The sequence below is a fragment of the Heteronotia binoei genome, chromosome 21 (genome assembly GCF_032191835.1).
Source record: "Heteronotia binoei isolate CCM8104 ecotype False Entrance Well chromosome 21, APGP_CSIRO_Hbin_v1, whole genome shotgun sequence".
In the NCBI taxonomy this organism is placed as follows: domain Eukaryota; kingdom Metazoa; phylum Chordata; class Lepidosauria; order Squamata; family Gekkonidae; genus Heteronotia; species Heteronotia binoei.
This window is the reverse complement of record NC_083243.1, coordinates 78,151,921-78,285,466: the sequence shown is the minus strand read 5'-3', so window position 1 is coordinate 78,285,466 and position 133,546 is coordinate 78,151,921. Positions and strand designations below refer to the sequence as shown.

Sequence of the window (133,546 nt, the reverse complement as noted above, 5' to 3'; positions counted from 1 at the left end):
GGCTTGAAACAGGCCAAGTGGGGGTTGTAGTTTTACTTCTATCTAGTTAAAAGAGCAAGAAAGTTGAGTGAAAGGATGGCTAGGAGGTTTATGCTGGGAATGACTGGCCCATTGGCCAGAACTACAGATGATGGATTATATATGTTTCAGTTACCATAATATTTCAAGTGAGGTCTCCAAGAATCAGATAGTCCGTTCTCTCCAGAAAAATTAAAGAATTGCCTTGTGGTACTGGCACACAGCCTATCTAGTAGGACCGTATTAACAAATAGGCCAAGTAGGCACCAGCCTATGGGCCCCCTCGCCTTTAGGGGCCCCAGGTTGGCTCCCCCTCCCCAGTTTTCTCTGGTTGCTAATGTTCGTTTTGTGTAATAAAATTGGTTTATTTAAATCGTTGGTTGGTTGTAAGCCGCCCTGAGCCTGCTTCGGTGGGGTAGGGCAGGATATAAATTGAAATAAATAAATAAATAATAAAATTAAAAACCTATTAGGAGATAATTTGCAAGGGACTCCCTGAGATTCAACTGCCTAGGGGCCTCCACAGACTTTAATCCGGCACTGCTATCTAGTACAAACTTCAATAGTGACCAATCCAGAAAATCTGGAAACATATATATTCTTTCCCACCTCTCACCTTGATGTTCACCACTGTGATAGCCATAGGTATGGCTGACTGCAATGTTAATATCTTGTCAGCTGGAGAGTTGCCTGAGTGATACAGCTCACAGAACTTTGCAGGGACCAAAACGGATACAAGGGGAGCTGTCACATTTTTAAAAATACAAGTCAATTGGAGCACTGTGTACAATTCTGGTTACCACTTCTCAAAAAAGATATTATAGCACTGGAAAAAGTACAGAAAAGGACAACTAGAATGATTAAAGGGTTGGAACACTTTCCCTATGAAGAAAGGTTAAAATGCTTGGGGCTCTTTAGCTTGGAGAAACGTCAACTGAGGGGTGACATGATAGAGGTTTACAAGATTATGCATAGGACAGAGGAGGTAGAGAAAGAAGTACTTTTCCCTCTTTCTCACAATACAAGAACTCGTGGACACTCAATGAAATTGCTGAGCAGTCAGGTTAGAACTGATAAAAGGAAGTACTCCTTCACCCAACGGGTGATTAACACATGGAATTCACTGCCACAGGAGGTGGTGGTGGTTATAAACATAGCCAGCTTCAAGAAGGGACTGAATAAACATATGGAGCAGAGGTACATCAGTGGCTATTAGGTACTATCTGTCTGGGGCTTCTAGTGTCCTGGCCCACTCATGGACTTCCTGATGACACCTGTGTGTGGGATTTTTTGGCTACTGTATGACAGTGTTGGACTGGATGGGCCATTAGCCTGATCCAACATGGCTTCTCTTATGTTCTTACAACGAGACATTAATTCTTACAACCAAAAATGCACATGGCAACAAATGTTCTTCCTAGCCATGTTCACTTCTAATATCAGAGTTAAGGAAAATGCTCCTCTAAAGATAAAAAATGGTGAGATAAGGTGAGGAAAGGTTATACTCCCTTTCAGTCATATGTAATTTATTAAAATTAGAGACTGCACTCCCTACTGTAGACAATGCTAGGGTAGTCATGTAAAGAACAAAAGCAACTGCTCCTTTCACATCTAGTTTGATCCTAAGATCTCTCCCACCTAGTTTGACCTGGTGGATCTTGCCAGATGCAGAGGAATCTGGGCTGGATCCAGACTGACAGCTTGGGGCACGTGAGAGGCATCCCAAATTGGGCCGGTTCAAAACGGAGAGGAGGAAGTCCATCCACTTCCCCCACAAAGTGCCCATATTCTGTCTGGGACACGCTTCGGTGCGGTCAGACGGCTGCTGTGCACCATCCCCATAGCTTAGTTTGGGTTTCTTTTTTTCCATTCATTTATTGGTCATGTGAATGTGTGTCCATGCGCCTATGCACTTGGAATCAGTGTATTTTTTTTAAACTATAAGTGGTTTGGGGTGGCCTGGCAGGTTCACACCACCAATGTGCCTCACATGCACACTCCAGCATTAAAACGCCTGCTGAGGCAGATGCCATGCAGTGCAAAAATTTGCTACCACTTCCACAGTGGTAGCTTTTTGAGTTGTGACTGGGATGCCTTACTGATGGGGTGAGTGCAGGACCAGGATGGCAAGCAGATGTGTGCATTTGGTTGTACTTTTTTGTTCTGTCCACATCCAATCCCGGTGCCAGCTTAAAATGTCAGCCTTGGGGAAGCTTTTAATTTATATGGTTCCCACGTTGTTAAAAATAATGAATGACAGAATGTTTCTTTTGAATCTCTGAATCTCTGAAGCGATTTAGCTCAACCAGCACTAAGAAGCTCCAAAACCCTTGCTGTTCTTATATTTTATAAGGATGGCTGAATCTTGGTATCCAAATTGATTCAGGATGAAGGTCTCTTGAAATGCCTCAAGTGATTAGCTATGCATAATTTTTGCTCCAAAGTTTCAGCAAGTATTAGAATTTTAGATTTTATACAGATACTTTAAAATTTTGATTTGTATGTCATTAAATAATATCTTCTGGCTCTCTGAAACTTGTATGTTATATACTTGTATTGATTTAAAAAAAACATTGTTTGTTATACTTTTTAAACTTTTTGACCTTGATGGTTTAACTCCCTCTGCATTTATTTGGGGTAACCTCTTTTGTGTTTTCAGTTAGTGATTTCATTGTAGCAGAACATATTATCAAAAGGGGGAAAAATTCTGAGAGTGTGTGAAAACCTCAGTTAAGTGTACATAACTGCTACATTAAAGGGATAATAATTTCAAAACATAAAATTGTAGTAAAATTTGGTGCACATTAAAAATAATTACATTTCCTTCAAAGTATTTTTCTTACTCTCTTAAGATGACCGAATCAATCGAGAATATTTGGTTGTCACAGCCTATTCCTCTGACCCTGCTCCATGCAATGAAGTCATAGATTTGTTTGTATGAAGGAATACTGATTTCCTTTTTGATTCCATCAGTAAAGAATTAAGGACTTTTCCTGTGAGTGCAAACAAATAAAATCTAAAATAAGAAACATCTGGATTTAGACAGAGGATTGGGTGAGAGAACTGAAGACCTTAATGTTTTACACTAACCTAATTACTAACATTAAATTAAGTCTCGGCAAATCTACGCTGGCAGCAGCTGACCAATCAGAACTTTCTGTTCTCTAATGTATCTTACTAACCAGAAGTAGAAGGCTGGTTTTCATTATAGAAGGCCATAATAGAGAAGTGATACAATCATATTTAAGGGGGAGGCAATAGCTCAATAGCACAGCATATGCTTTCCATCTGGAAAGCAAGACAGTATTAACTAAATGGAGCATCATCCTGATTCAAAATAAGGGTGTTCCTTCGATCAAAAAATTCTTATTCGTTATTAGAAACTGACTAATGATTCTCACAGGGTAATTTCTAGGTGGGGGGAGAGAAGAAAGATGTGGAGCTTAAGAACAGCATTAGGAACGAGAATATGTGTAACCCTTTCCTCATAGCCCTATCAACATCACAGCCATGTAGCCAATTTCCCAATAGTAAGGGGAAAGATATAAGGTCCCTGTACACATGAAGCTGTCTTATACTGAATCCATCAAGGTCAGTATTGTCTACTCAGACTGGCAGTGGCTCTCCAAGGTCTCAAGCAGAGGTCTTTCACGTCACCTACTGCCTGGTCCTTTTTAATTGGAGATGCTTGGAACTGAAACCTGGGACCTTTGGAATGCCAAGCAGATGCTCTACCACTGAGCCACAGTCCCTCCACCTTGGACAGAAAAGCAGCAGAGCAGGGGACAAGTTTGGTCAGAAAAATGGGATGGGGAGAAAGGTTTAAGCATCCTTCCTCTTCCCCGGCATCCTTGCTGCAATCGAATATGCAGCCCCTTGCATAAGCATTTCCGTTAAAAAACAAACAAACAAATCAATATCCATCTTGTCTACTTTGGCCCTTAATTTCTATAGAGATCAGAGCACAACTTGTGACTCACAAATAGAGAGCCACTTATGGTGTTTAGTGTGGCAGCCCCCCAAATCCTGGAGCCTGCACTGCTTAAGGCAGCGATTGCATGCAAAATGTGTAAGCAGATTTCTTTCTAAATATGCACTTAATTGGAAGTGTATGCCTCATATGAATACACTAAGGAACTTCTCACAAATATGGCAGTAGAGTGACACTAAAATACTAAAATAATCAGAATACTGATGTCATGGCAGGTATATTTCAAGGAGAACAGTTTAATATTGCTTTCACAAAAGCGGAAAGTCTAACATCAGCCAAGCATTAGAAATCTGGTCCAAGCTACTGTCTACATGACTGACCAGATAGGATCTTTAATATCCGTAAAAAACAAACTGCAAGCTCCCACTGCTCTCAGGCTCTATTGTCCCTCAACTAATAACAAAAGGACAGCAAATAATAACTTGATGCCTTGCAGCAACATACTCTTTCTACTCAAGCTTTGGGATTTATCAGTAGAAATCTGTTCCATTTGCTTTCACGTCAGCAGCATAGACTGACAGGCCAAGAGATTTCTAACAGCACTGGATAGCAGGAGCCCTCAGAGCCTTCAGGAACTGCCTTACCTCACAGTCTGATATTAACCATGTATTGTTTCTGGAAAGAAAGCAGTGAGTATGAAATGCAATGCCTGAAGTTTTAACATTGATCCAGAGAAGTGGATGGGTTGAGAAATCTTGCTTTACAAGACATCATCGCCGTTAATATAAATTAATGCTTACTTAATGCCAATCAAATGCTAGATGTCGCAGAGAACACCGAAGTGACGCACTGTAGCTTTTCCCTACTCAGAGGCACTCTAATAATGACTGGACAGATGATTTGGTACTGGAAGAAATAGGATGCATTGCTTCTGTGAAGAGAAGCCCAGTCTTACTAATCATTTGTAGGATTTTATTTTTGTTTAGATGACAATAATGTGGAGTGATCCTCATTAGACATTATATATTTGGAAATACAAAAGGCTTTTGACCAAGTTCCTCTCTAAAGACTTTCAAGAAAACCTGTTGCATATATTAGTAATTACATTTTACATCCCAGATTTTTTCCATGGAATTCAATCAAGAGGGTTCCCAGGCATTCAAAACATGAACATGGACACTTGTTTAGTTTAACTTCATTATCAATTATGATTAATAAGCCTTTTCAGCTTCTTCCAGGTTCCCCTCATGGCACAGTAGGAGCCTGTATTCCTTCTTTGGGAAGGCCAAATTGTTCCTGGGATAGCCAGTTGGGTAGAGATAGAAGATACATTTTGGGGTCTAGTCAAGTAGAAGCCCCAAATAATTATTCTTCGTCTTAAAATGCAACCTTGATTTTCAGACAACATACATCCTGTTACCACATGTTGGGAGTGACACCAGACAATTAATAATTAAGAATCTTGTATTGGTTATGAATACCTAGACCCATCTGCTTGCCCACTGTCCATAGACAGTTTACTAGATTAGATGAAAATTATTCTCATGTAGACCCCTCTCCCAAAATTGAATTAGTAATTTTTATTTGTTTGTTACAGATAAAACCAAAGGACATGAAGGGACCAAACAGTATAGAAACTTGCTGGAACTTGTGCCTTGAGGCAATTTAGGGGTGGATACAAGCTTAATCCTGACAAGATGGCAGTACTATCAGTGAGCAAAAGACCTGCACCAGGATTTAAGGTGTCACCTGTTCTAGATGGGGTTGCAGTCCATTTATTTATTTATTTATTTATATCCCACAGACTCAGGGCAGCTAAAAGTCAATTAAACACAATTTAAAATGACAATTTAAAATAGTAAAAATTAACAATTAAAATAAATTCCATAGTGCTACTTAAAAGTTCAGTATAGGTGGGATCATAACTTTCTTTGAAGGAAGAGGTCCATAGCTTGAGGATGTGCTTGGACCCAGGCTGTTGTGGGATAAAAAGATGGCAGTTGTGGCAGAAGTGCCTTTTACCAGCTTCAGCTTGTTAGCTATCTGTGGTCTTACCCAAACAGAAAAAGAGATGGCCACTGGGATGCATGCCCTGGTTAATCTAGATTAGATTATTGCAATATACTCTGTGTGGGACCACCTTTATAAAGTGTTTGGAACCCTCAATTGGTACAGAAAGTTAAGCCAGGATGAGAAGTTTGATTGTTCCAAGAAATGGCTGAAGTGGGATTGTTATATATCTAGTAGAAATGTTTAATAAACAAGTATTTGTATATCTTATATGTATGCGGTAACATAAAGGAACAATGCTAAATAGCAAAAAAAAATATTGTTTGTAACATAAATTTAAGTTTGGCAATTCATAGGGATGCAAAGTGGGAAAATAGCCAACAAAAGATAACATGAAGATCTTTGTCCAGAGAAGGATATTTTATTTCACTTTTAACATGGAAGGTTTGATAAGTCACCTGTGGATGAAAGAACAGTAAAATTGAAAATAAACCAGAAACGTCTTGTTTGTTAAATGAAGGATTAATGGATGTTAAACCAAAGAAAAATGTACGCATGCATAGTGATGTCAAGTGAAACGTGACACTGGTAGGAGAAACTAAGAGTATAAAAGTTTGAACACAACTGTAGCTCAGTGGACAACTGACCTGAATTTTTGGCTGTATGTTGTCCCTTATTTGAATAAAACTTTTTTTTTTACCCTCTTGCTGCCTGGATTGTATCTCACTGTATGACTTCAATTGGCTGGCCACACAAGTCGAAGAACCTGAGTGCCCTGAGGGTGTGGCTTTCATAGTAATGACATGCTGCCGTCCAGCCTGGTCACCTTTCCTAGTTCCCCCTGCGTGGGTCTCTCGGACTCTCTAAGAGGCACAGATGGCGGGGCTTTCTTTTCTTTTCTTTTGCACTCCTAGAGTGCAAAAGCAAGGAAAGGATTTCCCCCCCACTTCTTGGAGACTCCAAGAGATGCGGGTGGCAGAACTTTCTCCCTGCTTTTGCACACCTGGAGTGCAAATGCAGGGAAAGGATTCTCCCCCGCATACCTCTCAGAGTCCCTGAGAGGCACGGGTGGAGGCATCTTCTCCTCGCTTTTTGCACCCCTGGGGTGCAAAACCAGGGAAAGGATCTTCCCCCCCACCACTTGGGGGAGAGGTATGGGTGGCAGAGCTTTCTTCCTGCTTTTGCACCCCTGGAGTGCAAATGCAGGGAAAGGATTCTCCCCCGCATACCTCTCAGAGTCCCTGAGAGGCATGGGTGGAGGCATCTTCTTCTCGCTTTTTGCACCCCTGGGGTGCAAAACCAGGGAAAGGATCTCTCTCACTTCTTGGGGGAGAGGTATGGGTGGCAGAGCTTTCTTCCTGCTTTTGCACCCCTGGAGTGCAAATGCAGGGAAAGGATCTCCCCCCCACCCATATGCCACATGGGTGATGGAGCTTTCTCCCTGCATTTTTGCACCCCTGGGGTGCAAAAGAAGGAAAGGATCTCTCCCTCTGCGCCTCTTGGAGATTCCAGGAGGCACAGGCAGTGGGGCAACCCCTTCTTTGGGGTCGCTGTGGCCCAATTCCTCCATTCTATCCTATGGGCCCTGCTGCAGCGTGACCCCTGAGAAAGGGTTTAAAGTCTAAAACCCCTTCTGACTTCCAGGGTTGAGTCATGGAGAATTGAACTGCTTCTCACAAGAGGAGCAGACCAGAGCCTCTGTTCTGGGCAGAGAAGGTGATCCTAATGCCTGCGGCCTACTTCTCCTAGGCAAGGAGAAGGCCAAGACATGCTTATTAAATTCAGAGGGTATTTACTTTGGCTGACGAGGGATCCCAGTGGAATTCCTTTTTGGCTTTGAAGAGCCAAAGCCATAATAGATGGATTATAACTATAGTATATGGTTTTTTTCCTTATTTTTATTATATTTTTAGGGTTGCCAAGTTGAACCCAAAAATATCTGGGGACTTTGGGGGTGGAGCCAGGAGACTTTGGGGGTGGAGCCAGGAGACACTGGGGTGGAGCTAGGGGGAGGGGGGGGAAACGGCGCTGCTGCTCCTCCGGAAACGGTGCTGCTCCTCCGAGATGGGCTCAGCCTCAGCCCATCTTGGAGGAGCAGCCACGGCGAGCAGAGAAGAGGCGGCAGCGGCGCGGCGGCCTCGCCCGCTCCGCCTCTGGGGTGGAAGCGGAGGGGGGGGTGGAGGCGGGCCAGGGGCGTGGCGAGCCACAAGTCCTAGAAGGGCCCGGATTCGCGACTCGCCATGCTCCTGGCCTGCCTCACCCTCCCCTGCGCTGCTGCCATCTCTTGGCTGCTCCTCCGAGATGGGCTCAGCCTGGGCCCATCTCGGAGGAGCAACTGCAGTGGGCGGGGAGGGGGTGGCAGCGGTGTGGCGCAGCGGCCTTCGGGCGACTCGCCATGCTCCCCGGCACCGTTTCCCCCCTCTCCCCCCGCTTCTCCATTTTTTTGGGGAGCGGGGGAAGAGGGTGGAAATCCTGGGGTCCCCCGCCAGGGCAGGAGGGTTGGGAAGTCTATATATTTTGGATATGACTTTTTATGAAGATTCTTAATTGGATACAATTACCTTTTACTTTTTATTATTTTAATTAAAATGCACCGTCAGAGGTCACGAAAAGGGGAGGAGGGAGGTGAAAAATGCAATGTATTGGTACTAAGTTTGTAATAATAGATGAGTATTATTACAATATATTGCAGAATAATAAAATTGTTTTCAAATGCAAAGTCTAAAACCCCTTCTGTAGTGTCATGCCGCAACAGCGACTTGATCTCTCCATTCTATCTTATGGGCCAATAGGATAGAATGGAGAGATCTGGCCACAGGAACCCCAGAGAAGGGGTGTAAGTAGTTGCCTAGAGTGCCAAAGAATCTAGGCTGCATACCAGAGTCCTTAGCAACCTCAACAAATCAGACAATGACAGCTGATGATGCCCCTGTGAGTGGCACATATAAGTACAGCCAATCACTGCAGCCTAGGCTTCCCAACCCTCCCACTCTGGCGGGGGACGCCAGGATTTCCACCCTCTTCCCCCGCTCCCCCCAAAAATGGAAGCGGGGGGAGGGGGGAAACGGTGCCACGAACATGGCGAGCCGCCCCATCCCGGAGCGGGCGACGACGCCCCCTCCCCCCGCAGGTGCTCCTCCGTGGCGCTGTTGGGCCAAAGGCTGCCAAGGGTGGGCAAGCCGGGCAAGGGAGCTCTTCTCTCAGCCAGCAGGGCGTAGCCAGAGGCCAGCACGTTCTTCTTGCCCTGCGCGCACATCCGCCCCACCACCCTCCCGACCACCTCGCGGGGGCTGGAAACCTGCAAGGGACGGAAGCGGGACACGCGCTCAGCGGCCGGCGGAGGCGGGGCGGGCAGCCCCACGAGGCACTGGGCCAGCAGGCCGCGGTAGGCCGGCGCGTCTCCCTCCTGCAGCAGCCCCCGATTCCAACCCAGAGGCAGAGCGCGCGACGCCGCTGCGCCGCTGCCCCCCCCCCCCCCGCAGCTGCTCCTCCGAGATGGGCCCAACTTGAGCCCATCTCGGAGGAGCAGCCCACTCCCCGGCGCCGTTTCCCCCCCTCCCCCTAGCTCCACCCCCAAAGTCTCCTGGCTCCACCCCCAAAGTCCCCAGATATTTTTTAAATGGGACTTGGGAACCCTACTGCAGCCAATCAGGCCATTGCCACTTGATGCTGCCGCCATGCAGAGCCAGCAGACAGGGCGGAAAGACCCAGCAGTAGCATAATATGTTGCCCAAGGTATGTTGTCCAAGTGCCCCCACCAAGCAATAGGAGAAGGTGAACAAGATACCCACCTCTGCCCCAGCAAGGGCCAGTCAGCCAGCAAAAAGTGCTACCCACACAGCCTCCCAGGAAAATGTAAAAAAAGGGGTGGGGGCTCCAGACCCAAACCTGCCTATGAAACAGTCCTGTGCTGCACACCCTTCCTCCTATGGGGTGTCCGGCTGGGATTTATGAAGGGCCACAATAGCTGTGATTGGGTGCCGGGAAGGGAGTTTTGCCACTGCTAGGGAAGTGGGTGATTGGTTGCTGTTGTAGTCAATGTCGTGTGCTCTGCCATGCCCTATGGGGGAAAATTTCGCCTTTCCTATTGTATGGGCTATGCTGTGGTTTTCTGATAGTGTAACTTTCTGCTGTTTTTTTTTGCGGCGGGGAGGTGGTATCCAGGCTGGGGCAGCTTAAAGATCTGACTAACTCCTGCCATGCCCCTGGGTCTCCCCACCAGTCAAATGCTCTGTGGCATTGCTCGGCCAGTGCTAGGGTTGCCAATCCCCAGGTGGGGGCAGGGGATCCCCTGGTTTGGAGGCCCTCCCCCCCGCTTCAGGGTCGTCAGAAAGCGAGGGGAGGGGAGGGAAATGTCTGCTGGGAACTCTGTTATTCCCTATGGAGATTTATTCCCATAAAAAATAATGGAAAATTGATCCATGGGTATCTGGGGCTCTGGGGAGGCTGTTTTTTGAGGTAGAGGCACCAAATTTTCAGTACAGCATTTAGTGCCTCTCCCCAAAATATCCCCCAAGTTTCAAAACGATTGAACCAGGGGGTCCAATTCTATGAGCCCCAAAAGAAGGTGCCCCTATCCTTCATTATTTCCTATGGAAGGAAGGAATTGAAAAGGTGTGCCGTCCCTTTAAATGTGATGGCCAGAACTCCCTTTGGAGTTCAATTATGCTTGTCACAGTCTTGATCTTGGCTCCACCCCCAATGTCTCCTGGCTCCACCCCCAAAATCCCCAGATATTTCTTAAATTGGACTTGGCAACCCTAGCCAGTGCTCAGATAGCGCTCAGTGCTGCCAGGGTCCTCCACCAGCACATCTCAGAGATATACCAGCAAAGTGCCTAGTCATCTTCTGAGTCGTACCCCGCCCCAACACACACGGATTGCACTGTTTGTATATAACAACGTTTGAGTCCAGTGGCACCATTAAGATCAGCAAGATTGTATTTCAGCTTCCATGTGCTTTGCGGGGAGGGCGGGATATAAATCCAATAAAATAAATAAATGAATGAATATGTAATTTTAGTTCAGATAAAATCCACATGAGATTCTGGTCCAAATCATTGAGCACCTTTACTGAGATGGGATTCTCCACACATGCAACACAATGGTCTAGATCATCTAGCTCTAGCTAACAGTCTTCCAAAGCAGAAAGCAAGAGTAAATAAGGCACACCATTCTGGTAACACAGGCAGGACTAGGAATAAAGCTGAATAAATTGTACACCCAAGCCAGAAGCATGCCAATCTGGTTTCTTTGAGTTTACTGTTTGAAAGGCTTATTCTGTGTGACCATTTAATTTGGAAATATGGTATTACTGTGTCTGCTGCCAATAAATAGTTCAAATTCCTTCCTGTTGTTCCACAGTGAAACAGGTCTTCTAGTTCAGGCCACTTCTAAAGGAGTAAGGCAAATTGCCATAGAGGCATTGTCTGAAGGTGGCCAGTGCCTGAATGTGAGACCGCCTACAAATTCTATATACACTGCTATGAGCTCCTTGGAAAAAAAGGCAGAAAAGTACTTAACCATAAAAGTACATAATAATAAATGTGATTAAGATTGTTACAAGGGACATGGAATTATTATTATTTATTCTTGTATGCACTCATGTCCAATAAGAACATAAGAGAAGCCATGTTAGATCAGGCCAATGGCCCATCCAGTCCAACATTCTGTGTCACACAGCGGCCAAATATATGTCCAATGTTCCCTCTAAGCTGCAGGGTCTTGTGAGCAAAAATTCTACTTTGTGAGCTACTGGTATTAAAGTTGTGAGCTACTGGGATTAAAGTTGTGAGCTACAGCATAAATTATTGTGCTCTGGGGCTATTTTTTCTGAGCTAAAACAAAAATGTGTAAACTGGAGGTTAAAAATCTGTGAGCTAGCTCATGCTAACTCAGTTTAGAGGGAACACTGCTCATGTCTAATAAAACAGAAGTCCAGTGGTACTTTAAGGACTAAAATATTTATTCCAGCATGAGGCTTTGTGAGTCTGAGCTCAATTCTTCAAAAGAAGGAAGTCATATTCCACATTTTTGAGTAGAGGAAATTACAGAAGGGGAAGGGAGGAGTTGGAGGCAGAGAGAGACTTGATGGAAATCCTGTCATATTTCAGGTGTGAGCAGGGCTTTTTTTTTTTTTATCAGGAACACACAGGAATGTAGTTCCAGCTGTCTTGGTCATCTAGTCCAACCCCCTGCACAATGCAGGAAACTCACAAATACCTCCCCCTTAAATTCACAGGCTCTTCATTGCTGTCAGATGGTCATCTAGCCTCTGTTTAAAAACCTTTAAGGAAGGAGAGCCCACCACCTCCCGAGGAACCACTCTAAGGGTCAGGAAGTTCTTCCCAATGTTGAGCCGGATTTGGGTCGTTGACAAACTAATTCCTCCCATACTATCCAAAGGCGGGTGGCAACCAGAGAGGCTTTTTCAGCAGTGACACTTCACTTCTGAGACGCTTGTCCCCTTAAGGCTCACCTGCCAATCTACATTGCTTTCTTTTAGACAACAGGTCAAAACATTTCTGTTCATCCACGTTTCATTAAGGAGACTGCCTTCAACAGATAGTTATATAACATAAGTTTAGCCTGAAAACTTTTCTGAAGTTGGTCAGTATTCCCCACTCTTATGCTCTAACTAGGGATTTATAAAAAAAATTCTGGAACTTTAATACTGGATTTTAATAAACAATAATAAACATGTGTTCAACTTCTGAGGTTTTTTATTACATTTTATTCCGTAAAATGGAGGTTACCTAAAGAGGTGGTCTACTTTTTTCTAAATAAATTAGCATTTTAAGTTAGCAAAATAAACTACAAGCACTGCTAGCCATTTCACGATTTTTTACAGATGCAGGGGCTTTTCTGAATTTCTTCCCAAGCAAAACGGTACTTCCTCCCTCTTACGCTTGTTTTTCTGTTACTGATTGGTTCCTTAATCACACGCCCTCGAAATACAACGCAAGGACCGAGCGCTTATCCTTTCGCCCCAGACCCCCGTCCGCCCGGAGTTGCGATCTATGAACCACGCGGTGGTTAAGGAGAGAGGCGGTGCTAAGCGGTAAAAACAGAGCGGTTGCATCATCTCTATGCGCCGATGGGAAGGCAATTCTCCAGCAGGGTAAGGCAAGGGCGGAAGGAAAGTGTGTGGGATGGTGGCCGCAGGAGGACAGATCCCGCGGGAAGCAAAACGGAGGCTCAACAGTGAAGTGATAAGCAGTTCTGAGGTCACGCTCTCTTTTCCGAAAGAAGCGCCATAAGATTTCCTTGAAACCGGCTCGCGCAGGGGCTAGCCACGCTCTCAGGGATTAAGTGATCGAGTGACGTTGGGGTAACGCAAAAACAATGGCCTTGCCACCCCTTTCCCCTCCATTTAAGAAGCACGTTCTCACCTGTCTGCTAATTGTCGCTAGTATCCTTTCCAGTGCTACCTTGTGAGGTGCACGCATGCGCCTAGGGGCGCTAGGGCCGGCTGTGACACCCACACCCTGCCTGTCCTCAGTGGGAGGGAAGAGAGGGCTGTACCTCTGCTCCTTCAGACCCGCTATCTCTGAGTATGATGTGTGGGTGGTTCTTTCCAAGTCTCTCCTCTTGGTCTCTGCCTGACCTTCTCTTTCTTTAACACCCGGCGTGGTTTACGAAATGCGGAGTCATTGCGTGCCGGTCTTTGCCGATGTCTCGGCCCAAGTCCCGTGAGCTGAGTCTTTAAGCTTCGTGCCAGGCTTGTTTCGAAGTTGGACGAGATTTTGTTTCTCTCAGGATCTGTGAATTTAGTCCCTGTCAAAACAATCGGAATAATAGTAGGTTGCCTCGCAGAGTTGCTTTGAAGACCACCTATAATAAAGGGTAACTGGCACACTAACTTGTAAGTGGGATTGTTTCTGGTGTTTACAGTATATCATGTTTTTTGTCAATTTGCCCTGAGAAGAATACAGTTCTTTGCTGCTGAGGTTGATGATATTTTGCTTTGAAACAGAAGAGTCAATGAAGCTTCTTTCCTTGTGATCTCTTACATTTTGTCCTTCTACCTACTCGTTCATCTGAGGTCTGGGGTATGTGGAACTTTTGGATAAATGCCACCCAGGCATTGCCTGGACCAAACCTGCGTAGCTTCGATAATGGAACAGCATCTTGTATCTCCAGGCCAGTCTGTGAACTAAGAATTTAAGATACATCTGTAGTAGCAGTAAGTGTTGTCTCAGAATGAAATCCTGATGCTAACTGAAATAAAATGGAGAAGTATTTTTCCATTGAGTCAGTGAAACTGGTATCATTTCCTATGCATATCTCCACATCTGTTGCACCCAACCTGTGTCAATCAGTCAAGATATGAAATTGAAAGTGCCTTGTTGGGCACCATTGCCAATAATAATTGGGGTACAGTTAAAAATATTTTAAGCTTGCAGTGGTTCTTTATATATTATTGCCAGTGTAAGTAACAGCCTACTGGTTTTCTTTCAGATGTATCATGTCCAAAATGGGGCCTTCCCGTGTGGGACTTGGTGTGGTATTGGGAGCAGCAGCAGGAATAGGTCTTTTCTACTTCTTTTACCAACAGAAGAGGAAAAAGTCTTGGTGGAGAGGGAGCACCAAAGGCCCTAATGTGCGGAGTCTGCAGAATGCTCTAGGCTCTCAGGAATGCATAGATATACAGCCACATAATCAAGGTAAGGGTATCAGTAGTAGGAAGAGATAATGTGACTTTTCAGTTTTTCTCAGCATCAGAATGTTAAATAAAAATCTTTTGTTTAATTTCAGTGAAGTTATGGTCTATAGCAATTTTGTATTCTGTTTTCAGAAACAGAATGAAGAATTTCATTTGATCAGTTTTATTTAAGTAATGCAGATTTTAAAAATATATCTGATTCGGAAGAGGATTCTTCCCCATTCCAATCTTGACAAACTTGGGCATATTAAAACATTCCAGTTTCCTGTACCTGAACAAACAATAAGAGTGAACAGCCGTGTTTGCCTTGCACCTTAATTGTTCCTTTCAGCCCTTAATAACCACATGGAATGATGAATTGGCTGAGGCTTCTCCTCTCATTATGGTAGGTCCCCAGCTATGTGGTTTACCAAGAAGCTGGGGGCTGTGGAGTGGATTGAGAGATAAGTAGAGTCCTTGAGATGAATGTCTAAGGATGAATTGGAGTGATGTGATATTTCTGTGCGGCCCATAGATATCAATTTTGACTTGGAGGCCAAATTAAGAGTAGATTGGCACCCAAGGTGTTGAAAGCACCCGCTTGTGTTTTTTGTTATGGATAACTTAAGCTTAATCTTGGATTGTTGGGGTATAAGTACCACCACTTGCACTTTTGAACAGTAGCCATCCAGTTTTTTAAAATGATTCTGGAAAGTAATTAGACTCTTTGGTTAACACTGTTAATCCATTTTTGACACAAAGAGTTCTCTCTGGACCTTTGAAGGAAGCAGTTATTAAATTTTTGCTTTAAAAACTTTCATTGACTAAGGATGGGATGGTCAATTATAGGTCTGTAATTTATCTTTTCTGGGGTAAGATGAGGAGAGCATGTGGTGGTAACTCACTCCTAGGGATATTTGCATGACATATCTGCCAGTGATCCATTTCAATGTGGCTTCAGGCCTGGGTTCAGAACTAAAACCAGTTTAGTTGCACTGGTTTTTGTTTAAAGCTGGACATGAGATGTTGATTCCTTTTGATACTGTTTGATCTCACAATGGCTTCTCGATAGAATTGACCACTCCATCCTTATTATTTACTTGGCATTGGAGGAGTAACTTTTTAGTAGTTTATCTTTCTTGTCCAATTGGTCATAAAGTGTTTTCACTGGAGGAGCAGAATCAGTGGGTTGGGATTTGACCCTCTGGAGTGCTTCAGGATTCCATGCTGTCACTCATGATATCAATATGTATATGAGGTCATTTCATGTGATTGTTTGGAACTTTAGAACTAGGTATTATCAATATACTGATTAAATATAGATCTGGATGTCATTATCTAAGTCTCCAGATGTGTCTGTCTTGGTACTGAATTGGTGCTTTGAAGCTGTGTACAAGTGCCTAAGGCAGAAAAAAGTGAAAGCTGAATCCAGTCAAGATGGAGGTAGTGCTGTTCAGAAATGATAACATATTGGAGATTCGGGTTCCACTTGTGGTGGATGGAATGGAGTTGACTTTTTCAGTGAAGATTAGTAGTCTGAGGTACTCATGGATCCAGCCTTGTTGTTTGGTGTTGTGGCCAAGAGTGTCTTCTATCAGCTGTGTTTAGTTCACCTGCTCTCTTCTTAGACTCAATTAATCTAGTGTCTCTAATCCATGTTTTTGTAACCTCATTGTTAGATTAGCATAATGTACCCTATGTTGGCCTGCTCTTGAAGACAACCTGTAAACTGCAACTGTTTCAGAGTGTGGCAGCTTGATTATTGTTAGGAGTTAGCCAATGGAAATATATATTGCTGATTTTTTTTAAAAGCATGTTGGTTTGTGTCTCTGTTTAATTCAAGATGCTGGTTATGTATTTTATAGTTCTTCATGATCTAGGACTGTTCTCCCCACATCTCCCTCTATGCTAGTTACAGTCCTTAGGCTGCCAGCTAGCGATTGTTCCCCCACTTAAGGTAGCTCACCTGGCATTGAAGCAGAATTGTGCATTCTCTATTGCAGCTCTCACTCTATAGAGTGGATTCACTGAGGAGGTCTGGGGGGTACCATCTCTAGAAGATTCTAGGTGGTACTGAAAAGCTATTTTGGTTGCTAAAGCTTTTAATGGCATGTAGGTAGAAGGCAAGGGTGGTTATTGAAATTTATTTTAATTTGTAAGTTTTAAATTTGGATTTGTAAGCTATGTTGCACTAAAAGAGAAAGGAAACTTAATTCCCTGGTGTTAATATGACAAACAGAAGTGGAGTTATTTGTTCAAGGACTATTTATTCAACTTCATCTACATACACACTTTAAATCATCTGCTAGTTAGACTTTTATTCTGTCACTCTTCCAAGGAGCACAGATTAGTGCACATTGTTCCCCTGTCCTGTAGTTTTACCTGTTTAAACTAAACAAACATCTAGAAATAATGTTGCTCAGGGAAAATGAACTGCTGTTGCTGTAATAATTTGGCTTTTTCTCTAGTTCCACTGAGACAAGGACCAATAGAGGGTGGTGATAGCAACCGATACATGTCTTTTCTAACACGTGAAGAACAAGTAGAAGTGCTGAACCGTCTGGACTTTGTGCTGAAAAGCCTTATAGAGCTGCGACATGAAGTAGAAGAGTTGCGGAATAGCTTGCAAGGTTTAGCTGGAGAAATCGTTGGAGAAGTGAGGTTGGTAGAAAGCCATTCTTTGGGATCTGAAAGTTGCTGAAATCTCACCCAGCTTTTTTGGGGGGGGGGCAAGAGAACATAGACCAAGTTTGGGTAAAATTAATGTTTGCTGTTCATTAATATTGCTATTTGTAAGGTGGTAGTTCTTGCAGAATAATGTCATTGAAATATGTCCATCTTTAGAGTTAAGCTGACCTGCAACTTTTGCTGTCTAAACTCTTGAGTGCAGAAGCAAATCTTTTTTCTTAGCCATTTGTGGAATGGTGAGTAGCTTATGCAATTCAACTAAAATTGGAGGGAGAAGTAAGGCTTTTCCATTCAGACAGTCCATTCAGACAGTTTTGCTATAATGTTGTATAAAACTCATTGATCTTTCCTGACCAGGATAGCTCAGGCAAGCCTGATCTCATCAGATCCCAGAAGCTAAGCAGAGTCATCCAGGGTTGACTCTGGATGGAAGACCTCCTTGAAATACCAGCTGTCAGAAGGTGGGGGTAGGCTTTATATAGTCACCTCCCTGAATATCCTCCAGGCCCCCAGTAGGGGTCAGTCACCAGAGGTCACCATGACTTCCAGGTGCACACACTAACATGAACATGGACACATGCACATATTTTTAAAAATTGATCTAAGACCATGCTCTCCTAAACACTTGGACTTAATGTTTCATTTGTTGCTCCTTCTCCACCTCCTCATTTATTTATTTAATTCTATTTTAGACCACCCTCCCCTAGAAAGACCGGACTCAGGGCAGTGCACAACATAATATCATGTAAACATCATAAAAACAGATTAAAACCAATAAAACACAGCAGTAATTGAAAAATTGTGTTAATTTTTTTTCCTGAATGGTGTCATTGTCCTCATGGGGAGGCAGAGGGAGGGAATGCCAAAAGGATGGAACTGTCACTGCCCTCAACCAAATGCTTGGTGAAACATCTCTGCCCTGCAGGCTTTGCAGAACTGTATTTGGTCCTACATGGCACAAATGTTATTCAGCAGAGAGTTCCACCAGGTTGGAGCCAGGGCAGACAACGCTCTGGTTAAGGATCGCTGGATATCTCTTGGGCTGGGGACCACCAGCAGATTTTGATCTGTTGTGCTCAGTGCTCTACTGGGCGTGTCCCAGACTGTTAAGAGCCTTAAAGGTCAGCACCAGAACCTTGGACTTGATCAGGACCTCCACTAGAAGCCAGTGCAGCTTGCACAGCACAGGGTGGATATATGCTTTATGCAGGGTACCATAGGGACGCACGCAGCTGCATTCTGTACCATTCTTAGCAAAGACATCAAAATGAAGAAGAAGAAATATATAATGGTACGTTTCAAGAGTATCATTCCATGAAGCAGGAGGCCCAGCACAGGAAGCCCATGCTGTCAATCTTACCTGATTAGAGGACAGTACCTTCAGAAGGCTTAGCTTAACAAACTATCCAAGTGAAGCTATCATGCCATGGCATAACACTGCAGGAGAGGCAGTCCTGAGATACAAGTGGCTAAGGACATAAAGGGCTTTGTAGGTGATAACTAGTACTTTGAACTGAACCCAGTAATTGATAGGTAGCCAGTGGAATGACTGCAGAGTAGGAGTAATATGCATCAGACATCACTTCTGATTCTGACTTGGAGGCAAACTTAGGTGAGCATTAAGCATAGTTCTGGATCTATTGTAGTTTTATCTTGCCCTTCCTTCAAGGGTGTTGTATATAGTTCTCTCCTCTTAATTTTATTATTTCAGCCTGTGAGGTAAGTTATGAATTGAGAAGTGTGACTGGCCCCAGGTCATTAGATGAGCTTGATAGCTGAAAGGGCTATCATGGCAAATGCTGGTTGCCATGAACCAGGAAGTGGAGGGTGGCATCAGTGTGTGTGAGGGAAGGAGCGAGTACATCAGCCCATACCACATACCCAGTGGTCAAGCTGTAGCTTAGCTTGGTAGCTTCTGCTCCTAGTTTTATAGTTGTACTGGTTAGTGGAAGAGAGGAAACTGAATAAGTAAGCAGGGTTTCACATCAGAATGACCATATGGTATCTAGTACCACTATATGGAATTTCTTATTATGTAAATGTCATGATAATACTTATACTTTGCTTCACTTCTGTTTTTAGTCTTCTGGTGAGTTCTACAACCCTAATCCTCTTGGATTGTTTATTAACTGTCCCATCCTGATTATATAGACTCACTCTGTATAATCTGCTTTGAGTCCAAGAGAGAATAACAGCCTATAAATAATGTGAATTTAAAAAAATGTACTGTTTTTAAAAACATGTCGATATTAAATACTGCTTGTAATGTAGAAAATACAACTTCATACCAGTTTCTCCTACTGATAAGTGTAGCCACAACAAATGGGAGCTGGATATTTTTGTTCTTGTTGCAAAAGGAAGTTTTAGAATCTGGAATGCTACTGTATTTGAATGCTTGAGGACAACACTGGTAGCTGTAACAGAGAAGTAACCACGTGAGATAATATGATTATCACATCTTCGTTTCAAGAAGTACTTCTGAATACTGTATGATGGGCTGTTAAAGTTTCTTTTTCCAAGCCAGAGCTCCAAGGTTACTGGATGTACTCAAACTTGAATGCATTTTAGACTTGACTGTTGATATAGTGAAGTTATTATCTAAAAGTCTGGAATGGGCTATTAACAGCTTTATATCCTGTGCATCAATGCCTGATTATAGCATGCTAAAAAAGGACAATCAATTGACTGTATAATAATTTATTTTTAAAGCATTACCTTTATTAAAACTGCAGAAAATATGTTTTGATCACCAATGACTTTGATAGTTATGCTAGTTACAAACACAAATTAGTTGAACAAATTATGGTGAAGATGAGTGATTGAGATAGTGGTGTTCTTCAGTGATGAGGAAGTTATCCAAAACTGGTTAGGTCACACTTCCTTTTGCTTCAGGCAGGGCTATGCACATTTTTGTATGCTTTTCCTAGGACAGAGCAAGGCTGCCCTTCCAGTTTGAATAGCCCTGCTGCTCCAGGACATCTGAGCCCTAACACTGCTTTGCTGTAGGGATATTCTATTATAGATCAGAGATCTTACCATTCAGCTTCATTTTGTCAGTTTGAGATTCACCTTGGCATAATGGAGGGATTCTCCAAGAGGGTTAAGGAGCTGGATCTTTAAAGAAAAAATATCAACAAGGAAAAGCCCTCTCCATTCGAGGCGTTGGACACAGGAGAAGGGCAGACTCAAACAGCAGCTCTAGTTATCATGACTGGAGGGAGGACAGGATAGTCTGAGGCTTAAGACCCCTCCTTGACCCTTGCAGTGCACTTAGTGCAGCCTCTCCTTAGGGCCCAGGCATTGGCAGTTTGGATTGAGGTGCCCATGGCAATGCTATGCTAAAACAGGCACTGCTTGGACCGCTGGGATTACTATGGGGAATGGAGCCACAACAGTTGTGGCAGTGAGCCTGCTTCCTTCCAGGACCCCAGGGAGTCGTCAGGTGTCCTTTTCTAGGACTGGATCTGAGACTCAGTACTGTTTTGGCAGGAGGTCTCCCTTTTCTTCAGACATCACTGACTCTTCCTGGCCTAGCCACGGACATGGAATCCACAAATAGAGTGGACGCTCCATTTTTCCTGCCATTTTCAAGCAGGCTGCAGTGGACTGGAGGTCTACATGGATGAACCATCCACAATCACCCTTTCCTCTGCAGGCATGCAGGTTCCTCATGTTTTTTTTTGGGGGGGGGGATTCTCCAGGGGATCTGTCAGGGGACTGACTGTCTAGCTCTGATTTTTGGGGAAGTAAAAGACAATGTGGTAGAAGGAACTCCTCCCCCATGGCTTCTTCAGGATCTTCCTCCTCAGGGAAAGAATTACCATCCAGAGCCAAAACACCCCAAACGATCTGTTCTCTCAAGGTATTCACAGTGTGGGGGAGAAGACAACAGCAAATCATCTTTCTCTAGATGTCATTCTGGAAGGGAATCTAGAGTTGGTCATAAAAACAGATGCAGGAGATGGATTCCAATCCTGAATCTGATATGGAGGAAATTCATTCCGTCAACACCTCCGTTGCAGCAATATCAAACAAGGAGGAAGGAGAATGGTCTGGGGAGGATTCTGACTCTAAGGAAAGCTCTTCTGGGCTCTTCCAACCTGAGCATTGTCAAGGATGCCTCAAAAACGTTATGACCACCCTAAACTACTCTGTGGAGCTATCAGAAAACCCTGCTTCCTTGTTATTTTCCAATATGACTCTAGAAGTTTCAAGAAACTGTATAAAAACCTGGCTGTCTGCCTATTCCCTGAATTCTTTGATTAAGTATTGTGGATGGAATGATCCATTCTTGGTAACAGGAATACATTAAATACCATTGCCAAAAAAATTCTATGTCTTTCCAAAGGAGTAGTGGAGGACCTCAAATTCCCGCCCCCTCCCCAAAAGCCCCAATGGTTGCTCTGCCTTAAATTGCTGTACTTTCCAAGGATGGGGACAACATGTTAAAGTAGAGGTCCCCAACCCCCGGGCTGTGGACTGGTACCAGTCCGTGGCCTGTTAGCAGCCAGACCATGAGTTGTATAATTATTTCATTGTATATTACAATGTTGGAAAAAGAAGACGACAACATTGGATTTATACCCCGCCCTATACTCTGAATCTCAGAGAGGCTTACAATCTCCTATATCTTCTCTCCCCCTGTGAGGTTGTTGTTGCTGAGGGGAGAGCTCTCATGGGAAGCTGCCTTTTCAAGGACAACTCTGCGAAAGCTATGGCTGACCCAAGGCCATTCCAGGAACTGCAAGTGGAGGAGTGGGGAATAAAGCCCAGTTCTCCCAGATAAGAATCCACAAGCTTAACCACCACACCAAACGAATAGAAATAAATTGCACAATTGTATCATCCTGAAACCATTCCCCCCCCTCCAGCCCGTGGAAAAATTGTCTTCCACAAAATCGGTCCCTGGTGCCAAAAAGGTTGGAGACCACCGTGTTAAAGGATTCAATCAACAGAAATAACAGAACAACACTTTAAAAATTATGTGAAACTGCTACACTGGCAATCTGCTATGTGAAACTGCTACACTGGCAATCTGCTATTCTCTCAAATGTCATGTGTGTAGTCATTATTTAGACAGACAACCTTTTGCAAGAGTCAGATCCAGACTCTACTTAAAAGGAAATGGATGGCAGAGTTTGCATTGGATCAAGACACTATGCAGCTGTGCATCAGGACACAGGCTGCAAATGTGGTTGTCAGGAAGAATTTGTGACTAAAACATTGGAAAGTGGACCCCTAATCCAAGTCTACTTTATCAGCAAAAAAATTTTCAGGAAAGCTGTTCTTTGGGGAAAGATCCTTGGACAAGGTTCTAGCGGAAACCAAGGAAAAGAAAAAGCAATGCCTTCCACACTGGCAAATAAGGAAAGAGAATGTAAAGTCTTTTAATTCCTTTTATTCCTTCAGACACTCCACTAGAGTCCAGGATGTTAGAAGTGGCCAAACCTTTGGATGTCAACCTGGGTTCCAGTGTAGACAGTTTCCAACAAACAAACAAGACAATCACTTTGGGAAAGAAGCCCTCTGCTTGACTACAGGATTGGAGGCCATTTGAACTTTGCCCATGTTTGAAAGGGGTCAACTACAAATCGTTGGGTCCTTTTGACTGTGCAGCTTAGATTCTTGGCTCTCCCTCCACATAACAATTATAGTAGGTGACTTGTATGATAAGCTTTGCTATTGTGCTTGGTCTACTCAGCTGCTGCAAGGTTCATAGGCAAGCAGCCCCTCTTTCTTTGCTTATAAATGACACTATAATTTTTTTGAAACAAAAAGGTAAGATTCCACCTATCAGGAACGTTTCTGGTTTTATGGAGTGCTGTCAAATAGGTTGACTGGGCAATTGATTGGTGAAGGGAGTAGGATTCTTTTTCATTACACAGACCTGAATGGAATGACCATTTTGATGGCTGTAAGGTACACAATTAAAGCATTTGTCAAGAAACTATAAAAAGGAATGAAGTGGGCATGTCTCTTAATATGCTAATCTTACCTTGTAGGTCCCAACTAGAAGATAGCCAGAAGGGTATTCGAAGGAAACGCTTTGCATTTTCCAGAGAAAGAAGTGATTCTGCAGGATCCAGCTCTATATATTTCACAGCCAGTTCAGGCACAGTGAATACAGATGATGGTGAAAGTGAAGGAGGGTAAGCAATCGCTAGCTTGAAGTACTGGCTTTTCAAGGTTACCCCTGCTTAAAATACATTGTTTTAGAATGTTTGAGTAGGATTCTTTAGGAGGCTCTTTAGACACTAACATCAACTGTGGTTGCAAAAGAAAGTAGTAAAACTTCTAACTTGTATTCTGTGCCAAACTTTCTAGGAGGAAAATTTAGGAGAAACACACCAGCCTTTGTTTCTCAAGACAATAGGTTAGCTATCAATTTGGGCAAGTTCTGGTATTTCTCTGTTATTTTTCTGTTAAGATTATCTGATACAATTTGCAGCTGTAATATGAACCAGAGTATAACTGTTCTGGAGGTATGTATACAAATATAAGTTACTTCTTGCAACTGTCAGTGGGAGCAAGTCTAGATAAGGCTCAGAAAAACAGGAGACACTTGGTGATGCTTGCTTGTTGGTTGTGCATGAGATTCTCCAATTACCTCAGCTGCCCTCTTAGATGCCTTCAGACTTAACATCTAGCTTCCCTTACGTGCTTTGGAGCCTGTTATGCAGGGGGTTCATAGAGAGGAATGTCTTGGGTTATGCATTTTTTTCCACATAGAAAAACATCCAATCCTAGGATTAAAATAGCTGCTCTTACAAATGTTCCATTGAAACTGAATGGTGGTGGATAGATTGTGTGATAATCCTTATTATTATTTCCCATGTAAATTGGGAGAACTTGTTTTTAAGAACCAGAATAGCTTTTTACTCCTGCACAGGTGGTAGGATTGAACTGGCAAATTATGTATTTAGCAGCCACATGCATGTGTGATTCTTCTTTCTGCTGTGTGTATAGAAGTCTGCTTCCATGAATATGTGACCCCAGGTGAATTTTGGTGTGTATGAGATTTTGTACTAGTTATCTTTTATTTTGCTGAGTTCACTTTTGAGAAGATTCTGTTCCCGAATTATAGCAGTTTTCATCTAAACAAAATACAGTTGTATTCCGTTAAAACTTTTAAGATACTATTGATAAAATAGTTTTGTGACTTTGAATGATGGACCTTAGTGCTTGAAAATGCCGCTTGAAACACCACATTTTAACAACATTAGGAATCAAGTTCACTGATGTGAAGGAAGAGTGTAAAAAGTAAGAGCCACACAGAATAAACATCAGATGTTTGAGAGCTGCAAGGAGGGCAAATAGATGGGGGAGGGATGAGGGAGAGAGAAGTGGGGAAAAAAGCAACTTTAAATGTATTCTCCTAGCCACTGGCTGGCTTGGCAAAGTGATTTAAATAGAGATGAACACACATTATTTTTCTAGCAAGTTAGCAACAGGGTGTACTTTGAGACAATAAAGGGGAGAAATGAATTGGATCATTTGATCCTGCACATACCAGAATTAGTTAAGTAACTAGTCTGGTTGAGCTCTATTTTAATTTACAAAACATAAGTAACTTTTGTTGGAAGAATCAATACAGCTTTTTATAACTTTTTTTTCTGTCAAATCACAGCCCACTTACAGCAACCCCATATGGTTTTTAAGGCAAGAGATGTTTAGAGGTGGTTTGCCATTGTTGGCCCCTATAGTGATACCGGTATTCCTTGGTGATCTCCCATCCAAACTAACCAGGACCCCTCTGCTTAGCTTCAGAGAGCTGCCAAGATTAGGCTAGCCTGAGCCATTCTGTTCAGGGCTCAATACAGCTGACAGCATACAAATTAAAACAAGTATTTAAATGTAAAGTACTTGGATAACATTAAAAAGAAGCAGGAAAAATTAAGGTTATATCAAAACTGTAGTGTGAGTCTTGTATCAACAAAGTGAATGTTCTACTACCTGTGTAAAAAAATTTTATGAAGACAAGGCAAGTTTTTGTTTCCTTATTTTTAGATTTTTAAAAAGTTTTATTGATTTAAACTACAAAAAAGTATATAATTTCACCTCCCAGTAAAATGCTCAAATCTTTCTACCTACAAGTATAAAAGTATCCTTAAATTTATTTATTTATTTATTTATTTATTTATTTATTTATTTATTTGGGATTTATATCCCGCCCTTCCCACAAGTGGCTCAGGGCGGCTTCCAGTGATAGATCCAACAAAATTACAGTATTTAAACATATAAAGGGATCAGCATTTAAAACAAATAAAAACAGATAAAACCATGGTTATCAATAAATATTAATAAATATTTCAACTGTATATAAAAGAAATCCGGCAAGTTACATTAAAATTCTCAAGCTAGGTATAGGCTAGCCGGAAGAGGGTCGTCTTACAGGCCCTGCGGAACTGTACAAGGTCCCGCAGGGCCCTCACCTCTTCCGGCAGCTGATTCCACCATGTAGGGGCCATAACAGAGAAAGCCCTTTCTCTGGTGGATTTCAAACGGGCTTCCTTCGGCCCAGGGATAGTAAGGAGATTTTGTGTTCCCGACCTCAGTACTCTCTGGGGAACGTGCGGGGAAAGACGGTCCTTCAGGTAGACAGGTCCCAAGCCATATAGGGCTTTAAAGGTGATAACCAGCACCTTGTACCGGACTCGGTATATTACTGGAAGCCAGTGCAGGGTCCGAAGACCCGGCTGAATGTGTTCCCACTTTGGGAGACCCAATAACAGCCGGGCCGCGGCATTCTGCACCAGCTGCAATTTCCGAGTTCGGGACAGGGGCAGCCCCATGTAGAGGGCATTACAGTAGTCTAACCTCGAGGTGACCGTGGCATGGATCACTGTTGCTAGGTCGTCGCGCTCCAAAAAGGGGGCCAACTGCCTTGCCCGCCTAAGATGAAAAAATGCGGACTTGGCAGCGGCTGCTATCTGAGCCTCCATCTTTAAGGAAGGCTCCAACAGCACCCCCAAGCTCCTGACCCTGTCCGCCGCTATCAGCGGCGCACCGTCAAAGGCTGGTAGGGGGATTCCCCTTTCCGGACCGCGGCGACCCAAGCAAAGGACCTCTGTCTTCGCAAATATTACCTTCCTTTCTTTTACCATAATAAAAAAAAGAATAATTCTTTTAATAAACTAGTGAAGCAATGTAAATCTAAACAGTTATTAAAAAAGATTTTTTTTCTTTCAAGACTGTCTCAACATCAAGTTTAATTTAACTTACGCCTATAATAAGCACAAATTAAGTTGTTGATTTAGCAAAATCCTTATTAAAAGAAGCGCATGAAAATCATTTCTTTGTTTTTAGCAAATTACATGAGATACATCAAATACAACTGAATGCTTTGTCTCCATCTAAACCATTTCTCCTGCTAATGTATTAAAAACAAGTCTGCCAAATTACCAAGTCTACCAGATTCCACAGCAGTTATGCTATCTGCCTTTTCACCCTTGATCCTATTCTTACATCATTAGAAGCAGTCTCACTAAATTGGCAAACTGTCCATACATCTACTATATAGAGAATTATGTTAACTACACTCATTAACATCACTTCTTCAAGATCTCTCTTATTCTTTTAAAGTTTAACATCTGTTCATTATTAATGGTTACATGTTTGCTTATTCACCAGGAAAAGAAAAAAAAACACCCCAGATTCCAGAGTCCTTCTTCCCAAAGATTAAAAACTTTTAAGTTCCTTTGATTTCTGCACCCAAATTGTATCCGAGGCAGCCCATTTATCCACAGTTTATCTTTCGGTATCACCTTTCATTTCTTAGTCAGAGTTCCTTGTCCAGCCATTCACCAAAGCAGAAGCAAAAAATCCAAAATCCTTTTTCCGGATGGCCTTCCAAATCCAAATTTGTTGATTGAAGTGCAGCTTTTCTCTTCTCAACATGGCCTGCCCCTTCAACCACAGGGGAAAGAATTCATCACCATTTTTTCTTCTCCACGATTTTACTGCAGCTTAACTTCTGGGCTAGTTTTGAAAGTGCATCAGAAGAGACCATCTTATTTTTCCTTTGTTTGTTTCGCAAAGTAACGGTTTCCTTTCTACTTTCACTGCCATCAGTTCACTCTCTTTAGTACTGGACCCCTGTAGATTTACTATTTCATTAGCTGTCAGATCTTCTTCCCTCAAATCATTAGCTGTCAGCATAAAATAATCTCTAAGAAGCTGCGTAAATGAGATAAAATCTTCCTTCAAAGATCTGAGATTTGCACAAATATCTTTTCCATGTGCCATTTCATTAAACGGCGCCATATCAAAACTCAGTCTCTTAGGTCAGATTATACATTCAAAACTCAGTCTCTTAGGTCAGATTCTACTTTCACTTCTCTCCTGTTAGTCCCTGTTCTACAACAGCTTCAACTGAAGTTTTAGAAGGCATTCTTTCAGTTACAGTCAGGTAATAGAGACAGAGTTCTTTTCTGTATATCTCCTTTGTGTTCACATCGTATTGCAAATTCTTGGTAATCTCTTAGATATATATCCAATTAAAGTCCGAATCAATTTTAATAATTATATTCAATCCAGTTTAAATAGTTAAGACTGCTCGTAGCGTTTCGAGGCCTTTTGAGCTGATCTTTTGACCTAGTCTTTTGTTGTTATGCAGAATGACCCATGGTGGGGGTAGAGTTAGAAAAACCACCTACTTGTTAAGTAGAGTCCTTGCTTTAGACGTGGAAAAATGTTGCTTTAAATATGTACTGGGGAAAGTGAAAGCCTAAAAGCGGTTGGGAGTTCTTCTTTTTCTAATGATATGGCAGCTTTCATGGCCGCGGAGCTTCAAGACGCATGACGAGCACAGAGGGCAATTGCTACTGACCCCCTCCCCTCCATGAAGTTCCCATGCTGAAGAAAAAGCCCTCCAGGCTTTTCCTATGGGGGCATCACTTCTGTGACACCAGACTCAGAGTTGCCGCAGGGAGACGAGCTGAAGCCAAGATGACGGATCCCGGAAGTCTTGTTTCCTTATTTTTATAAGCTTCATCTTTACAAGCAGAAGAGTGAAGCTACTTTACAAAAGAGGCTTCTATAACAAAAAAGTTTTCACTACTGTTTCAAGAACGTATAAGTATCATAATGTATTCAGAATCTTCAGTTTTATTTGGTTTCCTTTTGCTGTAAGAGTTCAGTTAATTGGAGATCCTCATTTCTGCATTGATGCTATAAATAAGAGGTGGCAAAACTGCAGCTTGGGAGCCACATGCAATTCTTTCACACATTTTGCATGATCTCAAAGTTCCCACCACCCCACTGGCCAGCTTGGAGAAGGCATTTCTCTCTTTAAATCACTTTACCAAGCCAGCCAGTGGCTAGGAGAATACATTTAAAGTTGCTTTCTTTCCACTTCTCCCTCCCTCGTCCCCCCCCATCTGTTTGCCTTTCTTCCTGCTCTCAAATGATGTTCATGTCTTGTGGCTCTCAAACATCTGACGTTTATTCTATGTGGCTTTTACTTTAAGCAAGTTTGGCCGCCCCTGCTTTAAATTTTCTGTCTGATACATTTATATCTCACTCTTCTTCCAAGGCATTCAGTGCAGTGTGCATGGATCTCTTCCCTAGTTCATCATCACAGCAACTGTGTAAGGTAATTTAGATTGAGAGATAGACTGTCCCAAGGTCACCCATTGAGCTTCTTGAATGGAGTAGGAAATTTCAACCTGGATCTCCCAGACTCTAATCCATTACTCTAACCTAGTGATTCATTATGGAGAATGTGCAGGGACAATCTTTGGGGGAAATTATCCACTTTGAGATTTATTATATTTATTTATTAAAACATTTATATCCTGCTTTTCTGCTTGATTCAAGTCTCGGTAAGAAAGACAGACTATAAATGTAGTAAGTAAATTTTTTAAATTAGGATTTAAGTAACCGGGGGTGTGTGTGGAAAAAGCCCAACAAGAATTCCTTTGCATATTAGGCCACACCTCCTGACACCAAACCAGCTGGAACTGCATTCCTGCTTAAAAAAAAGCCCCGAGTAACCCATTTTTTCCAGTTATAATGGCTTCTGACAGATAGTGAAGGAGATTTGTTTTGTAATGCTTATCCTACAAAGTCCCAGATTTCTCCCTCAGACCTATAAAGTGACCCACAACAAATAGGAATCAAACCTAATGTTATGGAAGTGGCTGATGGCTATAAGCACAGAAGTTACACGGTATATCCTATAAATGTACAGGTGAAAAAAACACTTTCCTTTGTATAAATTCTGGTGTATTTGATTTGGAAACAGTTTTTCCTTTCTATTTAAGTCTATAACATTTCTCAGGTCCAAGACAATCATTTCAGTTTCTGCATGGGGAATGCAGTGTAAGTTATGCCTGCACTGCTGTGCTTGCTTGCACCCCTCCTTCCATTTTGACATAGTAAGAAATCAGTCACCTGGACCAGGCAACTGGAGTCCAGTAGTAAGACTTTCTTCCTTCCTATTGTATGATCAGTTAGTTAACCACTAGGTGGTAAATATACTTTTCTTTTGGTCTGTCTTCTAAGTTCTTTGGTCTCAGTATCTCAAGGGACTGCTTAGTCTGGATTTTACCTTGTCTTGATTTATTGACCCATAATTGCAGTCTCTCATGATAGGTGGATCTTTTTAAAGTAGAGCTAGTGCTTTAAAACTTGACTTTGTATATGTATACCTTTTAAATAAGCAGAATGGCTATAATCACTTATCTGCTGGCTTTTATTCCTTTTCCCAGTCTTGGCATGTACACAGATGTTTCATATTTATTGCCTAGACACTCCCATGGGAACACTAGTCAGCTTATACTTAGGAAGTTATTGAGTGTATGTCTGGAACAGACTTAATTTCTAATACATATCCTATACAAATTAATCTTTTAAACTGATGTGTCTGCTATAAGCTAGCCAGACAACTCTTGTCTGTTCTTTCTGTTGCACCTACCTTAAAGTTCAGTAAATTAGTATCTCATGAGTGTGAGCAGGAACTAAATTCTTTCACATCTAAGAATGTTAAATTTATACAGAATGTGGAGAGTTTTGATTTTGACATGGCAACAACCAGATTCCATTATCAGAGCCAGCAAAGCATCTATTCCAAATTGGAGTGCGGATATGTTCCTGTACCAAGTTTGTTTGTCATTTTGCTTTCTTGTGGTTTCCAGTGTATTAGTATTTATTTATATTTCCTTTTGAAGCACATCTAGTGTCTTACAACTTGGCTTTGTACATGTATGCCTTATAAACAATGGGGACCCAAAGTAACTTATAACATCAGCTCTCCCATCTTTCCATGTTAACATCACAACCGCAGCTCTGTGACATATGTTAGACTGAGAGAGAGCATGTAGCCCAAGGTCAACCCCCCCCCCCAAATGCTTCCAAGGAAGAGAGGGGTTCAGATCCAAACTTTGCCTTTGTCGGTTCCAGTCTGGAGTCAGAGGCAAAATCCCCTTAGTCTTTGTACCGTGTTGTATACTGTACCTTTCTGATTTAGGAAAATGATTGCAGTGGCAGAAATATTTTGTTTGCTTCATTAGCATTCTTCTCTTTTTAGAGTAGGTGAAAGGAATTTGGCTTTTAAAACATCATTCTGAGTGAACACTGTCACATTAACATGAATACCATGCCCCTTTCTGTGTTAAAGCTATACCACAGCCAATGCAGAGTCCGATTATGACCGGGAGTCTGATAAAGAGAGTGAAGAAGATGAAAATAGTTGTGATACAGTGAGGAATGCACGGAGGGATTCCCTGGACCTTGTCAATGAGGACGAAGCAACATTGACCTTTGACTCTGCTGTGGAGGAGGAGCTTGGCCAGTTGTTTCAGCAAGCGGATCAGTTGCACAGTGGGAGTGACCAAGAGAAGAAAGAAGGATTCCAACTGTTGCTTAACAATAAACTAGTGGTAAAGTTCACTGTAGCCAGTTCCCAGAAAATCTGATTCCAAGGGGAGGGCAAAAAAGGATATTGTGTAAGACATCATCCATACCACAATTGCACATGAGGCCAAGCATCTAATGGCAGTATAGTTTTATATCCTCTTTAGAAACTCATGAGATGTGGCCTATTTTAACACTCTTGAATTTTGTTAGTCTATTGCAGGGGTGGCCCGCGGTAGCTCTCCAGATGTTTTTTGCCTACAATTCCCATCAGCCCCAGCCATTGGCCATGCTAGTTGGGGCTGATGGGAGTTGTAGGCAAAAAAAAACCCTGGAGAGCTACTGTTGGCTACCCCTGGTCTATTGCAGCATTGACCATTACAGTAAATAACATGGTTAAAAAGTAAAATCACAGATTGCTTTTATACAAATCTAACCACTTAGAGATTAACAAATACTAAAAGCTAGAGTTAGGAACACTATGTTTAAACTGTTTAAAACTCATGTACTTGACTTACTATTCATGGAATGCTTTCAAATATTAGACACGTGACGGTGTAGTATAGATAATCCATTGCGGGAGATAGAGATCTGTTGAGGAGCTCTTTTTTGGAGCAAGTAAAACAGATTATTTAAATGAATGTTTCTCTGTTTAAGAGCTAATAATGTACCTGGATTGTGTTTGGTGCAATTTGCTATCTGCAGCCATTTATACTTCTAAAAACATTTTCTGTAGCATTGTATGAAATTTACTGGGCTTACCAAATGCCTTTGTACAGTCACATAAATTAGTAGTCTGCAGTCTCATCTCTACCATGCCGCTATCTCTCTGCTGTGTGTGATGCTGATATACACCATCTCGTGGTGATGGCCATTGCTGGCATACTTATTATAGCTTGTTCTGCTCAAGCATGACATTTACTTCTGCTTGTAAAGCAAACCAGATATGACTTTGTTAGCATTGTTGAGGTGGTTGTGCCCATACTAAATGCTTTTTTGATGGAGTGGAGAAAGTAGGGAATGTTTCAACATGATAAGGCTTGTTCTAGGAAAGATGCTACTCATTTCCTGTATTTCACATAAGTGTTTGACTTGATTTGTATGGTGCCTTTATTTAAAAGAATAAGAGAATTATTGTATTCAAATACTTTAGGCAAGGGAAAGTATTTGATGGAACTGCTAATGAGATTTAGTTGTCAGGCATCCATTTCAAATTACAAGGCATTAAAATAGCTAAATTTTAATTTAAAATAATGCAGTGCTTGTCTCTATCATTCAAGCATACATGAAAGTGAGATTTACAAATGCAACATTTAGTAAACAGATGAACTTAAGTATTTATTCTGTTCACAGTACGGTGACAAACAGGCATTCCTTTGGCGGCTGGCACGAGCACATAGTGACATGTATGAAATCACAGACGATGCAGAAGAGAAGAAATTCTATGCAGCTGATGGTAAGGAGACACATGTGGCTCTCAGTGGCTCATGTACTGACTTACTATTCATGGAATACTTTCAAATATTAGACATGTAACAGTGTAGCATAGATAGTCTGTTATGGGAGATAGAAATCTGTTGAGGAGCTCTGAGGCATTTGGTCACCAAGGAGGCTAGTAAATTTCAAACAGTGCTGGACATTTTTTTCCCTATTTTTGAAGAAAGTGTAGTGTAGATTATTCTAAACAAATTTGCTTGTACCAAAATCATTTAAACCAAATATTTTCAGAAAATTGCTCGACCATTGCTACAATTGTTTTTGCTGGTTTTATTTTTAGTATTTTTATTAGTTATAAAACTTATTGTCACCTCTCCAGAGGCCTTCTTGAGGTGGTTTTTACCAGGAAGTTTTACAACATGAATCATAGAGTAAATAAGGATATCTGCAAATGTATTGCAGGCTTGATATATGGCAGGAATTTTGCACCTTGGCATCAGAAGAGCTGCGTACCAAAATCTGCCCTGAGCTTGTTGTGGGAAGGGGCCGAGTATAAGCCTCCTAAATAAATAAATAAAATATATGAGCTGTGCTTGCAGGAGTAGCAGTCTATAGGGTGCACCTCCTTGGCCCTATTGTATGTCATCCCAGCATTAGAAGGAATTTTTCCAAAGTGAATCTGCTATAGTGAATATGTAAAACTTTTTCACATACTACTGTGATTTCCATTTTGCTGGTATTTGGAGGTTAACTTAAGTGCACAGAATGTGTGCACAACTTAGTCTTGTTTCATTTTTCAGGGAAAGAGGAGGCAGAAAGGGCTCTGCAGATGGGAGGTCAAATTGCCGAATGTCACCAGTGGTATGTAATTATTTGTTTTGTAAAGGAGAGTATTATTTGTCAAACTCCAACAACCACACAAGTTCTTCAGTGTATGCATTTAAATTGTCCTCTTTCCACAAATAGTAGCTGGCAAGAGAGCTTGTGCATGTTGGTAATTTCACCTTTGGTCACTACAATTACCCTAAAGGACTGGGGGGGAATTATAATAAATGTTCCTGTTGCCTCAGAAATGTGACTATTTTGCTTGAAGTTTCATCTAAAACCATACTGTGCTTTCCAAGAAATGTAAATGATATTATACATAACATCCTGGGAAAATTCTGTACCTGCAGCAAAAATATTATGATGCAAGAAGGATCAGTAAAAATATCATTTCTTGAGGGCAGGGGAGGCATACTTCCAATAGAATGCCAATAATTTGCAATTCAGGTGCAATTCAACTGTGATTTTAAAATATTACTGAGATTGACATGCTACAAAATGTTGCTGCTGATATCAGCCAGAGCTAATAGACACTGATGCACAAGAAGTAGCAATGTTTGAACATATGATGCAATTGGCATTCGCTTGGCCTGTTATGAGGGGATTATAAGCATGAAGGAACTACATAGCACAATTTATTGAAAACTGGGGAGAGGAAGGGAAAATTCATTGAAAACTTGGGATAGGAAGAAGAGGCAATTGTAAGCCTTCCAAGACTCCTTTGGATAGTGAAGGGCAGGGTATAAAAAACAACTCCAGCTCCTCCTCCTTTTCTTGTTCTCTCCTTTGCCCCTAATAGACTCCCTACCAACCAGCAGATCTAACCCAGGGGTGTCAAACATGCAGCCTGGGGGCTGAATCAGGCCCTCAGAGGGCTTTTATCAGGCCCCCAAGCAACTGACTGTCATCTGCTTCCTTCTCCCTCTCTTGTTTCCTTCTGCATCACAGCTTGCTTTGAAAGCCTTGCTCAACCAAACACGAGCTACAGAGCAAAGTCTCTGTTTTCTCCATTGGCTGAGGCTCCTCCCTTGGGGAGGAAGGGGGGAAGGCAGAGCTTGCTTTGCCAAGCCTCTCTTCCTTATGTTGGCTGAGGCTCCTCCCCCTCCTGGCCCCCTGGGGAAGGAAGAAAAGAGCCAGAGCTTCCTTTGCCCAGTTCTCTGGATCCCATGGGAGAGATACAAAGAAAGCACCTTTAAGACCAATGAGTGCTAAGCTTTAAAAAAAATCTTTAGTTGTGTTTGTATCTTTATAAAGTTTATATTTCTGCTACCTAATCTTAAATAGGTACACATACAGCCTGGCCCTACATGGATTGACCCAACTTGGTCTCATTAATGTCAGATCTGGCCCTCATAACAAATGAGTTCAGAACCCCTGTCCTAACCCCTCTCCCATCAAAATCCAGCAACCCTCAACTGTCAGTTAAACGGCCAAACTCTTTTTTTTTCTTTTCAGTATTCAGATTCACCATTTGAAAGTGATTGTCACAGACCAGAATGCTATAGCTAAGCTTAAGAAGAAGATGATGATGACGATATTGGATTTATATTCCGCCCTCCACTCCGAAGAGTCTCAGAGTGGCTCACAATCTCCTCTACCTTCCTCCCCCACAACAGACACCCTGTGAGGTGGGTGGGGCTGGAGAGGGCTCTCACAGCAGCTGCCCTTTCCCTAAGGACAACCTCTGCCAGAGCTCTGGCTGACCCAAGGCCATTCCAGCAGGTGCAAGTGGAGGAGTGGGGAATCAAACCCGGTTCTCCCAGATAAGAGTCCGCACACTTAACCACTACACCAAACTGTCTCCATCCTGGCAACTGGCAGGAGATTGGGGTGGGGGGGGTTATCTGGAGAAAGATAAAGGCCCAGGCCTCAATGGCAGTGTTGCATAGGAAGTGATGTTATCACACCAGCAGTGTCCTGGTGGTACTTTGGTATTTAAGGAAAAACTCTATGATAAAGTCACCTTCCACCAGAGAGTTTTTGCCCAAATACCAGAGTGTCACCTGGATGTGGCTGGTGTGATGTCACTTCCTATACAACACCAGCAATGAGGCCTGGGCCTTTCTCCAAGTAAGTCCCTACCACCAGCCAGCTGTTCAGAGGCTAGGGGACAGGGCCTGGTGGTGGGGGACCCCGTCTCTACCAAGGGGTCTGGCAGTCTTACCTAAGCTGTTAATTGCACACTGCAGTGAGCAGTATCCCTTTCGACTGGAAACAAATGAAGATCTTTCACATGTGTTTTAAAGTGAAATTCTAAGTGCTGATCTTGTCATTTAAAGTTCTTAACAAGTTGAATTCATGGTATCTGTAGATGGAACCAGATTACAACTCCTAGTACAAATAAGTCTGCTCCACTCTGAGGTCAGAATCTTTAAATACGTGTGCTCTGCTCCCTATCCAAGAATCAGATGTCCACTGCCAATTGCCTGTACTTCCCCAACATTCTAAAAGCTGATTCTGCAGCATTCATATTGGTTCAAGCATTCACACAGGGTTGATTATATGACAGCTAGGGGCTGGACAGACTCCTGTCCATTACAGACACTCTTGCAAAAGTGGGATATAATTTCAGCCCCACCTACCTCACAGGGTGTCTATTGTGGGGAGAGGAAGGGAAGGAGATTGTAAACCGCTCTGAGACTGAATGAAGGGTGGAATATAAATCTAATCTCTTCTTTGCCTTTTCTGCCTTTGCATCACACTGACTGCTCATATTTTGCTTACAGTCTATCTGTACCCCAAGATCTTGTTCAAATACACTGCTACCCAGAAGTATATTAGCCATCCAGTATGTGAGTTTGTCATTTTTGTTACCCAGATGTAGAAGTCTGCAGTTATCCTTGTTGAATTACATCACATCCACCCTCTTTTCCAGTGTGTTCAGATCTTGTTGAATTCTGTCTCTATCCCAGAGGGTGATGGGAGGGCTTACCAGGAGAAACATAAAGGTAAAAGATAAAGCGGGAGCTGTACAAAGGAGACGGTCTCCACTTGTCCCCAGACGGAACCAGGCTGCTGGCGCTTAAAATCAAAAAGGTGGCAGAGCAGTTTTTAAACTAAATCTTGGGAGAAAGCCGACAGGAGATGAAATGTCTCTGGTTCGGGAGGACTCATCTCAAAGAGATGAAGGGTTAGCTGTTACTTTTCTACCGGGTAATGGATCAGAGTTGTCCACTGAGATGGTGACAAACAGTATGGACTGTCTGCCAAAGTCTCGAGGCGGCAGGAGGAAGGTTGCGGGCATAGCTTGCCTGGGAAATTACAGATGTTTGTATGCAAATGCTAGAAGTGTTCGAAGTAAAATTGGTGAGTTGGAATGTTTAGTGTTGGGAGAAAACATAGACGTTATGGGAATTTCAGAAACTTGGTGGAATGAGGAGAATCAGTGGGACACGGTGATTCCTGGATATAAGTTAAATCAGAAGGATAGGGAGGGAAGGGTTGGAGGTGGGGTGGCTCTGTATGTCAGACAGGGTATACAGTCCAGTAAGACTGAGGTCAGAGAATTAGATTCCCTTTAGAAATGCTTTGGGTTGAAATAGAGGGCCCAAAAGGAAATTTAACTATGGGAGTTTGTTATCGCCCAACAAATCAAAAGATAGAGGACGATTATAATATGATGGAAGGATTAAAGAAAGCTGTTAAACGTAAAAACTGTGTCGTAATAGGTGATTTTAACTACCTGCAGACTGATTAGGTCAATATGTGTTCAGGTCAAGAGAAAGAGATTGAGTTTCTTGATGCTCTCAATGACTGTGCTATGGAACAGATGGTCTCAGAACCTACCAGGAGTGGGGCGATCCTGGATTTGGTCCTAAGTAATGCCCAAGACTTGGTGAGAGATGTAAAAGTGATCGCACCGCTTGGGAGCAGTGACCATAACGTTATTGATTTCACCATTTGTATAAATAGAGAGTTGCCCCAAAAGACCGGCACAAACACATTTAACTTTAAACGGGGTTAATTCTCTGAGATGAGGAGACATGTGAAGAGGAAACTGAAAGGAAAGGTAAATAGAGTCAAAACCCTTGGGGAAGTTTGGAGACTATTTAAAACTACAATCCTAGAAGCTCAGATAAAATATATACCACAAGTTAGGAAAGGCACAAACAAGTATAAGAAAAGGCCTGCATGGTTAACAAACAAAGTAATGGAAGCTGTAAAAGGTAAGGAAGACTCCTTTAAGCGGTGGAAAGCTAGTCCAAGTGAGATTAATAAAAGGGAACGCAGGCTGTGGCAAATCAAATGCAAGACTGTGATCAGGCAGGCAAAAAGGGACTATGAGGAGCATATTGCAAAAAACATAAAGACCAACAATAAAAAAATTCTTCAAATATATTAGAAGCAGGAAACCAGCCAGGGAGGCAGTGGGGCCCTTGGATGACCAAGGGGTAAAAGGATTACTGAAGGATAGGAAAATGGCTGAGAAGCTGAATACATTTTTTGCCTCTGTCCTCACTGTGGAAGACGAGAAGTGTTTGCCCGCTCCAGAACCACTAATTTTGGATGGGGTGTTGAAAGACCTGAGTCAGATTGAGGTGACAAGAGAGGAGGTCCTTCAACTGATAGACGAATTAAAAACTAATAAGTCACCAGGTCCGGTGATAGAACTCAAAGTTGAACTTGTGGATCTTCTGACAAAAATATGTAATCTTTCATTGAAATCTGCCTCCATTCCTGAGGACTGGAAGGTAGCAAATGTCACCCCCATCTTTAAAAAAGGGTTCCAGAGGAGATCCGGGAAATTACAGGCCAGTCAGTCTGACTTCAATACCGGGAAAGTTGGTAGAAACCATTATCAAGGACAGAGTGAGTAGGCACATTGATGAACACGGGTTATTGAGGAAGACTCAATGGGTTCTGTAAGGGAAGATCTTACCTCACTAACCTGTTACAGTTCTTTGAGGGGGTGAACAAACATGTGGACAAAGGAGACCCAATAGATGTTGTTTACTTAACTTCCAGAAAGCTTTTGATAAAATTCGTCATCAAAGGCTCCTTAGAAAGCTTGAGAGTCATGGAGTAAAAGGACAGGTCCTCTTGTGGATCAAAAACTGTCTAATTAATAGGAAGCAGAGCGTGAGGATAAATGGGCAGTCTTCGCAGTGGAGGACGGTAAGCAGTGGGGTGCCGCAGGGCTCAATACTGGGTCCCATGCTCTTTAACTTGTTCATAAATGACTTGGACTTGGGAGTGAGCAGTGAAGTGGCCAAGTTTGCAGATGGCACTAAATTGTTCAGGGTGCTGAGAACCAGAGAGGATTGTGAGACATTCCAAAGGAATCTGTCAAGGCTGGGCAAGTGGGTATCAACATGGCAAATGAGATTCAACATAACCAAGTGCAAAGTAATGCACATTGGGGCCAGAAATCCTAACTATAAATACAAGTTGGTGGGGTGTGAACTGGAGGAGACTGACCAAGAGAGGGATCTTGGGGTTGTGGTAGATAACGCACTGAAAATGTTGAGACAATGTGCAACTCCAATAAAAAAGGCCAACACTATGCTGGGAATTTTTAGGAAGGGAATTGAAAACAAATCAGCCAGTATCATAATGCCCCTGTATAAATCGATGGTGCGGTCTCATTTGGAATACTGTGTGCAATTCTGGTCACCACACCTCAAAAAGAGTATTACAGTATTGGAAAAAGTCCAGAAAAGGGCAACTAGAATGATTAAAGGGTTGGAACACTTTCCCTATGAAGAAAGGTTAAAACGCTTGGGGCTCTTTAGCTTGGAGAAATGTCGACTGCGGGATGACATGATAGAGGTTTACAAGATAATGCATGGAATGGAGAAAGTAGAGAAAGGAGTATTTTTCTCCCTTTCTCGCAATACAAGAACTCGTGGGCATTCGATGAAATTGCTGAGCAGTCAGGTTAGAACGGATAAAAAGATGTACTTCTTCACCCAAAGGGTGATTAACATGTGGAATTCACTGCCACAGGAGGTGGTGGCGGCTACAAGCATAGACAGCTTCAAGAGGGGGTTAGATAAAAATATGGAACAGAGGTCCATCAGTGGCTATTAGCCACAGTGTGTATATATATGTGTGTGTGTGTGTATAATGTTTTTTTGGCCACTGTGTGACACAGAGTGTTGGACTGGATGGGCCATTGGCCTGATCCAACATGGCTTCTCTTATGTTCTTAAAGGTCCAGGCCATGTCACTGGCATTGCACAGGAAATGACATTATCATACCAGCAACTTCCGGCCAGTGCTCTGGTATTTTGGCAAAAACTGTGTGGTATAGCTGGCTTCTACCATAGAGTTTCTGCCCAAATATCAGAGCATTGCTCAAAAGTGCTGTCATTATGTTACTTGTTCAGTGCCAGCAACACAGCATGGGCCTTTCTCTTTCTACTGATAACTCCCCCCACCGACCAGGTGATCGGCAGCTGGGGGGCAGGGCCTGATCACGGGGTGTCTCTGCCTCCACTGCGGGGTCTGGCAGCCCTATCTGTCTTTTGGTGTGTTCTGTACTCCTCTCAATTTGGTGTAATGCCAATTTAATTCGTCCCTCCACCCTCTCATCCAGATCATTTACAAAAGTATTGAAAAGTACTGGGCCCACAATTGAGCTCTGTAACTTAAGAGTGGATGTGGGAGGGAAGAGAACATGCACATAGAAACAGTAAGATTTTTGTCATTGCTGCTGAAATTGCTGTTAAAATTGGACCCCCTGGTCCAGAAATATTTTTAATTAAAGTATGTGTTTTCTGGTTTTTAAATTGGACTTGATGAAGTGAGTTTCAGGCTCTGGAAAGTTCATACTCTGAAAATCTTGTTGGTCTCCAAGATCCTGTTGGACTTGAATCTAGCTCTTCGGGTGCAGACCAACACAGCTTCCCCTCAGAAACTGTTTGCCCTCCATGATGAGAGCTTTAATGAGGTAATCCCAAGGTGTTAAACAAAGTATATCTAGATGACAGATGATACAGGAACATTTCAGAAACTAAGGAGATCTGAGTCTGCTCAATGTCTGCCTGCAAGACCTCTTGTGAAGTCTGTGTTTCCTTGAATTCCATGGTAGGAGAAAGGCTGGGTGTACATACAATAAAATGTTTACAAAAAAGGCACAACGCTCTTGATTGCAGTGCTGAGTATTGTGATGTACCTCAAGCATAGCTCCCTCTGTGCTAGGGGGTGCTGGCACACATTTTCAATAGACTGCTCACAGGCTTCTGCTCTCTGCACACAACTTCCATTGGAAACAATGCAGGGGTGGCCAACTGTAGCTCTCCAGATATTTTTTGCCTACAATTCCCATCATCCTCAGCCATGCTGGCTGGGGCTGATGGGAGATGTAGGCAAAAAACATCTGGAGAGCTACTGTTGGCCACCCCAGCTAGAGGATGGGGCCACCTCCTTCTGAAGCCGTTAAAATTGGACCCCCCTGGTCCAGAAATATTTTTAATTAAAATATGTGTTTTCTGCCAGATGAGATGAGTCACTGGCTTCTTAAAAGTGCGACAAGACTCTCCTCTCTCTCTCTCTCTCTCTCTCTCCCCCCCTCTCTCTCTCCTTCTCTCTCCCTCCCCTCCCCCCCTCTCTTTATATAGTCCCTTAGACAATGTCCAAAATTAGTTTTAATTTTGAAAGAAACATGCACACATACAAGACTCTGTGCTGTACAAGAATTGTCTAATCTGCTGAGGGATAGTTACATGAATTCCCAAAGACCCAGTGAAAGAAAAACAGCCGAGTTTCCTTTCCACTTCAGTGTCTTTGTGGCCTCTGTATTCCTGGACATCTTGCCCTGTGAATCAAATGGAGGAGTTGCATGTTTTCCTTGGCTTTGTCACTGACTGTTGAAAGAAACATCGGAAGCACAACAAGAGTATTAGGGGGTTTCTGAGATCTCTCAAGAGACAAAAGTTTGCAGGTGCCACATTATCCAGCGTTTATATAGTTAGCTCTGAAAACATTTACTGACATCTTACGAAGTTAATGTTTGTTATTTGTCTTCTGACACTGAACATACAGATTAAATTATCTGATATGAAATTGAGTTTTGGCACCTTGCTTTAAAAGGGCAGGGAGAGAGAGATACTTACTGCTTTGAAAAATAACAGTACTATGAAACTTTCAGAGATGAATAACACCTAAATTCTTCTTCTGCATTCTAGTAAACTCAGTGTGCATTTCAAAATGTTTATATAATATGCTCGACCCTTGTCTTATGTAGTCACTATTAAATATTATTAAATGCAGCACCTCATAAATCTCTACATTTTTAAACATTAAGTTGATACGCATACAGAGCATTCTGCAAACTCTTCATAAACACAAAACACCATGATGTCACAGGCTGCAGTGAGAAGGGGCAATCTGGCAAAATTATCCCCCTCCTTCCACCAGTGGAGGAGCATGTTCTCTAACAAGGGAAGATGGAGGAGGTGATTTTGTCTGATTTTCCCACATCTTCACTTGAGCTTCCCATGCCCTGAAACTGTACTGTAAATATAAACTATCACTGGGCAGTTAGTTCTTCTTTGGCTTTTTCTTGAACACGAGGATTAGCCTATGCTCATTGCTCTGTTCTAACACAAAACATAGTAACCTGGAGGAGGTGTTCCTTGGCTCCTGCAGCAAGCAAAATGGAGTTCGGATTGGCTCAGACTGTTAACTTGGTAACTGAGAAGTAGTTTCTTCTTTCCTGCCCCTTACAAAGATAGAAATTGGTGTGAGCAGAAGACCTTTGAACAGTTGCAAGTGGTAAAATTGCAGGAGCAAAGGTTATAGAATATGAAAGTAGATATAAGTTTGTACATGGAAAGCCAGGTGACACTGGGAGTTTGTACTGGATCTGGGAGTGAGCAGAAATCTAACTCGGGGATTTAAGGAGGGATGTCACATAGTCAGAATGATGAGAAAGTAAAATGACTTAGCAGCATTCTGAATATTAGTGTATGTTAAGGTATGAAAGCAGAAATCCAGGTAAGAAACAAAGTTGCTGTTACCATGACAGGAGATTACACAAGCATGAAATGGGGGGTTTACTGAGGAGACAGAAAGGAAATACAATATGGTTAGTGTTGTAATGGGATAAGTGGCCTGGTAGCTCACTGAATATGGGAAGCTAAAGTATGAAAAGAATCAAGGATCAAGCAAAAGCTTTATGTTTTGACAGGAAGCTGATACGTTTCATAAAACCGGAAGCAGCAGGTTAGTTAGATCTTTGGATCAAAACAACTGAAAAGAATCTGAAAAACCCATGAGAAATACTGGACATGTTATTAGAGAGAGCCTGCTAAAAAAAACTGGTGGTCACTTAACACAAGAATAAGTCCCCCCAATATCACCTCTAATGTCACCATTAGATGCTTATCATAACAAAACTGAGGGGGGGAATAATGACTTTAGAACATATCAAGATATGATTGATAAAAATGGGATAACAAAATCTTGATAAGCAATTAACAAGGGGGAAAGATACAATCGTCTCTCTCTCTCCCTGCCCCTCTCCCCCCCCCCTCACACACACACACACACACAAACAACTTTGGGAAGGAGATTCTGTTTCAACAATGGGGACAGCTATGGACAAAAGACAAAATTCACAGCGAGTCAAGCACTTAGAGAAAACTGGTATATAATGCTCTATCGTAGCTTACACCCAAAGACACTGAGAAGACGGATAAAAATTATAAAGCATATTGGAAAGGCACAAACAGGTATAAGAAGAGGCCAGCATGGTTAACAAACAAAGTAATGGAAGCTGTAAAAGGTAAGAAGGACTCCTTTAAGCGGTGGAAAACCAGTCCAAGTGAGATTAATAAAAGGGAACACAGGCAGTGGCAAATCAAATGCAAGACTGTGATCAGGCAGGCAAAAAGGGACTATGAGGAGCATATTGCAAAAAACATAAAGACCAACAATAAAAATTTCTTCAAATATATTAGAAGTAGGAAACCAGCCAGGGAAGCAGTGGGGCCCTTGGATGACCATGGGGTAAAAGGATTACTGAAGGAGGATGGGGAAATGGCTGAGAAGCTGAATGCATTTTTTGCCTCCGTCTTCACCGTGGAAGATGAGAAGTGTTTGCCCGCCCCAGAACCACTAATATTGGAAGGGGTGTTGAAAGACCTGAGTCAGATTGAGGTGACAAAAGAGGAGGTCCTACAACTGATAGACAAATTAAAAACTAATAAGTCACCGGGTCCGGATGGCATACATCCGAGAGTTCTGAAAGAACTCAAAGTTGAACTTGTGGATCTTCTAACAAAAATCTGTAATCTTTCATTGAAATCTGCCTCTGTTCCTGAGGACTGGAAGGTAGCAAATGTCACCCCCATCTTTAAAAAGGGTTCCAGAGGAGATCCAGGAAATTACAGGCCAGTCAGTCTGACTTCAATACCGGGAAAGTTGGTAGAAACCATTATCAAGGACAGAATGAGTAGGCACATTGATGAACACAGGTTATTGAGGAAGACTCAGCATGGGTTCTGTAAGGGAAGATCTTGCCTCACTAACCTGTTACATTTCTTTGAGGGGGTAAACAAACTTGTGGACAAAGGAGACCCGATAGATGTTGTTTACCTTGACTTCCAGAAAGCTTTTGATAAAGTTCCTCATCAAAGGCTCCTTAGAAAGCTTGAGAGTCATGGAGTAAAAGGACAGGTCCTCTTGTGGATCAAAAACTGGCTGAGTAATAGGAAGCAGAGAGTGAGTATAAATGGGCAGTCTTCGCAGCGGAGGACGGTAAGCAGTGGGGTGCCGCAGGGCTCGGTACTGGGTCCCATGCTCTTTAACTTGTTCATAAATGATTTAGAGTTGGGAGTGAGCAGTGAAGTGGCCAAATTTGCGGATGACACTAAATTGTTCAGGGTGGTGAGAACCAGAGAGGATTGTGAGGAACTCCAAAGGGATCTGTTGAGGCTGGGTGAGTGGGCGTCAACGTGGCAGATGCGGTTCAATGTGGCCAAGTGCAAAGTAATGCACATTGGGGCCAAGAATCCCAGCTACAAATACAAGTTGATGGGGTGTGAACTGGCAGAGACTGACCAAGAGAGAGATCTTGGGGTCGTGGTAGATAATTCACTGAAAATGTCAAGGCAGTGTGCGTTTGCAATAAAAAAGGCCAACGCCATGCTGGGAATTATTAGGAAGGGAATTGAAAACAAATCAGCCAGTATCATAATGCCCCTGTATAAATCGATGGTGCGGTCTCATTTGGAGTACTGTGTGCAGTTCTGGTCGCCGCACCTCAAAAAGGATATTATAGCATTGGAGAAAGTTCAGAAAAGGGCAACTAGAATGATTAAAGGGCTGGAACACCTTCCTTATGAAGAAAGGTTGAAACGCTTAGGGCTCTTTAGCTTGGAGAAACGTCGACTGAGGGGTGACATGATAGAGGTTTACAAGATAATGCATGGGATGGAGAAAGTAGAGAAAGAAGTACTTTTCTCCCTTTCTCACAATACGAGAACTCGTGGGCATTCGATGAAATTGCTGAGCAGACAGGTTAAAACGGATAAAAGGAAGTACTTCTTCACCCAAAGGGTGATTAACATGTGGAATTCACTGCCACAGGAGGTGGTGGCGGCCACAAGCATGGCCACCTTCAAGAGGGGGTTAGATAAAAATATGGAGCAGAGGTCCATCAGTGGCTATTAGCCACAGTGTGTGTGTGTGTGTGTGTGTGTGTGTGTGTGTGTGTATATATATATATATATATATATATATATATATATATATATATATATATATATTTGGCCGCTGTGTGACACAGAATGTTGGACTGGATGGGCCATTGGCCTGATCTAACATGGCTTCTCTTATGTTCTTATGGAAGTGTAATCAGATAGATGGTACTTTTTACAATATGTAGTGGTCTTGTAAAAAAATCTAATAAATTCTGGACATAAATACTGCAGTTCAAAAAAATTGAATATTAAATTTTCTGTGTCACCAGAGAAAATGCTACTAGGAATTCTACCAATGAATGTGGATAGAACAATGCACGAATTGCTCAGATCTATATTAACCACAGCAAGACAAATATTTACAGCTAAGTGAAAAGTGGAGAATTGTCCAGTTCTCCAGAACTTGATAAACAGGGTGCAAAAATTTGCAGTTGTGGCAAAATTGATAAACTATATCAATCAAAGACTGAAAGGTGAATTTGAAAATAGCTTGTGAATCTTCTACGATTATTATAACCAATCTTTGTAGTTAGACATTTGAATGGTTAAATAGTACGTGATAATACTATACGACAGTTTTAATATAAAATATTAAGGATATTATTTGTGCTTTTTAAATTGCAACAAACTGTAGTGTGAAAAATTCCATAGTGGTCTTTATGAGGTCATCTACATCATATAATAGATAAGACTGATGATAAATGTGTCATGACAGTATGAGAACGCTGTAGAATATAGGTAATAGGTTGTTATACTGGTTTTTAAAATAATAGTGCTATATTATGTTAAATATATATTAGGTTATATATTTTTATGAAATATTGTCACGTTAATATGCTATATATACCAAGTTATGTATTTGCTAAACTGTTATGCCTGTACTCTACTTACACATACATGTACTTTGATTAAGATATGTCCTTAATATTTGACAAATTGTGTATATATTATGTATTTTGGAAATCACACCTAAGCATACTTGACATGCCTTTTTCCTTTTTCTTGTTTCTGAATCCCCCTTAAAAATTTTAAGATTCTTCTTTTTGGCTCCCCCTTAAAATTTTATTTTTAAAATATTGATGTGTTCAAATGTGCTTGGAAAGGAAAGCTGGTGCTGTGATGAGGGTAAGAAGTTCATTCTTGGACATATTTACTTTAAAGAGCCAAGTAGAAACACTACAAATAAATGGAAATGTACATTGGATGGGCAAGGGAAGTGTGCAGTTGAGAGATAGAGCGGATTATCCTTGGCATATGTGTGGTGCTGGAAACGCTGGAATTTGATGTATCACCCAAGGACAATGTATGAAGAGTCATTAGAAGAGGGCTAAGGACCAATCTTAGGATATCCCAACAGAGAAAAGGAATGTGAAACTTCCCCTTCTGAATAAGGCTTTAGGTAGGAAAAGAACCAGCTGAGGGCAGTCATGGAACTTTAGAGAGGGAAAGCAGGAGAACATCAAAATCAAGCCATTGTATTGAAGGCGCAGAAGATAAAGATAGAATTGAGACCACTGGGATTGGCAGTGAGGAAATTTATTATCATAAAGATAATTTCAGTAGAGGGTAAGAAATGCAAGCCAGATTGAAGGAAGTCAGTAAAGGAACTGGAGGAAGCCCAGATTAGAGGGGTTCAGAAAAGGAATTGGTGTGGAAAGTTGATACAAATGGAATTATCTTGATTTTGGAATGTGGAAGCAGATAGTGAAGTAAAATAGAGTGGGTCCAAAGATTCTCTTTTCCATTTCTCTGCCTCTTTTCCAACTGCATTCAAATATGCCACTGTTCTCCCTGAAGAGAATGGACCTCAGAAGTTGGAAGGAAAGAGGATCAAATTTCAGTTTTACTATGAAAGGAGTTAAAGTTTTGAGCAGAGAATAAGGAGTAGGCTGGCCTTAGAGAGGCATCAGATGTGGAAAAGAGCCACAGAGGATTGTTAAAGCTTTTGTGGCTCACAGAAATATTGTAGTATTGTTTAGTCCGGTAAATGGTAGACAAGAGATACACAAGGATCCATTTTCAGGAAACAAAATACTGCAGCATGGTGATGCAGTAGAGTTGTTCAAAAGTTGATAAACTGGGGGATGTGAGGGTTGTAGGCTGGTTGAGCCGGCAAAATTTTGAAAGAGGATGACTATCTCAGCATTATGGTAAGGCTAGGAATAAGGTCCATTGTGGGAATAAATAAAAATGGGCTCTAAAAAGAAGCTCTGGGCGAGTTCCCCGGCCTTGGGCACGCAGCATTTATTTGCTGTGGCATCATAGCTTGACAACGATCTTGCAGACACTGAAGCTCAGCATTCCTTTTGTCTGCAGTTTATTGTTGCTGCCTTTGCATGTCATATTCAGCCTTGCAGCTTTTAGCATCAGCATGAGCTTGTGGTATGATCTTTTTTACTTGGCATGGTTGCATTATATAGAGTATGCATTTCAAGGCAGCCATTTTCTGTAGGGGAAGTGATCTGACTTAGCTTTCCATCTCCTCTCTCTGCAGCCTCTACCTAGGAAAAGTACAGTCTTTCTCCACAGTGTGAACTAAAGCAGGAGGGAAGCAGGGTATAATGACACAGAATCCACCATTTTCTCCAGGAAAATGTCCTGTGCCATCCGGAGGGCAGTTGTAATTCTAAATGATCTCCCGCTCTCACCTGGAGTTTGGCAACACTGGTTCTCCAGGAGGAAATGGCTGGTTTGGAGGGTGGAGTCTATGGCATTGTACCTGTCTGTGGTCCCACCCCTCCTTACACCTTACCTTCTCCAGGCTCCACTCCTCAAATCTTCAGGAATTTCCCAACCTGAATTTGTCAACCCTATCTCCTTCTCAGCCAACCATCCACCCACCTTTATCTGCCCTTCTGATTTCAGCTTTCCATTTCCTTCCCCCCTCCCTGCAGCCTCGACCTAGGAAAACTAGTCTTTCTCTACAGTGAGAACCAAAGCAGTTTACATCATTCTCCTCTCCCTCTTTTGACCTGCCCAACAACCCTGTGAGATAGGTTAGGCTGAAAGTTTGTAAGTGGTCCAAAATCACCCAGGCAGCGTCCACAGCAAAAACCTGGGTCTAACAGACCCTGCTCTGAAGCACTAACTGCTATACCAAACTGGCTATCAAAAGAGGGTTGCTGCTAAACACTAGGATAACCAACCTCTAGGTGGAGATTGAAGATCTCCTAGTATCACAGCTGAACTCCAGACAACGGATCTCTCTCCCCCTGGAGAATAACTGCTTTGGAGGGCAGACTCTAAGGCATTCTATTCAGCCAAGGCCTCTCCCTTTACTAGCAGCTTCCCCAGTGGCCCAATCTTCTCCTCAGGGGTGGCCAAACTGCAGCTCAGCAGCCACATGTGGCTTTTTCACACATATTGTGCGGCTCTTGAAGCCCCCCCCCCACTCCATCAACCAGCTAAGAGAAGGCATCTGTCTCTTTAAATCACTTTGCCAAGCCAGCCAGTAGCTTGGAGAATGCATTTAAAGTTAAAGTTGCTTTATTTTCCTTCCTTCCACCCACTCACCCATCTATCTTGAGGCTCTCAAACATCTGATGTTCATGTCTTGTGGCTTTCAAACATTTATTTATTTATTCGATTTATATCCCGCCCTCCCCACCAAGGTGGGCTCAGGGCGGCTGATGCTTATTCTATGTGGCTCTTACATTAAGCAAGTTTGGTCACCCCTGTTCTTCTATCTTGGGGGCGAGGCTGAGAGGAAGAGGGAGGGAGTGGCAGGAAAGAGGCACCCATCATGGCTCTGTGAAAATGCTCCCAGCAGGGCCAGGCTTTGCTGCCTAGTCACATTACCACCTTCATTCCCTGTCTTGTCACCATCTCTCCACCGCTGCTGCCTACTTTGTTTTCTGAATGCCACAGAAAGTGGGTAGGTGACAGCATGCGGGAGAGAGTGGACACAGCCAATGGAACACAATGGAACTTGAGTGGTGGTTGATGAGCCAATGGCTGATGCAGTGCACAATGGCTGATGGAGTTCAATGGGAGAGCCGGAAAGTGCCAATTTGTAATTCTGTAGATAGTCTCATGATTTTTGCGTTACTAATTTAATTGAATAAAACTTTGTCTTACATTTCATTAACAACAAAGATGTCATAGGAGTAGAATCATAGAGTTGGAAGGGTCTCCAGGGTCATCTAGTCCAACCCCCTGCACAATGCAGGAAACCAGTGGGTTGAAATTAAATCAAAAGAGTTTCCAGCTCAACATTAGGAGGAACTTCCTGACCATTAGAGCTGTTCCTCAGGAGTTGGTGGGCTCTCCACCAACTCCTTGGTAACCAGTTTGGTGTAGTGGTTAAGTGTGCGGACTCTTATCTGGGAGAACCGGGTTTGATTCCCCACTCCTCCACTTGCACCTGCTGGAATGGCCTTGGGTCAGCCATAGCTCTGGCAGAGGTTGTCCTTGAAAGGGCAGCTGCTGTGAGAGCCCTCTCAGCCCCACCCACCTCACAGGGTGTCTGTTGTGGGGGAGGAAGGTAAAGGAGATTGTGAGCCGCTCTGAGACTCTTCGGAGTGGAGGGCGGGATATAAATCCAATTTCTTCTTCTTCCTTCCTTGGAGGTTTTTAAACAGAGGCTAGATGTCCATCTGTCAGCAATGAAGATCCTGTGAATTTAGAAGGTATTTGTGAGTTTCCTGCATTGTGCATGGTGTTGGACTATATGACCCTGGAGATCCCTTCCAACTCTATGATTCTATGATTTTGTAGGGGAAATATAACCATATCCAGTTAAACAGCTGTATCTTTCTGGATTTTTTCTCCAGTAGTAAGCAAATCTTTAATGTTGTGTCTAATTGATCTTCATGAATGTATAAAGTAAATGAGGAATAGCTAGATTTGATCTTTATAGATTTTAATTAACTGTAAGTCTTCCAAAATTTCCTTTTGGGTATAGATAAGATTTTTCAGCATAGTTGTGTTTGTATCCAAATGGTTTCCCCTGTGTCTGCCTTTAGAAAGGGGGTCACATACAAGTCGAATTGCTTCCTTCACTGATTGACCTTGAGTACAGACAAAATTGAAATAGGAAGCCTGTTTTTTAACAAATGTGGGAACTGATGTAGAAAGGAAGAATATAATACATCTCTTGCTTCATGAACTGAAATTATTAGTGTTTTGCCCAATGTACATCTGTATATACTAACACAAAAAGACTTAAGTGAACAGTTACAGCTCTAAAAAGAAATGAAAAGCAAACTTGTGGTGCGTGTTTGTTTGTTTTTTTAAACGTGTAAAATGCTTGTTTCTGCAGTGGTTTGTAAACTATGACAAGAGCAGTTGAGATTGTCAAATTTGCCCACCCATGTGGCTTGCTTCAGTTACCTCATGTAAATGGACTTCTCATTTTTAGAATTACTTTTAGACATCTTTATAAGCTGTATTAAATATGTAACCTTATTCACTTTAAAAAAAAAACAGAGGACTTCGTCAAATTAAAATAGGGTTGCCAGGTTCTACTTGGCTCCGGGCAGGAGATGATCCTCACATGTGTGGCATGATGTCACCTGGAAGTGCCATCGTCATGCGGGGACACTCTAGCAATGGGTAAAAACTATGGCACCATAGTGTTTTCACCCAAATTTTTAGAGTGCCCCCTACGTGACATGCCCGGCATGACGATGTCACTTCTGGGTAATGTAATTGTGCTGGGCATGTCGTGCACGACAGAGCTTTTTTGAGGCAGGGATCGCTGGGGCCACCTCCATGCCAGCAGGCTGGAGGCCCCCAAACCAGGGAACCCCCACCCCCAGTGGGAGGCTGGGAACCCTACACTTAAAACACCAACAACTATTACATGAGTACCAGGCTTAGCCATGGCAAGATGCTATCTCATAGTAAATTTTCTTACAGAGTCTTAGCTGGTCATCTTAAGTTGGCAAGGTTCATTAAATCCCAATTTTTTTTTAAAGCGCTCCATTTTTTGACAGGGATGATTGAAGTTTCCAGTGCCTAGTAGATCTCTAACAAGGGACATCAGTGGATCAAAATGCAACTAAATATATGAGCCAGATGACAGGCAATAATGGGCTCTACTTCTGTATTTTATTTTTTATTTTAAAGCAACTGCAAGGGGCTCTGATTGTGGTCAGGAAAAGGGTGCTGGAACTTCAGATTTTACTTAAAGTTTGGAGTTTTCCCTTTCCAGTTCTACATTTTTTAAAAAAGGTCAGAGTTAGTCATAGATCTACTACTTTGCATATTTGGCCATAATGGAAGCTGTAAAAGGTAAGAAGGATTCCTTTAAGCAGTGGAAAGCTAGTCCAAGTGAGGTTAATAAAAGGGAACACAGGCTGTGGCAAATAAAATGCAAGTCTGTGATCAGGCAGGCAAAAAGGGACTATGAGGAACATATTGCAAAAAAACATAAAGACTAATAATAAAAATTTCTTCAAATACATTAGAAGCAGGAAACCAGCCATGGAAACAGTGGGGCTTTTAGATGACCAAGGAGTAAAAGGGTTACTGAAGGATGATAGGGAAATGGCTGAGAAGCTGAATGCATTCTTTGCCTCTGTCTTCACTGTGGAAGATGAGAAGTGTTTGCCCACTCCAGAACCGCTGATCTCGGGAGGGGTGTTGAAAGACCTGAGTCAGATTTAAGTGTCGAGAGAGGAGGTCCTACGACTGATAGACAGTTTAAAAACTGATAGTCACCAGGCCTGGATGGCATACATCCAAGAGTTCTGAAAAAACTCAAAGGTGAAATTGTAGAACTCCTGACAACAATAATCTTCCATTAAAATCTACTTCTCTTCCTGAGGACTGGAAGGTAGCTATTGTCACCTCCATCTTTTAAAAGGGTTTCAGAGGAGATCCGGGAAATTACAGGCCAGTCAGTCTGACTTCAATACCAGGAAAGTTAGTGGAGGCTATTATTAAAGAGAGAATGAGTAGGCACATTGATGAACACAAGTTATTGAGGAAGACTCAGCATGGGTTCTGTAAGGGAAGATCTTGTCTCACTAACCTGTTAGTTCTTTGAGGGGGTGAACAAACATGTGGACAAAGGGGACCCAATAGATGTTCTTTACCTTGATTTCCAGAAAGCTTTTGATAAAGTTCCTCTCAAAGGCTCCTTAGTGAGCTCGAGAGTCATGGGGTAAAAGGACAAGTCCTCTTGTGGATCAAAAACTGGCTAATTAATAGGAAACAGAGTGAGTATAAATGGACAATTTTCTTAGTGGAAGGTGGTGAGCAGTGGGGTGCCACAGGACTCAGTACTGGGTCCGATGCTTTTTAACTTGTTCATTAATGGTTTGGAGTTGGGAGTAAGCAGTGAAATGGCTAATTTTGCAGATGACACTAAATGGTTCAGGGTGGTGAGAACCAGAGAGGATTGTGAGGCACTCCAAAGGAATCTGTCAAGGCTGGGCGAGTGGGTATCAACGTGGCAAATGAGATTCAACATAACCAAGTGCAGAGTAATGCACATTGGGGCCAGAAATCCTAACTATAAATACAAGTTGGTGGGGTGTGAACTGGAGGATACTGACCAAGAGAGGGATCTTGGGATTGTGGTAGATAATGCACTGAAAATGTTGAGACAATGTGCAACTGCAATAAAAAAGGCCAACACTATGCTGGGAATTTTTAGGAAGGGAATTGAAAACAAATCAGCCAGTATCATAATGCCACTGTATAAATCGATGGTGCGGCCTCATTTGGAGTACTGTGTACAATTCTGATCACCGCACCTCAAAAAATATAGCATTGGGAAAAGTGCAGAAAAGGACAACTAGAATGATTAAAGGGTTAGAACACTTTCCCTATGAAGAAAGGTTAAAACGTTTGGGGCTCTTTAGTTTGAATAAACGTCGACTGCAAGGTGACATGATAGAGGTTTACAAGATTATGCATGGAATAGAGAAGGTAGAGAAAGAAGTACTTTTCTCCCTTTCTTACAATACAAGAACTTGCGGGCACTCAATGAAATTGCTGAGCAGTTGGGTTAGAACAGATAAAAGGAAGTACTTTTTCACCCAAAGGATGATGAACACATGGAATTCACTGCCACAGGAGGTGGTGGCAGCTACAAGCATAGCAAGCTTCAAGAGATGATTGAATAAACATATGGTGCAGAGGCCCATCAATGGTTACTAGCCACAGCGTATTGTTGGAACTCTGTCTGGGGCAAGTGATGCTCTGCATTATAGGTGCTTGGAAGGGGCAAGAATGTGAGGGCTTCTAGTGTTCTGGCCTCACTGATGGACCTTCTGATGGCACTGGGGGTGGTGGTTTGTCCATTGTGTGACAGAGTGTTGGACTGGATGGGCCTTTGGCCTGATCCAACATGGCTTCTCTTATGTTCTTATAATACTACTGATGGTATTTCAGTTACCATTTTCAAGAAGGTACTGGTTCTTTTTCTTTGGGAACTGGGTAGAAATCATCTCTATCTGATAGCAAACCAACATTTTCCATTGAGCCTAACGTATATGTCTTTGAAAGTTTTGTAACAATTCTCTCTTAAATTCTGACATTCAAAAACATTTGTAGATGACAAGAGCTGCAGTTCATCAGGGATTGCACATTGTAATTATTTTCCCACTTTGCAGTATAAACTCTGAAGCTTCTTAATTTCTAATAAAAGATGAAACTTAAGATAGAATACTTTCTTTTTTACAGATTTGTCTCTAGATAATTGCTGCCTGAGTAGGATATGTAATTTGTATTGATTGTCCCACGGTGAATAGCCCATTGGAAATAGCTTTTGGGGGAGGTGAAAGTAAAAGATTTTTAAAAATAAGCCATTGCGTGAAATTGTCTAGAACAAAAAAAAATCAGATGAAGTGAAACTTCTAAACTAATTTAGTCTTGAAAATAAATATTTTGGGGTTGGTTGGCTGTACCCCTTGTTCTCACTTCAGCTGTGTGTGTGGCCTCTTTCCTTGGGCAGCAAACAATCTTGCATACCTCAACACAGGGAGCCAGGTGAGTGATTAGTTGCAAGAATGGCCTAAATGTATAATGATTTTATAAATATTGGCTAGCTTCTGGAACATCTGGTACACTATGTCCCAGTTGTGCATGCTGCACTTCCTAGGAAGCTCAACTCATTTATTAAAAGTAGACATTATGCAATTGATTCCCATTTGGATGTACTTCACACACACCCCTTTTGTTTCCTTGGTTATTCTGAGATTGTTTTCAGTGCTGCTTTAATTTGAACTTTTCATAGGGTTATTTTGTTAATAGCCAAGCCATTCTGTCCAACCATCTGGCTTTCATGTACCCATCTTCCCCTTGTGTATTCATGGCAAAAAATAGTTGCCACTGCAGCTGAGCTTACAAACTATAAGCTACAGTTGCCCAGCAAACCAGAACTGGAAACTCTGAACAAACTATGGTTTCCAGTTCTGGTTTAGAGAGCACATACAAACTTCATCTGTCTAGTTCTGATGTAGGGCAGAGTACATTTTGCCATGCAAGAGAGACTGCTAGAGCAAGCAAGAATAAGGCAAGAATGCATAAGTCAAAGGCTCATGTGAATCAGGCCACTCTTTAAATGGCTAATAAAAGCCAGACTTAACCAGCCCTCTGCTTTCTCCACAACCTCTGTGCTCTCATTCCAGCACCTGAGTGGCAGCTTGGAGGAGAGTAGGTTGACAATAGAGAAAAGAGAAAAAAACCATGGCACCTCCACCAGGAAAAGAGCAAGCTGGGCACAGTGGGGTGTTGTAGACTGTACTTCCCTTTCTCCATAGCCACCTTGGTCTCCTGTATGTACCTTAGCAATCTCACTCTGTCTTGTCTAAAGTGCAAGAAAGTGAAAAGGCAGAGAGGGATGTAAAAGGACATACAGTCTTCTTGCAAAGCGAGACTTCACAAGGCTGTTGGCTGGCTCACAGTGTGCTTCCTTTATTTCCCTCTCCTGTCTTCTTGCTGTGTCCCCCAGAAGTTAGCAGAGCAGGCTCCTGTAGCAGTTAGCCAAATATGTCAAACAGGCTCTGTAGAAGAAAGACAGGCATCCTTTACCAACAGAGTTTGGTGAGAGTTTAGTTGGCAAGCCATGCTAGTGAGATTTGGATTTCTTGTACCCCTCCCCCCAATTTGTAAGGTGGATTTATTTAGTTTTCAGTCCAGTGCTTCGCTAAGAATAAGTCCCATGAAGCAAAGTGGGAATCATATGCATCTTCATGATCTGTGGGTTTGGGGACCTTTAAATTTGATGGTTTCTCAAACCACCTGACTGTCTTGGGTGGTGAAGAGGGAAAGAGAAGGAAGGAGAAGAAAGGGTAATTTCATTGTTAATGTGGGCTCAAGATAAAGCTAACAGATTTATTTTTACAACACTTCTCCATTATGATGATGATAAAGTTGTGGAGATACTGGTGTTCTATGTATGAGACTGGATCAATATATGCAGCTGGATGAGGTGATGGAATGGGGCATACTGCTATTGAATGCTAGGCCATAAAATGTAACTTCTTAAATGCAGAAAACTTAGCTTAGAGATTCTAATTTAAGAACATGTTGGATCAGGCCAATGGCCCATGCAGTCCAACAACAACAAAACAACATGCAATGGCCCATGCAAAACAACAACAACAACAGATGCCAGCAGGAGGTCCACTAGTGGGGCTAGGACACTAATAACCCTCCCACTGTTGCCCCCCACCCCAAGCACCTCTGCCCCAAACAGAGAGTTCCATCTATACCCTGTGGCTAATAGCCACTGATGGGCCTCTGCTCCATATGTTTATCCAATCCCCTCTTGAAACTTGAAGGGACCTGTTAACATAAACAAGCATTTAAAAATATTCAGCTAATAGAATTCTGGAGAACTTGAAAACTTACTCATTGTTGAGTATCATAAGCAACATTCAAGTCCTTCACTTCAGGTACATGAGAGCTGGCTAAGGTTCAGCTGTGGTAGAGAAAGACAACTAATTGCTCTCATAATAAAAAAAAACCCTATGATTATATATTTAAGATTAATATGTATGTATGTATATTATGTTGGTGTGGAAGTACAGGGGACATACAGTAGTCATATGGCTTTCTGGTTGAGAGTAATTGTGAATGTGGGTCTCACCAAACTGCAGAATACCACCACAATAAACTGATCTCAATCTGTTTCTGGAAACTTCTATAAATAAGCTGTGTAGTTGTGCTTTGGGATATCTCCTTCAATCTGGGTGTGCTGGGGGGATTTTTTTTATGTTATGTGTAATTTCAGCTGGCCAAGTTCATGAGAATATGTTCAGTTTTGAAATACATGGCCTTATTCCAAGATGTAAGCCATTACCATCTACATCTTTGAGTTGTGGGATAGCAACAGGGGAGAATCAAAACAAATGGAACTTGGAAAAAATCTCCAGTTTATTTTCCAAATAGAAGAGTCCTGTGGGAGTCCTGTGCCATATCAATTTCCTCAAACCAGATTAAACTGACTCATTTTCTGCCTTTGAATATTGTACTGCTTCTAAAGAGAACGTAAATTTCAGCACAGCTTGATACTTCCTGACTGCTCTACCTGCCCCCTCTATAATAAGGGGGAGAGTAAGACACTGAAAGTTCCAGCCATGGTGTGCATGTTGAGTTTTGAATTCACTGCATTTAGTAGGGTTTATTCTCAAGTATATATAGAATTGCATACTTCATGTTCTTGGAAATAATACCTGACTCCTCAAAATTACTACTAAGAACAAGGTTCTGATGAGCTGGTTAAATGTTTTTTATACCATCAGCACTAACAACTGAAAGTGCTAACTCCAGAGTACAGTAGGCTTTTCATAGTTATGGTGAACAGTGTTACTTGGAATAATTTTCTGATATGTGGCTTCAAGGCAAGCATAGATATATTTGTTATATTTGAAAGTTGAAGAGTTCACATGTTGTTTATATGTCTGTCTTACTGAAACAACTTTGTAAAAATGCTTTTTAAAATGTCACATTAGTGAGTGAGTGCTGGCTATGCAGCTTCAGATGTGGATTTCTAGACCCTTTTCAATCAGTGTTCAAACCTGGGTTTGAGAAAGAAACAGCCTTGGTTACTTTGACTTGTCATCTTTGCTAGGGGAGTACACTCTTTCCTCCTCCCCTGTTTTTTTTAGTCCTGGGCTTTCATATTTCTAGTCCAGGCTGTAGCCATGGGAAGGCCCTGTGGGAGCACTGCCCCAAATTTCCAGGTTCAGCCGCCTGCCTTCTGGGGGGACCTTCATGGTGCAGCCAGTTTTTTTTTTCTTTTGGCCATAGCTGAGCAGGGCACAGTGCACTGCAGCAGCAAAAGCAGCAGACAGAGAGGAGGGAGGCAGAGAAAGCCACATGGAATGGGGGTGAGGACGGATGGAGCTGCTGGCTGCAGAGTGCCAGGGTTGGGGAGAGAGAGATGGAAGAAAACCTTCCTGCTTGCACGCGAGGTGCCATCCCTTCTTGACTCCAAGTTTTAGGGTTGGCCTCGACTTGGCCGTTTTCAGAGTCTCCAGCTTTTGCCCCTACCCTAGAAAGCTTTTGAGAAGTGGCAAGGCCCGCAGTGGATGGGGCATGTCCCCTGACTTTTTAAAAAGCTCCCTGACTTTTAAAATCCTGGCTACAGCCCTGCTCTAGTCTGGGTACACATGGTTAAAGGTAAAGGTAGTCCCCTGTGCAAGCACCAGTCATTTTCGACTCTGGAGTGACGTTGCTTTCACAAGGGAGGGAGGGACGGTGGCTCAGTGGTAGAGCATCTGCTTGGGAAGCAGAAGGTCCCAGGTTCAATCACTGGCATCTCCAAAAAAGGGTCCAGGCAAATAGGTGTGAAAAACCTCAGCTTGAGACCCTGGAGAGCTGCTGCAAGTCTGAGAAGACAATACTGACTTTGATAGACCAAGGGTCTGATTCAGTGTAAGGCAGCTTCATATGTTCATGTTCAACCTTTTCACGGTAGACTTTTTACGGGGTGGTTTGCCATTGCCTTCCCTAGTCATCTACATTTCCCCCAACAAACTGGGTACTCATTATATCGACCTCGGAAGGATGGAAGACTGAGTCAACCTCGAGCCAGCTACCTGAACCAGCTTCCGCTGGGATCAAACTCAGGTCGTGAGCAGAGGGCTCCGACTGCAGTACTACAGCTTTACCGCTCTGCGGTTAGAACTGGGCTGATTTCTAGATAGCAAACCTATGTGAGAATGAATGTTTGTATTTTCTGACCGAGAGATTTGCCGTATCCATCTTTCCATGACTGGAAGAAATAATAAAGTGCATAGTAATATACATCTTTATATTGATTTATATTAGCCAAACTAATCAGTTTCTAGGAAAATCTTTGAAAATCTGTTTTTCTTAGTGCAGTTGTGGTAAAATAAGGTCAATCTGGAACCTGCTTTGTTAGCATTGTGTCATTTTTCTATTTTCTGCTGTAGTGCAACATATATATGTCTGTATTCAAAATTGATATGAAGCATTTAGTTTAACTTTCTTAGACTTCTGTAAGAAAATAAGAGGAACACGTGAACATCCATACTGAGGAATAATGTCAAAGGCAAACTAACATCTACCTCTAATAGGTATGCTGTTCTGTGCGGTCAGTACTCAGAACATGAAGGTATACAAAAACGCATTCAAGCTGGGCACGTGTTCAAGGTATGTAGACTTGCTTATGATATATCTAGTTGGTGGAATTGTACCTATATCAAGGAATTTTGGAGATTAATCCAATGTCAAATTCGCAAAAATCACAGGCTATCTGATTCCTTTCACTCCTGAACTAGTGCTTCTCAATTTTTGGCAATCTACTAAGATCCCCTCAATTTGACAAGATCTGATTGCCTTTCTATGTGCAGCCACAAGGTCACTAATAGTGACATCAAGGAAAAATATTAAACCTCCAGCAGTTTGGGCTTGGTATCAACGTATTTGGGATTATTACATAATGGGGAAAAATGGATTAACAGTCACAAACTGATAATCTCACTTTATTGAAAGATTGTAGGTAACCCATAGAATTTATTGTAAACAATGATTCACTTTTTCACTATTATCCATTAGAAGTGCTAACACTATGAAGTTTCATACATGTTTATCTTTCTCAGATATTACAAAGACCTGGTATGTATTGGGTAGCTATTCTGTATTACTCTGTTAATGTTTGTTATATATTGTATGTTGCTCATGTTATTTAAAATAAACTTTTTAAAAATCTAGTTCTGAACGGGCCCACAGAATGTGGATTTTTTAAAAGTCCTGCAAAATGGAACCAGGGGTGCATGGCGGATTTCTCTACCAATCTGAAGACAGCTCCAGGTTTGCAGAAAAATCTGAAATCTACAAATATTTATTTGGGGAATTAAAACCCTTCAAAATAATAGAAGCAACATCTGCAGCTTTGAGGGAAAAATGCACACTGAGCCCTACTAGACTACTTGGCTATACTGGGGGCTGCTTTTGCAACACCAACAATATTACCCAGTCTCCAAGCCTGGGTAAAGTGAAGTCATGGGGAAGGAGCAGGAATGGACTGGGAAACCAAAACAGTCCAGGAAAAGGTCCCCCTGTCCCACATTTCCTCTGATGGAGGAGAACTCAGTGGGGCCAGGCCAAGTGGTAACCACCAGTGATTCACTACCCACCTGACTTGTCAGGGCCTGGTGACTCACTACTCATACAGCTTGGCTACACTTTTCCCAGGGAGAGGCTTCCAGGGTCAAGGAAAACTGAAGACTGGAGAGAGAGGGAGGATAAAGGTAGGTTGGTTTGTTGATGGGTGGGAAAGAGAGAAGGAAGCAGGAAAAGGGAATGAGATATGGGGACTGCCAAGGGAGAGAAAGAAGAAATAAGGGGAAATACATGGGGAAGTGATGTGACCCTTTCCCTGGAAGTCTTTGTGGGTCTCATGTTTTAACTTTTATATTTTAAAATGTTGCTATTACAAGGGGGAAAAAGAGGACATTGTAGATTTTGCTGAAAATTTACAAACATTGTAGGAAGGGCATAAAATATAGTGTAAAGCTGAGATTATACAATGTTTTTTAAAAGTCAGGTTGAGATTCAGCTTGGGATCATGACACTGGGCTGGGGGGAGGAGCTTAAGCCTTCATTATGCAGCTTCCTTGAGCCAAGAGCTGGCTTGAGAAAGAACCTATTTGCTCAGCTGCAGGGTTCTATATGCAGTATTCACAGCATATGAAATCCAACAGTGGAACAAATTAGGTCATTTCAGTTTGGGAATTTAGTGCTTGGGAATATATCTCCCTCTGTCATGGTTCTGAACTGAATTAGGCCACAGTGCATTTGGGAATTTTGGTTTCCTGATATTTGGTTGAGGGAGCCCCAACCAGATTTGTGCCTGATGTAATGCTTAGTTTTTACTTTAGCTGTTGTTTAGCACATCTCTGTGGACTCATTCACACACAGAGTTGTGTGGGTGCTGGTTGCTTACCATGGGATTCTGCACCCCTGGGGATTGTTTGTATGGGTAACCAAGCAACCACATGGGCTGGGCCCATTGCCTGGGACTTCCTCAACTGACCCACGCAGTTGCTGCCCTTCTTCTGGTTACTGGTTTACATTTACTGTCCAGTAATATGGTATCACGCAGTGAAAAGCAGCTCAGTGAATGTATGCATGTGATGCAATTTGTGAGCTGTCATGGAATTAGGGCTGGACTGAGCCTCAGTTATCTGCCTATGCTAACCCAGTACTACTTAGTTTCTATATTAATTAATCTATAGCTGAAACTTTAGTTCTGTTTCCCAGGACGCTTTAGGATGCTTCACATCACATTGATGTAACCCTCCTGGCTCAGATAACAGCTGTCTTTTAGCCTCACTTGACTTTTGCATTTTGGAAAGTTTACATACTATCAAATTATAAATAGAGTATCAGCCTAGCTTCCTGAGGCTGTCTTAGTTAATCTTCTATAGTTACTTACTTCAGTTGAGAATGGAAGATGAAATAGTCAAGGATGTTATGATAAAATGGGCACAAAATATTGACTTCAGTTATGGAAAACTAACATCAAAATTACAAAGTTGGTAGCCTTCAAAGAAAATCTCTACAAAATGTTTTACATGGCACCAGTTAGATTAGCTAAAATATATCCAGAAATATCCAATGTGTGTTGGAAATGTAATGAGCAAATAGGTACTTTTTACTATATGGGGTGGTCATGTAAGAGGGCAAAACACTTTTGAGTAAAAGTTCATGAGATTTACAAAAAATCTTAAAAATGTATATACCATTTAAACCAGAAATGTTTTTATTAAATGTGATGCCTCAAATGCTAGATAAGAAAAATAGATATCTGACTATTCATATGGCAACTGCTGCAGGAATCTTGTTTGCTAAATACTGGGGGGGGGGGGGATTACCTGCTATGGAAATTCTGTTAGAGAAAATTGTAGATACAGCCAAATTGGACATTTTAACAACTTTATTGAAAGAAGGATCTAAGCAGGAAGCTATAGATAATTGGACTATTCTGTATGAATGGTTACGAAAGACTTGAGATAGGGATATATCCGATAACAAAACCAACTTTGAAATTGAGAACCTATTGAATATGGAGGTGGAAACTGATGTTGAAATTATATATATTCGTTGTTTCATTTACTGTGTTTTTCCTTTGGTATTAGCCGCTTTCTCCATCCATTTACTTATATGCATTCAAACAAATAATAATAAAAAGATTTTTTAAAAAATCTTGACTCTCTGAGTCAACTAGCTTAATCCAGCTTTCCCAAACCCTCATGACTCGAGAGATAGAAAGGGTTGAGCTCTATATGCCAGACACTCGTTACAGCATAGATTGACAGTTACATTGGCTCCTATGGATGGGAAAAGGTACTTAATATGTGAATGTAGTTTTGTTCCTAGTTGATCTTGACAACAACACATTTTCTCTGGGTCTTGACGAGAGCATCCAAGGGTATCCTTTATAAACTTACTGGGCACAATGTTTAAGTATTGAATGTTGATTAATGGTGCAAGAGTCTTATATTTTTAAATTAATTTACATTTGGGGTTGAAGTTAAATAAATAAGAGGTTTTTTAGAACAACTGTCTCTCTTTCTTAATGCATCTGGGAATATCAGCTTCTCTCCCTCCCCAAATGAACACAATGGAAATGGGAGTGCATGAATGGGTGCTTGCACCCCTAATTTCCCCAGCATGAACATAAAAGGAAAATTTCTTCCTTACATCTTAGAAGGTCTTTTAAAATGTAAATTGAGTTTAGCAGAGTAATTAATAGGGGACAATACCTTGTGGGATAGATTATGTCATTAGCAAGTACTGTATTATTGGCCTTCAGTAAATTTGTATTTAGATAAGTAAAAATCTTACCAATGAGATTTATCATTATACCGATGAAAGGATCACAGGTTTTCCTGAAATTTTTACAAATTTCACTTGCTTAATGAGTTTAACCTCTTTGCTGTACATCTCTTTAGAAACATGTAGACCAAGCAATTGCTCTGAAACCAGATGACCCCAAATCTTTCTATCTCCTGGGCCGATGGTGTTACCAGGTAAATGATACGGTTTTTTACTTCTGCTGTTCATGAGGCATCATACAAATTCTGTTTTCTCGATGGAAAATAATGTGCCTTTTCAGTACCTTAAAGTTAAGTGTATTATTAATCATTTGGATTCCTTAAAGCAAAATTTAGCTACTGATAAAATCTTCAGAGACTTTAGTTCATTGATTCAGAGAGACTCTATTTTGTCATGTATTTGCCTATATGCAAATAGATGCAGTTAATGTTTGCAATGCTATCAAATCCACTTGTGCCTTATTCTTCAATATTTAAAAGACAAAATCTATCAGTCTTCTTCCTCCTGTTCTCCTGTTATGGAAGTAATGAAGCAAATTCACCATTCTTGTGTGACAAGTTGAACTTATGGGTTAAGAATGCAATATATTAGGATCTTTCAGCAATGCAATGGAATGCTTAGAAGTAACATGTTTCCCATGATTCTTTACCCACATTTGGTGATGAAGACTGATACCATTTAGTGGTCCAAAAACATCTATACTACCCAGAATTTAAAGCAATGCAAATTACTTGAACTAGTATTAGTAAGTGACAAAACAAGGCTTCTTAAGTAATGTGTGATCAGTTTTAAGGATGCTGATTTTAGGTAGTCAGTGTGCATGCTTTACCTTGTGTTGTCAGGAAAAATCAGAACTAACAAACAAAATGTCCATCTGGACTGATGGGCTCATCCCCCAGATTTCGTCTATGATTCGTTCTATATGCTGAATAGTTCAAGATGAGATTCTGATGTAGATGCTGATTGCAGAGATTTATAGCATCTGCTGATGTCGGTCTTGAATGCTGCCTTGATGTGTGGTGTTTGCAGGGTGCAAATATTCTCTAAGATATTACCTGTATTATGATTAGATATAGATTGATGTTTTGCTTCAGTTACCAAAATATGTGCATCTTTTGTTTTGTCAATGTATGGTATATTAAGAACCATAATTTGCAGATTAAGCATTGTTTTTTGCACCACACTAGCTAGAATTGTAAGGCAACTTTGCAAAGCCTATAACTTGCTATTTAAAAATAACCTTTTTTTCATCAGTAGATGGTTTTACATTATTTGCTGTCATTCTGCTATGTGTGACAAAGTGCACTCATGTGCACACTGGATTTGTAGTATGCTGTTCATAAAATATATAGCTGAAAGGAATTCTTTTAAGTTATGAGACAGCCAAGATCCTGGGTAGATTTGAGCTCCTGATTTAATGGTTTGGTCATTATGCAGGGCAAGGGAAATGGACACAGAGGGATCATGAAAGAAAAGAGCCAGTTGCAGACTAACTCATGCTTTCCCTTTTGCCATGTTACTACTGTAATAAAAACAGTTGTTCTCTATTCTTTTGAACATATGGATGTGATTTAAAGATATTTTGGAGCACCCCAGGGCTCCTGCTTGCAGTGTTTTAGTATAATCCCTTGCAGGTGTTTTTCCTTTGCTTCTTATCCCCAAGCTGTTGCAGGTATTAAGAGAAGCTTGCCATGTGTGTTATATTTCTCAACTGGGTAAACATTGAAAGCCAGTGCTATCATTCTCAGTTTTGAGCATCTATATATAATAAAACATTTTGGTATGCACTTTCACTTTTATTTGATGGAAAGTACTCTGATAAGATGAAGCTTTTCTCATGCTTGAAGATTAAATTATAGCATTTATCCCGATGCTACATGTATAAACAGGTTCCTGAGTTAAAATATGAATATAGATGGAATACCATATCAGAAGTACATACTGTTCAAGACCTTTTCTTTATATGAAAGCTAAGGCTGCTTTGTAACTTGAAGATAACAACTTTGCCCACATAGGAGACTTTGGCTGAATGGTTACAACAGAGTTAACTGAAACTTAATCCATCTAAAATGGAGGTCCTGTTCCTGAGTCATGGGGTGATGGGTTTGGGAATCTAACGGTGAGGAGTTTGGGAGTGACTTTGGATGCCTGTCCTTCTACAGTGGCCCAGGTCACTAATGTTGCTAGAGCAGCCTTTTATGATCTTTGGCTGGGCAGGCAACCCCTACCTCTCCTCTCATGACCTGATGACGGTGATCCATGCAGTGGTCATTTCCAGGCTTAATTACTGCAACTTGCTCTATGAGGGCCTACCCTTAGGCTTGACCTGGAAACTTCAGCTGGTACAGAATGCGGCAGCAAGCTTGCTGATGGGGATGTCTGTGTGGGCACACATTCAGCCAGTGCTGCATGAGTTGAGTTTAGAGTCCAGTTTTAAGGTTTTGGTATTAACCTTTAAGGCTCTATGTAGCCAGGGACCAACATATCTGTGGAATCATCTCTCCCCATATATTCCCCAAAGAGCCTTGCACTTTTCAGACCAGTATTGTCTGGCAGTCCCTGGCCCGAAAGACGTGCACCTTACCTCAACCATGGCCAGGACCTTTCAGCCCTGGCCCCAGCCTGGTGGAACATGCTCCTGATTGAGATCAGGGCCTTACAGGATCTATTGCAGTTCTGCAGGGCGTGCAAAATGCAGCTGTTTCTCCAGACCTTTGGTTGTCAGTGGACATCAAGTAACATTTGGTCTCCCCTGCTTAAGTGATTATGGCTTTATGTATATTTTGGGTGCATGGACTCTGTGGGATGCACCCCCACCCTCCCTTACATGAGTAACTACTGAAATTAGTTGACTAAATTATTGTATTGATGTTTCAGTGAATTGCCTTGGAAATGATTGTATGATTTTATTGGATTATATGTTGTAAACTGTCCAGAGCCTGCTGGCAAGTAGGGCGAGCTATAAGTCTCAAAAATAAATTACGACCAATGGCAGTAGCTACTAAGGTTTATTTAGAAAGCTAGTCCCAACCACTCATGCATATGTTTTTGAATACTGTGTTTTAAGCTAACAGTTATTTGGGATCAAAAGTTAACATTTATGTGCTAGGCATTCTTAAAAGGAGCATCATACCATCTAATACACTCTCTCTCCTGAGGAGAAAGAATCATACAGAACAGACCTCCATGTGGAGCTCCTGCTTCACACATTACCTTAAGTTCATGGTGCCTGCTTCTCTACAATCTAAAGAGAAGTGCTGGGCTGTTAAATGTGAGTCATTAGGTGTGGTTGCTGGGTTTTAGTAGTTTTTATGTCACTGTTCTTATGCAGGTCTCTCATTTGGGATGGTTAGAAAGGAAAACTGCTTCTGCTTTGTATGAAGAACCTCCTGCAGCCACTGTACAAGACGCACTGCAAAATTTCTTAAAGGTATTGCAACCCTCTCCTGTGCCCACCCCAGTGACAGTTGTGCTTTTTTTAACAAGGGCCTACTTTGGTTTCAACCTGCAAGCTTTTTAAAGGCTCATTTTGAAAATGTGAAACATGCAGCGCTTTTGTTTTTCCTGAATAAGCTCAGAGCAGACCTTTGAGTAATCCCAGAAGTAGATATGACATGTTACTTATTCTAAGAGCCTGTTATTTCTAGTAGACAGTAAACTTGATGGAAGATAAAAATTAAGCAAGAATTACATGATTTACTGTCTCAGTGATCTGTAACAAACTGAAGAAATCAGCACTTTACTCTTATTTTTTTGTAAATCAAAGTTTTATTATAGACTCATCATAATTCATACCTATTCCAACAGAAAAGTGTACAACAAGAACAAATCAAAAACAACACAACTTAATTTTTATTTATTTATTTATTTTTATTTATTTAAGATTTATATCCCGCCCTTCCCACGAGTGGCTCAGGGCGGCTTCCAGTAGTAGATCCAGCAAAATTACAATATTTAAACATATAAAGGGATCAGCATTTAAAACAGATAAAAACAGATAAAACCATAGTTATCAATAAACATTAATAAATATTTCAACTGTATATAAAAGAAATCCGGCAAGTTACGTTAAAATTCTCAAGCTAGGTATAGGCTAGCCGGAAGAGGGTCGTCTTACAGGCCCTGCGGAACTGAACAAGGTCCCGCAGGGCCCTCACCTCTTCCGGCAGCTGATTCCACCATGTAGGGGCCATAACAGAGAAAGCCCTTTCTCTGGTGGATTTCAAACGGGCTTCCTTCGGCCCAGGGATAGTAAGGAGATTTTGTGTTCCCGACCTCAGTACTCTCTGGGGAACGTGCGGGGAAAGACGGTCCTTCAGGTAGACAGGTCCCAAGCCATATAGGGCTTTAAAGGTGATGACCAGCACCTTGTACCGGACTCGGTATATTACTGGAAGCCAGTGCAGGGTCCGAAGACCCGGCTGAATGTGTTCCCGCTTTGGGAGACCCAATAACAGCCGGGCCGCGGCATTCTGCACCAGCTGCAATTTCCGAGTTCGGGACAGGGGCAGCCCCATGTAGAGGGCATTACAGTAGTCTAACCTCGAGGTGACCGTGGCATGGATCACTGTTGCTAGGTCGTCGCGCTCCAAAAAGGGGGCCAACTGCCTTGCCCGCCTAAGATGAAAAAACGCGGACTTGGCAGCGGCTGCTATCTGAGCCTCCATCTTTAAGGAAGGCTCCAACAGCACCCCCAAGCTCCTGACCCTGTCCGCCGCTATCAGCGGCGCACCGTCAAAGGCTGGTAGGGGGATTCCCCTTTCCGGACCGCGGCGACCCAAGCAAAGGACCTCTGTCTTCGCAGGGTTAAGCTTCAGCCCGCTCAGTCTGAGCCATTCAGCCACGGCATATAGTGCCCGATCTAGATTTTCCGGGACGCAGGTCGGCTGGCCGTCCATCAGTAGATAGAGCTGGGTGTCATCAGCATACTGATGACACCCTAGCCCGTACCTTCGGGCAATCTGGGCAAGAGGTCGCATATAGATGTTAAATAACATCGGGGAGAGAACCGCCCCTTGGGGCACACCACAGTCAAGTGTGCACCTCCGGGACAGCTCCCCCCCAACTGCGACCCTTTGTCCCCGACCTTCAAGGAAAGAGGAAAGCCACTGTAAAGCCAACCCCTGAATCCCTGCGTCGGCGAGGCGACCCTTCAGTAGCCGATGGTCGACCGTGTTGAACGCCGCCGACAGGTCTAACAACATCAGCACCGCCGAGCCGCCCCGATCCAGATGCCGTTGAAGGTCATCCATTAGGGCGACCAGCACCGTCTCCATCCCATGTCCCGGGCGAAAGCCGGACTGAAATGGGTCAAGGATGGAAGCATCCTCCAGGAAGGTCTGCAGCTGCATCGCCACTGCCCTCTCAATAAGTTTGCCCAAAAAGGACAAATTTGAGACCGGCCGATAGTGTGCCAATTGGGTCGGATCTAAAGATGGTTTCTTTAAGAGGGGACGGACCATGGCCTCTTTAAGTGGCGTTGGAAAGTGCCCTTCCCTCAGGGATCTATTTATGATATCCCGTATAGGATATCTAAGGTCACCCTGGCAAGATTTAATAAGCCAGGAAGGGCATGGGTCCAATTTACAGGTAGTTGGGCGAGCAGCTAAGAGGATCCTGTCAACTTCCTCCAGGATGAGGGGGTCGAAGTCATCCAGTATATAATCCGAAGACAGGCTCGGAGCCTCGGGTTCGCTAACTGTCTCAAAATTGGCAGAGGAGTCGGGGCGGAGTGACGCGATTACATCTCACCTGAGTTAACATAAACTAAAGTTGATCTATCTCTCTGGAGATTACTTCATATGTTACCATTCCACACTTCTTAATATGTATATATGTATGTCTATTTATATATTTTATTATTTTTTCCCTTTTTTTTAGTAGAGGAATAATTAAGCTTAACAATACTATCTTCCCTAACACCTTTTTAAAATTTAATACCACAATCATTCAATATTTCCTTCTTCTTTTATAATGTCATTATTCCTTCTACTCTCAAAAAAAATCAATTAAATTCTAACAAAATATCTCAGTCCCTGGAGACCTCAAGGGTTAAGGTCTAGACGAGATACTTCTCTCCTTCCACCTGGACTGAATTAGCTATGGAGGGAAATTACCCAAATGCTCGTGCCGGCTGACCCCACCCAACCATAAATTCTGAAAGAAAAGTCTTTAAATATAAATTAGAAATTTTGTCAACTTTTCCATTTTCTTGTTGCTTCAGTTTCTTTTAGATAGAATCCATACTTTCTTCCAAGTTTACATGATCTTCCTCAGTACAAGCATGGGTTGTCCTTAAAGAGACAAGAGGAGAGCATTCCTTTCTCTTGTTTTCTCTCAATGCAGGGGAGGAGGGAGTTAACTTGGAGAGTAATAATTCACCCGAGGCTGCATCATATGCTGTATATTAAGTAGAGCCTTTTTAGATGTATAATTTGCCTGATTGTCGCCATTTATATTTAATTTTTAAGTCCTGCAGTTTGGCAGTTGTATCCTTGAGGTCTCTTCTGATTCTTAAAAATTCAGGAGGGAGATCCGGAAAGACCTGAATCTTTAACCCCTGATAGTCCAAGCCTCCCCTCTCCCTGGCCTCTGCAAAGACTCTTTGCCTCATACGATAGTCCTTAAACTGCACCAAAATATCTCTGGTATAAGACAAATTGTCTTCACATACCTTGCCAACACGATATACTTTTTGAATGAGTGGGAGAACTTCGGCCTCCAGGTGAGTTGCTTCAGCAAGCCAATTTGCCATAAATACATATAAGTCCATTTCAGCTTCCACATCAGATTTAAAACCTCTAAACTTTAAACACAGCTCCCAGTTACGAAAGTCCATTGTTAAAACCCATTCCCTTGTCCATGCATCTGATGTTATTTCAGATATTCTCCCTTCACACTCTTGAGCTCTTTTTAAAGCTTCTTGTGCTGTCTGGGTAACTTGTTCATGAGAATCTTCTAGTTCATCCAGACGCTGACACAACGGTTGTAACATAGAGGTTATGTCCTCTCATATTTCTTGTATTTCTTAAATTCAATGTGAGAGGACATTCTCCTGCTGGTTCCTCGGATCTCTCCAACCTTGTGTGGGAGGTGGATGGCAGTTCCAAGAAGTCATTAAAAGCTGAACGCTTTTTTCCTTCTGTTTACCCTTCTTCACCCCTTTGGAGATATCACTCAAGGATTAAAAAAAAATAATTGAATATAACTTTGGAGCCAGCTGGGCGAGCGTTAGGCAAAGATTCTTGACCGGATGTTGGTCAAAGCCACTCCCCCCTCCGATTTTGTACTCTTTACTCTTATTTTTATTATATTTCTGTTTTACTGGTGGGATGTTTTCCTAGTCTTATACCAATTCTGTTATGTAGACTAGATGGTGACTTGGCCAAAAATACAAACTCAGCTGAATAGCTGATGAGGCTACAATCTAAGTTTCTCAAATCCAAGTTGATGCTGTAACCAATATAGAGCCCGCTAAACTTAATGGAAATTAAATTCAGGTGAGTAGCCATGTTGGTCTGAAGCAACAGAACAAAGTTTGAGTCTAATGGCACCTTTAAGAGCATCAAAGTTTAATTCTTTAAAGGGAGCAATTAATTGCTCCCTTCAAAGTGCTGGGTTGGGGGTGGGGGTGGAGGGAGTGATCTCCCTTCAAAGTGCTGGGTTGGGGGTGGGGGTGGAGGGAGCAATCTCCCTTCAAAGTGCTGGGTTGGGGGTGGGGGTGAAGGGAGCGATCTCCCTTCAAAGTGCTGGGTTGGGGGTGGGGGTGAAGGGAGCGAACTCCCTTCAAAGTGCTGGGTTGGGGGTGGGGGTGGAGGGAGCGATCTCCCTTCAAAGTGCTGGGTTGAGGGTGGGGGTGAAGGGAGCGATCTCCCTTCAAAGTGCTGGGTTGGGGGTGGGGGTGAAGGGAGAGATCTCCCTTCAAAGTGCTGGGTTGGGGGTGGGGGTGAAGGGAGCGATCTCCCTTCAAAGTGCTGGGTTGGGGGTGAAGGGAGCGAACTCCCTTCAAAGTGCTGGGTTGGGGGTGGGGGTGGAGGGAGCGATCTCCCTTCAAAGTGCTGGGGTGGGGGTGGAGGGAGCGATCTTGCCGCTTCTCTCCCAGCCAGGCAGGCAAGTGCGCGGAAAGCATGCCTGGCTGGGAGAGAAGCGGCAGGATCGCTCCCTTCAAAGTGCTGGGTTGGGGGTGGGGGTGGAGGGAGCGATCTCCCTTCAAAGTGCTGGGGTGGGGGTGGAGGGAGCGATCTCGCCACTTCTCTCCCAGCCAGGCAGGCAAGCGCGCGGAAAGCATGCCTGTCTGGGAGAGAAGCGGCAGGATCGCTCCCTTCAAAGTGCTGGGTTCGGGGTGGGGGGAGCGATCTCCCTTCAAAGTGCTGGGTTGGGGGTGGGGGTGAAGGGAGCGAACTCCCTTCAAAGTGCTGGGTTGGGGGTGGGGGTGGAGGGAGCGATCTCCCTTCAAAGTGCTGGGGTGGGGGTGGGGGTGGAGGGAGCGATCTCCCTTGAAAGTGCTGGGTTGGGGGTGGGGGTGAAGGGAGCGATCTCCCTTCAAAGTGCTGGGTTGGGGGTGGGGGTGAAGGGAGCGATCTCCCTTCAAAGTGCTGGGGTGGGGGTGAAGGGAGCGATCTCCCTTCAAAGTGCTGGGTTGGGGGTGGGGGTGAAGGGAGCGATCTCCCTTCAAAGTGCTGGGGTGGGGGTGAAGGGAGCGAACTCCCTTCAAAGTGCTGGGTTGGGGGTGGAGGGAGCGATCTCCCTTCAAAGTGCTGGGGTGGGGGTGGAGGGAGCGATCTCGCCGCTTCTCTCCCAGCCAGGCAGGCAAGCGCGCGGAAAGCATGCCTGGCTGGGAGAGAAGCGGCAGGATCGCTCCCTTCAAAGTGCTGGGGTGGGGGGAGCGATCTCCCTTCAAAGTGCTGGGGTGGGGGTGGAGGGAGCGATCTCCCTTCAAAGTGCTGGGGTGGGGGTGGGGGTGGAGGGAGCGAACTCCCTTCAAAGTGCTGGGGTGGGGGTGGAGGGAGTGATCTCCCTTCAAAGTGCCGGGGTGGGGGTGGAGGGAGCGATCTCGCCACTTCTCTCCCAGCCAGGCAGGCAAGCGCGCGGAAAGCATGCCTGTCTGGGAGAGAAGCGGCAGGATCGCTCCCTTCAAAGTGCTGGGTTGGGGGTGGGGGGAGCGATCTCCCTTCAAAGTGCTGGGTTGGGGGTGGGGGTGGAGGGAGCGATCTCCCTTCAAAGTGCTGGGTTGGGGGTGGGGGTGAAGGGAGCAATCTCCCTTCAAAGTGCTGGGTTGGGGGTGGGGGTGGAGGGAGCGATCTCCCTTCAAAGTGCTGGGTTGGGGGTGGGGGTGGAGGGAGCGATCTCCCTTCAAAGTGCTGGGTTGGGGGTGGGGGTGAAGGGAGCGATCTCCCTTCAAAGTGCTGGGTTGGGGGTGGGGGTGGAGGGAGCGATCTCCCTTCAAAGTGCTGGGGTGGGGGGGGGGGTGGAGGGAGCGATCGCCCTTCAAACTGCTGGGTTGGGGGTGGGGGTGGAGGGAGCGATCTCCCTTCAAAGTGCTGGGTTGGGGGTGGGGGTGAAGGGAGTGATCTCGCTGCTTCTCTCCCAGCCAGGCAGGCAAGCGTGCGGAAAGCATGCCTGGCTGGGAGAGAAGCGGCAGGATCGCTCCCTTCAAAGTGCTGGGGTGGGGGTGAAGGGAGCGATCTCCCTTCAAAGTGCTGCGGTGGGTGTGGAGGGAGCAATCTCCCTTCAAAGTGCTGCGGTGGGGGTGGGGGTGGAGGGAGCGATCTCCCCGCTTCTCTCCCAGCCAGGCAGGCAAGCGCGCGGAAAGCATGCCTTGCTGGGAGAGAAGCGGCGAGATCGCTCCCTCCACCCCCACCCCCAATCCAGCACTTTGAAGGGAGATCGCTCCCTCCACCCCCACCCCAGCACTTTGAAGGGAGCGATCCTGCCGCTTCTCTCCCAGCCAGGCATGCTTTCCGCGCGCTTGCCTGCCTGGCTGGGAGAGAAGCGGCGAGATCGCTCCCTCCACCCCCACCCCAGCACTTTGAAGGGAGATCGCTCCCTTCACCCCCACCCCCACCCCAGCACTTTGAAGAGAGATCGCTCCCTTCACCCCCACCCCCACCCCAGCACTTTGAAGGGATATCGCTCCCTTCACCCCCACCCCCAACCCAGCACTTTGAAGGGAGATCGCTCCCTCCACCTCCACCCCCAACCCAGCACTTTGAAGGGAGTTCGCTCCCTTCACCCCCACCCCCAACCCAGCACTTTGAAGGGAGATCGCTCCCTTCACCCCCACCCCCACCCCAGCACTTTGAAGGGAGATCGCTCCCTCCACCCCCACCCCCAACCCAGCACTTTGAAGGGAGCGATCCTGCCGCTTCTCTCCCAGCCAGGCATGCTTTCCGCCCGCTTGCCTGCCTGGCTGGGAGAGAAGCCGCGAGATCGCTCCCTCCACCCCCACCCCAGCACTTTGAAGAGAGATCGCTCCCTTCACCCCCACCCCAGCACTTTGAAGGGATATCGCTCCCTCCACCCCCACCCCCAACCCAGCACTTTGAAGGGAGATCGCTCCCTTCACCCCCACCCCCAACCCAGCACTTTGAAGGGAGATCGCTCCCTTCACCCCCACCCCCAACCCAGCACTTTGAAGGGAGATCGCTCCCTCCACCCCCACCCCCAACCCAGCAGTTTGAAGGGAGCGATCCTGCCGCTTCTCTCCCAGCCAGGCATGCTTTCCCCCGCGCTTGCCTGCCTGGCTGGTAGACAAGCGGCGAGATCGCTCCCTCCGAGGAAGGGGGTAGGAAGCCCCACTACAAGCTGTAGCCAGGCAGAGAGGAATCACGCCCCCCCTCCGCAAAGGCAGCACTTCGCCAAGTCTGCGTTTGCAGGGGGGGGGGCCTTCCTCTGTCCCTGTCTGTGTGGCTTCAGCTTGTGCTGATAGCAAGGGCTGGGATCCCAGCCCTTGCTATCAGCAGAAGCTGAAGCCGGGCAAAGAGGAAGCCCCCCCCCCTCCGCAAATGCAGCGCTTGGCGAAGCGCTGGGTTTGTGGAGGGGGGGGGGCTTCCTCTGTGCCTGTCTGCCAGGCTTCAGCTGCTGCTTCTAGCAAGGGCTGGGATCGGAGGCAGGATTGAGAGGGGGAAGGTGCCCAGATCTGGGTGCACAGCTTCAAAAAAATTTTTCCTGTTTTCCTCCTCTAAAAACTAGATGCGTCTTATCGTCCGGTGCGTCTAATAGTCTAGTTACCAGGAAGGGCTAATCAGAGTCAAGATGCATAAGTTACTGAGCAAAAAGTATAGCTAAAACTGGATTAAAGCAGTTGGTAAGACAAGTGAATATCAGGAGATTAGCATACAGATAATACAAGGTTCTCTGTTAAACCTTAAGGGTTTTGTTGTCCTGAGTGTTGTCATAATAATCTCCCATTCCGTTCCATTCTGTTTCTGAAATTCCTTTGTAATAAAAAAGCTACTTTGAGGTCCTTCATTGAGTATTCTGGGAGGATGTAATGTTCTCCTACAGATTTCTCAATTTTGTAATTCTTTATATCAGATTTGTGTACATTTATCCTTTGGCATAGGGTTTGACCTGTTTGCCTATGTAGATAACTGAAAGACATTGTTGGCATTTAATGGCATACACAATGTTAGAAGATGAACAAGTAAATGAGCCTGAGATGGTGTATTTGATGGTAGGTCCAGTGATTGTGTTGTCTGTGTGTATTGGCACAGTATGGCAAAGTTGACATCGAGGTTTTCTGCAAGCTCTGGTACCAGTATCAGTGATCAAATTAGATGTTGTATTATTGTGGGTGAGTAGTTGTTTAAGATTGGAGAGCTGTGGGAAAGAAAATGCCCCCCCAACACGTGTGAAAGATAACTATCATTGTTCAGTAGAGGTTGTAAGCTGTTGATTATGTGTGTTGAACTGTTTTGAGTTGAGAGCTATATGTGACGTGGTATATATTATTGCCTCTTTGAGGCTTGTCTTGCAACACATTTTTTCTGGCTAGCATTCTGGCTTTGTTAATCTGTTACTTGACTTCATCAGGTAGATATTTTAGTTCCAAAAAGTTTGTTGTAGATCCCTCAGGTGAAAATCTTGGCCTGTAGGATTGAAACAAATGCAGCTGTAACATAGAGCCTGGCTATAGACGAGATCAGGAAGAGGTGGCAAGAATACACAGAAGAATTATACAAGAAGGATCTCAATGTCTTTGACAACAATGACAGTGAAATCGCTGACCTTGAGCCAGACATCCTGGAGTGTGAAGTCAAATGGGCCTTAGAAAGCATTACTAACAACAAAGCGAGCGGAGATGACGATATTCCAATTGAGCTATTCAGAGTCCTAAAAGACGATGCTGTTAAAGTGATGCACACATTATGTCAACAAATTTGGAAAATGCAACAGTGGGCACAGGATTGGAAAAGATCAGTTCCCAAAGAAGGGTAATGCCAAGGAATGTTCATATTATCGCACCATTGCACTCATTTCACATGCCAGCAAGGTCATGTTAAAGATCCTACAAGCTACGCTTCAGCAGTATGTAGATCGGGAACTACCAGAAGTTCAAGCTGGGTTTAGGAGAGGAACTAGAGATCAAATTGCTAACTTTCGCTGGATTATGGAGAAAGCACGGGAGTATCAGAAAAACATCTTTCTGTTTCATTGACTATGCCTAAAGCCTTTGATTGTGTGGATCACAACAAACTGTGGCAAGTCCTTAAAGAAATGGGAGTACCAGACCACCTCACATGTTTCCTGAGAAACTTGTATAAGGGTCAAGAAGCAACTATCAGAACGGGATATGGAACAACTGACTGGTTAAGAATAGGGAAAGGAGTTCGACAAGGATGTATATTGTCACCCTGCTTATTTAATTTATATGCAGAGTACATCATGCGGAATGCTGGCCTGGACGAAGCAGAAGCCGGAATTAAGATTGCCGGGGAAAATATCAACAACCTCAGATATGCAGATGATACCACTCTAATGGCAGAAAGTGAGGAGGACCTAAAGAACCTCTTGTTGAGGGTGAAAGAGGAGAGTGCAAAAGTAGGCTTGAAACTCAACATCTAAAAAACTAAGATCATGGCCTCTGGCCCCATCACACCGTGGCAAATAGAAGGGGAAGGTATGGAAGTAGTGACAGACTTCACATATCTGGGATCCAAGATCACTGCAGCTGGTGACTGTAGCCATGAAATTAAAAGACATATGCTTCTTGGGAGGACAGCTATGGTGAACCTGGGCAGTATAATAAAAAGTAGAGACATCACCCTGCCAACAAAAGTCTATATAGTCAAAGCGATGATATTCCCAGTAGTAACGTATGGCTGTGAGAGCTGGACCATAAGAAAGGCCGAGCGCAGAAGAAAAGATGCTTTTGAGCTGTGGTGCTGGAGAAGAATCTTGAGAGTCCCTTGGACTGCAAGAAGATCCAATCAGTCAGTACTAAGGGAAATCAACCCAGACTGTTCCCTGGAAGGTCAGATGCTGAAGCTCAAATACTTTGGCCACCAAATGAGAAGGGAGCACTCACTGGAGAAGATCCTGATGCTGGGAAAGACAGAAGGCAAAAGAAGAAGGGGACAGCAAAAGATGAGATGGCTGGACAGTCTTACTGATGTAACAAACACAAATTTGAGCAAACTTTGGAGGATGGTAGAAGACAGGAGGGCCTGGCGTGACTTTGTCCATGGGATCACAAACAGTCGGACTTGACTGTGCGACTAAATAACAACGAAATAGAACAAAGCAGTAGACAGCCAATTTGATTGTTAAGTGCGTGGGCTCTTATCTGGGAGAACCGGGTTTGATTCCCCCCTCCTCCACTTGCACATGCTGGAATGGCCTTGGGTTAGCCATAGCTCTGGCAGAGGTTGTCCTTGAAAGGACAGATGCTGTGAGAGCCCTCTCAGCCCCACCCACCTCACAGGGTGTCTGTTGTGGGGGGAGAAGATATAGGAGATTGTAAGCCACTCCAAGTCTGTGATTCAGAGAGAAGGGCAGGGTAGAAATCTGCAATTCTTCTTCTTCTTAGACAAGTTGCACCTTTAAGACCAACTAAGTTTTATTCAGAATGTAAGCTTTCTTATGCTCTAAGCAGACTTCATCAGACAAAAATGGAATGGCAAGCAGTCCTAAATACAGAGAAAGTGGGCAGTGAGCTGGTATGTGGAGTCATGGAAATGTTTTTAGCAGATTAAAAGAATCACAAATTGGGGTCTGTGTTTGTTAGTTGGTGTTGTTAACTGGGCTGAAACAACAGTGGAGGGTGATAAAAAGCAGATTGATGTCATAGCTGTGAAGTGCCATAAATCTGGGTATCATTCTGGCTTTGTTAGTTCTGGGTTTAAATAGAGGGTATTATAGAGCCTGGCTGTATTCAATGTATTGTTTGGTACATTTAGGATGGTAGTTGGAGGAATGTACGTATGTTTGTTGGTTAGTAGGTTTCCAGTATAAGGTGGGGGTCTCTGCATCCACTGTGTATTTTTATAGTAGTGTCCACATAAATGGACACTACTTATTTCTTACATAAATGGTTCATGGTTGCATAAATAGTTGATGATGGGGTGAAAGTTGTTGACTACATGGTGGAATATGTGTCTGGATGATGAAGATGCCATTAGTGTGTCACAGATATAAAAGAGATGTGAGTGGGTAGGAGTTTAGGAAACCTTGCTCCAAGTCAACTGTAAAGATGTTAGCATACTGTGTGGCCATGTGGGTGCATTTCATCTCCCAGGACACTCAGTGGGGGACCTCAAAGTAGTTGTTTTATTGCAAAGCAATTTCAGAAACAAACTGGAACGAGAGATTGCTGAATTACAATTTATTACAACACCCAGGGCAATGGAACACCCAGGGCTTTACAGAGATATAGAGTTCTTTTTTGACTACACAAGCTAAGTTACTCAGTTCTTGCATCTGTTTGTTAACTTTTTTATTACATGTATGCTAATTTGCTGCTATTACCAACTGCTTTAATCCAGTTTTAGTTATTACTCAATTACTTATGAGTCTTGACTCTAATTAGCCCTTCCCGGCAGCTAACCTTTACCCTCTCTCAACCTATATATAATGGTTGGCAAAGTCTGTTACAAAAGCTTATACCTAGAATTAAACTTTGTTGTTCTAAAGGTACCAATGGACTCAAACTTCGTTCTAAAGGAAAATAAGTCTAGCTGTCATTATTTTTTTCATGCTAAAATAATCAATCTTGAAACATTCAAATGAATTCACATATTACATAGTCACACAATGGTTACAGTAGTTCTTTACATCAGGCTGCTAAGTACTGTGATAGCTAAGGATGAGACCGCAATAAATCAGAATGAACAAGTGGCTTTATCAGATGCATGGAGTGACGACTACTTGCATATAGTTGCCTCTTACACCAATTTGGTGTAGTGGTTAAGTGAGTGGACTCTTATCTGGGAGAACTGGGTTTGATGCCCCACTCCTCCACTTGCACCTGCTGGAATGGCCTTGGGTTAGCCATAGCTCCTGCAGAGGTTGTCCTTGAAAGGGCAGCTGCTGTGAGAACCCTCTCAGCCCCACCCACCTCACAGGGTGTCTGTCTGTTGTGAGGGGAGAAGATATAGGAGATTGTTAGCCGCTCTGAGTCTCTGATTCAGAGAGAAGGGCAGGATATAAATCTGCAGTCGTCGTCTTCTTTATATAATCCCATCCCACAATAAAGGCCCAGGCATGGAAAGCAACAGTCAGCCATTCTTTGAGGTGATGTTGTCCGTTGGAACTTGGGAAACTGCCCTGAGAGAACAGAAGTGTTCTTGGAAAATAATTTTATTTTACACATCAGGGGGTTTTGTTTTAAAAAAGTAAAAAAATAGAGTCTGCTAGAGTTCAGATCTTATTATTGGTTTTTTTTAAAAAAATACATTGCTGTAAAATACTTCATTGCATCTGTGGAGAAACGCCATCTTAGTTAATGGTGGTGCTTGGTTGGGAGGGAACATGAAACTGCTAAGGCAGGCTTTGTGGCCTAGCCTTCCCTTCACTCCCTCCACCCTTCCAGAGTTAAACCATCAACTCTAGTTCTCAGGAAGTTCTTTTGTTTTATTGGAGTGAGGCGGGAAAAGGTCAGTTCTCGGCTGGCCCTCAAGGAGAGAGGTTGTCAGTCTGTGGGCTCCTGACTGTGGGAGAGGCCTTCTCAAGAGGGAGAGGACTCCAGGCAGTCAGACCGAGTAAGTCATCCACAAGGCAGGGCAAATTTAGACCAGGGATGGGAGGATGCGTTTAAATCCACCTTTTATTTGTCTTTCTGGTTGCTGTTCGGGTGCTGTGCTAAACTTTTACATGCAACTGCTTTTTTTTTCTTTTCTTTTCCTCTTCTAATTAAATATTTTTACTGTTTTGAATGTTGGCAGTCAAACTTTGTACCACATAGATCCCCAACCGCTTTAGACCACGCTTTATGAAGGGGGCCCCGCGGAAAGGGGGAAGGCCTGTGGTTGGATAAGGTGCCAATCCTCCAGGCGTTCTCCGAAGAAGTGCTGTGGTCTCTGTGATACCCAAGTACAGGGTGGCAGAGGACCTTGAGGCCTGGCCTCAGAGCTGGAGAGGGGGATTGGGAGTCCTGTTCCTCTCAGTCCGAACCCCTAGACTGAGCAGGTGGTGGCAGCGAGCCCAAGTGGCCAGAGGAGAAATAGCTCCCTCCAGAAAGGGGAACGGGGTCTGGTAGGCAAACCAGGGCCGTTCCATCACAGCATCTCTCAAAATGTATACAGCCCAGATGTTAAGAATATATTGGATTATCCAAGTTCTGCCACCTGTTCTGTTACAAATGTTTTGAAATATTAGCCAAGTCTCTCTCAGAAGATTTGTTTAAATATGCTAATGTAAATGTATGCAACAAGCTATTTCTTATAGCTTCTAACTTCCTAGATGTGTTTGCTTACTGCTTGGAGCAGGAGAGGTACACTGATGGACAAGGAACTGGGCCATGGAATCATAAAAGTTGCATATCATCATATTTGAAAGCCCCATCTTTTAAACTAATTTTGAATGTAGCAGAAATTCCTCTTTGCCTAATAGGTTCCCCTCCTTCCCAATTTCCAGTTCGCAAACAATGTTGCCCTTTTCTATTTAATGTGTATCTAATACAGTCTTGCATAGGCTGAATTAAACTATTCAGACTGGACCCTTTGAAATATTTAAACTCTTTTCCTGCCTTTGTAGGCTGAAAACCTGAGTGCTGGTTTTTCAAAAGCAGGCAGGGTATACATTGTAAAGGTAAGTATTTATTTATTTATTTATTTATTTATTTATTTATTTATTTATTTATTATTATTTAATCGGATTTATATCCCACCCTCTCCTGAAGGGCTCAGGGCAGCTAATAACAAATAAAAGCAACAAAATATTAAAAAACAAAATATACAATAAAATCATTTCTATACATTTTATAGTCATTAAAGTCCAAGATGCAGGTTGATGTTCTGGTTGTTCTGATGTTTCTGGTTTCAATTATGTTAGTTCAGTGAGATTGTCAGTGCTGTGGAATAATAATGGTATGTGTGAGTATTTGGTAGATCACAGACTCTGTACAGTATTCCTGTATATTGGGTCTTTATTCGGAGTGCTTGGTATAAACATATTAAGCTAATATTGTAAAAAGTCTGCCGTGAAAACGTCATGATGCAATGTCACTCCAGAGTTGGAAACAACTGGTGCTTGCACAGGGGACTACCTTTACCTTTAATCTAGCCCAATATTTTGTACTTCCAACTAGTGGTAGTTTGCCAGTATATTAGGCAAAGATATTTTCTAACCCTGCAATGTAAGACCTGGGTTTAATTGGAAAAGTTAGAAATTGGATGTGGGACTTTCTGCTTGCAAAGCATATGATTTTCCACAGACTTATGGAAAGACTTATGGTTACTTGGTCTTTCACCAATCACGGACTAGCGGGTGGGGGAGGGGTGGCGTTATTCATACAGGAGGGTTACTCCTTCCAGGCTCTCCCGGCCCAACAATCGATGGTATTGAATGTGCTGGTCTGGCGTGGGATGTCGGAGAGGGGTTGGCGATCTGGCTGGTGTACCGTCCGCCTAACGCACCAGCCAGCACCTTACCATCTCTGATGGAGGCGGTGGCGGGCTGGGCGTTGGAGTACCCAGGGCTTATGGTCCTGGGTGACTTCAGTGTCCATGCTGATGACGCAGCCTCCAATCGGGCAATGGATCTAGTGTCTTCCATGGAGACACTGGGACTCTCTCAATTTGTTACGACTCCTACGCATCAGGCAGGGCACATACTAGACTTGATCTTTGCATCCGGGATTCAGGTGAACGATATCGCGGTGGAGGCGGTGCCATGGTCTGATCACCTAGCCCTCAAGGCCCATATGGAGACGCTGCCTCAATCTTGTAAGGGCGGAGAGCCTATTTTGGCTCGCCCGCAGAGCCTGATGGACCCGGAATGGTTCCAAATGGCTCTACGGGATCCTTGGCCCCCTGGCAATTCCCTTGACATCCTGGTCGATGCCTGGCAATATCGGCTATCCAGGGTGATCAATGAGATCGCACCCCGACGCCCTCTGCGCCCTCGTGTGAGGCTGGCCCCATGGTATACCTTGGAGTTACGTCAGCTGAAACAAGGGCTCAGACGACTAGAGAGGCAGTGGCGGCGCACTCGTGACGAAGCGACGAGAACATCTTATAGAATGTTTATGAGGTCTTATGAGATGGCAGTCAAGGCCGCGAAGAAAGCTTACTTTGCGGCCAGGATTGCGTCTGCAAATTCGTGCCCGGCACAATTGTTTAGAATAATTGGACACTTAACTACACTGCCCCAAGGCAGACCAAATGTTAGAGAATTAGAAATAGGCTGCGAGGCTTTTGCGAAATTTTTTGCAGACAAAATCATGTCGCTCCGCCAGGACTTGCCCATCACATTGGATACAGTACATGAACTGGAGGCTCCGTGCCTGTCTTCTGGCTTAGTTCTGGACCGCTTCGACCCACTCAGCCTGGAGGAAGTTGACGGAATTCTCTCCTCTGCATGCCCAACAACTTGCGATCTGGACCCGTGCCCCTCCTGGCTAATTAAATCTTGCCTGAGGGAGCTTAGATGTCCTTTACAGGACATCATAAATAGATCCCTCCTGGAGGGGCATTTTCCAACACCCTTGAAAGAGGCTATGGTCCACCCCCTCCTGAAAAAAAGTACAGCAGATCCGGCCGAATTAGCAAACTACCGACCGGTCTCTAATTTACCGTTTTTAGGTAAAATTATTGAGAGGGCAGTGGCGTTGCAGTTGCAGGGTTTTCTGGATGACGCTTCCGTCCTAGACTCTTGCCAGTCCGGCTTTCGTCCAGGTCACGGGACGGAGACAGTGCTGGTCGTCTTGGCAGATGACCTCCAGCGGCATCTGGATCGAGATGGTGTGGCAGTGCTGATGATAGATCTGTCGGCCATGTTCGACATGGTCGACCATCGGCTACTGACCCGCCGCCTCACCGACGTAGGGGTTAGGGGGTTGGCTTTACAATGGCTCTCCTCCTTCCTTGAGGATCGGGGACAAAGGGTGGCAATCGGGGGTGAGCTGTCCCAGAGGCGCACACTAGATTGTGGGGAGCCTCAGGGAGTAGTTCTCTCACTGATGCTATTTAATATCTATATGCGCCCCCTTGCCCAGATTGCCCGGAGGCATGGGCTTGGGTGTCACCAATATGCAGATGACACCCAGCTCTATCTGCTAATGGATGGCCAGCCTGGCTGCGTCCCAGGGAATTTGGACCTGGCACTGCAGGCCGTGGCAACTTGGCTGAGTGGGTTGAAGCTGAATCCAGCAAAGACAGAAGTCCTTTGCGTGGGTCGGGGCACTCTGGGGAGGGAAATACCTCTCCCGGGTCAGGAGCTTGCGAGTTCTAGTGGAGCCTTCACTATCAATGGAGGCCCAGATAGCAGCCACTGCTAAGTCAGCCTTTTTTCATTTAAGGCGGGCAAGGCAGTTGGCCCCCTTCCTAGAGTGCCAGGACCTAGCAACAGTGATTCATGCAATGGTCACCTCGAGACTGGATTACTGTAATGCCCTCTACATGGAGCTGCCTCTGTGCCGAACCCAGAAGCTGCAGCTGGTGCAGAACATGGCGGCTAGGCTGCTATTGGGGCTCCCAAAATGGGAGCACATACAGCCAGGGCTGCGCGGACTGCACTGGTTGCCAGTTACATACCGGATTCGTTACAAAGTGCTGGTTATTACCTTTAAAGCCTATATGGCTGAGGACCTGCCTACCTGAGGGACCGTCTTTCCCCATATGAACCCCAAAGAGCACTGAGGTCAGCAGGGAAGCAAAACTACAGAGCACTCACATGCGGGCCTTCTCTGTTGTAGCTCCACACCTATGGAACCAGCTCCTGGAAGAAGTGCGGGCCCTGCGGGACTTTGAACAGTTCCGCAGGGCCTGCAAGACCATCCTCTTCGGGATGGCCTTCACCGATTAAAAGATAGAGAGACTGCTTAAGTGATTTTTACCATCTGTTGAAATAGCACCAGGATGTTAATTTTATTAATTTTAGAATTTTAATTAAATTGCTAAATTAGCTATTGCTTTTAAATATTATTGTATAACTTACTGTATTTGATTTAATGTTGTTAGCCGCCCTGAGCCTGCTTCGGCGGGGAGGGAGAGATATAAATAAAATGATTGATTGATTGATAATCCCTGTCCCCATCGTAGAAGGTTCTTGTCAAATGCAGATTGCTCTAATAAATACTTATGTGTTAATTCAGAGCAACTTTGTAAATATATAAACTGATTTGATAGTACTATTGTTATCTCCCCCGGAATAGCTATGGTTTGTTTACATTAGCTAATTTAAATGTCTGTAAATAAATTTTGACCAAAGATCACCATGGGAATGTGAACTAAACAAGAAGAGAGCATAAGGACAAACCAGTTTAAAACTAATTAATCCACTAAATGACTGCAAGCTTTTTCCTGTTAGAAGCAGTAATCATGAATATTTTCTCCTTAAGTACTTTTGGTTACCTATAAAGTTGTTTCTACTTAAGATCACAGATAAGATTTAGGTTGAGAGCCATTTGTAATTTTAAGAACTGTGATTTACAGCTGGCTTACACAAAAGGCTTGGGAAGTGTTCTTGTTTTCATAAATAGAGTAACAATTTCCCAAGTGTAAAATTCCTGGATGTACCATTCCTCTGACATCCATTTGCAGACTACATATGCTTAAAGCCAAGTGGCTTTTGCTACAGCATCCTGAGGAGAGGCCAAACAGAGTGTAGCTGAACTTGCTTCTTGTGAAATTGCTCTATTCCCTAAGAATTTAATTTGTATTGCAAGTAGTGTGCAAATTTAATGTTTCATTCTTGGCTGGGAGTTCATTAAAGTCTGAAACCAAGTGAATACTTTACTTGATGTTCTATTAGAACAAAGTTTGAGTTCAGTGGCACCTTTAAAACCAACAACATTTTATTCAAGGTATAAGCTTTCATGTGCAAGCACACCTCTTCAGATACAGTGAAACAGAATTTCCTCAACATTACATATATGTAGAGAGGGGGGGGGGGATTAGTTGCCAGGAAGAGCTAGTTAGAGTCAAGATGCATAAGTAACTGGGTAATTATAGCAGAGATTGGATTAAAGTAGTTGGTAAACTCTGTGAATGGCAGAAATTAGCATACAAATACAAGAATTAACAAGTAGATGTGAGAGCAAAGTTTGAGTCCAGTGGCACCTCCAAGATAATTCAGTTCAAGAACTTGTGTAGATGCACACTCCTTCAAATACATAGGTAGAGGGGTTAGCTGCCAGAAAGGGCTAATTAGAGTCAAGATGCATAAGTAACTGAGACTGTTTTCTCACACAGCTAACCTCGCAGTCACAATCCTGTTCCCTCCGCAGCGTCCGGTCGGATTTCGCACCATCTGCACCGGAGTTACAGGAAGTGCCACGGCTTTTGCATAGCAAACGTAAACCGCTAAAACCTTGTTTATGTTTGCTATGCAGAAGCTGCACCACTTCCTGTAACTCCGGCGCAGATGGTGGGAAATCCAACCGGACGCTGCGGAGGGAACAGGTTTGTGACTGCGAGGTAAGCTGTGTGCGAAAACAGTATATGTATTAAGTATAACTAAAACTGGATTAAAGTAGTTGGTAAGACATGTGAATAGCAGCAAATTGGGACAGAGATAACAAAGGAATTAACAACAGATGTGAGAACTGAGTTCAGTGGCACCTTTAAGACCAACAAAGTTTAATTTCTGAGTATATAAGTGAGAACTGCTTAGCATGTGTAGTGAGATAAGAAGCTGACATCTTATCAGTAGTGACTCAGCTGGGTTGAAGAAAGGTGCTGGGAGCTGGGATAGAACTGCTGGCAAGGTGAGTGTAATTTTTCTTAAACTGCTCAGAGCCTGCTGGAGAGGGGTTTCTTCTTGCTTTTGTGTGTTTTTTGTGTTATAGCTCTTATCTCCTATCTATAGATGAACAGCAACTCTAGTTTGGTCTTCATGGCACATACAAAATCTTGCATCTGTGTTAATTCCCATCCAGATGGTTCTGTTTGTCTTCCCTTCAGGAAAAGTGGAAACACTTGATAAAATAGGAAAACAACTAGTGCGTGTTTCAGCCACCTAACAGTATTTATATATAACTGATATCTGAATTGAGATTTTCAATTCACCAGATTGCTGTTAAACTAAAATACTAATTAATTGTTAGTTGCTGTTAAACTAAAATACTAATTAAATGTTAGCTGCTCTTCTAGAAAAATTAGGGGCCTTTCTATGCTAACAAATAGATTAATAAAATATACCTAACTAGCAAGAATAGCTAAATCCATTTTTTCAGTCTGTACAGATCCTGTGCATTACATATACATGTCCCTATCTGGCAGTAGAATATGAATATATTTTATATAATAGCTTTTGGACAAAATAATAAATTTAGTTTTCACATCACAAATTATTAACTATGGAGCTGTTTCAATGCTGAAATGGTACAAATAAATAATATAAGTATTTTCCCCAAAGGATTAAGGCGATAGAATTTCATCCACTGATAGCTTCTAGACAGAGGAGTCAAAGTGTCTGTCTTTCACTCACAGTGAGAGTGCTGTGTAAAAGCTCTTTCTGTGTGCTTTAATTCTTAGAGTAATGTGATCACAGTGGCTGGACTAATATTTAAATTAAGCATATTGTTGACATATACACGTGATCATACTGCTGGATGTACATACTGCTGTGCATATGGAAAATATGTCTGCTCTTTCAGAATGGCAGACTTATCTGAAGCTCTGGGTTATGAAAGTTCATGCTGAAATAAATGTTATTAAGCCTTTAGGGGGCTACTGGTCTCCTCCTTGTGTTAGACTTCACATCTGCCCGGTTTATTGAACACTCTTCTTAATCGTCCACTTCTGAGCACTGGTATAGATTACAGGGTTTTATACTGACCACTTGAAATGACCCAGTATGGTATCTCTGGCTACAGTTAAGTTTTCATGAGACTTACAGAACAAGAAATGAGATTTGTCTTGCTTTGTTTTTGTGAAAATATGGGTATGTTGGAAATTTGACCCATGTATGAAGATGATACAAAAATCTGTCATTTTGTAACTTAGCAGTTTCTTCTAGTATTTTGCCTTATGCTCACATTCCTAAGAATTGTGTATCACTGTTTAAATGTGCATTTCATTGTTGACACATTAAATATGCAATCCTTTCTAAGCCAAAATTTCATAACTTCCTCTGCAGAAAATTTGAATGACTCCCCCTCCAGGGCTTTTTTTTGTAGCAGGAACTCATTTGCATATTAGGCCCCATACTCCTGATGCAGCGTATGAGCTTACAGTAGGCCCTATACTAAAAGCCATGTAAGCTCTTGGAGGGTGTAGCCTAATATGCAAATGAGTTCCTGCTACAAAAAAAGCCTGCCCCAAACCTATTCTCTAAATTCCAAGCTTTCCCAACAGTGCATGGTATCATTGATGGAATGAAAACTTCATTACTGTTCCATTTTCACTATTTTCTTGTATTATTCTGACCACTTTTCTCTTCCAGTGCTACAGGGAACTGGGAGATAGCTCTGCGGCTGCTCACTGGTTGACTTTGGCTTCAGAGCTGCCAGTTATCACAAAAGAGGTAGGATCTTTGGCAAATTATGTGCATACTTAATTGACTTAATGCTTTCAAATAATGATGTGCTGTGTTATAAATAACAGCATTTGCCTACAACTTTAGATCTGTGTTGGTTTGCATCCAGTGATACATGGACTCAACAAGAGGCCTAAACAGCTAATCAATTCTAAGAGTTTGGTAAAATAGCTCAGGGAATGATCTACTTTTCTGCATTTCAGAACTTAGAGAGCCTGATCAGTTTCTCAGGCACACAGCTTCTGGTTTTTCCCTGTAGCTTCTTCCTTTGTTGTCTTTTATACAAGTGTGCTGGCTGTACTTACCAGTGACTATTTCAGCATTCCCAAATTTATTTCTTCCTGTCTATGCCTGAAGCTAAAGCTATTGTCTCTCTGCCCTTGTCACTCCTTCTCTGGGATTTCTGTGGCTTCATCTTTTTGAGCCTTCCCTTGAATTGTTCCCCTCCCCTTTAGCAACTTAAGAAAGCATTTATTAACCTGTATTTCTCCCCCTGTGCCTCTCCCCCAAGTTTTGTCCTGGCTCCTTGTTGCTTTGCTACTACATTTTTAGGATCCTCCAGTTTGGTGTAGTGTTAAGTGTGTGGACTCTTATCTAGGAGAACCGGGTTTGATTCCCCACTCCTCCACATGCACCTGCTGGAATGGCCTTGGGTTAGCCATAGCTCTTGTAGAAGTTGTCGTTGAAAGAGCCCTCTTAGCCGCACCCACTTCACAGGGTGTCTGTTGTGGGGGAGAAGATGTAGGAGATTGTAAGCTGCTCTAAATCTCTGATTCAGAGAAAAGGGCAGGGTATAAATCTGTCGTCTCTTCTTCTTCCTATTACCTGTCTGCATTCCTTTCTTTCCACACTAACTCATCTGTGTTAAGTCCATTGTGCCATGCTTTAGCTGGGAATTTCCACCCTCTAGTATTTATGGTATCTACTATACAGTTATCATTTTGAAACAAACAAGGATCTTTAAACCATAAATCTTATGACTATTGTTATAATAGAGCTATTCAGCTGCCTTTTAACCTACAAATAAGCAGCAGTGACTCCCCAATATCTGCCATTATGCAGACCTGGTGTTGCTGCCACCTACAGAAAGAAATGTACTACAAAACTAGCAACTTTGCTGCTGCGTGCTAAACTCTAGGGACAGCAAATGTCAGGCAAAAGAATTACAGCTTTGAACAGGAAATGCCAGCAATCAAGCAATGTCTAGGTTTGTTAATTTGGGCAGCTCTGAAAAACTGAAAGGCTTGACTAGGAAGGAGAATGTTGTTAAATTGTTTAAGGGGGGAAATCATATTTGTAGGAATCACATTTGTAAGAATAAAGTAGAACTGGGGTTCAAGGTGAAGAATGTACTTCTAGTAGGGAAATTTATTCTGCATTGAGATACATATGTTTGCTTCTCTGTGTGTGCGTTAAGTGCCATAAAGGCTCTTTTGACGTAGGGCTGACCCTAAGAATTAATGATCTCCAGATGTTCTATCATTAACAGTCTTGCTAAGGTCTTGCAAACTGAAGGTAGGAAAAATCTCTTTTTTCATCATCCAGAAAGGGCAGAGAAGCAGTTGGAATCATTGCTAGCCACTATGACAGGTAAAATATTTAAGGGCTCTGGCTTGGCTCCTATATCTTTGCTCTGTGCACTTTTCTGTTTGGGTTTTCCAGAACTTGCACTAGGCACTTTTTTCACTCTTTGGAAATAGTTGGAATTGCGCAAACAAGTGCTTAGCACAAGGGGGAGCAAGTTCTGTAGCAGAGGACTGCCTCCACAACATCCAAAAAGAAACACGTGGAGCAAAAGTATAGGATCCAAGCCTATGTTTGAGAAATTTGAACACGGTACTTAGAATATAAATGAGAAAGATCAGAGGAAATTTCTTTCCATTGTGGAGGAGTTATTTATTCATTGCCGATTCAGGGCAGAAGAAGAAAAGAATGCTGATTTCTTACAGTTATACAATTTTGCAAATGTAATTACTTTAAACCAACTAATCTTGAACTTAAGTTTTCTTTTGCTGCAGGATGCAGAAAGTAACAAAGAAATAGAAGAGATGCTGGCAGTTTCAGAAGCCTAAGCAAGTTCAAAATTCCCATCCATCTAATATATGTGATCAGCAAAAGCTCCAGTGTAAAAGGTTTTGCAGTGATTGCCCTGATTGAGCTTCATGAACAAGATGTGGAATCCAAAAAGATTGAATCCATTGCAGCTTTATAATTCCATCTTCCAATATTCATACTAGCAAAAGAGTTGTGGTAAAAAAAAATGTAATCTTACTCTTTTGTTGCTGTTTTAGACAGTGACATTCCTTTCTTAAACTGTTCTCAAAGCAGAATTTACTCATTGATTAGGGATTTTTGCACTTGTTTGATTTTTGCATATTCAACAGCTGAGAGTTTTATGAAATACTAATTGCACAATTTCTATAAGGGGATCAGTATACCATTATTTCATACATTAATTCCATTTCAGAAATGATTACAGATTATTCTAGAAAAATAACTTGGACAAGAGATGGTGATGATTTTAAAATCACTGGGCACATAGCACCCTGTTTTTTAAACTTAAATTGTGCTAGTTGGCTCTTTGTACATAAACTGTGACATTATGGCTTATGTCCACCTCAATGTATATGTAAACTAAAGAAAGAAATGGTAAAATAGAGATGGGGACAATTTACACCATAGTTGATCATTATGGGAATAATTTTTGGAAATGCTTGGGTTTACCCACAGCCTCCCATTGTACATAAATTGGCTTTCAAAAAAATCAGTTGTTTCATGCAATCCATCAACTGAGCTAGGATTTCAAGCATCACCTTAATCCTGGCTTGAAGACAGAAGAATACACCATAGTTTATGGCTCAGCATAATAACCAATGATGGTGTCACAAAAAATGGAAATCATTCATTTCTGTGTTGCCTGCAGGGAGAGGGAGGAGAGAACTCATGAGCTCTAGGTTTCAACAGCTTGTTCTCATAATAACAGACTAGTTTGCTATGCATGAGTCATATTTTTAGACATACTGTTTTATTCAAAAGGGTGGAACAGCTCAGCTTTTCATTGGGCTAGTGGTTAATATCCAGCAGATTAAAACATGGAATTACATGTAAAATGTAAACAGGCTAATATTTTTGTAAAAAGCCATAATTTTACCTGAACCTACAAAACTCTCTGAAAATACTGCAAAGCACAAGTCAGTCTATCCTTTCACATATTCACCAAGTTGCTTGTGAATTTTGTTACTCCATGAGTGCTCTACTGCTTGAACACTGTTCACAAGGAAGGTGTTTGCATAGACAAGCATTCTCTCCTACCATACTACCCTCTATTAAAGAAACTGGAAGCATCTAGTTTAAAAGTTGTGGGAGCAGTGTACCTGCTTTCAGGTTTCTGTTTGTTGGGGAAAAGCATCACTGCCACAAACATTGAATAAAATGTTAAAGGAAAAAAAAGAGTTTTTCTGCAAGGGTTGACAGAATGCATCAAGATCAATGTTTATACTTTTAAAAATATGTTGCCTCTGTGCAAATGCCTATTAGTGGGGGGGGGGGGGGGGTGCCTACCTTTGAAAGAAGAACCAAAGTTCTCATGGTTTAACAGGTTAACAAAACCAACAATCTTATGTCCAAGAGCAGTATAATTCCATTTTCTGTATATTCTGTAGTTTTAATGGGAACCTAACAGGGTGCCGTCAATATCTTAAACATGTAGATTTTTTCCTATTCATGATGGTTGAATTATTGAGTAATAATTCACTATCATTCCAGTGTTTCTTAGTTATGTGAAATAACTGTGTTTTAAGAACTTCTGAGTTTTCTGCAGAAGACTTAAATTCATTCTTCGAATTATAATATAATGATAATGTTTTATTATTCTGAAAATTAAATTGGAAGAGTGACCATTAACCAAAGATATTTCCAATTACATAGTTTCCCATTTCTTAATCCTCTTTCCTTTCAAACGTTTAGACTAACATCTCAAACACTTACAAGTAATTCAAGTAGACTAGACATATTAGTCTCTTGAAGCAAGAACCCAACAAGAGTCTGTGATTATTTATAGACTAGCAAAATGTTAATTTCAGCATATGCTATTGTGGATTAGAGCCCAACTCTTCAGTTGCAATAAATGTAGACTCTTATTCAGTTAATGAACTCTCACTATATAGATGTAAAACATCTACATGATGAGGACCAAGTTATTGTATCTGAAGAAGTAAGATGTTGTCCATAAGAGTTTTTGCTGAAATATAATTTTGTTAGTTTTGAAGTTGCTGCAATAATATAACTTGCATGACACTTAAAATGTATCACTGACTGTAATATTTGTTCTGCTATTATAAGGTTTCAGTCCACCAAGGTCATTCCTTTTGCAAACTCTAATCCATACATTCCATATAACCTATTTGCTTCATTTTAAAATGATGCAGGAAAAAACCCTGGTGCATTTTGTCCTAATGCTTCAGTTTGTACCATATTATAATGGAGTTTGCAGAGAAGTGGCTTTTTTAAAATATTTGAGAGTTACTATTTTTTTCATTTCAGATTTAAAATGTAAACTTTCAATAATTTTAAAATATACTTTTAAACTTCATAGTTCTGAGGCATATTTATTATTTGGAAATGCTGGATATTTTTTAGGTCTGATCATGGCTAAAGATTTTGTGTTTGTTTAGAGATCGTGGTACAGACTAGGATTTGGCTTAGTTCCAGCCATGCAGACACACATGCACACACAAATTTACCCAGAGTTAAACTTTGTTGGTCTTAAAGATGCCACTGGACTCAAACTTTGTTTCTTTCAACATTCCTGTTAACACTAGTGAAACCCACTGAGGCACTTACGATTATGCCTGGAAAGGGACTTTGGTTGAGGCCTCTTAGCAGACTTGGCATATCTGGTGACGTTCAAGTGCCTCTGCAGTATCTGACCAAATTGTGGCTGTGCTGAGGCAGTACTGTATAGGAAGAAATTTGAGTTACTGCTCCAGTAGTCAAAGAACAGGTGATCTTCCAGGATCTACTGGAATCAGTTCCACTTCATAGAGAGGGATTTTTACTTTTACAAAAAATTTGAATGTTTGTAGCATGGGGAAATTTTAATTGAATGGTTGAGAGAGCTATGTTATCAGATCAAGACCAAAATATTTTCATATTAAAACCTGTAAGTGTATTTTAGAGGAGGTGGAGAAAAGTAACTGAGATGCACTTTGCAAGTTGTGTGTGTTCCTTCTTTAGGCATTCCACCAGGTCTTAATGATGGCCTTAATTGATCTAATCTTTACTATCAGTTGCCCCCTTTTTTAGTTTTAAGTTTTTATCTTCCCATTTGTGATATTCTGTGACTGCATCAGGAATTTGTATTGCAAACATTTCATAATTTGAATGTGCACTGGATATTTGAATTAATTTTTTTCTGACCATGCTTTAGCAAAGTAATGTGACTAAAATGGCACTGAATACATGAGGAGAGACATCCTTCAGCGACCTTTCCTAATACCAATCATTGATTAAAGGGAAGATACTAATTTCTTTAAAGGAGGCAAGCTGGAGTCTCCTAGATAAAATTGTATGTGAAGTCAGTTTTGATACCTGAGAAGGAATGAGTGGTCGTGGTCTTCTGCATGACATGGTTCAAGACAGAAGTTGGTAAAGTATAGCCCACTGCTTGCATTCTACATACTGTGAGGACCTTTTTTGGGGGGGAGAGGGGAATCTCCTCTCCCATAACTGGCTCAAGATGAGTCGCTTAATGGTAGTAAAGCATCAAGCTATGGCTAGGAGGAAGAGGCCTTGGTAAACTGACCCCGATCCTTGGGTTGTGTGTTCTGTTTAAGGATTTTGGGAGGAAGAGTGGTTTACCTTGAGCTCCCCCACAACCCTTTTCAGTGATTCTTATTTAGGGCACTGTTATCACTAATAACATGTAATAATGTACTGAAAATTAAATATAAAATACCTTCTGAGATTAATCAGATTGTCTGGAGCTAGTAAACCTGAGATCAGTGTTATGAAGAAAAGTCATCTTTGAACAAAAATTGTTCAGAAAGAGTTTTCCCTATAAAGGGGGTACACTTTAGCAGCCTAGGCTGAAAACAATTGTTCATTTTTAATTGCACATGTTTTGCTTGCAAACTGTGATTATAAATGTGAAAGTCCTTTAAGAATGCACTGTAATCCTCCCAGAGGAACATGAGGCACTGAAGAGTCATAGGAGCAAAAAGTAGCTGGAAAAAGACACATCGCATTACTGACCACAGGAGACTTACTTCCAAAGTTTTATACTAGAGACAAAGATCATTGTATTTTCCTGTAACTGAACTTCTTGGTTTTTAAAAACAAAATATGACAAATTAGTGTTTTCAAACTACCATACATAAATTATGTTAACTTGAGTTTTATTTGAAATAAAAGTTTTAAATGTGAAAATACTGTCTAATGTCCAGTATATAAGTGTCAAGAAATTCAGATCTGCAGTATCTTTATATGCAACTGCTATTGCTTAAAAGGTAATTCTGGGATACAGCTCTTTCAGTACTGTATAAGAATAACAATATGAGTTGACTGTGTCATCTTTGATACAGAGCAAATACACATTTAAACCCAGTGATGCAATAATTGTGAGTCTGGATAGGGCCAGTGTGTTGCACACTAAAATTCTAAGATGGAATTAAATGTGGCTGGGTTCCTTCCACTTAGTTCTCTGTTGGCTAAGCTGTCCGGTGTTTCTAGACATGGCATCGGTTTTATTGGTCCAGAGCCACAAAAAGCCAAGGAACTCTTGGAAAGTTAGCATATCTTGCTGCTTCTGTGGTGCTGGGCTCTAGAACTGGACTTGGGGATTTTCCCCCCACAATATTTGTGCATTGGCAACTGTTGACATGCGAGCCAGAATAAGACTAGAGCTTCTCCACATCTTTGTCTTCTCATAAACGTTCTCATAAACATTTCCTTGATGTTACTCAACTTATTCAGGGAGTTAGTATTTGAAAAATAATTGAGACCTTTTCCCTTGCCTATGAATAATTCAACTGAGCTCTTACTCTTAGAGAAACAGGGAGGTCATGCTTACAAGAAAGCAACAGCTTAGGGATGGTCTTGTGAAAGAGTAAATTAAGGCTTCAAGGGAGACCCACAATGACAAAGAGTAGCAGGGGAAAGGCTGCAGTACGTAAACTATGGAAATAGGGAATGAACCTGTTTCCCCACAGGCCAAAAGGCCAAATATTTATTCCAGGGATGGCCAACGGTAGCTCTCCAGATGTTTTTTGCCTACAACTCCCATCAGCCCCAGCCATTGGCCATGCTGGCTGGGGCTGATGGGAGTTGTAGGCAAAAAACATCTGGAGAGCTACCGTTGGCCATCCCTGATTATTCAATCTAGTCTGGCCTAATGTTTGTGCCTGCCTTTTGTTTTCTATGCATTTAATTCTTTCCTTACTTCTAAGAGCATCCCTACTAGATCAGGCCAGTGGTACATGTAGTCCAACAGCCTGTTTCTCACTTAGTAGCCAGCCAATTGATTTGGCGAATCAACTGTTACTGGAAATGCTTAGGTCTCCTCTTTTTGATGGGGAAATTAGCAAGAGGTGGACCTAGGTAGAGCTATTTTGGAGTGAGTTCTCACCAATAATACAAAGGTCCAGTTTCAGAAAGAAGACTCCAGATTAAAAATAAATGTTTTATTTAGAAAAATATGTAGAAAATGTAATCACGCTTAAAGCAATCAAAATAAACACAGTCAAGAATTAGGAAAATTAGGCGTGAAAAGCAGAAATTGTTACAGAGGTGATATTTATCTATCCAGAGATTGTTGCAGAGGTGATATTTACCTATCCAGATGTGCAGAAGTCTATGAGGGGAAAGACAAGACTGCCAGAGTCTTGTGTGTGCATGGTTGAATCTAGGAACACACAACACATTGAACATGAGCAAAGCTGGGTCTATTTGTACCCCCAAATGTATCCTGAAGGTATGACTGGATGCGTTAAGTCAGGGGTGTTGAACTCGAGGGCTGGATATGACATAAATGAGACCTTGTTGGGCCAGGCCATGTGTGTACCTATTTAAAATTAGGTACAGAGACATAAACTTTATAAAGGACATAGACAAACACATATATTCAAAAACTTAAAACATGCTTAAAACGTTAGCACTCGGTCTTTGCACTTCTCCCATGGGATCCAGGGAACTGGGCAAAGGAAGCTGTGGCTCTTTTCTTCCTTCCCCAGGTGATTTGGGGGAGAGCCTCAGACAACAGAAGAAAGACAGGCTTGGCTCAGTAGCTCTGCTCTGCAATTGAGAGCCTGGAAAAACTAGTTCTGCCTCCCCCCCCCCTTCCTCCCCAAGGGAGGAACCTCAGCCCATGGAGAAAATAGAGGTTTTGCTCTGTAGCTCCTGTGCAATTGAGCAAGCCTTGCAAAGCAAGCTGTTATCCAGAAGAAAGCAAAATATAGGGAGAAGGCAGCAGATGACACCCAGTTGTTTGGGGGCATGATAGGAGCCCTCTGGCGGCCTGATTCAGCCCCCAAACTGCATGTTTGATGTCCCTGCATTAAGTGGTTTAAACAATAACTTGATGGTTTTTGGAGATTCTGACAAAAGCAAGGTCTGAGTTTTCCCAGGTGTTAGACAAAAAGTGTAATGGCCTCTGTTTACTCAAAGAATGGAGTTAGTAGATAAGTTTTCCAAGGTGAAATGAATAGACACCCCATTTGACACAAAAGGTGAGAATGAGTTCCTGATGACTGTTAGGAAGGGCCATAATGGTTTAATGTTTGAGATTAATTTTTGTTTTGGTATCCTGGAAAAGAGGCAGGAAGAGAAGAGGTGGTTTGTGCAGTAGGTTTGCACATTAACATAGGGAGACACAAAAGGTGCTTGGGTGGGGTATGGAGACATGAAAGGATTAGCCAGCTGCTGCCTGCCAGTGTTTAGAAATGCAGAATACTATACCTGGCAGGACTCATTGTTCTTGACATTCCATGGTCAGATGTGGGGGGAGGAGAGACCGGAATTACCCAGGAGGATGCCTTCAGACAAAGATCCAGCTTGCAGGCTAAGCTGACCTTTAGCCCAAGCCTGGGTATTCTCTCGGCCTGTTTTCGCAGGAACTCTGTTTCAGGTCAGTTCTAGGGGACCCCACTGCTTTTGGGGTGCTCCCATAGGTAAGGCAGCACCTCTGGGCTGCACAACAAATGGCGCAGAAGCAGTTGCTCTCCTAACACATGGTATTCAGAGGTTTGCTTTAACTCTTCCAATAAAACAATCATCTAGTTTATTGCAGCCTATGCAGGACTAAAGTATTGCTAGTTAAAGAGTCAGTAACTGAAGTGCTGCTGTTTCTAGAAGGTAAATACTTGGGCAGAGCTTGCTTGGCTTTGGTGTGGTTGGGGTCAGGACTGGAAGGCTGGAGGAGGAATGAAGGCTCCTGCCACTTTGGGGAGGATTGCTTCTTCTTTGGATGCCAAAGGATGTGTGCTGCTGATATAGTCTTCCAAAGTGGGGGTGAGTGTTGTCCACTGCAGGCAGATCATACAGAAAGTTCCTGAAAAGGCAGAATCGACATGTAGATGTGGAACTTGGAATTTTTTTTCTGTGATGGGAAAATGGAGAACGGCAGCTTCTATAGAACGGAGGTATTCTCACATTGCCTTTTTAATCTTGTGTTGTTTTCTAAATATTGGTATAAACAGCCTTGCAGATATTGTTATGGAGACAGGATTTAAAATAGATTATAAAATATAATCTATTTTAAATAGATTATTATTCAGATTTTTTTCCAAACGGAGGGAGCTTCACATGCACAAAATGCAGAAAACAAGCTCATTTATAATGCTGCTGTTCGTGACTTAAGATGTTGCTTTGCAGAAACGAGAACATGTTCTGTTTGCCAAATATGTTCAGAAAATTAATGTTGGGATAGAGATGCATATTTGACTCAAACTCCCATATTGTAACTTCTAAAGTAAGTTTGCTAGAAAGCAAGATTCCAATTAAAAACTTGTAAAGCTTTTCCTGAGTTCTAAAGAGCCAACATTTTGTTTTTCCTTTCTCTTTCTGTGAAGTTTGGGAGTGGGGGAAGTGTTTTGTTTTACAAACCACCAGAACTCTCTTAGGATGGAAAACAGTATGTGCAGCAGACTTGAAGCTAAGACTTCCTGACTTCACTTTTCAATCTCTACTTTGCATCAAGCACACAGTGACAAGGGTTATGACAAATCACAGTGGCATAATTTAGCAGATACAAGGCAGGATAGTTTTAGATGATGAACACTTATGAACATGTGAAGGTGCATTACCCTAAACCAGGGGTGTCAAACATGTGTCCTGGGGGCCGAATGAGGCCCCTGAGCAACTGTTTCCTTCTGCATCTCAGCTTGTTTTACAAGGCTTGCTCAATCACTCAGGAGCTACAGAGCAAAACTCAATTTTCTTCATTGGGTGAAGCTCCTCTCCCTCCTGGTCCCCTGGGGAGGAAGGGAGGGAAAGAGCCAGAGCTTCCTTTGCCGTGTTCCCTGGATCCCATGGGAAAAATACAAAGAGAGCACCTTTATGACCAACAAGTGCTAATGTTTTAAGCATGTTTTAAGTTTAAAAAAAAATCTTTAGTTGTGTTTGTGTCCTTTGAAAAGTTTATATCTGTGCTACCTAATCTTAAATAGGTGTACACATGGCCCGGCCCGACATAGCCCAGCCCAAACAAGATCTCATTTATGTCAGATCCGTCCCTCACAACAAATGAGTTCGACCCCCCCCAGCCCTAAACCATTGATTGATCTGCCTCAGCACTGTCTACACTGACTGGCAAGGGCATTCCAGTAGGCACAGAAAATTCTTCCCATGAGGCCAATCCACACATGATTTTTGAGATGTTTATTATGGTTCCCCAACCTGAGCTGAAGCAGCCAGTCAAACATACTGCTGGGAGCTCATTTCTCAAGTATATGGGGCCCCAGCTGGGAGACCTGCAGCCATTTCAAACAATGACAGAAAACAGGCTGAAACCACTTCTCCCCCTATGCCATGTTCCCCATCTGAATCAGGATCCTGTGCACCCAGTAAACAAATTTTTAGCAGTGTTATTTGTGACTTACGGCTTCAAAGTCAGGCTGGGGAACCTGACATGACTCATCCAAAGATCCTTTAACTGGAAATGACAAGTCTCAAACCTGGACCTTCTGCTTACAGAGCATGTGCTTACTATTAAAGCACAGTTCTTACCTAATCAACAGTTAGGCTTACTCCAAAACACTCTGCAAGGTTAGTGTCTCTACCAACCCTTCTATTACTCTGCCTGATATCCCCTTCCCTGAAAAAGCAATGCTTATTAATTATCCAAAGATAGCATTATGGTGTCTTGAGTTCTGAAGGAAGTTCCATTAAACATTGGATATATTTCAAAATCACTTTTGGGGGAACTGAGGTGCTACACAAGAAGTAGCTTTGTGTTTCTGGAGACCATGATTTTTCAGGCTTCTGTCTAGTAATCTACTACAGCATAATTGTTTGAAAACTAACAGCCACTTTTCTAGACTTTTGCCTTCAGGGCTGAAATTCTCTGCCAGATTCCTTGATCACAGTTTGATTTCCACAGTGTGTAACTCAAGAATCTTCTCTGAAGGAGGCCCCTTCATTGACTTGCATATTAAATAAATATTCCACTTTGCTCAGCTGTGAAAAGGGCACAGATGTTCTCTCCAGTGTAGATGGGAAAAGTTGGCTCAGGTCTGTAGCAAGTACAAGCACAGGGACAGCTTGCACCCATGAGAGGTATTGATGTCTCTTCCACTGACTGGAAAAGAGTGTTGGCAAGCTGCTTCCAGATTTAATCATATGTGACTGTCTAGAGAATTGTTACTGAATTGCCGCCAGCAAACAGCAGAAGCAAGGTAGCCATAGTGAAGTTCTCACTGGGAGCTCCACAGTAATTGTGGACTTTCACAAATAATAATAATCTTTAATTTGTATCCCGCCCTCCCCACCGAAGCAGGCTCAGGGCAGCTCACATGGCATAACATAATATGCTACATTTTAACAGTTAAAACAAGATGTATACAAAACAATTTACAAATCATAAATACATATTATCTTACATTAAAACCAGCTAATTAAAACCAACAGATTAGTTTGGTGCTAAAATCTCAGTGTTGTCCATCTTACAGTTGTTCCCTGGTGACGGCTTTCTTCTACAGTAAATTCCATATTAAGCAAAAGCCAGCTGGAAGAGGGTAGTCTTGCAGGCCCTGCGGAACTGGGTTAGGCTCTGCAAGGCCCACACCTCCTCAGGCAGCTGATTCCACCAGTGGGGAGCTATAAACGAGAAGGCCCTTTCCCTGGTGGCTTTCAATTTGGCCTCCCTCGGCCCGGGGACTGCCAAAAGATTTTGAGAGCCAGATGGAAGTACCCTCTGGGGAATGTATGGGGAGAGACGGTCCCTAAGGTAGACAGGTCTTCAGCCATATAGGGCTTTAAAGGTGATAACCAGCACCTTGTAACGAATCCGGTATACTATTGGCAGCCAGTGCAGTTCCCGCAGCCTCGACTGTATGTGCTCCCACTTAGGGAGCCCCAACAGCAGCCTGGCTGCTACGTTCTGCACTAGCTGCAGTTTCCGGGTTTGGCACAGGGGCAGCCCCATGTAGAGTGCATTACAGTAATCCAACCTCGAGGTGATCATTGCATGGATCACTGTTGCCAGGTTGTCATGCTCCAGGAAGGGAGCCAACTGCCTTACCTGCCTAAGATGAAAAAAGGCGGATTTAGCAGTGGCTGCTATCTGGGCCTCCATGATAAGGCAGGCTCCAGTAGCACCCCCAAGCTCTTGACCTTGTGAGGAGTAAGCCTCTCGTATGAATAGAGCCACCCCTACCCCCCCGCCCACTAGTCCATGATTGGTGAAAGACTGAGTATCCCCGGGGAGCTGTCTGGGAGAGGGCTACAGTCTCTCACTCTCGTGCCCAGGTCTCAGTCATGCAAGCCAGGTCCACATCCTGCTCAAGTAGAAACTCTCGGAGGACTGAGGTCTTATTATTTATGGACCTGGCGTTGCATAACACCAATGATGGAGGCAAGTAATTTAATCTGACCCCACTACCGGTCACCATTGGGATGGGACTCAGACTGGAAGGTGGTCGAGCACCACCTCATCTCAGCCTCCTTCCCTTATATCGATGTCTGTTCCCACTGCTGTACCTTCCCCTCTCCAGGAGTACTGGAATCCCCAGGCCAGTCATCTCCCACTGGTCTCCTCTTCAGCCTCAGACCAATGTAGAAGAGCACACACCCTGCGATCAATTAACTCCCCAGCCCTCTTCATCCTTGCCAATCCAAATTCCCCTTAATTTATCAATATCTGGCAAATCCAAAGTTAACTAATGATTAAGCCCAACTCACAATCTCCTTATTTAAATTAATTAGCTAAAAATACTTAATTAATTATAATGGCGCATTAATTACAAAAACCCTCCCCCACAATAAATCCCTTAATTAATTTGCCAAAAATATTATGTTTTATCAGATAGCTAATTAGTTAATCAATAAATACATCTACAAATTTAGCTAACTAAAACAGTCCATCAATTTAGCAGTTCAGTTCAATCATAAATTAGCAGCTTGGAGAGAGTTTGGAGGTAGATGTTGTGACAGATAAAGTGCTTCTGTGCCTTGTTAGTGCAGATGTTATATGGAATGTCCTCCAAAGTGCGATTGTGCAAAGAAGGGTCCCCAGTTCTTCTGTCCTTTCCAGTGTACGTTGTTTGGCCCATCGACGCCCCCCCCCGTGCGGCTCAGTAGACCCGGGTGGGGAGAAGACACCCCCACACACACACCTCCTCGCCAAGCAGTCAGGGTCTCCAGAGCTCTGCTAGCGGCAATGACAGTGGATCCAGACGGCTATTCGTGGTATTCCCAGCCCAGGTTGGAGCCAGAGCCGCAGCCGGCCACCACCACCGAAGGAATGCTGATCAATTTGCAGCGGATAGAAGCGCTGCTTCATGGCTGTCCAGGAGCTCTCTGCTGCTTCCCCGACACCTCGTCTGGCAGCCCAGCCGCCACCGATGTCTCCTCTCCGATGCCCCACAGCCAGCCATGTTCTCCGGCGACCACCACTGCCCCCACGCTCTGCTCACCGCTTGGCTCCACCTATACTCCAGACCGCGGTCGCAACGGCCCTTCGTGTCGTCGTTAGTCCCAACTCGCCAGCGTGCTAAGCGGCACTTCTTTTGTGTCTCTGGGGAACTGGAAGCCCACCACATTCTTAAATTTCACACCGCATCTTCCCGTATTAGCAGCTTGGAGAGAGAAGTTCATCTGTCACTACCCCATTCAAGGTTCACTACTTCATTTTCTTCCCTCCAACCTTTCATTCATTAGCCTTAGACAGACTAAAGCTGATAGTATGTCTTTAGTGTTGACTCCAGAAACAGCACCATTGACACAACCAGCCTCCATTAGTTTTTACCTCTAACATTTTCTTTAGCTAGGTATAATGGGAACTTTGTGGTGGGCATACCGTATTCAAATTCCCTTGATCGCACACAAGGCAAGTTCCTGATTGGTTCACCTCAGTGCTCCCTTGTGAAGTTTTTCATGAGCACAATACCACAACAAACAGCTTTGTGCATACACAGTACCTGTTTGGTAAGTACCATTTGCCACTACTTTTGCTAGCACATAAACTAAATCATCTCATTTACTGGAGAAAAGCCAGTATCCCCTGGCTCACCTTGATTTGGATCAATAAATTGACCAACTCCCATAAAGCATGAAATTGCTTACAGTTAGGGTTACCAACTCTGGGTTGGGAAATATCTGGATATATTGGGGGTGCATCCTGGAAAGGGAGGAATTTGGGAAGGGGCAGAACCTCACTGTAGTATAATGCTATAGAGTCCACCTTCCAGAGCAGCCATTTTCTTCAGGAGAACTGATATCTGTTGCTGGGGATCAGTTCTAATTCCTGGAGATCTCCAGATCTGGAAGGTGGTAACCATACTTGCAGTGCATTACTTCTTTGTGTCTGTGCAGTTGGGTACATTCTTTAAATGGCTGACATTGAATAGAATGTGTTGCCTATTTTTAGTGCCTACACAGTCATAGAAGTTATTTACAAAAACTGATTCTCTAGGTCAGGGGTCGCCAATGGTAGCTCTCCAGATGTTCTTTGGCCATTGGCCATGCTGGCTGGGGCTGATGAGAGTTGTAGACAAAAAACATCTGGAGAGCTACCGTTGGCCACCCCTGCTCTAGGTACATGAGCAGCAGACACTAAACTTGTAGGTTCCCAGTCAAAAAATTTCAGACTTTCCCCCCTTTTCTGTATGTCTTTGAATGTGGTGGTATAATTATGCACATGGGCACATTGAAACTTGTTTGGATATATCTGAACAGCTCACATGAGCCAAATTGGTGGGCATTCTAGCAAAGCTACTCTCAACTGCTATTTCCATAATGAGTATTTTGCTGGTATTTATCCAGTGTTTACCAAATGCTGCTTAAATAAAACGAAAGCTTGGCTGAGATGCCATGTTTTTGTTTTTTTGCAGGAAGAATATGGATTATTAATGGTGCTTATTCAGCATCCAACATATACTATAGATTGAATTATATAGACATTTTTCATTGCAATATTATATATAGTGTAGTTGTTGGACTAGATTCTGCTGGGAAGCTCTCTGACTGACTTCTCAGCCTAGCCTACATCACAAGGTGATGAAAATGATATTCTAAGGTGATTTGGGTCTCCACTGGGGGAGAAGCAAGGTATGAATTATGTCTCTCCCCTTCCCCTTTTGTCTTCTCAGCAGTCCTATCAGGATGGCTATGCTGAGAAAGGTGACTTACATTACAGGGGAAATCATTGCGTTATTGGGAATGGCTGTGAACAGTCTGAAGCTATCCAGCCTAGATTCTTAGCCTCAGAACCCATCTTCAGTATTATTAGCAGTCACATAATGAACAAGAGCTGCTCAAGAGTAACCCAAGGTATCCATGGATTCCTTTCCAGTGCAAAAGTGTTGGGAACAGTTGCTTTTGCACTCATTTTGCTGCTAGCAGGTCTAAAAGCAGAGCAACTCTGTTTCTCCCACCAGCACCCACCTTCTAATCTGACACTTGGGTCAATACATTATGGTGCCTCTTGAGGGTATTTATTTTCCAGTGGGAGGAACAGTCTGACTCTTTTACCCTGCTTTTAGACTGGCTGGCACAAAAAGCAGTGCAAAAAAATCCTGCTTCACTCCAACACTGGGGAACAGCCCTTGTGGCTCAACTATATACCAACGGCCCGGTGGCTGTGATCTGTGGATATCTAAATCCATGGATTGGGGCCACATAGAGGCTAAACAGGTCTTTCTGCAAACTTGGGAGACTTCCCAGTAGGCTTCTCAACCCTCCCGCCCTGGCGGGGGACCCCAGGATTTCTACCCTCTTCCCCCGCTCCCCCAAAAAATGGAAGCGGGGGGGAGGGGGTGGAAACGGCGCCGGGGAGCATGGCCAGCCGCCGCATCCCGGAGCCGGCGAGGCCGCCGCGCCGCTGCTGCACCCTCCCCTCCCACTGCAGCTGCTCCTCCGAGATGAGCCCAGGCTGAACCCATCTCAGAGGAGCAGCCAAGAGGCGGCAGCAGCGCAGGGGAGGGCGAGGCAGGCCAGGAGCATGGCGAGCTGCAAATCCGGGCCCTTCTAGGACCCGGACTCGTGGCTCGTCACACCCCCGGCCCACCTCCACCCCCCCCCCTCCGCTTCCACCCCAGAGGCGGAGCGGGCGAAATGGCAGCGGTGCGGCGGCCTCTTCTCTGCTCGCCGTGGCTGCTCCTCTGAGATGGGCTCTGGCTGAGCCCATCTCGGAGGAGCAGCCACAGTGAGCGGAGAAGAGGCTGCCACGCCGCTGCCGCCTCTTCTCCACTTGCCGTGGCTGCTCCTCCGAGATGGGCTCAGCCTGAGCCCATCTCGGAGGAGCAGCCACGACGAGCAGAGAAGAGGCGTCAGCTGCGCAGCGGCGTCGCATGCTCCGAGATGGGGCGGCTCGCCGTTTCCCCCCTCCCCCCTGCTCCACCCCAGTGTCTCCTGGCTCCACCCTCAAAGTCCCCAGATATTTTTGGGGTTGGACTTGGGAACCCTACTTCCCAGGTGAGCTGAAAAACTTGAAAATAAAAAACCCATGGGTTTTTAAAAATCCCCCACCAAATTACCATAGTGTTTCTCTCACCAACTTCAGGTAGTTGGCACAGCCAGGGAAGCCTTGCTGGGTCTGTTGGCAGCAGTGCAGCCCAGGAACCACACCTGCAGCTGTTCCAACTCAGCCACTGTGGTGAAGGATGCCAGTTGCTGCTCCAGGCCTGGCTGCAGCAGACACACATACCGTTTTCGCACACAGCTTACCTCGCAGTCACAATCCTGTTCCCTCTGCAGCGTCTGTTGGATTTCCCACCATCTGCACCGGAGTTACAGGAAGTGCTGTGGCTTTTGTGTAGCAAACATAAACTGGGTTTTAGCGGTTTACGTTTGCTACACAAAAGCTGTGGCACTTCTTGTAACTTCAGCACAGATGGTGGGAAATCCGACCAGACGCTGCGGAGGGAACAGGATTGTGACTGTGAGGTGAGCTGTGTGCAAAAACGGTAAATGTGGGCCCAGCAGAGGCAGAGGCAGCAGACACTGGCCACTGATCCAATCCAGCCACAGAGCATGCTGGCTGCTGCTTCTGGCCCAGGTGCAGCAGTGTAGAACACCAGCTGCTGCTCCAGGCATGGCCATGGTAGTGGGGCATGCCAGCCACTTCTTTGGGCCTGGAGCAGTAGCTGGTGTCCTCCACTGCCACAGCTGGAGGCAAGGCTGGAGCGGCTGCTGGCATGTTCTGCTGCTGCTGCCAGGCCCAGAGCAACAGCTGACACCCTCCAGAGGGAATCGGCAATGATGGGGGAGGGATTCCTCCTCCATGAATATCACAGGTTTCCACTTGTTTACTCTATATGTAGTCATTTCCCCCATGAACCTTATCCCAATTTACTGATTTTAGTAAATATGTGGGGGCCACATACACAGCTCTGCATATACTTGGAAGGACAGCAAAGGAGTGAAACTGCTAATAATCAGCTACACAACGCATGTCCGTGTATTTTTTCTTTATTTTTTCTCTCTTTATTTCACCTGTTGCTCCTCTTTGTTCAATGGCGTGCGTGACTGGGTTCGTCAGTCAAGCAAATTCATGGAGAGAAAAAGCCAGCGCAACAGTAGCTAGCACTGTCATCCAAGCACCTAATGAAGCTGTAGAACAGGAACAAGATTATTACATTTTAGGTTTGTATGTTTAAACAGGTTCATTGAAGTGAACTGTAGGGTTCATTTTTTATGCACTCAGCCATGAATAACTTCTTCTGGATGACAGATGTAACCCAAGCTGACTTGCAATTGTATACCATTGGGGGCTCACCTTACAAACTCTTTTAATGCTGGGTATGGCTTTTGCCTTCCCTCGCAGAATGTTTTCTTTAGTGGAAACAGCCTTGGAATGCTGTTTGCTCCTTTCTTAACCTCCACATGTCCTGGAATTGTGTGACTGAGGACATTTAGAGCTTGAGAAGGGGCAAATAGCCACCCTCAAAGCTACTTCTGCTAGGGAAAACTGTGGGAGGGAAAGCAGAACCTTGCAGTACTCAGAGCCACCCCAAGTGATGCAACAGTTTGTACAGTGAGTCCCTCAGTGCCAGAGATTTGGAGAGTCTAGGGCCTTATGCCTCACTTTCTGCCTAAAATTAACATGGCAGGAGCTGAAGTCCACTTTGTGCTAGGCTAAGTAGACAGCAGGCAGGGCTCTCTGTCAGTGGGATCTTTGCCTTTTACCAATAACAATGATTGAAGACGTGTCTTCCCTTTCACAGCCACCTGAACACCTCAAAGGAAGGAGGCAACTGTATTCAAACAAGTACAGCTATAACCAGTGTTCCCTCTAAGCTGAGTTAGTGTGAGCTAGCTCACAGATTTCTAGTCTCCAGCTCACATATTTTTGTCTTAGCTCAGGAAGGATGACCCCAGAGCACACTAATTTATGCAGTAGCTCACCACTTTAATGCCAGTAGCTCACAAAGTAGATTTTTGCTCACAAAACTCTGCAGCTTAGAGGGAACATTAGCTTTAACACTTAAGAAAAGCTAATTACAAATAACTATAAAGAAAATCCTCTCTGAGAAAAAACATGTATTTCTTCAGACTTCTCACCGGTGATGCTTAGGACTCTCCCTTCCAGGCCTGGTGCTAGGGGTTCTGGCACCCCAAGCCAAACCCTGCACCCCCCACCTCCTCAAAAATCTTCTCCAGAAGTGACAGCCACCCCTTTCCTGCTTCAAAGGGAGCCAGGAAGAGGCGCAGCCTTTCCCAGCTCCCTCTGAAAGGGAGAGGGCTAAACAAGGGGCAGCCTGCACCGCATGTTCTTGAAGAAAGAATGCACGGCTTGGGCTGCCCCTTGCCTGGCTTTCTCCCTCTTCAGAGGGAGGTGGGAAGAAGCTGCCTCCTTCTTTCTTTGCAGGGTCCACGTGAGTAGGGAGGGGGTGCCCGCCCTACCCCCTGCAGCAAGGTGACACCCTTACCTTGCTGACTCCCACGTGCTGACCCTGCTCCCTTCTCACAGCTAGTAAAAGTGAAGTAGACATATCCTCCAAATCCTTTGTATCTTGTTGGACTAAAGAAAAAACTGCCACCCTAAGCATTCATGGTAGGATTCATGGTAGCCTACATTGTTCTTCCCACCTCCATTTATATCCTCACAAGAACCATCTAGTGAGCTAGGTTAGGCTCAGAGAGTAGCTGGCCCAGAGTCACCTTAGAAGCTTAAGGATGGGTATCTTTGGATGATGAACTTCCCCGTTTATGAAGATGCCTTAGACGGAATCCAACCATCAGTCCCTCAAGCCTTCTGGGAATAGCCAATGAAAGTACTGTGCTGGCAGCACAGAGACTCTAACATTTAAGCTCTCTGGATTACTCTGGAACAGTCACTGTCTCTTAGCCTTACCTACTTTGCAGGGTTTCTGTGAGGATAAAAGAAGGACATGAAGAACCACAGTATGATAATAGAAGTATCATACAGTATCTATCTAATTTTACCCTGCCATCAAAATCTTACCCTGCAGCTTGCTAAAAGTTCTCCAGCGTTACATACAAGAAGCCAAATCAAATTTCTTACCATGAGATGAGGCAGCTCCAACAAGGCCTTCAGAACCTGCATATTATGGGAGAAAGAGTAACAAGAGAATTCAGTGGGATTTGGACATAATGCACTTTCCTGCATTCATCAAATAAAATAATGCTTTTCTACTATCTTTTCTTTCTTTTCTAGCTCCTGCCACTCCTTGTAACTAAGTAGATTCTACTGATACATGAAACAAAGGCAGTGATGAAGCCCATATGCCGCCTAAAACATCTGCTTTCACAAGCCCCACCAGCACTATATTATACACTGAGGGGGTGGGCTGCATGCCTTGTATACCCTCGACAGAAAGAAAACAACCTTCTTCCTTGACAAGCCAATCCCTGCAGTTGCATTTGTGAAAAGAAAAGGCTGCTCCTTAAAAATAGGCATCACCTTTAGACAAGCCCTGAACAAGGAAGTTTTCACCATCTGTCTCTGGGTTCTGATGACAACCTGTTTGCCTGGTATGTTACAGCAGTCACTCATGTAAGCCTGTGTCTGAAACACAATAGCCTTGGCTAGCTAGCACAACCCCCCTGCAAATAGTGCTCAATACCTCTGGTTTAGCTATGAAACATCACCTGACCCGAGAGGTAAGAATGAATCCCCCCACTTCCTGCTGGAGTTGATGAAGTCTCAATGAGGTGACTGGGCTCTATGCATCAAATCAATCAGACCCCAGTATCTACTACACCAGCCCGTGGTATTTTATCTACAGTGAAAGAAACTTGGCAGCATAAAAGTAACTGGAGTGTCAAAGGGACTTGCGTAAACACTCAGCAAAGAGAGTGATGAGTTTAAGAGTGCAATCTTGACTTAGAAGGATGCAACTCTGCTCAGGGTTGTACTGCTAGACTGATCAGTCTCTTTGCCTTTGAGTATTTACCCAAGTCCCTTTGACACACTAAGTTAGTTGTGAGCTGCTCCATGTAGCAACGAAAGGAGTTCTCCATGTGGGTTAAGACACACTTCATTGAGAAATAACCCACAGTTGAGAGCCAGTTTGGTGTAGTGGTTAAGTGTGAGGACTCTTATCTGGGAGAACCGGGTTTGATTCCCTACTCCTCCACTTGCACCTGCTGGCATGGCCTTGGGTCAGCCATAGCCCTGGCAGAGGTTGTCCTTGAAAGGGCAGCTGCTGTGAGAGCCCTCTCCAGTCCCACCCACCTCACAGGGTGTCTGTTGTGCGGGATGAAGGTAAAGGAGATTGTGAGCTGCTCTAAGACTCTTCGGAGTGGAGGGCGGGATATAAATCCAATATCTTCATCTTCTTGTACAGTATCAACTCCCCCCCCCCCCCAAAAAAAAACTTCCTTACCTCTCTGGACAATAGGTCCCAAGTGCAAAACATAACCCGGCTCAGCAGCAGCAGCTCGGCGACTGTCATCTCTTGAGCAATGCTACAGAAAAAGGTCGCAATGGAACAGAGTCACTATACCTTCGCACTCACTGAGCTACCATTTATACTTGCAGTTATCATCCAACTTACCGGTCTGCATTGTTCTGTGTGAGTGTCACAGAGACGACATTGGCAGTGGAGATAAACCAGGTTATGGTTTCCAACAAATCTGAATACTTGAAGAGAAAATTTTGCCTGCGATGCAACTCCATTTTCTGCTACTGAAATCGTTGAATCTTTTGTATTTGGACAGCTGCAAATTCAATGCAGATTGTTAGCAGAGTTCCCAGTTTTTCAAAAACCAATTCCTGTGTGCCCAAACTAGCTCTTACTGGCCAACTGAAACTGATGCATATGAAAGCTTCTATTATTAAGTCTTTTCTCCTCAGTCTTAACAGTGCACATAATTGTGTTGATCAAACAGTGCAAGAGTGCCAGCAAAGGAAGCATAAAATCACAGCAAAGTTTCTTTTTTGAAGACTTTGATCGGTGTTCACATGTGCATTGGTAGGATGGAGGAGGGGAAGAAACTGCAAATAAATGGAAGGAATTTATCCCTGTGGCAAATGGTGCAGGAAGAGAACATGGGAAGTCTGCTTATCTGACTTAAGAATAATAGGGTCCAAGAACTTCCTATGCCATGCTGCCCCTATGTAGCATCAGATGACTCACTGTTTCTTAGTTTCACCTCCAATTTAGGACACATTACATGGAACTTCTTCAGCCCTCTGGGGAAAGAACCACTGGAACTGAGCTAATGTGCTGTTCAACAATATTGACAATAGCAGCTTGCTTATATCTCTGAGCAAGTTCTGCCTTCCAAAATCTGCTATGAAGTGTGTCTGTGCCCAGTCCATTTTTAAAAATTGTGCTCAGAGAAAGTCTTATCCTTCCAATTAAGTTGACACGTCTTCCTTAGTCTCCTGACCAAGATATTTTGCCATCATACCCATTCTGAATGATGTAATACTTCCGAGAACTGGTGGTGTTTTTTGTGGGTGTTGCATAACAGCTGTCCATCCGCAAAACAAACCGAGACATGTCCCCATTTGTGACCATGACACCGACATACAGGTAGGCCTCTTTCGACAACACTGCCATGGATCCCTCATAAGGAGAGGTGTAATCTGAATCTCTGTAGAGAGCCATTTTAAACGTAAAGAGTCCTGTGCCTCCCACACTGATGTTGATTACACTAGAAGGAGCAAATACAAGGTATAATTTTTTAAAAGAACGTCGGCAACTTGACCTCTAATCACCCCATGAACTCACAAAACTGCTGTATACCAAGGTACACCTGTGACCTTTTCTAAGGTCTCAGGCAAAGACACCTACTACTATTAGTTACATTTAAAAGTTTTAGAAGTAGACAAGAAATTAAAATTGTTTATCAAAGATTCCATCGCTATGTTTTCTCAGAATTAAGATCCACTGAGCTCAGAATGCTTAGAACCAAAGGAAAGTTGTTTGACAGTCATATATAAAACATTATAAACTTGTAGTTAGTGGTTTATTTTTCCTGTGCTGAAAGACTTCTCAAACCTTTTAAGCTAAATAAGGGCTCTTCTCCCATACGTGCCTGACCTGGAATTAAGCTCACACAGAGAGCCCCTCCTGACTGTCCCACCAATCAAAGGAATTTGTCTGGTGCATACATGAGAGAGAACCTTTTCAGACCCACCTCTCTAAGGAGGTGTGCCTGGCCCCTCACTGTCAATCTTTAGGAGGCAGCTGAAGACAGTTAGAAGACATTTGTTATATAACTTTCTTCCATACAGAGCTCAAAATAGATTGTTTATTATTTATCATATAGCATGATCACACACAGGAGGCATAGAATAATATAAAATATGTAACCAAGTTGACTACAGCATACAGGCAGATTGAACAATCCCACTAAATACTAATATCTAAATTTTCAATCTACTCAGTCACAGCTGGGGAAAGTTCAAACAGCTCTGTCATATCTCCCTGGAAAACACGACATATACATTCCTGTGAAAGATGAAAAATATTTTGGTGGGCTGCACCACATTTGCATTCAGGTCCAACTATCTTGCCCCACTTAAAAAACAGGTCAGCACATCTGCCAAAGCCAGGTCAGCACATCTGCCAATAGCTATTAGCTATTTTCCATGCTTTATGTAGCAAGTAAAATCCTGCGGGCCTCTCATTGGTGTTTATCAGGTTATGGATATTGGGAGGAACTGATTGCATCCATGTTTGCAACCGTTCATTCCTTAGAACAAAACTTTGTAAGTGCAGGATTTGTGCAGATGTTATTGCTGGGTATTGGGAGTTTAGTCTGGATAGTCATGTCTTTGAGAATGGGCAGCTCTCTGATTTTGTTCATCTTTCCATATTCATCAAGAAGAGCATCTTATCTTCAGAGATGTAGTGGAGCAGTGTGTCACAACATAGGTAGCCAATAGGTCAGAGTAGGTTTAATACATCTGCTGATGGTTCTCACTGTTGTATTGAGTTGGACATCAAGTTTGTGGACATGGGGGCTGTTGAGCCACACTGAAGCACCATATTCTGCAGTATTATACATCAACCACAAAGCTGAGCATCTAAGTATTGTGGCTAGGGCTGCCAAGCCCCTGGTCCGCACGGGGGTTCCATAGAGTTCCCCCCTTCCAAATGGCTAGAGCTTCCGGGAAAACCATAGAGTTTTCTCGGAACTGCCTAGAGTGGTCGCCACGTGACATCACCAGTGCTATGACATCACTTCCGGGTTGTGTCATCATGCTGCACGGCTGGCACACACACAAGGAAAGTCCCCTACCAGGGGCTTAAAGGTATTTGACAACCCTAGTTGTGGCAGATGCACCCCAAGTTGTACCACATAATTTTTGGAGGATATCTTGCATGCTTATCTTTGCCACTGTGTTGATAAGATGGTGTTTATAGCAGGGTGGCACCAACGTACTTAGGTGTATGATTGTGTGTAAGTCAGGTGCCATTAAAGTAGACATTCAGTTCACAGTTGGCAAGATTGTTATTGAAGTGGAAACAGGAGCATTCTTTCTGTTTTTCCTGGACTTGGAATGAGCCTCCACTTATGGTAGTAGTCAGCCAAAATTTTGAGGCCCCTAGTCAATATTTCATCAGTCCTTTCAACTGATTTGTGCCTTACTGCAACTGCCATGTCATTGGCAGAAGCAAACTGCCTGTTCAGATTGAAAAGAACAAGAGTGAGGACCAAGTCCTGGAGCAGACCATTATTTAGTTTCTAATTCAAGTAGTCCTGAGAAGAACTGCTGATTGATTGGTTGATTGTAAAAAAGATAACATAAAGAACATAAAACCAAATTTTAAGATCACAGTTTAGGACTACTTTAATCAAATGCAGTCCTAACCTGTGATTTCACAGTGTTTTTAATTTAACCTATTATATGTATGTTCTTAATATTTATACTGTACGCTGCCTTGAACTCCATGTGGTAGAAAGACATCTAAAAGCATTTTAAATAAATAAATATCCTACCCTAATAAAGAACCTGGAACCTTCTCAAGGCAAAGTGAACGATTTCCTACTGAGCCAGAGCTCCCCCCCCCCCCCGCCCTCCCCAAGTATTCCATGGCTTGTCATATGAATGCTTTGTTAAGAAGCCTTAAATGCGGGTTGACATAATGAACAGAGCTTCTGTGTTTGATGGTGGACTTACAGCTTAAGCAAGATGTGAAGTTAATTTAACTGGCAAACATTGTGAAATGCACAGCCTCCTTTCGTGGAAATATTTACCACTGACTGACATTCTGCCTGTCAGACTCTGAAGTTCGCTTGCCCTTATTAACAGGGGAATCTCTCATCTCAAGTGCAAAATAAACTTCTCTGCATAAGAGAAAATTATGACTGTTCGTTCTGTTTTCCTGTGATTTTGCAGTGGGTTCTTAAATTAAGCAACTGCAAATTTAAAAAAAAAACTGGCAAAACTGGGATGCTGTCCAATAAGTTGATTTTCAATTGTTAAAATATTTACTTTAAGTAAGATAATATTCTTTTCACATTGATAGAATCTTGTAAAAATTCATAGTTCCTGTAAGGAAGATTCAACCCTATTTGTAAGTGGTGCAGTCTATCTGGAAGCAAAGATGGTGGAAAAAACCCCACCCACTTTAATGATCCTGAGAGACACTTAGAAGTGGCCCATTTAACAAATATGTTCTGTAACAACAAACAAGACCCAGCTCCAGGAGAATGCCATGAAAGGGGAGAGAGGGATTATTGATTTGATTTTCTTTCTAGCATAAATCAAACCTATGGTTAATTGTTTCCTATAGTTGGGGCCTCTTGGGTGGGGGAGGTGGCTAGCAATACAAACCTAGCCCCCCCCCACACACACACACACACACCAGTCAGTCCTCTATGCACATACTTGCAGCCTGAAGGCTCCACTCCTCAAGAAAGCTGATATTTCATGAATGGAGGTTCCATGCTGCAAGTATGGATAAGGAACATTCGATGATTGGGTGTGATGAGGGCAGCCAAAGACAAGGGAAAACAAGAGTCACTGGAAAAAAAATAATGACAGGAAAAGTTGAATGCAGCAGGAAAAGAGCAAGACATCTAAGCCTGGAGTCTCAGTTTGCAAGATCTGAACAAGGCTGTTAGATAGAATGTTTTTGAGATCATAATTCATAGATTCACCTTAAGTCAGAAGCAATTTAAGAGAATAAATAATATACATGCATGCATTGCATCAACTGAGGGCTGCCAACCTCCAAGTGGGGGCTGGAGATCTGGAATTATGATTGATCTCCAAACTACAAAAATCATCTATTCATTTATTTAAAATATTTAATCCACTTCTCCTGAATAAAATGGCTGCTTGGGAAGGTGGACTGTGTGGCACTATATTCAACCAGGGTCTCTTTCCTCCCTAAATCCCACTCTCCCAGCCTCTACCCTCAAATTTCCAGGTATTTTTGAGCCTGAAGTTGGCAACCCTACATCCACCAGAATCCTGGGGTACTTGAATCACAGAATCATAGAGTTGGAAGGGACCATACAGGCCATCTAGTCTAACCCTCTGCTCAATGCAGGATCAGCCTATAGCATCCCTGACAAGTGTTGTCCAGCCGCTGCTTAAAGACTGCCAGTGAGGGGGAGCTCACCACCTCCCTTGGCAGCCAATTCCACTGTTGAACAACTTTTACTGTAAAAAAGTTTTTCCTAACTACAGTTGATATCTTTCTGCCCTTAATTTAAACCCATTATTGTGAGTCCTCTCCTCTGCTGCCAACAGGAATGGCTCCCTGCCCTTCCTGTGGGCCAGATATCTGCCGAGGCAGTGCCATGGTCTGACCACCAGGTCCTGAAGGCCTGTGTGGATATGCCACCCCTGTCCCGTTTAGGCGGTGAGCAGATTTTGGCTCGCCCGCGTAGTCAGATGGACCCACTGCGGCTTCAGATGGCTATGCAGGACCCTTGGCCCACCGGCGACTCGTTGGATGAACTAGTGGAGACCTGGAATAACCGGCTCTCCGAGGCCATCGACGAAATCGCTCCCAGACGTCCTCTTCATCCTCGATCACGATCCGCTCCGTGGTATACCCCGGAGCTGCGATCGATGAAACGACGATTAAGACGACTAGAGAGACAATGGCGCCACGCTCGTGACGAAGCTACGAGAACATCATATAGGTCATTTATGAGGGCCTATGAGATGGCTATTCGGACTGCAAAGAAGGAACACTTTGCATCCAGAATCGCATCTGCGACCTCGCGCCCAGCAAAATTGTTTAGTATAATTCGGTCATTAACAGAATTGCCGCAGGGCAAACAAAATAATAGAGAATTGGAAATAGGCTGTGAGGCTTTTGCGAGCTATTTCGCAGATAAGTCTCGTCACTCCGACACGACTTACCCACCATAATTAATACAGTAGATGAACTTGGGGCACCGAGCACGTCTTCTGGTTCAATTCTGGACTCCTTCAGTCCACTCAGTCTGGAGGAAGTCAACAGGATCCTTGCAGCTGTACGCCCTACGACCTGTAGGTTAGATCCGTGCCCGTCTTGGCTTATAAAGGCTAGCCAAACGTGGTTACGTGAACCACTACAGGACATTATCAACAGGTCCCTGACTGAAGGGATCTTTCCCACACCTCTTAAAGAGGCAGTGGTCCGTCCCCTCTTAAAAAAACCATCAGCAGACCCGGCCACATTGGCGAACTATCGGCCGATGTCAAACCTTCCCTTTCTGGGTAAGGTCATAGAGCGGGCGGTGGCGACTCAGCTGCAGGGATTCCTGGAGGACACTTCCGCACTGGATCCATTCCAGTCCGGCTTCCGGCCAGGTCACGGGACAGTTCTGGTCGCTCTCATGGATGATCTTATGCGACATCTGGATCAGGGCGGCTCTGCAGTGCTGCTGTTATTAGACCTGTCAGCCGCTTTTGATACGGTTGACCATCAGCTACTGACCAGCCGCCTTACCGATGTGGGGATTCAGGGATCTGCCTTGCAGTGGCTGACTTCCTTTCTCCAAGATCGGGGACAAAGGGTGGTGATAGGGGAGGAAGCATCCCAGAGGCACTCTCTTAGTTGTGGGGTGCCGCAGGGAGCGGTCCTATCCCCGATGCTATTTAATATCTATATGTGCCCCCTTGCCCAGATTGTCAGGAGGTATGGACTGGGTTGCCATCAATATGCGATGGTACGAGCCCTGCGGGACCTGAATCAATTCCGCAGGGCTTGCAAAACATTTCTTTTCCAGCTTGCCTTTGAAACAGAACCTGGCTAAACTGATGTGTAACCACCCAGCCATCTTGTGCATATTATGACTCATAGTAATTTAGCACCTATTTTATCTAATTTATTATGTAATTGATTATTTAAAATTGTTGTTTGTACTGTATTGTTTTATTGAACCATGGAATTCCATGCCTGTGAGCCGCCCTGAGCCCGCCTTTGGCAGGGGAGGGCGGGATATAAGAATAAATTTATTATTATTATTATTATTATTATTATTATTATTATTATTATTATTATTATTATTATTATTATTATTATTATTATTATTATTATATGCGGATGACACCCAGCTCTACCTATTGATGGGTGGCCAGTCTGACTGTACCCTGGAAAATCTAGACCTGGCATTACAAGCCATGGCCTCTTGGCTCAGACTGAATCGGCTGAAATTGAATCCAACGAAGACGGAGGTTCTCTACCTGGGTCGGGGCGGTCCGGGGAGAGAGATCCAGCTGCCGGCCCTTGATGGGGTGCCACTGATACCGGTCCCTAAGGTCAAGAGCTTAGGCGTGCTCCTTGAGTTCTCCCTTACAATGGAGGCTCAGGTGGCAGCCACCGTTAGATCTGCCTTTTTCCATCTTCAGCAAGCGCGGCAGCTGGCCCCTTACCTGGAGCGCAACGACTTAGCGATGGTAATCCATGCTACGGTCACCTCAAGAATAGATCACTGTAATGCTCTCTACATGGGGCTACCCCTGACGCTAACCCGGAGACTACAACTAGTGCAGAACGCTGCGGCACAGCTGTTAATGGGGCTACCATGACGGGAGCACATTCAGCCAGTGCTGAGAGAGCTGCACTGGTTGCCTGTTGTGTTCCGAGTTCGCTTCAAGGTGTTGGTATTAACCTTTAAAGCCCTTTATGGTCAGGGACCTGCCTATCTACGGGACTGCCTTTCCCCATATATCCCCCAGAGAGCACTGCGATCAGGGAGAAAAAATCTGCTGTCTGCCCCTGGCCCAAAAGAAGCCAAGTTATGCATAACGAGATCCAGGGCTTTTTCGGTGGCAGCACCAGAACTTTGGAACACCCTCCCAGAAGCTATAAGGGCCCTGGATTTGTCGGCGTTCCGCAGGGCCTGTAAGACTGAACTGTTTAAACAGGCTTTTGTGGTTGATTGAAAATGGGCTGCCACCGGACATCCCACAGAATGCTGGCGATCATAGTCAGAAGTCAATACCGCCTAGATTGGACTAAGACAGTGCTAATAGTTTTAAAATTGATAAGTAAATTATGGTTTTATATGTTTTATATGTTTTATTGAATTGATTGTTTTTATGATGTTGTAAGCCACCCTGAGTCCGCTTGCGGAGAGGGCGGGATATAAATGTAAAGTAATAAATAAATAAATAAATAATAAATAAATAAATAAATAAATTCTCTAAGTGACAGTTTCTCAAATACTTAAAGAGAGCAATTGTGTCCTCTCTCAGCCTCCTCTTCTCGAAACTGAACATTCCCAAGTCCCTCAGCCTTTCCTCACAGGGTTTGGTCTCCAAGCCCTTGATCATCTTGTTGCTCTCCTCTGCACCCACTCATATCTGTCTGCATCCTTCATGGACCAATCCAATTTCTGTCACTGGATCTGTGGTCCCACCCCCATTCACCTATCCACTTTTCTGCTTTCAGTATAATGTGCTGGAGTTCAGCATAATATGTTGAAGATGAACATAGAACACCTGATCCCATACTTCTTGTAGTAGCTTTAAATAGAAGAGTATAATTTGTTCAGAAGAATAAATAATGGCATACCTTACAATAGGCTGGATAGCTGTTGCCAGGCTGATTTCCATATCCAGTGGGTAGGAGCACTGGAAATTAACCTTGACTTCATCATCTCTAATGATAGTCCCATTTCCCAAATATAGTGTGTTACTATAAATAGCATGGGTGCCATTTTTCTGTGGTTGGAAAAAAGTAGATTAGCTCTCAACTTCTACAGAGTTATGCTTAAGACTGCACCAATGCTTATGATTTATAAGGGTTTTTTTGGCAGCTTTATAGCTGTTACAACATCCAGTCAGCCAGAGATCATGTACCAAACAGAATGAAATAATATAACTGTTTTGCCAATCTGATTTTTCTGATGATGACAACATAAAGCATATTCAACGGGAACTCAGTGCTTCCTGCCTCACTCTGAATTGGCTTCATGAAGTTAGTACTTAGTCAATCAGATCCTGTCTTGAAACATTTACAGACAGAGTCAACATGTTCACATATGAATCTGGAAAGTACCTTCAGGTGTGGCACTAGCTTTTTCATTGAACAGAGAACCTACTGTTAACTGTGTTCCGCACTGGCCACCTTCAGTGGGAGTCACCACTGAGATCACTGTTATGTTCTTCTGCTCTTCAAAACCAGCACATCTGTCATCTTTCAAATACATGACCGCATCCTGGAAGCCCAGTTTATTCAGAACGCACTTCTCAACTGAAACTTTAATTTGATTTGCTCCACACTCTAGTTGCATCTCCAAGCTAGAAATATCTTAATAAGAATGATTATGAGGGAATAGATGGTTAGTATTTATACAGTATTTCAAAGCACCTTGCACTTATGTGTGACGTAACAGTTAGAGTATGAGAGTAGGACTTAGGAGACCCTTTGAGACCACTCCCACCCCAATGGTCCTGAATGTACATACCAGAACTATTGAAACTTTGACTGCAGACGCAACCCCAGACACCATTCACCAGCTGGCATTCCTCATCAGCACCACACTGGGAACATGGGCTCCCACTGTAGTTGGGATCTGGATGATTGAATGGAGAAAGAGCAGAGCATGGCATGATTTATGAGTACCTGTTACCAACTCCCCCCCCCAAAGAACACTCTTCCCCCAGAGTCACTGTAGGACACATACCTGTACAATAAATCAAACTACATGCTGGTGTCCCTTCCAACTTGTAGACAAAATAGCCACCAATGCAGGCTTTCACCTGCACAGTGGTAGACCATAGGCAGCAATTTCCATTCCAGTGGGCACAGGCAACGCGAGTTACAATTCCAGCATTCTCTATAGGGTGTGATCCATTTAACCACAACGGTGCATCAGTTCTGCACCTATACATCGGCACACAGTCTTCTGGCATGCGTTCTCCTCCCTGGCCGACAAACCGATACCACCCTCTTTTATCATTGTCACATTTCTCTCCCTTCCCATAGGAGGTACTTCGCCAGAACTCATTTAGAACTGTGTGATTTGAACAGGGATCCGAGCAAATGCGAGAGTTGTTTCTCCACACACATTCTTCAGCAAAGCCTGAGGAGATGCAAAAATCTCAGCACTCTTAGTTTGTCAAGATATATGAAAGGATCTGCAGTGCCCACCCTTTTCCAAAGATATAGTCTCTTGCCTTAACCCACCCTGGAATGTATCAAGCTGCCTTATAGGTGGAGGACAAACACTGAAAAGAGGAAGATTAGAACACACTTTTGCTCCCTCCCTAAAATGGCAGACTTCTGCAACTACCATTGGATCAGGGCGCAACCGGGAAGGGTATGTGTGTGTTTCAGTTATTCACTAAGAAGCTGTATGCTGGCTCTTTAGAACCTGCTTGAGGCAACTCACAAGAAAATAACAGAACACTACTAATGAATCAATTAAAATTTAAAACAAGTCAAGCTCATAAAATCAGGTCTGTAAAAACCTGCCAGGGCATAAAAACAACATAAGAATGAACAGATCAGTCCACATAGCTAACAATATAGATCCCCTTAGTTTAATGCCTGGGTAAATAGAAATGTTTTGGTCTGTGACCTAAAGGAAAGCAAGGTAGTCCAATGTGACATGCTGCTTACACTTCTAAGGCATTTACCAAAAAGATCAATAAGTTCCTAGAGTGGATGGAGGCTGTGACACCTCTTCCAGGGTTTTGCCCGGAAATGATGTCATGGTGACATTGGTGCTGCCATTTTCCAGGACTCTGCCCCTGGAAATCTCTCAGTGGTTGTCAACATTGGGGAATTCTGTTCTGAAACACTTAGCCCTCAGAAGCAGCTTTTGATGGGGTCCAGTGGAAATGGGAGGTGGCAGAGATCCCTTTAGTGTAGAGTTGCCAACCTCCAGGTTGTGGCTGGAGATCTCCTGCTCTTACAACTGATCTCCAGGGGACAGAGATAAGTTCACCTGGAGAAAATGGCAATTTTGGAAGGTGAACTGTATAGTATTATACCCACTGAAGTCCCTCCCTTTCCCAAACCCCAGCCTCCTCAGGCTCCACCCCCAAAATCTCCAAGTGTTTCCCAACCCAGAGCTGGCATCCCTACATTAGTGGATCCAATCTACTGCTCTCTATGGAACTAAGCCATTAGCTTCAAGATATTTAAGAATTTATATGGCATGCTCAATGCGATGTTGTTGTAATGGATTGAAAATTAGAAACATAAAACGATCAATTACGGTAATAGATAAAAATTAGGGAAGGGGTTCTAGCATTATAATGATACCACATATTTCTAATTTAATTCTAGTCTCAGGTAGGTAACCATGTTGGTCTGAAGCAGCAGAACAAAGTTTGAGTCCAGGGGCACCTTTAGGACCAATACAGTTATATCCTGGCTAGAAGCTTTCGTATGTATGCACACTTATTCAGATACTTTGAAACAGAGTCACCAACCATTACATATAGGTAGCAGATGAGGAGGATGTTGCCAGGAAGGGCCAAATAGAGCTAAAACTGGATTAAGGCAATTGGTAAAACCTGTGAATAGTGGCAATTAGCCTACAGCATAATAAAGGTTGATAAACAGATGCAAGAACTGAATTATATTAGCACGTGTATAGATTTAGGTGTGTAGCCATGTTGGTCTGAAGCAACAGAAAAAAGTTTGAGTCCAGTGGCATCTTTAAGACCAACAAAGTTTAATTCTGGGTATAAGCTTTCAAGTGCATGCGCAGTTCTTCAGATACATCATTCAGATACATCCATATTGAGATAAGAAACTGATATCTCATGTTAACTGATATCTCTGTTAATCCCTGGGGGTTCCCTTGTCCTGATGTTGTAATAACTTGGAACTCAAATCTTCTGTTCTAGTCTTTTTAAAAAATATATTTTGCAATAAAATAGCTACTTTGAGGTCCCCCATTAAGTGTCCTGGGAGACTGAAGTGTTCTCCTACAAGTTTCTCAGTTTTGTGATTCTTGATGTCAGATTTATGTCCAATTATCCTTTGGTGTAGGGCTTGACCTGTTTTCCATATGTAATCTGACTTTTTAACCACGATACCACACTGGTTTAAACCTCCTTTTTCTTTTCCTCACAACCCCAAGGCAAACTGAGGTTCATAAACCTGCAAATTCTGTTTTAATCATAGACATAGAAAAAAGATCTCTGTCAAGTCTTTCTGAGCCCTGCATCCATCAATTCTAGTACTACTATTCTTGATCTGCAGTGACCTGAAGCAAGAAATGTCTTTTCCTGAGCCTGCTACCCTTTAACTGCAGAACTTAAGAAGTGAAGCTTAGAAAGCTATCTAGGAACTTCAGTTATTACAAGGCACTGCTCCTGGTCTCCAGCTTCATTGTTTGTTGGGATTGGAAAGTGGATCAGGAGCAAACCCCAAGCTGACTGGGGGAGCCCCTGCCCTACATACCAGGAAACATCACCATGTTCTAGCAAAGCTACACCAATATATGTCCTGTGAGAGTTGGTTTCTGATTCTCTCTTCTTCTGCTTATGGTGCTTCAACAAAATGAGAACAGACACAGACTCCCATCTGATCCCTCCAGCCCATGAGCTGTTGCAAGCAAGAGGTTTTGCAGGAACTGGACATATCCCTAACTGGCTCCCAGTATTGCTCGGATAGGGTTATGATACAGCAGCTGCTTTGGCATGCAGAAGGTCCCAGGTAAAAAGATCAGAAAGCACATGGTATGTCTGATACCTGGACAGTCACAATAGAAAAGATAGACCTTGATTGACAACTTAGGTTAAGAAGAAGAAGAAGACTGTAGATTTATACCCCATCATTCTCTCTGAATCAGAATCTGAGTGGCTTATAATCTCCTTTATCTTCTTCTCCCAGAACAGAAACCCTTTGAGTTGGGTGGGGCTGAGAGAGCTCTACAGAAGTTGCCCTTTCAAGGACAACCTCTGCCAGAGCTATGGCTGACCCAAGACCATTCCAGCAGCTGCAAGTGGAGGAGTGGGGAATCAAATCCAGTCCTCCCAGATAAGAGTCCACACACTTCACCACTACACCAAATATAGCACTTCATGTGCTCATATTCAGTTAGCTGCCTAACACATTTGCTGCAAAGTTTGTCCCACACCAGCAAGCAGACTAGATTACCAAGGGCTGATTTGAAATCTTTGTATCTGTTCAAGCTTTACTAAATAAAAATGGGAAAATCAAAGGTGAAGAACTTAAGCATGGGTGTATTTGCTAGCTTTGCACACATTACTTCTAAAGCATGATAAAAAAAACTATCACTTTAATAGATTTGCAGCAATGAGAAGAAGCTGGTTAAAGCAGAAAATTAGCTCTTTACTTACCTGGCATCGTGGTGATGTTCTGTGCAAAGGTGCACCAGTTAAAACCAAGTAAGAACAAGACTAGATAAAAGTGATGCTCCATATTTAGCAGTAAAAATACACACCACACTGTAGCAAAATAAAAGTAAGAGAAGTAATTTCAAGCTGCAAAAACATAACAAGCAGATTTTATTGCCTTATAATTTTTCATCATATCTTTAAACCCTCTTAGTACTATTGTTGTGGTGGAAAGAACTGTCAAGTCACAGATGACCCCATAGAGTTTTCAAGGCAAGAGATAGTTAGAGGTGGTTTGCCTTTGCCTACCTCCGGATCACAATCCTGGTTTTCTTTAGTGGTCTCTCATCCAAATACTAGCCAGGGCTGACACTGCTTAGCTTCCAAAATCTGAGATCAGGCTAGCTTTTGCTATCCAATCAGGATATAACTACAATTAGTACTGTCAATTTTTCACCCTGGTTGCCAGTACAAAGGTGCCATTTTTCATTTCTTTCAATTTACATAAATAGTGAGCATTTAAAGCCCACTTGTTTTCTTTGTTTTTCCTCTCTTTGATCATTTTACTTACACATTTTATGGCATTTGCATATCATCTTATAAAGCATTTATATATTATGTCCCATTTATATACCCATTACTAAAATAAAATTTTCTACCAAGTTTCATTACTCTGGTTGAAAAAGATAACTACAACTCTGACCCAAGCATCAGGCAAACATAAAAGAAACTCTATAGATCCTGTCAAGCCACAGAGTAGGCACAAAAATGATTAAGAGCTAGGACTGTCTCTCATTTTTTTCGGATCAGTTTATTCATGTAGATTTCTCTCTGTAAAATGTACTGATTTTTTAAACTTTATTTGTGTGTCAATAAATCAGCAAGTTACAAACTGGGGGTCTGAAGAAAGGATTCAAAAAGATTTTAAAGAGACCTGAGGGCAGAAAATTAAGTTTGGCTGTTATTAATCCTGTGCTCTTATAGTCATGGGGAAAACTAGGGAGAGATTCTAAAGAGCTCTGAATCGTGGCTCTTGATATGCCACCACAACCATGAGCTGGCTTTTTCTAGCATTTATGGCCAAAACAGGACTGGAGTACAATAGATCACTCTTTCTAGTACTGCCTCAATAGGATTGAACCCTTTAACATTTATCTAATATGGCAATATGCCAAGTTCTTTCTTGTGTTCTCTATATGTGGCTACCAGTAGCACCCATGTACTGAGTCCCACCCAGAAGAGCCTACCAGTTGTCTTATAGACACATCACTGTGATCACTGTTGCAGCTAAACAACAGAGTCCATTCTCTGCATGTAAAAGACCCCCAGGTTTATTTCCTGGCATTTCCATATAAAGGACTTCTTGGAGCAGGTGTTGGGCTCTGCCTGACCCTGGGAGAGCTTGTACAAATGGACAGTACTACTACTGAGCTAGAGAGGCCAAGGATATAAAATATACTTCTACTCACCCAAACCTGGAAAGAAGAGAAGATCTGAGACCGAGGGTTCATTTCCCCTTTATATAGACCTTTTAAGAGGAAGTTATTCTAAAGGTGTTTAATCAGCTTTATTTGTATTTCACTAAAGGAAAAGCTAACATGACTGAGTGTACCTCTGTTTTCCTGGATTTCTAAGTTGCCTGAAATTGCCAAGAACACAAACATAAACATTGGTTTAAAACAGAGACTTTGGGGATGGTGTCAGACAATGACTGAGGAGAACTGGGTTTGAATTTCACATTCTGCTCTGCAGCTCCCTCACTGACCTTGGGTAAATAGCTCTCTCACTGTCTAACCTACCTCACAGAGCTGTTGTGAGGAGAAGGGAGAGCCATTCACACAGCTCTGAGCTCCTTGCAAACAGGGCAGGATAAAGCATGGCTGTCATTTGAAAACAAATTACCAAATGAAGTTTAAAACCCCATTCAATCTTTGTTTCGACATAAAAATGAATGTGATGCAAATGTCATTTGTTTCTGGTGCCTTGCTGCCTGGTTCAGAAAACTGGAAATAACGAGGAGAGATGACACTGATAGGAAAGCTTCCCAACCACCCTGTCAAACAGATCCTTTAGTGAAGAAGAATTCCTCAGGTAAATCTTTGTTTCTACCTATCATAATCCTGGTTCAGTAGTTGGGGAAGGGCATATAAGAGCAGGCAATAGACCTCTCAATTTTGCTTTGCAAATGGACAACTGTGTTGTGTGAAAACAGAACATTCCACTTAGCAAGGATGTCAAACAGGTTTCAAACCCTACAGAAAATGAATGGAACACTGAAATCCTGAACCAATAGAAGTTTACAAATCACTATAGTCCCTTCGTTTATATAAAGGTACTCTAAGTTCACATCTATTATACAATACTAATGGTGGTAATAGATTCAAATACAAATGAAGGCAAAATACATAAACAACTTACAAATCTTTTACACTTGACTCTAAGTCAGTGGTGTCAAACTCATTTGTTATGAGGGATGGATCTGACATAAATGAGATCTTGTTGGGCTGGGCCATGTGTGTCATAAAATGTAATGCCAGGGAACAGAGATATAAACTTTATAGAGGACACAGACAAACACAATTAAAGATTTTCAAAACTTAAAATAAATTATGCTTAAAATATTAGCACTTGTTGGTCTTAATGGTGCTTCCTTTATAACTCTCCTGTGCAATCCAGGGAACTGGGTAAAGGAAGCTCTGGCTCTTTCCTTCCTTCCTTAGGGGACCAGGAGGGGGAGGAGCCTCAGCCAACTGAGAAAACAGAGGCTTTGCTCTGTAGCTCCTGTGCAATTGACCAAGCCTGGCAAAGAAAGCTGTGATGCAACAGGAAGCAGGAGAGAGGGAGAAGGAAGCAGATGACAGCCAGTTGCTAGGGGGCCTGATAGGAGCCTTCCACAGTCCTGATTCAGCCCCCAGGCTGCATGTTTGACACCCCCGCTCTAAGTAATCCAAAAGGGCACAATGGTTCATGCAGGTACTTAGAACAAATGATGGCTAGCATTCACAATGAATAATTGAGGGTGTGACTCAAAGTTCTGCTTGCAAAAAATGATCCTATGTGGATCCTGTCCCACTGAAAAGTGTGGATTCAAGTGAGTCAAGCTGATGGTGAGTGTCCATGAAGCTTGGACACTCAAAAACAGGAGCAGGAAATGGCAAACTCGCCTTCCGGAAAGAAGATGGTTTTGTTAAAGGTACTTTGTTAACTCACTCCTCAGCATATACACTTATATGCTCCTCTGCATATGAGCTATTTGTGGAATTATATCAGATAAATTAACAGTCAGCATATATTGCAGTCATCCAATTATAACATAGTTCTGAATTTAAGTTACTGGTACATAACTTCACTCACCCCAATGTGAATGGGACCCACTCATAAGACACGGACCCAGCCAGCAGCAATTAAAAACGTGTCTCACTTAAAGGTTCTTAGTACACAATTAATCTCAATGTTCTTTAAACCCTAGTCTATTCTGTCAATGGATAACAGGTATACATCAGCATTCTGATCTTAAAGGTGTAACTTCCTCTATAAGTAACCAAAATAGTCAAAATGGGGCATAAGATTTTAGTTTATATATCCAGTAACATTCCTATTGGGCTAGTATTCTGGATACATCTTCCCTTACATATGGACGTGGTTCATATTTATAGATTACAGAAAACTTCAGATCTTTAATAGAACAGTGCCCTTCTTTAAAGTGCAACACCATAGGGGCATCTAGCACTTCATGTTTTATTTTGGACCTATACTCAAGCATCCTCATTTTTAATTTTCTTGTCGACATTCCTACATACAGTTTGTGGCACCCACAAATGGCAACATATATTATTTGCTTTGAATGTTGTTGTTGTTGTTCAATCGCACAGTCGAGTCCGACTCTTTGCGACCCCATGGACAAAGTCACGCCAGGCCCTCCTGTCTTCCACCATCCTCCAAAGTCTGCTCAGATTTGTGTTTGTTACATCAGTAACACTGTCCAGTCATCTCATCTTTTGCTGTCCCCTTCTTCTTTTGCCTTCTGTCTTTCCTAGCATCAGGATCTTCTCCAGTGAGTGCTCCCTTCTCATTTGGTGGCCAAAGTATTTGAGCTTCAGCTTCAGCTTTGAATTACAATTTGACAGATGTCCAAGTTGTATCCTAAGACTATTTATTTATTACGTTAGACTTATATTCAGCCTATTCTACAAAGGCTCAAGGCAGCTAACAACATAAGATAAACAGTGTTAAAACAGTAAAACTATCTACAGGGTTCACAAATTCCTTGATTTCCAAAGCATGTTCACGTGCTAAGTTGTTCTCACAAGCCACATGTCCTTGCGCATCACTTGACTTCCTCAAATTTCTAGGATTTCTGAATCCAACTCACGGTGTGTGCATGCATCCGGGGATCTGGGACACGAAGCGCCAATATCTACAAACACTTGCTTGATGTGATCGGCTAAAGGTGAAAATTGTAAACCACATGCTAGGCCAGGGAGTCCTTTTGTGTTCTAATTTTAGCCTGTAACATAGTTCTCCTATCTACTCTCTCTGTGCTTTAGATGTAATCATTTCTGGGTACCTCTTTGCTAGGAACTGTTGTATCATTATTAGCTTCTGCTCTAAAATGTTCTGTAGACTCCTGACAGCAATGGAAAACAAGAAATATAAGGAAGCAGCAACTGGGAAACAGTACTTTAAATACCCCAAATTCTGTGGTTAAATTCATGAAGGATGATGACTGGTTCAAAGTCAACCAGCCAGCTTCATGGCTGAGTGGGGATTCAAACTCAGTCCCACACTCCAAGTCACTTGCCTGCATCTCAAAGAGCATCCAAAGGCTTGGCTGTCATTGTGCTGAAGGGCAACCAACTGGCAAAGAGTAAGAAAGCAGTTCCAAACAGATAACATCAGCCCTTTTTCTGTCACAAATGGGATGGTTTTGCAATAGAGATATGAAATCTTGCTTTCTTTGATGGTCCAATACATATTTAATGCAATAATTAATATAGGCCATTACTTGTACTTGGGACAGCAGGATGAAATCAATAATTAAGTTCATTCTCAAAAATAAAGTAACAGTAAGATCCTATCTGGACTAAAACCATTGACTACAACATTCATGAAAAAGGTCTTTCGTCTGAACCACCTTCTCAACAATGCCTCCAAAAGAGAAGCCAGTGGGATTCAAAGATGCCAGCCAGCAAACAAGACTGCAAATACTGTATATAGATAATATACGTAGAGATATAAAATTGTTAAACTTGCTTATCTGTTGAATGGACTATGTCTGAACCCTAGTTAACTCATTTGCACAGATCAGTTGTTTAAACAAAGCAACCTGATTACAGCCTTAGGATATTGGAAGGATCTGAAAGCATCAATTCAACAGCATGAGGAAACAAACAAAGGCTGAACTTTACATTAAGACGTACCACTTAAGTCAAGGAACTCATCCAGATTCTTGCCCTGCTGCCTCCCCCCACCCAGTGATTGCTTCAGATTTTTTGCATTTCTCCCCTCACCTCTGGGTGGAAGTGTGGAATGTGGTTTGTTGTTGTTCATTCGCACAGTCAAGTCTGACTCTTTGCAACCCCATGGACAAAGCCACGCCAGGCCCTCCTGTCTTCCATCATCCTCCAAAGCCTGCTCAAATTTGTGTTTGTTACATCAGTAACGCTGTCCAGACATCTCATCTTTTGCCTTCTGTCTTTCCCAGCATTAGGTTCTTCTCCAGGGACTGCTCCTTCTCATTTGGTGGCCAAAGTGTTTGAGCTTCAGCTTCAGCATCTGACCTTCCAGGGAACAGTCTGGGTTGATTTCCCTTAGGACTGACTGATTTGGTCTTCTTGCAGTCCGAAGGACTCTCAAGATTCTTCTTGGTAGCAGAGCACATCCTTTTGTATGCAGAAGGGCACAAGAATCAGTCTCCCAGAGTCAGGAAAGACCTTTCCCAGCTGGAGATCTGTTACCAGGTGAAGCAGACAATACAGAACAGGGTGGGGGGTGGGTGGGGGAACAGTCTGATTGATTTATAAAGGCAGAGCTTTTATAACGGCAAGCTCTATGGGAAATGAAGAAAATATTCCAGAAAACTAATATGCTGTGAAGTTTTCAGCAGTTAAGAGCCAGGTCAAATACCCATTACTAAACAGAACAGGAGTAGGCAATCTATGGTATTGAAAGGACTCAATCAGATGATATGTGTGACCAGAGTCCAGTCCCCTGATCTGATTCACAATCATGAAACATCCAGGAACTACCATGTCCAAATCTCAGGGTGCCAGATTCTGCTTGTGAGCATGGCACTAGAGGGAGGGGCTTTATTTCCATCCTGTGTGGTTTTCCAAAGCTGAATTGGCCATAGGGGGGGCCTTTTTGCCCTGATCTGGGACTCTGTGTGTACTGAATGTTGAAGTTGCCACAGGGCCTGTCAGTCTCCTGCCCTACCTGAACTGACTTGCCTTGTTGATGAGGAATGAATGGCAATGCAGCTCCAGGAGACATTGTGAAAACTAGAATACCTGAAAAGAACCCTCCAGTCTTCAACTGTAAGCTGTCATGCCACAAATTAAAATTTTAGGGGGGGATTATTTAGGGGGCAAAACAGTGCCCTAGCTGGGATGGTGTACTCCCTCCCTCCAACTTTAGCTCTGGTGTTATGTAATTGCTAAAATGACAAACATTTGGGTTGATTGATCAACAGGACCAGTTGATCTAGGCAGCTTACAGATGAAGTCCAAAAAGCTTAACATTCTGAATGATCCTTTCAACACAACACAACTTTTTCCAGGATATGTCTGTCAACATCAATGAAGCATTGTTAAAAACAGCATGTTTTTTTTGTTAAAATATTGTTGCATCAATTTCCACCAGTTCCCTCCTCACTCTGCAGAACCCTACAAGGCTGTTCCAGAGGGTCTACTCTCTTGCTCTGGCTGAGTGGGGTAGGCCAATATGTGAGGACTGGGACTTCAGAGAGCCCCCTGAAAAGGTGCCAGGGCTCAGTATTGATGAGTACAAAAAAAAACCCTGCTTAAAGGGAATCTGAAAAGCAGCTGAGATAGATAAAGACAACTTATTTTAGGGAATCCATGCTGCAGACTTTCTTAATGAGCAAAGGCAAGATGAAACTTTGCACGATTTATGGCAAAGGGCTGAAATCACTCAGGAAGTGACAATTGATCGTCCTTGTCTATACAAGATTCTAGACCTTAGATTGTTTATAGCTGGGGTGGCCAAACTGTGGCTTGGAAGCCACATGTGGCTTTTCACACATGTTGTGTGGCTCTCGGAGGTCAAGGAGGAACTTAATATAGGCTTACTCTCAAGTAAGCGTGCTTAGTATTGGGATTTCAGTCAGTCTTTGAGTGCTGACTCAGAGGTAGGTGACTATTTCCTCCATGTGTGAAGCAAGAAAGGAGGGGGAAATAGGCGGGCTTGCAAGCTTTTCTTCTCCACTATAGAGGTCACCCAGAAACCTAGAGCAGGAAGAGAGACAGCAAGAACCAAGAGAGCCACTGGAAGAAGGGACGGAATTTAAGAGGGTTCTCTCTTAGTTTCATAGCTCTTGTAGGAGCTGTATTTACTAACCTTGGTGTCAAGACAAAGAGAGATGTATAATGATGCAAAATGGTGGTCAGTGATTTATATGGTACATGTGTGTTTCCTTCTCCCATTGGTGCCAAAAGAAAATCCCTAACCTTTCCCTAAGCTGGTTTTATGGGGACTGTTATTCCTAGCTATTGTTTTTTTTTTAAGTCTCCTTCTAGCATGGTTGTGTTGTAAAATGCATACATATGTATTTTATCTTTATGTGCAAAGAATGTATTAAGAGTTTTAATAAAGACACGTGTGTAATATTTGTTCATGTCCTGCAGCTCACAAACATCTGATGTGACTCTTATGTTAAGCAAGTTTGGCCACCCCTGTTCTAGAGACAGAAGAAAATTCCCTATCCAGTCGAAAAGAAGATAACTCTGAAGAGTACAGAGATTCCTGGTTTAGTGTGATTAGAAACTGCTTTAGAGACCATAAGAGTCAGTTTAAAAACTCAAGACAAGTACTGGTGTTTCAAGAGAGTTGGTTTGGGTAATGGAATGAGTATACCAGCCTTCTGGAAACCAAAAACTTTAGAGAATACTGAAAGAAAGTGTACTTAAGTGTTGGGGGGGGGGGGGACACTTGAACAAAAGCTTCTCAACATAAAGATTTAAGTCACTGTGAAAAGCTTAAGAAACTCTAATTAACCTGAAACATAAGAACTAAAGTCTGTGAATGTACTTATTTTACCTCAGAAATTTCAATCCCTGATTTCACCTGACCTTTTCCCTCTATGTTAAATAAAATATTTTGCTATTTTTGAATTTCAAAACACTTTGAGTGCCATTTTCAGTGGTTTAATTTAAAGGACAATCCTGACCCTTCTCTCGGGTTCCTGGGCTGAGTCAGCAGTAAAATATCATACTAAGGGTGGGACAGCTGGGGTACTTCAGGAAAGAAGAAAACAGACCACTAGTGCTAAGGGAGGGAAGTGGACAGGGTCACCATAGATGCCTTTACAAAGCAGACAATAACAATAGAGTTCTGTAATAGATGTACTGCATAAAGGCCATAGGGAGCAATACACACACACCCCACTTCCAGCTTACTCTGTTCACAGTAGGAGCTGGTGATACTGTGGTAGTAACAGAAATGAACAGTGATATGTTGTTGTTGTTTATTTCTATTCCGCCCCATCCCCATTTTGGGACACTCAGAGTGGAGTACAACAATTTAAATTAAAATCACAATAAAATCATAATAAAAAAACAAATTAAACATTCAGTAAGTGCAGTAAGTTAGTTCAGCAAGGTGATACGAGCAAGATGGTATAGCTCCACAATACAGTGATGCAGCGAGCCGTAAAGGCGTAGGGGGAGGCCAACCGATCTAATAGATGGATGCCTGCTGCCTCATCCAAAGACCTGGCAGAACAGCTCTGTGAAAGGCCAGTAGGCCAGGTAGGGCCCAGATCTCTATTGGGCTCGGATCTCTATTGGGGTCAATATTGTAGGTTATGGGTTCAGTTCTTGCCTCTGCCACAAACCCAGACAGTCATTGTTCCTTAGTCACTGGAGGATGAACCAAATACACACCACAGGGACAGCTGGAGAAACTACAAATAGTTTTGTGGCCCTATCAAAAATTTACCATAACAGAAGTTATTGACTTGCATCAGATGAGGTGGGCTCTTACTGACAAGACCTTCTGCCACAATAAATTAGTTGCCACAAGACTGTTGTTTCATCTGAACAGACTAACACTGGAATCTTAAAGAACAGAGGTCCCTTTACACACTAATAATAATAATAACAACAACAACAACACAACAATAATAATAAATTTTATTTATATCCCGCCCTCCCCGCCGAAGCAGGCTCAGGGCGGCTAACAACATGTCCATATAATTATACAAGGGTTTAAAATCACATTAATCTTAAAACATTCCAATTTAAAACAAAAACATTTCAGGTGCTAATTCTGTTCATAAAAATAATGATGGTAGAAGTCACCTAACATCAGTCGCTCAGCCAGCAAAGGCCATCCTGAAAAGGGTGGTCTTGCAGGCCCTGCAGAACTGGTCAAGGTTCCGCAGGGCTTGCACTTCTTCCAAGAGCTGGTTCCATAGGTGTGGAGCTGCGATAGAGAAGGCCCATGTGCAAGTATTTTGTAGTTTGGCCTCCTTTGGTCCGGGGATAGCCAGCTGGTTCTTCCCTGCTGACCTCAGTGCTCTCTGGGGTTCATATGGGGAAAGACGGTCCCTCAGGTAGGCAGGTCCTCGGCCATATAGGGCTTTAAAGATAATAACCAGCACTTTGTAACGAACCCGGTAAGTAACTGGCAACCAGTGCAGTCCGCGTAGCACTGACTGTATGTGCTCCCACTTCGGAAGCCCCAATAACAGCCTAGCTGCCGCGTTCTGCACCAGCTGCAACCTCCGGGTTCGGCACAGAGGCAGCCCCATGTAGAGGGCATTACAGTAGTCCAGTCTTGAGGTGACCGTTGCTTGGATCACTGTTGCTAGGTCCCGGCGCTCCAGGAAGGGAGCCAACTGCCTTGCCCACTTCAGATGAAAAAACGCCGACTTGGCAGTGGCTGCTATCTGGGCCTCCATTGATAACGAAGGCTCCAGTAGAACTCCCAAGCTTTCAGCGGCACACTGTCAAAAACCGGGAGAGGTATTTCTCTCCCTAGGGCGCTGCGGCCCACTCAAAGGACCTCTGCCTTCGTCGGGTTCAGGTTCAACCCACTCAGCCTAAGCCAGGTTGCCACGGCCTGCAATGCCAGGTCCAGGTTTCCTGGAACGCAGTCAGGCCAGCCGCCCATTAGCAGATAGAGCTGGGTGTCATCTGCATATTGATGACACCCAAGCCCATACCTCCGGGCAATCTGGGCGAGGGGGCGCATATAGATGTTAAATAGCATCGGGGAGAGAACTGCTCCTTGCGGCACCCCACAATCTAGTGTGTGCCTCTGGGACAGCTCACCCCCGATTGCCACCCTTTGTCCCCGTCCTTTGAGGAAGGAGGAAAGCCATTGTAGGGCCAGCCCCCTATCCCCTATGTCAGCGAGGCGGCAGGTCAGTAGCTGATGGTCGACCGTATTGAATGCAGCCGACAGATCTAATAGCATCAGCACCGCCACACCGCCTTGGTCCAGATGCCGCTGGAGGTCATCTACCAAGGCGACCAGCACTGTCTCTGTCCCATGACCTGGTCAAAAGCCGGACTGGCAAGGGTCTAGGATAGAAGCATCATCCAGAAAACCCTGCAACTGCAACGCCACTGCCCTCTTAATAATTTTACCAAGAAACAGTAAATTGGAGACCGGTCAGTAATTTGCCAATTCGGCCGGGCCTGCTGTACTTTTTTTCAGGAGGGGGAAAACCATAGCCTCTTTCAAGGGTGTTGGAAAGCGCCCCTCAGAGAGGGATCTATTTATGATGTCCCGTAAAGGACATCTAAGCTCCCTTTGGCAAGGTTTAATCAGCCAAGAGGGGCAAGGGTCCAAATCGCAAGTTGTTGGGCATGTGGAAGAGAGAATTCCATCTACATCCTTCAGGCTGAGTGGGTCGAAGCGATCCAGAATGAAATCAGAAGATAGGCATGGAGCCTCAAGTTCCTATACTGTATCCAATGTGATAGGCAGGTCCTGGTGGAGCGACATGATTTTATCTGCAAAGTATTTCGCAAAAGCCTCACAGCCTATCTCTAATTCTCTCACATTTGGTCTGCCTTGAGGTAGTGCAGTAAGATTTCCAATTATTCTAAACAATTGTGCCGGGCGCGAATTTGCAGACACAATCCTGGCCGCAAAGTAAGCTTTCTTCGCGGCCTTGACTGCCATCTCATAAGACCTCATAAACGTTCTGTAGAATGTTCTCGTCGCTTCGTCACGAGTATGCCGCCACTGCCTCTCTAGTCGTCTGAGCTCTTGTTTCAGCTGGCGTAACTCCAAGGTGTACCATGGAGCCAGCCTCACACGGGGGCGCAGAGGACATTGAGGTGCGATCTCATTGATTGCTCTGGATAGCCGGTTTTGCCATGCCTCCACCAGGTCATCAAGGGAATCGCCAGGGGGCCAGGGATTCCGCAGGGCCATTTGGAACCGTTCCGGGTCCATTAGGCTTCGCAGGCAAGCCAAAATAGGCTCTCCGCCCATACAGGGTTGAGGCGGTGTCTCCATATGGGCCTTGAGGGCTAGGTGATCCAACCATGGTACTGCTTCTACCGTGATATCGTTCACCAAAATCCCGGATGCAAAGATCAGGTCTAACGTGTGTCCAGCCTGATGCGTGGGTGTCGTAACAAATTGAGAGAGTCCTAGAGTCGCCATGGACAACACCAGACCCATTGTCATGGGTGCTGGGGACCCTGCAGAGGAAGTTGAGCCTGCAGAAGAAACTGTGCCCCTGCCACCTGCACCAGTGCCCCTGCCTCCTGCTGGAGAAGATCCCAGCCCCCCTGCCTCGCCCTCTCGGGTGGCGCATGTGCGTGACCGCCTCCGTCAGGACCTCAGGGATCGGAGGAGGGCGGCACGCTCACAAGCAAGACGCTCCCTGAGCCCTGAGTTTTGAGAGGATTCTGGCCCTTCTAAGAGCAAGGATGCTTGAGTTGCAACAGGATCCTGGCTGCCTCTCTGAGCCAGCAATTAGCCCAAATGGGCAACAGCCAGCAGAGGGCTATATAGCTGTAGGCTTTGGGAGGAGGCTTTGTGGAA

General features: G+C 43.2%; 2 protein-coding genes across 4 annotated transcripts; one reads left to right on the top strand and one right to left on the bottom strand.

Annotated features, from left to right (window-relative positions):
• Positions 1-12,948: 12,948 nt before the first annotated feature.
• On the top strand, positions 12,949-92,883 carry RMDN3 (regulator of microtubule dynamics 3). 3 transcript variants are annotated; one of them, XM_060261348.1, is made up of 13 exons: positions 12,949-13,078; positions 14,419-14,624; positions 17,071-17,263; positions 23,293-23,439; positions 30,909-31,170; positions 32,498-32,600; positions 33,382-33,442; positions 58,554-58,629; positions 62,436-62,513; positions 65,651-65,749; positions 79,513-79,566; positions 86,365-86,445; positions 88,476-92,883. In XM_060261348.1, the coding sequence occupies exons 1-13, from the start codon at positions 13,047-13,049 to the stop codon at positions 88,527-88,529; spliced, it is 1,446 nt and encodes a 481-aa protein (XP_060117331.1). In that variant the 5' UTR covers positions 12,949-13,046; the 3' UTR covers positions 88,530-92,883. The 3 variants fall into 3 exon arrangements, with proteins under 3 accessions (XP_060117331.1, XP_060117332.1, XP_060117333.1); XM_060261349.1 differs by lacking the exon at positions 12,949-13,078 and adding an exon at positions 13,752-13,822; XM_060261350.1 differs by lacking the exon at positions 12,949-13,078 and adding an exon at positions 13,806-13,826.
• Positions 92,884-104,581: 11,698 nt separating this feature from the next.
• On the bottom strand, positions 104,582-121,394 carry LOC132588892 (uromodulin-like). Its single transcript, XM_060261354.1, has 10 exons — positions 121,304-121,394; positions 117,667-118,065; positions 117,448-117,555; positions 117,082-117,290; positions 116,553-116,701; positions 108,988-109,233; positions 108,129-108,291; positions 107,958-108,039; positions 106,634-106,669; positions 104,582-104,718 (listed from the first exon to the last, which is right to left on the bottom strand). Exons 1-10 carry the CDS (start codon positions 121,383-121,385, stop codon positions 104,648-104,650), a joined length of 1,545 nt encoding a protein of 514 aa, XP_060117337.1. The 5' UTR covers positions 121,386-121,394; the 3' UTR covers positions 104,582-104,647.
• Positions 121,395-133,546: the final 12,152 nt, after the last annotated feature.

Bases quoted from the DNA above. Each gene is read 5' to 3' on its own strand.
- RMDN3 (XM_060261348.1), top strand. From the start codon at position 13,047: ATGCGCCGATGGGAAGGCAATTCTCCAGCAGG. The intron at 13,079-14,418 runs GTAAGGCAAGGG...GTTTTCTTTCAG, and splicing joins GAAGGCAATTCTCCAGCAGG to ATGTATCATGTCCAAAATGG. The intron at 58,630-62,435 runs GTATGTAGACTT...ACATCTCTTTAG, and splicing joins AAGCTGGGCACGTGTTCAAG to AAACATGTAGACCAAGCAAT.
- LOC132588892 (XM_060261354.1), bottom strand. From the start codon at position 121,385: ATGGAGCATCACTTTTATCTAGTCTTGTTCTTACTTGGTTTTAACTGG. The intron at 108,040-108,128 runs GTAAGTTGGATG...CTTTTTCTGTAG, and splicing joins ACACAGAACAATGCAGACCG to CATTGCTCAAGAGATGACAG. The intron at 104,719-106,633 runs GTAAGAAATTTG...CCTGTTCTACAG, and splicing joins TGGAGCTGCCTCATCTCATG to CTTCATTAGGTGCTTGGATG.